This window comes from Salmo salar, chromosome ssa09 (genome assembly GCF_905237065.1).
Source record: "Salmo salar chromosome ssa09, Ssal_v3.1, whole genome shotgun sequence".
In the NCBI taxonomy this organism is placed as follows: Eukaryota; Metazoa; Chordata; class Actinopteri; order Salmoniformes; family Salmonidae; genus Salmo; species Salmo salar.
This window is the reverse complement of record NC_059450.1, coordinates 27,418,898-27,563,076: the sequence shown is the minus strand read 5'-3', so window position 1 is coordinate 27,563,076 and position 144,179 is coordinate 27,418,898. Positions and strand designations below refer to the sequence as shown.

Sequence of the window (144,179 nt, the reverse complement as noted above, 5' to 3'; positions counted from 1 at the left end):
TGCGTGGCTCCTCTCCTCAGATACGCCGAGTGGCCATGTTGTTGTTGTGCGTTGATAATTTCTCTAATCAGGTGGACGGGGAAGCTTGCAGGGTTAATTGGGAGCATGCCGGAGCCGCCTCGCGTTTGAAATCGTATTTATGGGGCGTCGAACCGTGAGGTCAGCGTGTGTGTGGGAGGAATAAGGAGGTGTTCATGCAATACGTCAATAATTGTTAGCCAGAATTCTCTGTCACTAGAGACAAAAGCTCTGCAAAACATGGCAACGTCTTTGGGTTGATGCCAATCATTTTCTCCTAGTTATTAGTTAGGCTAAATGTTTTGTATTCATTAATGCACATTATGTGATGTGTGATCCAATGGCAATTTCCATGATAAGAAGTTACACAGGATCGCAATGCAAAGTCAAGTGCCGTGCTATGGTCGTTTTCTGTGTTTACCTGAATCCCGGCTTGAGTGTTCTGTAGTAGTCCCTCTTTATGGTATCCATCAACCTCCACGCACCTAAACATATAGGTCTTTATATAATAAGGGTTCCGCTCACTCCCTCCTGTATATCCCCTATCCTCCCTTTAACCCTGTTCTGTCCCCAGGAGGGAGCTGTTAGTGTTAGCTAACCTAACGCACTTCCAGAACTACAGCAGCAGTAGACTGGCTTTGGTTTACACACGTGGCCCCAGGGCAACAGCTAGCCAGACTGCAGAGGAAACAGAGAGAGAAGAGGGGGGATATTGTAGGGACTGGCGGCCCACTGCTACACCCAGCCTGTAAAGGAAACAGAAAGAGATAGAGGGGGGATATTGTAGGGACTGGCGGCCCACTGCTACTCCCAGCCTGCAGAGGAAACAGCGAGAGAGGAGAGGGCGAATAATGTGGGGACTGGCGGGCCAAGTATCTTAGGCAGCCACATAGAGGAGAGGAGAACCAGGCAGCCCCAGCCCCATGCTGAAGGACTCCCGCTGGGCAGGAAATGTACGGGAACTGCCTAAGCGGCCAGGCCCCATCAGCTCCCCGCTGCTCGCCGGCTTTACACCACTTCCTTATTACGGTGTTTACCGTTTGCCTTTCACGCCTCTCAGGTCCCCAGCCTCGGCCCAGCCCTGCGCCAAGCGTGAGTAAGAGAATGGAGAGGGGAAAAGGAAGGGGGTGGAAAGAAAATAAACATGGTGTAAAGCAGGTCACACCCTCCCTCCGACAGTGGCTGAGAGAGTTCCAGATTTCACTTGTTTGCCTGCTGGCCTGTAGAGGGAGAGTTAGTTAGTGAGCCAACTGAATGAAGGGATGAAGTTATGTGATGCATGGCATTAAGGAGCACCCACTATCAAAGAGCAGGACCCTCCAATCTCACTCTCACACACACACACACACACACACACACACACACACACACACACACACACACACACACACACACACACACACACACACACACACACACACACACACACACACACACACACGCCCTCTACTGCAGGCACTCAGCACAGCCATAATATCAGCATGTGTCACCTCTTTATTTTATTGCATTCATTTAATAAATTATTTCTCGCCAGGAGGGTAGAGTGCTTTCACTCCCGACAACAGGGAGACACACTACATAAATGAAGTACTGACTGACTACAGACACAGTCAGAAACATCACCACAGTCTGAAACACTGAAATCACAGGAAAGGAAAAAATAAAATGTACTGAACCAAGCCCTCTCTTAATGTAACATTTGGAGAGATAAATAAATAAAAGGAGTTGATTTAATGACCTCAGACAATTTTGGCAGGAAAAACAAAGTCTGGAAGTTTAGGTTTATCCGAATATCTGCAGTAACCTGCCAGAGGCTAGTGTACCGTAGCTTAGCGTAGCATTAACATCGAGGGTCTCTGTCGTCTTGTTGGGTACGGAATGGTACCTCAGCCCCATGGGCCGACAGGATGGCCTTTAAGCTTGGTTAAGCAGGGCTCTTGTCCCCTTCAGCACCCCTTCCCTCCCCCCTCCCAGAGCATAGAGTATTGACAAGTGTAGGCCTGGGCCCCTCCAGGAGAATACTTAGCCGTGCACTAAATACTAATCTAACATTTATCAAAGCAGAGGCCACGTATTTGTATTCTGTCCCACCACTCAACACCACACAGGTCTGCCCTGCCTGACACACTCTTCTGTTGTCTGCTGCTGTTGTTATTATACACCATCACCACTAGCTAGGCCACTCTCCAAGGCGAGAGGTTGGTTGTTGATACACAATCAGGCCTTAGCTAAAGTTTAATCTGGAGGTAAGTGGGGCGGGCGTTTGTGTAGCTGGCGGATTGGGTTGCGGCGGGTTCTTCCATCGGGTGGACAAAGAGGCCGCTCATCTGCACTCGTCAAAGATTTTTTGTGTGAGTGAATTTCAAAATAAAGTGTATGTAACCTGTTATTATTCTGCACTTACGAAGTGGGGTGTAAGTGGATGAAAATTGATCCAGCAAATTGAAAAGGGGGTTAAGTGTTTTTGCCCTATCGACTCCAGCCAAAATGAATGTTGTATAAAACACTCATTTCTCAACCATTAGCAGATGAGGGTCGCAGCCAAGTATTATCAGAGGGCTACATTGAGCTGGCAGAAGACATTTTGTAGCTGATAATGGCACACTGACACCGTCTGGAGGGGGAAAACAGATTTTAACTCTGAAGATTTAATCATTTGTAGCCATCATGGCAGTTTTCTGCTAAATGTGTGTGGGGTGATTGGTGAAAGTGTGAAATCATGATATTCTTTGAAACGGTGAAAAAGGATTCTCTGAAAGAAGCGGTCATGTGATCAGATAAACGTCAAACATTTTATACAGTATGTGCTATTGTTGATGGACTGCTGTGTAGGCAGCCATATACACCCCTTTGTATTTATTTGGACAGTGAAGCTAAAACATTTCATTTGGCTCTATACTCCAGCATTTTGGATTTGAGATCAAATGTTTTATATGAGGCGAATGTACAGAATGTCACCTTTTATTTGAGGGTATTTTCAAACATATCTGTTTTACCATTTAGAAATGTATGCACTTTAAATATCTATATATGCACTTATAGTGTATAACATTTTGTAAAAAGATTAGTATTTGGTCCCAACATAATGACTACATCATTCCTAACATAATGACTACATCAAGTTTGTGACCCTACAAACTTGGATACAGTTGCAGTTTATTTTAGTTGTGTTTCAGATTATTTTGTGTCCAATAGAAATGAATGGCAAGTAATGTATTGTGTCATTTTGGAGTCACTTTATTGTAAATAAAGTGCATCCATGGCAATTCCCCTCCTTACCTCAAAGAACTGCTCATATCCCATAACCCCACCTGCAACCTCAGATCGAGCAATAGTCTGCTCCCCCATGTCCCCAGGACCAAGCTTTGCTCCATGGGGGATCAGGCTATCTGACATGCCATGCTCTTTTTGGCCAGACATCATCAGATACATGGATTACACCTACATGTCCTCTGCCTCGACGACGATGGCAGTATTATCAGCAGCACCTGTCTTTTTACTGAAGAAATGCGTTAACTTCGTTATTTTCTCTGCCCAGCTGAAAGCACCTCAATGCTGCAGTCAATTATATTGCGTCAAACAATGCACGGAAACTCTGTCAGGGTGCAATAGTCCATTATTATGAACCAGTCCATGGGTGATTAATGACACTTTGCAATCAGTCTGGTGTAGCTGGTGCAGAGGAGTGTGGTGTAGCTGGTGCAGAGGCGCAGAGGAGTCTGGTGTAGCTGGTGCAGAGGAGTGTGGTGTAACTGGTGCAGAGGCGCAGAGGAGTCTGGTGTAGCTGGTGCAGAGGCGCAGGACAGCAGAGATGAGTAATACACGTACTTTTACTCAAGACTTACAAATACAAGTCGATAATACCTAGCCCACAATACGGACCGTAAATACAACAAACAATCATTCACAAACAAACATGGGGAAACAGAGGGTTAAATAATGAACAAGTAATTGGGGGAATGAAACCAGGTGTGTAAGACAAGGACAAAACAAATGGAAAATGAAAAGTGGATCGGCGATGGCTAGAAGGCCGGTGACGTTGACCGCCGAACGCCGCCCGAACAAGGAGAGGGACCGACTTCGGCGGAAGTCGTGACACACTTGTTGCTAATATTATGAGAAAACATATATCGGGGGGGCATATTTTTTATCCAGTCGAATAAACACTCCAAACAGCCTACCCAACCGCTCTGAGGCGTCCACACGGTCCTAAAGCACACCGTTGCCTCGTTTTGTATCACATTCCAATGATAAAACTGGGGGGACAAATACGCAATTTCAGAATGTGAAAATTGCGGCCCTGGATTATATTAATATTCATATTAGTGTACAAAACATTAGGAACACCTGCTCTTTCCATGACATATACTGACCAGGTGAATCCAGATGAAATCTATGATCCCTTATTGATGCCACCTGGTAAATCCACTTCAAACAGTGTAGATGAAGGGGAGGAGACAGGTTAAAGGAGGATTTTTAAGCCTTGATACAATTGAGACATGTCAATAACTGCAACGCTGCTGGGTTTTTTACGCTTAACAGTTTCCCATGTGTATCAAGAATGGTCCACCACCCAAAGGACATCCAGCCAACTTGACACAAATGTTGGAAGTATTGTAGTCAACATGGCGCCGGCATTCCTTTAGAACGCTTTAGACACCTTTTAGGAAGGTGTTCCTAATGTTTTGTACACTCAGTGTATGTAGATGTTTTATGAATTGTATTCGGCTGTATGGGTATGGGGTTGGGGGTGGGGGCTTCGAGCAGAGCATAGGGGGGTCTCAAGCTGAGAAATTATAAAAAACAAATGACTAGTATTATTATTTTGTATTATGCCCAGCTCACAAGGCTCCTTGATGGTATGAGGCAATGTCCTCTTCTACCTTATGGTAAGCCCGACGCTGATTCTGTACTGTCACCTCATAAGAAACATTTGATCTCAAATCCAAAATGCTGGAGTATAGAGCCAAATGTTTACATTTTGCTTTAACTGTCCAAATAAATACAGTTGAAGTCGGAAGTTTACATACACCTTAGCCAAATACATTTAAACTCAGTTTTTCACCATTCCTGACATTTAATCCTAGTAAAAATTCCCGGTCTTAGGTCAGTAAGGATCACCACTTTATTTTAAGAATGTGAAATGTCAGAATTCTAGTAGAGAGAATGATTTATTATTCATTTCAGCTTTTATTTCTTTCATCACATTCTCAGTGGGTCAGAAGTTTACATACACTTAAATCGTATTTGGTAGCATTGCCTTTAAATTGTTTACCTTGGGTCAAACGTTTCAGGGAGCCTTCCACAAGCTTCCCACAATAAGTTGGGTGAATTTTAGCCCATTCCTCCTGACAGAGCTGGTGTAACTGAGTCAGGTTTGTAGGCCTCCTTGCTCGCACACACTTTTTCAGTTCTGCCCACAAATTTTCTATAGGATTGAGGTCAGGGCTTTGTGATGGCCACTCCAATACCTTGACTTTGTTGTCCTTAGGCCAATTTGTCACAACTTTGGAAGTATGCGTGGGGTCATTGTCCATTAGGAAGACCCATTTGCGACCAAGCTTTAACTTCCTGACTGTTGTCTTGAAATGTTGTTCAATATATCCACATACATTTCTCTTTCTCATGATGCCATCTGTTTTGTGAAGTGCACCAGTCCCTCCTGCAGCAAAGCACTCCCACAACATGATGCTGCCACCCCTGTGCTTCACGGTTGGGATGGTGTTCTTCGGCTTGCAAGCATCCCCCTTTTTCCTCCAAACATAACGATGGTCATTATGGCCAAACAGTTCTATTTTTGTTTCATCAGACCAGAGGACATTTCTCCAAAAAGTATGATCTTTGTCCCCATGTGCAGTTGCAAACCGTAGTCTGGCTTTTTTATGGCAGTTTTGGAGCAGTGGCTTCTTCCTTGCTAAGCGGCCTTTCAGGTTATGTTGATATAGGACTCGTTTAACTGTGGATATAGATACTTTTGCACCTGTTTCCTCCAGCATCTTCACAAGGTCCTTTGTTGTTGTTCTGGAATTGATATGCACTTTTCTTATCAAAGTACGTTCATCTCTAGGAGACAGAACGCATCTCCTTCCTGAGTGGTATGACGGCTGCGTGGTCCTATGGTGTTTATACTTGCGTACTATTGTTTGTACAGATGAACGTTGTACCTTCAGGCGTTTGGAAATTGCTCCCAAGGATGAACCAGACTTGTGGAGATTTTTCTGAGGTCTTGGCTGATTTCTTTTGATTTTCCCACGATGCCAAGCAAAGAGGCACTGAGTTTCAAGGTAGGCCTTGAAATACATCCACAGGTACACCTCCAATTGACCCTATCAGAAGCTTCTAAAGCCATGACATCATTTTCTGGAATTTTCCAAGCTGTTTAAAGTCACAGTCAACTTAGTGTATGTAAACTTCTGGCCCACTGGAATTGTGACAGTGAATTATAAGGGAAATAATCTGTCTGTAAAGAATTGTTCGAAAAATTACTTGTGTTATGCACAAAGTAGATGTCCTAACCAACTTGCCAAAACTATAGTTTGTTAACAAGAAATTTGTGGAGTGGTTGAAATACGAGTTTTAATGACTTCAACCTAAGTGTATGTAAACTTCTGACTTCAACTGTATACTGCGTGCCACCCTCCAGCATGCCATGCTGAAGATGGGGGGGTGGTGCTGGGCTCTCTCCACTATGTGCCAGAGTGTTCTACAAGTGTGACAATGCTCTGGCTGGACAGCTTATAACAGGTAGGTTTAACCACACACTTGCACGCTCCTGGTACACTCATAAAAATGTTTTTACTTGTTTAAATTCAAACTACATTTATTTGGTATAAAAGGGAAAGGGGGATACCTAGTCAGTTGTACAACTGAATGCATTCAACTGAAATGTCTCTTTTGCATTTAACCCAACTCCTCTGAATCAGAGAGGTGCGGGGGGCTGCTTTAATCAACGTCCACATCATCGGTGCCCGGGGAATTTACATGAAGTAACCAAGATTACCTGGCCCTGGAGTTCCCCCTGGGTGCATTTTTTTTGTTTTTTGCCCTAGCACTACCCAGCGGATTCAAATAATCAAACCTTGGTGATGAGTTGGTTATTTGAATCAGCTGTGTAGTGCTAGGGCAAAAACCAACATGTGCACCCATGGTGGGCCCCAGGACCGAGTTTGGGGAAACCCTGCCCTAGAGGAACTTTGGGGTGACATTGGTTAAGACATTACCATACATCAACTTGTGAGAACAACGGTCTAGTAACCAATCTGTGAAGGGAATCTCATCTTCCTCTGTGTTTAATTATTGGGAGACATTTGCTTCCTGTTGTAAAGAACAGCACTGGGACTGGCAGCATCCTCTGTCATCATTATACAGTTATATGCCACCATCTTATTCTCTCAGCATTCTGGTTCCTTATCAAGACAAATATGGAATGGTATTTATGATACCCTGCGAGACTTTTTCTCTCTTAAGAAAAGGGTTGACCAACACATTCATCAACCAGACACATTTGTCGCGTCCTCTGCAAAGCAATCAGTTAGTGTTTTGAATCCACGCCATACCCAAAACACTTACTGTAATTTCTCTGCCTTGGCATAAATTGTTTTAATTGGGGAGTACGATAGTATGGTCACAAGTGATGAATAGGAATAAACATAGTCAATTCACTGAACAAAAATATAAACATAACATGTAAAGTGTTGGTTCCATGCTTCATGAGCTGATTTAAAAGATCCCATAAATGTTCCATAAGCACAAAAATCGTATTTCTTTCAAATTTTGTGCACAAATTTGTTCACATCCCTGCTAGTGAGCGTTTCTTCTTTGCCAAGATAATCCATCCACCTGACATTTGTGGCATATCAAGAAGCTGATTAACAGCATGATCATTACAGGTGCACCTTGTGCTGGGGACAATAAAATGTGCAGTTTTGTCACAACACAATGCCACAGATGTCTCAAGTTGAGGGAGCGTGCAATTGGCATGCTGATCGCAGGACTGTCCACCAGAGCAGTTACCAGATAATTGAACGTTTATTTCTCTACCATAAGCCGCCTCCAATGTCGTTTTTGAGAATTTGGCAATACATGTGGGCAATTGATTTGCTGATGTCAATGTTGTGAACAGAGTGCCCCATGGTGACGATGGGGTTATGGTATGGGCAGGCATAAGCTATGGACACAGAACACAATTGCATTTTATCGATGACAATTTGAATGCACAGAGATATCATGACGAGATCCATTTAAGGTATCTGTGACCAACAGATGCATATCTGTATTCCCAGTCATGTGAAATCCATAGATCCGGCTTAATGAATTTATTTCAATTGACTGATTTCCTTATATGAACTGTAACTCAGTAAAATCTTTGAAATTGTTGCATAATGTGTTTATATTTTTGTTCAGTATAGAACACGTGTCTGGAAAAAACTTTGGTGTTTGTTTTGTCACAATTATATGATGATAATTCATAAAATGCCCTCTGCTCTTTTTCTGAACATCTAAGAGTAGTTTATTGCCGTGTTCACGTCACAAAATCTTCAACTTGCTAACCTAGGTGGAAGATTCAGATCCTGAGTTTCTCACTTGGGACGTATCAGAATCAACCAATTGGAAGCTCTACGTAAATAACTTACGTTCATTTTAACTCTATAGTCCAGAGTTTCCGACAGGATGTGAACGTGGCATGAAACTACTCTGTTCACACAAAGTAGGGCTGAAATTAAAGGATGCTCTGACATTTTTGTACTCCATTCACGTTTGATGTGAATGTGGGCATTTAACACAATGTTGTGTTTAAAATTGCTGAATTTTAATTACCTTATTATTGGATCTCAAATATGTGAAATAACACAACAACCTTTTGGTATTTTATTGGTATATATTGTTTCACCAGAGCAGTTATAACAGAAGAACTGGGGAAAAAGTATTTTCACACAGACTTAAAAATATAATTAAAAAAGTCCACAGCTTACAACTAATTTCATATTTCTATGGTATGTGCTCAGACACTTTCCCGAAAGCCAGTTATTGACTCATCATTGAACTGGAATCTGTTACCTTTCTTCAGCACGCACAGCCCCAGCCATGCCCTGAGAGAGGGCCTGTGGCCAGGCAGCCTTCATGGGTCACAGCCCTAGCTCCCCTCCTAATGCCTCCTAAAAGTCAAAGGAGGAAAAGTAGCACCTTTGGCACTATCTGTCACAGCCACAAACTGCCACTGTCGGAGCGCAGTGCAAAGCCAGTGAAGAATTTGACTGCACACTTCCCACCAAGAGTCACTAGCGTTGAGCTTCATGCTGATAGACAGACATATGCTCCAGATGGAACCTTTTACATGTTGTCTCAAGGTATTACTTACGTTAGGCAGACTCAACAACTCCACATATGCCCTACTTCTGTCAGATGATTTGCACTTGTAATGAAGGGACTTGTCTACTATTTCAGAATATTTTAGTTCTGCAAAAAATAGGAAAAGAAAAACAATTCCATTATTCCCCCTCAAAAATATGACGAAAGACATGAATTGTTTTAAATAGAAAATAATAATAAAAAAAGAAAGAAATCTCCTTTTCAATCAAACATCCAAAATGGCCACCGTCTGACTGGGACTGGGTGACACTGCTATAACGGGCCACTGTTTGTAGACTAGAGCCCCTCTTCCCTCTCGTTTTTTATTTATTTTATTTCACCTTTATTTAACCAGGTAGGCAAGTTGAGAACAAGTTCTCATTTACAATTGCAACCTGGCCAAAATAAAGCAAAGCAGTTCAACACAAACAACAACACAGAGTTACACATGGAGTAAAACAAACATACAGTCAATAATACAGTAGGAAAAATAAGTCTATATACAATGTGAGCATATGAGGTCAGATAAGGGAGGTAAAGGCAAAAAAGGCCATGGTGGCAAAGTAAATACAATATAGCAAGTAAAACACTGGAATGGTAGATTTGTAGTGGAAGAAAGTGCAAAGTACAAATATAAATAATGGGGTGCAAAGGAGCAAAATAGATAAATAAATACAGTAGGGGAAGAGGAAGTTGTTTAGGCTAAATTATAGATGGGCTATGTACAGGTGCAGTGATCTGTGAGCTGCTCTGACAGCTGGTGCTTAAAGCTAGTGAGGGAGATAAGTGTTTCCAGTTTCAGAGATTTTTGTAGTTCGTTCCAGTCATTGGCAGCAGAGAACTGGAAGGAGAGACGACCAAAGGAGGAGTTGGCTTTAGGGGTGACCAGAGAGATAAACCTGCTGGAGCGCGTGCTACAGGTGGGTGCTGCTATGGTGACCAGTGAGCGGAGATAAGGGGGGACTTTACCTAGCAGAGTCTTGTAGATGACCTGGAGCCAATGTGTTTGGCGACGATTATGAAGCGAAGGCCAGCCAACGAGAGCGTACAGGTCGCAGTGGTGGGTAGTATATGGGGCTTTGGTGACAAAACGGATGGCACTGTGATAGACTGCATCCAGTTTATTGAGTAGGTTATTGGAGGCTATTTTGTAAATGACATCGCCGAAGTTGAGGATCGGTAGGATGGTCAGTTTTACGAGGGTATGTTTGGCAGCATGAGTGAAGGATGCTTTGTTGCGAAATAGGAAGCCAATTCTAGATTTAACTTTGGATTGGAGATGTTTGATGTAAGTTTGGAAGGAGAGTTTACAGTCTAACCAGACACCTAGGTATTTGTAGTTGTCCACATATTCTAAGTCAGAACCGTCCAGAGTAGTGATGCTGGACGGGCGGCCAGGTGCGGGCAGCGATCGGTTGAAGAGCATGCTTTAGTTTTACTTGTATTTAAGAGCAGTTGGAGGCCACGGAAGCAGAGTCGTATGGCATTGAAGCTCATCTGGAGGGTTGTTAACACAGTGTCCAAAGAAGGGCCAGAAGTATACAGAATGGTATCGTCTGCGTAGAAGTGGATCAGAGACCTTCCAGCAGCAAGAGCGACATCATTGATGTATACAGAGAAAAGAGTTGGCCCAAGAATTGAACCCTGTGGCACCCCCATAGAGACTGCCAGAGGCCCGGACAACAGGCCATCCGATTTGACACATTGAACTCTATGGGAGACGTAGTTGGTGAACCAGGTGAGGCAATCATTTGAGAAACCAAGGCTATTGAGTCTGCCGATGAGGATGTGGTGATTGACAAAGTCGAAAGCCTTGGCCAGGTCAATGAATACGGCAGAACAGTATTGTTTCTTATCGATGGCGGTTACGATATCATTTAGGACCTTGAGCGTGGCTGAGGTGCACCCATGACCAGCTCTGAAACCAGATTGCATAGCGGAGAAGGTGCTGTGGGATTCAAAATGGTCGGTAATCTGTTTGTTGACTTGGCTTACGAAGACCTTAGAAAGACAGGGTAGGATAGATATGGCAGTTTGGGTCAAGAGTGTCCCCCCCTTTGAAGAGGGGGAGGACCGCAGCTGCTTCCCAATCTTTGGGAATCTCAGACGACACGAAAGAGAGGTTGAACAGGCTAGTAATAGGAATTGCAACAATTTCGGCAGATAATTTTAGAAAGAAAGGGTCCAGATTGTCTAGCCCGGCTAATTTGTAGGGGTCCAGATTTTGCAGCTCTTTCAGAACACCAGCTGACTTGATTTGGGAGAAGGAGAAATGGGGAAGGCTTGAGGAATCATCTTAGTGGGACATCTTCCCTTCACTAAAGAGGAGCCTGGCTGCACCTGCTTGGCCTCTCGGCCATGTTGTTCACTCACCTCAGCCTAAAATAACAGTTTTCATGAGCCGATGCCTGCTAATTACGTCCTCGTTTAGCGGTTAATTTGAATCATTTGGGATGCAGTGTAGCACATCTAAAAACCATGGACGCAGCTTTGGGCTATCTCTCTCCCCTGCTTAAAAGCCCTGCAAGTCCAGCAGGCATTGGCAATTTCACACAAAACACCCCTCTTTTCTCTCTCTCGCTGTGTCCCACCATAACTCCAATAATCTCCCAGCTATCCACGCATGTATATATGCATCATTTTTGTATTGATTGTTAAAAACTAAGAAAGGTGATGCTAATCGTTAATATGGTTGGCATTAATGATGGACCATTTTTGCTTTTGAAAACATAGAGATTTAATGTAAGCACACAGGTGTTTTTTTTTTACCCCATGTGTTGGATGTGAAGCAGAATAATGGCCGGTACCCTGGGGTAGATGGTTTAGTTCCAACCCATTGCTAATGTGATTGCTTTTAGGATCCTGCTTAATGGCCTCCATCCACTGTGCCTCACAACCAGGCTCCCCACTTTGCTGGGGGGGTGGGGGGGTTCATAACACTAGAACCGCTGGACCTCAAGGGACCCCCCGTCAAGCTAATGAGCAGTCATTCTGACTGCAACATCTAACAGTGTAATTAATACATTTTATCGCAAAAATAATCATTTGGTTGTGTTTATGAAAGTCTTAGAATACAATTATTATTAAAAAATTATAACACAATTGCATTTTCATTAGTTTATGTTACTGTAGGCTCAGTGGCGACCCGTCATTCAGGGCAGGTGGGGCTTGCCCTGAATGACGGGTCATGGTCTCTTTTTTTGTTTTCTTGAGTAAGGCAGCGCCAAAATGCAGGTGTTTCAGCCTAGCTCAGTGCTTTCTGTGGTGGTGGGGCAAGCCAGCAGAAAATACGGAACATTGCGCCGTGATTGGCTCAGTGTTCTGTCACTTATGGGGACACTAAGTCACCACCAAGTCGAAGCGTAGACTTAGAAAATTCTAGCCCCTTGGGTGCTGCCATAGAGTTACATTAGAAGTGCCCATCCAAGAAGGCTCAAGGACATTGGCCACAGGTAAAATGACGTCAAAACATGTTATATGTATGGTAGCTTTGATTGGACTGATCATGTCAACATCATACATTCAAAATCTTAGCTAGCAGTCATCATCATGAATCAAGTCGACAATCTACTGGCAAATCCTTTTTAATCTTTCTCATATGAAGAGAAATAATAAAGAGAAATTATAGATAAAACGTATTGGTGCTCATCGGCCATTGGAAATAAACATTACACAAGTTGGAAATCTCAAATTCAACAATGAGTGGTTTGGAAGGAATCAGTGACAGTGGCTTTGTGGTCCAAAATCTGGAATTAAGGGTCTCTTTTCCAAGTTTAAAATGATAAACATTCAACATTAGCCATGCTGTCAATGAAGCATGATTTGTGCCACGCTCAAAACAACTGGAAACTCGGAACTGCGAAACCCTGACTTCAGTGAGTTCAAGACAACTGGTAAGTTGGGAATAAATGAGCTTTGACTGGGAAAATACGTTTAGAACGGTCATCCAAACTCGGAATTGTAAATCCGGCCTCTTTCTAGAGTCTCGACCTGAAGATGAATGACGTCATCATGATTCAACCTTGTTTTTTTCCGAGTTCCCAGTTGTTTTGAAGGCACCATAAATCCAGAGAATGACAGATTTTGATGACAAAATTTGCCCACGAAGGACCGTCGTGCCACCTTCCTTTTCAAGTGAGCACGCACAACAAGGTCCAAAAATATATTGTATGCTGCTGCATAAATTATGTAATATGCCAGGGAGATAAGTATACCGTAGCTAAGAAAGTAATACTAAGTGTATGTTGTGTAGTAAGATGTTAGTAGCCCATATGCCTAATAATTTGGTCTATTTACCCCTCTTCATTTCACCTACTGTTCTGACTTGGTGGTAAACATGTAGCCTATAACCTGTTTTAGAGAAATGTAATCATTGAATATTGGAAGAGCTTTCATTGTCTGCTTACATGCCCCCTTTATTTATCCTACGATTCTGACTTGGTTTACAGGGAGAACACTGTAAGAACGGCCCATGTTCTGAATTCTGTTGCTGTACCTTTCAAAAGTGCTGAACAAATAGTTATATCGACTACGTCCGTCCTAGCTTGCTCATTAATGTCTTAATCGAAATTACAGATTTCTTGTCGTCCCCTTATGCCATAGTTTGTACATCTCAATTGTCATTAGAACCCACATTTGTTTAAGCAAGTCAGGCATATCAGCTAAGTTTTTTTTAAAGGCAGTAGATGAGGCTGAATTAACTGTTTTGATGCCAGGCAAGGCTCAGCTGATAGCCAGGTGTTGCAGTGGTAAGGTGTTGGGAATCTGCTGTTGGGACAGCTTTATGTAGGCCCTAACAGTTTGTGGGCACCATTTGTCACCGTTATAGTGCAATTAATGTATTGTTTAGTGTTGTGTTGTGACTTTGCTGGCATACATCACTGACAGAGTTCAGTGTGTCAAATCGAAGGGCCTACTGTCTGGACCTCTGGCAGTCTCTATGGGGGTACCACAGGGTTCAATTCTTGGGCCAACTCTTTTCTCTGTATACATAAATGACGTCGCTCTTGCTGCTGGTGAATCTCTGATCCACCTCTACGCAGACGACACCATTCTGTACACTTCTGGCCCTTCTTTGGACACTGTGTTAACAACCCTCCAGACGAGCTTCAATGCCATTCAACTCTCCTCCGTGGTTTCCAAATGCTCCTAAACACAAGTAAAACTAAATGCATGCTCTTCAACCGATCGCTGCCTGCACCTGCCCGCCTGTCCAGCATCACTTCTCTGGACGGTTCTAACTTAGAATTTGTGGACAACTACAAATACCTAGGTGTCTGGTTAGACTGTAAACTCTCCTTCCAGACTCACATCAATCATCTCCAATCCAAAGTGAAATCTCGAATTGGCTTCCTATTTCGCAACAAAGCATCCTTCACTCATGCTGCCAAACATACCCTCGTAAAACTGACCATCCTACCAATCCTCGACTTCGGCGATGTCATTTACAAAATAGCTTCCAATACCCTACTCAACAAGCTGGATGCAGTCTATCACAGTGCCATCCGTTTTGTCACCAAAGCCCCATATACTACCCACCACTGCGACCTGTACGCTCTCGTTGGCTGGCCTTCGCTTCATAATCGTCGCCAAACACATTGGCTCCAGGTCATCTACAAGACTCTGCTAGGTAAAGTCCCCCCTTATCTCCGCTCACTGGTCACCATAGCAGCACCCACCTGTAGCACGCGCTCCAGCAGGTTTATCTCTCTGGTCACCCCTAAAGCCAACTCCTCCTTTGGTCGTCTCTCCTTCCAGTTCTCTGCTGCCAATGACTGGAACGAACTACAAAAATCTCTGAAACTGGAAACACTTATCTCCCTCACTAGCTTTAAGCACCAGCTGTCAGAGCAGCTCACAGATCACTGCACCTGTACATAGCCCATCTATAATTTAGCCCAAACTACTACCTCTTCCCCTACTGTATTTATTTATTTTATTTATTTTGCTCCTTTGCACCATATTATTTATATTTTATCTTTGAACTTTCTTCAAACTACAAATCTACCATTCCAGTGTTTTTCTTGCTATACTTTATTTACTTTGCCACCATGGCATTTTTTTGCCTTTACCTCCCTTATCTCACATCATTTGCTCACATTGTATATAGTCTTATTTTTTTTAATTTTTTTTATTCTACTGCATCATTGATTGTATGTTGTTTTACTCCATGTGTAACTCTGTGTTTTTGTATGTTGTCGAACTGCTTTGCTTTATCTTGGCCAGGTCGCAATTGTAAATGAGAACTTGTTCTCAACTTGCCTACCTGGTTAAATAAAGGTGAAATAAAAAAATAAATAAAAATCACACGTATTTAACTTTTCCCCACCAAGATGTACATGCTAAAATCGCGACTGTGTAGGAAATATGTAAAAACAAAACAATCAAGTGTTCAATCTAACATTTTTGTGGAGTGCCTTGGTTACAACTATGAAACATATTTATATGTTTTTATAACAACGTTTTGTTTTGTTTAATACCCTAACCACCAAGACACACGGTCAGCAAGACATGCGGTCAAATTATGAAAACAGTAGCCTAAACATCATTAAATACGCCAACTGTGCTTGACAAATAGTAGAAATAGAAGCTAGAAGCTTGTGCTACATGGTATGGCTTTTTTGTGCTTAGGCCTCGGAGGAGGTGAGGTGTAGGTTCAGGCTGAGGCTCAGAATCAGAAGAATAATCATGAAAGATGTCATGATTCATTTCTTTCCCACCATCTGGATGTGCATCCATTCGTCTTGGTCTTCTTGCCATTGCAAATTACTCACTGTGTACTCCAAGTAGGCCTAGTGTAGACTGAAAAGACAGCTTTGATTCAGTGGACTGATATAGGGTACACTGTTTTGAGATTATAATTAGATTAGATTAATACAATACAATGGCCCAAATCAAATCAAATCAAATTTATTTTTATATAGCCCTTCGTACATCAGCTGATATTCTCAAAGTGCTGTACAGAAACCCAGCCTAAAACCCCAAACAGCAAGCAAAGCATGTGAAAGAAGCACGGTGGCTAGGAAAAACTCCCTAGGAAAAACTCCCTAGAAAGGCCAAAAACCTAGGAAGAAACCTAGAGAGGCTATGAGGGGTGGCCAGTCCTCTTCTGGCTGTGCAGGGTGGATATTATAACAGAACATGGTCAAAATGTTAAAATGTTCATAAATGACCAGCATGGTCAAATAATAATAATCATAGTAGTTGTCGAGGGTGCAACAAGCACGTCCGGTGAACAGGTCAGGGTTCCATAGCCGCAGGCAGAACAGTTGAAACTGGAGCAGCAGCACGGCCAGGTGGACTGGGGACAGCAAGGAGTCATCATACCAGGTAGTCCTGAGGCATGGTCCTAGGGCTCAGGTCCTCCGAGAGAAAGACAGAAAGAGAGAAAGGGAGAATTAGAGAGAGCATATTTAAATTCACACAGGACACCGGATAAGACAAGAGAAATACTCCAGATGTAACAGACTGACCCTAGCCCCCCGACACAAACTACTGCAGCATAAATACTGGAGGCTGAGACAGGAGGGATCAGAAGACACTGTGGCCCCATCCGATGATACCACCGGACAGGGCCAAACAGGCAGGATATAACCCCACCCACTTTGCCAAAGCACAGCCCCCACACCACTAGAGGGATGTCTCCAACCACCAACTTACCGTCCTAAGACAAGGCCGAGTATAGCCCACAACGATCTCCGCCATGGCACAACCCAAGGGGGGGGGGGGCGCCAACCCAGACAGGAAGACCACGCCCACCCTGTTCTTCATTCACAATTCATTCCCCTTGCTCATCAACTCACCCATTCTCCCCATCATACTAGTCTTCATTTATTTAATCTGTTGTCATATGTGTGAAATTAGTTTCGGTATAGTTTAGGTTCAGTTTCAGGGCAATTATCAGGGTGATTATGAACTGAGCATGGCACCTTCAACTGCCTATATATTTTTCTGTAAAGAAATGTATGAGCAGTCCAAACGACTGCTTTAGCAGTTCTCGTGTTAAGGGTCTCTGAGGTTGAGAGACAGTAGCATCTGGCAAAGGGATTTCTTATAGCACGGACAGGCACACAAATGGATGGTCACTCCATATCACCTTCATCCCTCTCCCTGGTCCCAGTCATACAGAGATGAAGATGCCTGCCCTGTGAGCTCAAAGACTAAAATGTCCTGACATGAAATAGGCCTTGTTTCAGAGGTGAGATGAAGGCTGCGTCTCTTCTCCCCAAATATCAAAAGCAATATGTAACAATTTCAAATATTCTGCTTAGTTACTGTTCATCTAAGGAAATAAGTCAATTGAAATAAATGAATTAGGCACTAAAGGATTTCACATGACTAGAAATACAGATATGCATCTGTTGGTCACAGATACAATACATGACCAAAAGTAAGTGGACACCTGCTTGTCGAACATCTCATTCCAGAAGCATGGGAATTAATATGGAGTTGGTCCCCCTTTGCTGCTATAACAGCCTCCACTCTTCTCGGAAGGCTTTCCACTAGCTGTTGGAATATTGCTGCGGTGACTTGCTTCCATTCAGCCACAAGAGCATTCGCAAGGTCGGGCACCACATGTTGGGCGATTAGGCCTGGCTCTCAGTCTGCGTTTCAATTCATCCCAAAGGAGGTCAGGGCTCTGTACAGACTAGTCAAGTTCTTCCATATCGATCCTTTGTGTACGGGGGCATTGTCATGCAGAAACAGGAAAAGACCTTCCCCAAACTGTTGCCACAAAGTTGGAAACACAGAATCGTCTAGAATGTCATTGTATGCTGTAGCGTTAAGATTTCCCTTCACTGGAACTAAGGGGCCTAACCCGAACCATAAAAAACAGCCACAGACCATTATTCCTCATCCACCAAACTTTACAGTTGGCACTATGCATTCAGACAGGTAGCGTTCTCCTGGCATTCGCCAAACTCAGATTTGTCCATCGGACTGCCAGATGGTGAAGCATGATTCATCACACCAGAGAACACGTGTCCACTGCTCCAGAGTCCAATGGTTGCGAGCTTTACACCACTTCAGCCGACGCTTGGCATTGTACATGGTGATCTTAGGCTTGTGTGCGGCTGCTCGGCAATGGAAACCCATTTCATGAAGCTCCGGACAAACAGTTCAGGAGCTGGAACTCGGTGTCACAACCGAGGACAGACAACTTCAGCACTCAATATACACTGCTCAAAAAAATAAAGGGAACACTAAAATAACACATCCTAGATCTGAATGAATGAAATAATCTTATTAAATACTTTTTTCTTTACATAGTTGAATGTGCTGACAACAAAATCACACAAAAATAATCAATGGAAATCCAATTTATCAACCCATGGAGGTCTGGATTTGGAGTCACACTCAAAGGCTGATCCAACTTTGATGTAATGTCCTTAAAACAAGGCAAAATGAGGCTCAGTAGTGTGTGTGGCCTCCACGTGCCTGTATGACCTCCCTACAACGCCTGGGCATGCTCCTGATGAGGTGGCGGATGTTCTCCTGAGGGATCTCCTAACAGACCTGGACTAAAGCATCTGCCAACTCCTGGACAGTCTGTGGTGCAACGTGGTGTTGGTGGATGGAGCGAGACATGATGTCCCAGATGTGCTCAATTGGATTCAGGTCTGGGGAACGGGCGGACCAGTCCATAGCATCAATGCCTTCCTCTTGCAGGAACTGCTGACACACTCCAGCCACATGAGGTCTAGCATTGTCTTGCATTAGGAGGAACCCAGGGCCAACCGCACCAGCATATGGTCTCACAAGGGGTCTGAGGATCTCATCTCGGTACCTAATGGCAGTCAGGCTACCTCTGGCGAGCACATGGAGGGCTGTGCGGCCCCCCAAAGAAATGCCACCCCACACCATGACTGACCCACCGCCAAACCGGTCATGCTGGAGGATGTTGCAGGTAGCAGAACGTTCTCCACGGCGTCTCCAGACTGTCACGTCTGTCACATGTGCTCATTGTGAACCTGCTTTCATCTGTGAAGAGCACAGGGTGCCAGTGGAGAATTTGCCATCTTGGTGTTCTCTGGCAAATGCCAAACGTCCTGCACGGTGTTGGGCTGTAAGCACAACCCCCACCTGTGGACGTCGGGCCTTCATACCACCCTCATGGAGTCTGTTTCTGACCGTTTGAGCAGACACATGCACATTTGTGGCCTGCTGGAAGTCATTTTGCAGGGCTCTGGCAGTGCTCCTCCTGCTCCTCCTTGCACAAAGGCGGAGGTAGCGGTCCTGCTGCTGGGTTGTTGCCCTCCTACGGCCTCCTCCACGTCTCCTGATGTACTGGCCTGTCTCCTGGTAGCGCCTCCATGCTCTGGACACTACGCTGACAGACACAGCAAACCTTCTTGCCCAGCTCGCATTGATGTGCCATCCTGGATGAGCTGCACTACCTGAGCCACTTGTGTGGGTTGTAGACTCCGTCTCATGCTACCACTAGAGTGAAAGCACCGCCAGCATTCAAAAGTGACCAAAACATCAGCCAGGAAGCATAGGAACTGAGAAGTGGTCTGTGGTTACCACCTGCAGAACCACTCCTTTATTGGGGGTGTCTTGCTAATTGCCTATAATTTCCAGCATGTGACATTTATTGTCAATCAGTGTTGCTTCCTAAGTGGACAGTTTGATTTCACAGAAGTGTGATTGACTTGGAGTTACATTGTGTTGTTTTAGTGTTCCCTTTATTTTTTGGAGCAGTATATATTCAGCGCCCAGTATTAGGTCAACCACCCCAGTCACAAAAATGGTTTGCTTCTACAGATAGTGAGTCACGTGACCGTGGCAGGCAGACAGGCATCGAGGCACTCAGCTACAGTTCGATTGAACATTAGCGTGGAATAATCGTTGGTGCCAGGTGCGCCAGTTCCAGTATTTTAGCAACAGACAGCCTCCTGGGCTTTTCACGCACAATAATATCTAGGGTTTACCGAGAATGGTGCGACAAACAAAAGACATCCAGTCAGCGACAGTCCGGTGGGTGAAAACAGCTCCTTGATGAGAGAGATCAAACGAGAATGGCAAGAATCGTGCAAGCTAACAGGCAGGCCACAAACAGACAAATAACGGCACAGTACAACAGTGGTGTGCAAAACGACACCTCGGAATGCAAAAACTTGTCGATCCTTGTCATGGATGGGCTATTGCAGTAGACGACCACATCGGGTACCACTCCTATCAGCTAAAAACAAGAAGAAGTGGATCCAGTGGACACGCAATCACCAATACTGGACAATTGACAACATGGCATCTTTCAGAATAGCTTTGATATGATGATATGGTCATTTAGCAGACACTTATATGAAGTGACAAAATTATACTCTATTTAAATGCTACAGTAGGTCTACACTGAGTGTACAAAACATTAGGAACACCTGCTCTTTCCATGACAGACTGACCAGGTGATTCACCAGGAAGGTGATTCACCAGGAAGGTGATTCACCAGGAAGGTGATTCACCAGGAAGGCTATGATCTCTTATTGATGTAATTTGTTAAATCGACTACAAATCAGGGGAAATGAAGGGGAGGACACAGGTTAAAGAATGATTTTTAAGCCTTGAGACAATAGAGACATGGATTGTGTATGTGTGCCATTCAGAGGGTGAATGGGCAAAACAAAAGATTTAAGTGCCTTTGAACGGTGTATGGTAGTAGGTGCCAGGCGCACCGGTTTGTGTCAAGAACTGCAACGCTGCTCTGTTTTTCACACCCAACAGTTTCCTGTGTGTATCAAGAATGGTCCACCACCCAAATACACATCCAGACAATTTGACACAACTGTGGGAAAAATTGGAGTCAAGATGTGCCAGCATCCCTGTGGAATGCTTTCAACACTCTGTAGAGTCCATGATGAATTGAGGCTGTTCTGAGGGCAAAAGGGGGGGGGGGGGCAACTTAATATTATGAAGGTGTTCCAAATGTTTGGTATACTCAGTGTATATGTGGTCCATTAAGGACTCAAACCCATATCCAAGCACCGTACTCCTACCAAGATCGAATCGTACTACACCGGCTTGGACGCTCGTCGGATGTGGCAGGGCTTGCAAACCATAACAGACTACAAAGGGAAGCACAGCCGAGAGCTACCCAGTGACACGAGCCTACCAGACGAGCGAAACTACTTATATGCCCGCTTCGAGGCAAATAACACTGAAACATGCATGAGAGCACCAGCTGTTCCGGAAGACTGTGTGATCACCCTCCCTTTAAACATGTCATCAATCACAAGGCCGCAGGGCCTGACTGATTACCAGGACGTGTACTGCGAGCACGCGCTGACCAACAGGCAAGTGTCTCGACTGACATTTTCAAACTCTCCCTGTCCGAATCTGTAATACACACATGTTTTAAGCAGACCATCATAGTCCCTGTGCCCAAGAATACTAAGGTAACCTGCCTAAATGACTACCGACCCGTAGCACTCACGTCTGTAGTCATAAAGTGCTTTGAAAATCTGGTCATGGCTCACATCAACACCATCACCCAGAAACCCTGGACCCACTCAAATTTGCATACTGCCCCAACAGATCCACAGATGATGCAATCTCTATTGCACTCCACACTGCCCTTTCCCACCTGGACAAAAGGAACACCTATGTGAGAATGCTATTCATTTACTACAGCTCAGCGTTCAACACCATAGTGTCCTCAAAGCTCATCACTAAGCTAAGGACCGTGGGACTATGGGACTAAACACCTCCCTCTGCAATTGGATCCTAGTGGACCGCCCCCAGGTGGTAAGGGTAGATAAGAACACATACGCCACACTGATCCTCAACACAGGGGCCCCTCAGGGGTGCGTGCTCAGTCCCCTCCTGTACTCCCTGTTCACTCGTGACTATACGGCCAAGCACGACTCCAACACCATCATTAAATTTGCAGATGACCCAACAGTGGTAGGCTGACAATGACAAGACAGCCTATAGGGAAGAGATCAGAGACACGGCCGTGTGGTGCCAGGACAACAACCTCTCTCTTAATGTGATCAAGACAAAGGAGATGACTGTGGACTACAAGAAAAAGAGGACAGAGCATGCCCCCATTCTCATCGACGGGACTGCAGTGGAGCAGGTTGAGAGCTTCAAGTTCCTTGGTGTCCACATCACCAACAAACTAACATGGTCCATGCACACCAAGACAGTTGTGAAGAGGGCAAGATAAAACCTATTCCCCCTCAGGAAACTGAAAAGATTTGGCATGGGTCCTCAGATCCTCAAAAGGTTCTACAGCTGCACCATCGAGAGCATCCTGACTGGTTGCATCATTGCCTGGTATGGCAACTGCTCGGCCTCCAACCGCAAGGAATTCCAGAGGGTAGGGTGAATGGCTCAGTACATCACTGGGGCCAATCTTCCTGCCATCCAGGACCTCTATACCAGGCGGTGTCAGAGGAAGGCATTAAAAATTGTCAAGGACTCCAGCCACCCTAGTCATAGACTGTTCTCTCAGCTACCGCACGGCAATCGGTACGGGAGCGCTATGTCTAGGTCCAAGCGGCTTCTAAACAGCTTCTACCCCCAAGCCATAAGACTCCTGAACTTCTAGTCAAATGGCTACTGAGACTATTTGCAGTGCCCCCCCCCCAATCTATGCATAGTCACTTTAATAACTCGGCCTACATGTACTGTACATACTACCTGCCCCCGCACACTGACTCTGTATCTGTACCCCCCTGTATATAGTCTCGCTATTGTTGTTTTACTGCTGCTCTAATTACCTGTTACTTTTATCTCTTATTCTTATCCGTATTTTTTTAAACTGCATTGTTGGTTAGGGGGCTCGTAAGTAAGCATTTCACTGTAAGGTCTACACCTGTTGTATTCGGCGCATGTGACTAATACAATTTTATTTGATTTGAACTGAAACATTGGTTCCAAACTACTGAGCTCTAGATGCACTAGTAGCTACCACATCCGAGAACATATCACATCCCAGTGACCACACCATTACATTTACATTTACGTCATTTAGCAGACGCTCTTATCCAGAGCAACTTACAAATTGGTGCATTCACCTTATGATATCCAGTGGAACAACCACTTTACAATAGTACATCTATATCTTTTTTTTTGGGGGGGGGGGGGGTTAGAAGGATTACTTTATCCAATCCCAGGTATTCCTTAAAGAGGTGGGGTTTCAGGTGTCTCCGGAAGGTGGTGATTGACTCCGCTGTTTTGGCATCGTGAAGGAGCTTGTTCCACCATTGGGGTGCCAGAGCAGCGAACAGTTTTGACTGGGCTGAGCGGGAACTGTGCTTCCGCAGAGGTAGGGGGGCAAGCAGGCCAGAGGTGGATGAACGCAGTGCCCTTGTTTGGGTGTAGGGCCTGATCAGAGCCTGAAGGTACGGAGGTCCCGTTCCCCTCACAGCTCCGTAGGCAAGCACCATGGTCTTGTAGCAGATGCGAGCTTCAACTGGAAGCCAGTGGAGTGTGCGGAGGAGCGGGGTGACGTGAGAGAACTTGGGAAGGTTGAACACCAGATGGGCTGCGGCGTTCTGGATGAGTTGTAGGGGTTTAATGGCACAGGCATGGAGCCCCACCAACAGCGAGTTGCAGTAATCCAGACGGGAGATGACAAGTGCCTGGATTAGGACCTGCGCCGCTTCCTGTGTAAGGCAGGGTCGTACTCTGTGAATGTTGTAGAGCATGAACCTACAGGATTGGGTCACCGCCTTGATGTTAGAGGAGAACGACAGGGTGTTGTCCAGGGTCACGCCAAGGCTCTTAGCACTCTGGGAGGAGGACACAATGGAGTTGTCAACTGTGATGGCGAGATCATGGAATGGGCAGTCCTTCACTGGGAGGAAGAGCAGCTCCGTCTTGCCGAGGTTCAGCTTGAGGTTGTGATCCGTCATCCACACTGATATGTCTGCCAGACATGCAGAGATGCGATTCACGACCTGGTTATCAGAAGGGGGAAAGGAGAAGATTAATTGTGTGTCGTCTGCGTAGCAATGATAGGAGAGACCATGTGAGGATATGACAGAGCCAAGTGACTTGGTGTATAGCGAGAATAGGAGAGGGCCTAGAACTGAGCCCTGGGGGACATCAGTGATGAGAGCACGTGGTATGGAGACGGATTCTCGCCACGCCACCTGGTAGGAGCGACCTGTCAGGTAGGACGCAATCCAAGAGTGAGCCGCGCCGGAGATGCCCAACTCGGAGAGGGTGGAGAGGAGGATCTGATGGTTCACAGTATCAAAGGCAGCAGATAGGTCTAGAAGGATGAGAGCAGAGGAGAGAGAGTTAGCTTTAGCAGTGCGGAGAACCTCCGTAACATAGAGAAGAGCAGTCTCAGTTGAATGACCAGTCTTGAAACCTGACTGATTTGGATCAAGAAGGCCATTCTGAGAGAGATAGCAAGAGAGCTGGCCAAGGACGGCACACTCAAGAGTTTTGGAGAGAAAAGAAAGAAGGGATACTGGTCTGTAGTTGTTGACATCGGAGGGATCGAGTGTAGGTTTTTTGAAAAGGGGTGCAACTCTCACTCTCTTGAAGACGGAAGGGACGTAGCCAGCGGTCAAGGATGAGTTGATGAGCGAGGTGAGGTAAGGGAGAAGGTCTCCGGAAATGGTCTGGAGAAGAGAGGAGGGGATAGGTTCAAGCGGGCAGGTTGTTGGGCGGCCAGCCGTCACAAGTCGCAAGATTTTATCTGGAGAGAGAGGGTAGAAAGAGTTCAAAGCATAGGGTAGGGCAATGTGAGCAGGACCAGCGGTGTCGTTTGACTTAACAAACGAGAATCGGATGTCGTCAACCGTCTTTTCAAAATGGTTGACAAAGTCATCCGCAGAGAGGGAGGAGGGGGGGTAGGGGGAGGAGGATTCAGGAGGGAGGAGAAGGTGGCAAGAGCTTCCTATGGTTAGAGGCAGATGCTTAGAATTTAGAGTGGTAGAAAGTGGCTTTAGCAGCAGAAACAGAGGAAGAAAATGTGGAGAGGAGGGAGTGAAAAGATGCCAGGTCCGCATGGAGGCTAGTTTTCCTCCATTTCCGCTCGGCTGCCCGGAGCCCTGTTCTGTGAGCTCGCAATGAGTCGTCAAGCCACGGAGCAGGAGGGGAGGACCGAGCCAGCCGGGAAGATAGGAGACATAGAGAGTCAAAGGATGCAGAAAGGGAGGAGAGGAGGGTTGAGGAGGCAGAATCAGGAGATTGGTTGGAGAAGGCTTGAGCAGAGGGAAGAGATGATAGGATGGAAGAGGAGAGAGTAGCAGGAGAGAGAGAGCGAAGGTTGCAACGGCGCAATACCATCTGAGTAGGGGCAGAGTGAGTAGTGTTGGAGGAGAGCGAGAGGGAAAAGGATACAAGGTAGTGGTCGGAGACTTGGAGGGGAGTTGCAGTGAGATTAGTAGAAGAACAGCATCTAGTAAAGATGAGGTCAAGCGTATTGCCTGCCTTGTGAGTAGGGGGGAACGGTGAGAGGGTGAGGTCAAAAGAGGAGAGGAGTGGAAAGGAGGCAGAGAGAAATGAGTCAAAGGTAGATGTAGGGAGGTTAATGTCCCTGTGCAAGGTGGGACGTTTGCGTCCCACCCTAGTCAACAGCCAGTGGAATCGCGTCGTGCGAAATACAAATACCTCAAAAATGCTATAACTTCAATTTCTCAAACATATGACTATTTTACACCATTTTAAAGACAAGACTCTCGTTAATCTAACTACATTGTCCGATTTCAAAAAGGCTTTACAGCGAAAGCAAAACATTAGATTATGTCAGGAGAGTACCCTGCCAAAAAATAATCACACAGCCATTTTCAAAACAAGCATATATGTCACAAAAACCAAAACCACAGCTAAATGCAGCACTAACCTTTGATGATCTTCATCAGATGACACTCCTAGGACATTATGTTATACAATATATGCATGTGTTGTTCAATCAAGTTCATATTTATATCAAAAACCAGCTTTTTACATTAGCATGTGATTTTCAGAACTAGCATACCCACCACAAATTTCCGGTGAATTTACTAAATTACTCACGATTAACGTTCACAAAATACATAACAATTATTTTAAGAATTATAGATACAGAACTCCTTTATGCAATCGCGATGTCAGATTTTAAAATAGATTTTCGGCAAAAGCACATTTTGCAATATTCTGAGTACATCGCCCGGCCATGCCTAATTTGACACCCACCAAGTTCGGCCCTCACCAAACTCAAATTTACTATAAGAAAAATTGGATTACCTTTGCTGTTCTTCATCAGAATGCACTCCCAGGACTTCTACTTCAACAACAAATGTTGTTTTGGTTCCAAATAATCCGTAGTTATATTCCAATCCCTCCATTTTGTTCGTGCGTTCAGGTCAGTATGCGAAGGGTGACGCGCGAGCACATTTCGTGACAAAAATATTATAAATATTCCATTACCGTACTTCGAAGCATGTCAAACGCTGTTTAAAATCCATTTTTATGCTATTTTTCTCGTAAAATAGCGATAATATTCCAACCGGGCGACGTTGTATTCATTCAAAGGCTGAAAGAAAAAAGAATTCTCATGAACGCGCATCTCCAGTGTTACTGTTCTCAGCCTGACCACTCACAAAATCTCCTGCTGTTTTTCGCCCAGAGACAGGAGAGACGTCATTCCACTTTCTGCCGCCTTCTGAGAGCCAATGGAAGCCTTAGAAAATGTCACGTTACAGCAGAGATGCTGTATTTTTCGATAGAGATGCCACAGAAGGAGAACAAATTGTCAGACAGGGCACTTCCTGTATGGAATCTTCTCAGGTTTTGGCCTGCCATATGAGTTCTGTTATAGTCACAGACACCATTCAAACAGTTTTAGAAACTTTAGAGTGTTTTCTATCCAAATCTACTAATTATATGCATATTCTCGTTTCTGGGCAAGAGTAGTAACCAGTTTAAATCGGGTATGTTTTTTATCCGGCCGTGCAAATACTGCCCCCTAGCCCCAGCAGATTAAAGTCACCCAGAATTGTGAGGGGTGAGCCATCCTCAGGAAAGGAACTTATCAAGGCGTCAAGCTCATTGATGAACTCTCCAAGGGAACCTGGAGGGCGATAAATGATAAGGATGTTAAGCTTGAATGGGCTAGTGACTGTGACAGCATGGAATTCAAAGGAGGAGATAGACAGATGTGTCAGGGAGAAAGAGAGAATGTCCACTTGGGAGAGATGAGGATTCCAGTGCCACCACCCCGCTGACCAGATGCTCTTGGGGTATGCGAGAACACGTGGTCAGACGAGGAGAGAGCAGTAGGAGTAGCAGTGTTTTCTGTGGTAATCCATGTTTCCGTCAGCGCCATAAAGTCGAGGGACTGGAGGGTATCATAGGCTGAGATGAACTCTGCCTTGTTGGCCGCAGACCAGCAGTTCCAGAGGCTGCCGGAGACCTGGAACTCCACGTGGGTCGTGCGCGCTGGGACCACCAGGTTAGAGTGGCAGCGGCCATGCGGTGTGAAGCATTTGTGTGGCCTGTGCAGAGAGGAGAGAACAGTGATAGACAGACACATAGTTGACAGGCTACAGGAGAGGCTACGCTAATGCAAAGGAGATTGGAATGAAAATTAACTAAACAACTAGGGAAGCGAGAGAGCAGGGCCTCCCTCACTAACCATTCACTGAAACACTCAAATATAACTTTTCCAACTTCCACTTTAGAAATTATAATTGATGTAAACTAGTTGTTCAATGTTTTCAGGAATAGGCTCAAACTTAGTAGCTAGATAACAGTATTCTTCCGTGAAACCCAGCCAGTGCACCGTATCCTATGACGCCGTAGCTAACTAGCATGCTAGCATCCAATAACACACGGTTAGCACCAATACTTGGTTACTACAAGCTACCAATGGATCATTCGTGTCCGTGTCTAGTTCCTTTCATAACGCAGAAGTAATTAAACGTTGGCTAGCTAACACAAAGTCAGTCCTGCTAGCTACACAAGTGGACTACACAACTCAAAAGTTCAGAAAGTTAAGCTTAAGTTGCAAAAATCTTATTGACTAAAAATGATACAGTACTGCTAGCTGGTAAAGTTGGCTAGCTAGCAGTGGCTTCATTTACCTTTATCTTTGATACAAAGACAACTATGTAGCTAGCTAACATTACACTAATCAAATCGTTCCGTTGTAATGTATTTAGTTTCTACAGTACTGCTAGTTGGTAAAGTTGGCTAGCTAGCAGTGGCTGTGGTGTTGTGGTGTTGACGCCGTTTGGAAAACGGTGCGAACGAACGAACGAATACAGCTGGCTAGCTAACCTTGTTAGTTTCTCAAAGTTAGTTTCTCAAAGCTACACCTTTAGCTACGCCTTTATCCTTGATACAAAGACAGCAAAGACAACTATGTAGCTAGCTAGCTAACATTACACTAATCAAATCTTTCTGTTGTAATGTAATGTTATGAAATGTAATATTACCTGCGGAGCGAAGTACAGCACGACTACTCACTCCAGCATCCGGTCACACCATGACACACTCACCACACTGTTAGACCTATGGAACTAACAGCCCACATCAGCCAACCATGAGAGATCAGGGGAACACTTGTGACCAATTAGAGGCTGAGGAGCAGGAGTAGACGTGGCGAAATCATCCCACTGGGCTGCTGCTAAATGGACAGGCTGTCAGCAAGGATACGGCCAGAGACACTCAATGAATTCTCACACTGTAGTACACACACACATTTACACACACACACACACACCCTCTTGAACAATCTCTGAACTCCACTCAGGCTGAGAGTGGACCGTCCCGACACAGCTTCCTTACATCCCAACACGACAGGGGGTGCAGGATCTATTCCACTGGATCTCACCACAACAAGCTGGTGCTCATTTGTCCAAAAGGGTTTGGACATTGGTTTAAGTGTGTGTGGGGAGTTGGGGGGTGGGACTGTGTGTGTGTGTGAGTGTATGCTTGTGTGTCCGTATGCGTGTGTGTTAGCGTGCCTGTGTGTATTATGTGTGTGTTCAGAAGGGGGTGTATGGGTTCAGTAGCTTAGAGTCCAGCCCTTGCTGACCATATGTCTGCACTGCAGGGAGTTGAATGGGGGGCTATACAATCTGCCAGGGAATTGAGAATGTCAATACACAGTGAATAGGCCTGTGTTCCGTGGTCGAAGGGTTAAGTGCAGCCTCTGTCCCGGGGCAGCCCCACCGGGACGGACATCTTAGGGCCTCGTGCCTGATCCTGAGATACAAGCAACTTTACAGCTTTCAATGGGGAAGTCCGATAATATTCCCTATTTTCTCTCTCTCTTTCCTACTCCCCTGCCTCTCTCCCTCACCTACTCCCCCCCCCACTCTCTCTCTCCCAGGACTTGAGGAATTTTTAAGGACCAATCTAGGCCAGGCCAGTCCATCTGTGGCCATCTAGAGGGTGCCAAATCCCATGTCAGGGTTTTGTTTGTTGAATTTTCTTCTGCCTTCAACACAATCCACCCTTAAATTCTGGCACAGTGACTCATTAGGGAGTTCTCCTTAGATGGGGGGGCTGGTTTTGTGGCTGTTAGACTCCCTGAGCCAGAGGTCACAGCGGGTTAAAGTAGGTCCCCACGTGTGGGACATACGCACCACCAACACAGGCTATCCTCAGGGATGTGTTTTCTCCCCACTCCTGTACATCTTGTACAACAATAGTTGTACTAGTTCCCATCCTGACAGATACCTCGTTAAGTTTACTGATGACACTGCCTTGATAAGCCTGTTGTGTGATGACGAGGAACACCATGGCCTGGTCCCAAATGGCCTTGTAGAATGGTGTGACAAATCACACTTGCTCCTCAATACCAACAAGACCAAAGAGATGTGCATAGACTTCAGGAAGCGTACAACACCTACCTCTGCAACATCTATCAGAGGTCAGATTTTTTTTTTAACCAGGTAGGCCAGTTGAGAACAAGTTCTCATTTACAACTACGACCTGGCCAAGGTAAAGCAAAGCAGTGCGACACAAACAACAACACAGAGTTACAGATGGAATAGACAAATGTACAGTCAATAACACAATTGAAAAAAATCTATATACAGTGTGTGCAAATGAGGTAAGATTAAGGAGGTAAGGCAATAAATAGGCCGTAGTGGCGAAGTAATTACAATTTAGCAATTAAACACTGGAGTGATAGATGTGCAGAAGATGAATGTGCAGGTAGAGCTACTGGGGTGCAAAGGATAAAAAAAATAAAAAATAATAATATTATGGGGATGAGGTAGATGGATAGGCTATTTACAGATGGGCTATGTACAGGTGCAATGATCTGTGAGCTGCTCTGACAGTTGATGCTTAAAGTTAGTGAGGGAGATATGAGTCTCCAGCTTCAGTGATTTTTGCAATTCGTTCCAGTCATTGGCAGCAGAGAACTGGAAGGAAAGGCGACCAAAAGAGGAATTGGTTTTGGGGGTGACCTGTGAAATATACCTGCTGGAGTGGGTCCTACCGTAGTGGCAGTATCTATCTATGAGGTTTATCCGAGGCGCTAGTAAAATAAATAAAACATACATAAATAAACTTTGCGGAATTCCACTACCAGTTTGTGGTGTATTGTAGTCAATGAAGTGCACAGCAAATTGTTTTATATTAGTTTTGAATACCTAAAAACGTTTTCAAAATTAAAGCTGTTATACAGTGAGGGAAAAAAGTATTTGATCCCCTGCTGATTTTCTACGTTTGCCCATTGACAAAGAAATGATCAGTCTATAATTGTAATGATAGGTTTATTTGAACAGTGAGAGACAGAATAACAACAAAAAAATCCAGAAAACACATGTCAAAAATGTTATAAATTTATTTGCATTTTAATGAGGGAAATAAGTATTTGACCCCCTCTCAATCAGAAAGATTTCTGTCTCCCAGGTGTCTTTTATACAGGTAACGAGCTGAGATTAGGAGCATACTCTTAAAGGGAGTGCTCCTAATCTCAGTTTGTTACCTGAATAAAAGACACCTGTCCACAGAAGCAATCAATCAGATTCCAAACTGTCCACCATGGCCAAGACCAAAGAGCTCTCCAATGATTTCAGGGACAAGATTATAGACCTACACAAGGCTGGAATGGGCAACAAGACCATCGCCAAGCAGCTTGGTGAGAAGGTGACAACAGTTGGTGCGATTATTCGCAAATGGAAGAAACACAAAATAACTGTCAATCTCCCTCGGCATGGGGCTCCATGCAAGATCTCACCTTGTGGAGTTGCAATGATCATGAGAACAGTGAGGAATCAGCCCAGAACTACACGGGAGGATCTTGTCAATGATCTCAAGGCAGCTGGGACCATAGTCAACAAGAAAACAATTGGTAACACACTACGCCGTGAAGGACTGAAATCCTGCAGCACCCGCAAGGTCCCCCTGCTCAAGAAAGCACATATACATGCCCGTCTGAAGTTTGCCAATGAACATCTGAATGATTCAGTGGACAACTGGGTGAAAGTGTTGTGGTCAGATGAGACCAAAATGGAGCTCTTTGGCATCAACTCAACTCACCGTGTTTGGAGGAGGAGGAATGCTGCCTATGACCCCAAGAGCACCATTCCCACCGTCAAACATGGAGGTGGAAACATTATGCTTTGGGGGTGTTTTTCTGCTAAGGGGACAGGACAATTTCATCGCATCAAAGGGACGATGGACGGGGCCATGTACCGTCAAATCTTGGGTGAGAACCTCCTTCCCTCAGCCAGGGCATTGAAAATGGGTCGTGGATGGGTATTCCAGCAGTGCGTGCTACGGGTGGGTGCTGCTATGGTGACCAGTTAGCTGAGATAAGGCGGAGCTTTACCTAGCAAAGACTATTAGATGACCTGGAGCCAGTGGGTTTGGCAACGAATATGAAGCGAGGGCCAGCCAACGAGAGTATACACGTCGCAGTGGTGGGTAGTATATGGGGCTTTTGTCACAAAATGGATGGCACTGTGATAGACCGTATCCAATTTGCTAGGTAGAGTGTTGGAGGCTATTTTGAAAATGACATGTCAAGTATGTCAATGTCAAGTATTGGTAGGATAGTCCGTTTTACGAGGGTATGTTTGACAGCATGAGTGAAGAATGCTTTGTTGCGAAATAGGAAGCCAATTCTAGATTTAATTTTGGATTGGAGATGCTTAAAGTGAGTCTGGAATGAGAGTTTACCGTCTAACCAGCCACCTAGGTATTTGTAATTGTCCACATATTCTAAGTCAGAACCGTCTAGAGTAGTGATGCTGGACGGGCGGGCAGGTGCGGGCAGCGATCGGTTGAAGAGCATGCATTTAGTTTTACTTGCATTTAAGAGCAGTTGGAGGCCACGGAAGGAGAGTTGTATGGCATTGAAGCTCGTCTGGAGGTTTGTTAACACTGTTTCCAAAGAAGGGCCAGAAGTATACAGAGTGGTGTTGTCTGCATAGAGGTGGATCAGAGAATCACCAGCAGCAAGAGCGACATCATTGACGTATACAGAGAAAAGAGTCGGCCCGAGAATTGAACCCTGTGGCACCCTCATAGAGACTGCCAGAGGGCCGGAGAACAGACCCTCCAATCTGAAACACTGAACTCTGTCTGAGAAGTAGTTGGTGAACCAGGCGAGGCAGTCATTTGAGAAACCAAGGCTGTTGAGTCTGCCGATAAGAATGTGGTGATTGACAGAGTCGAAAGCCTTGGCCAAGTCGATGAATACGGCTGCACAATATTGTCTTTTATCGATGGCGGTTATAATATTGTTTATGACTTTGAGCGTGGCTGAGGTGCACCCATGACCAGCTCAGAAACCAGATTGCATAGCGGAGAAGGTACGGTGGGATTCGAAATGGTCGGTGATCTGTTCGTTTACTTGTCTTTCGAAGACCTTAGAAAGGCAGGGTAGGATAGATATAGGTCTGTAACAGTTTGGTTCTAGAGTGTCTCCCCTTTGAAGAGGGGGGATGACCGCGGCGGCGTTCAAATCTTTGGGGATCTCAGACGATACGAAAGACAGGTTGAACAGGCTAGTAATAGTGGGTGCAAAAATTGCGGCAGATCATTTTAGAAAGAGAGGGTACAGATTGTCTAGCCCAGCTGATTTGTAGGGGTCCAGATTTTGCCACTCTTTCAGAACATCAGCTATCTGGATTTGGGTAAAGGAGAAATGGGAGAGGTTTGGGCAAGTTGCTGTGGGGGGTGCATGGCTGTTGACTGGGGTAGGGGTAGCCAGGTGGAAAGCATGGCCAGCTGTAGAAAAATTATTATTGAAATTCTCAATTATCGTGGATTTATCGGTGGTGACAGTGTTTCCTAGCTTCAGTGCAGTGGGCAGCTGGGAGAAGGTGCTCTTACTCTCCATGGACTTTAAATTGTCCCAGAACTTTTTGGAGTTTGTGCTACAGGATGCAAATTTCTGTTTGAAAAAGCTAGCCTTTGCTTTCCTAACTGCCTGTGTATATTGGTTCCTAACTTCCCTGAAAGTTGCATATCGCGGGGGGCTATTCGATGCTAATGCAATACGCCACAGGATGTTTTTGTGCTGGCCAAGGGCAGTCAGGTCTGGAGTGATCCAAGGGCTATATCTGTTCTTGGTTCTACATTTTTTTGAATGGGGCATGCTTATTTAAGATGGTGAGGAACCACTTTTAAAGAATAACCAGGCATCCTCTACTGACGGAATGAGGTCAATATCCTTCTAGGATACCCGGGCCAGGTCGATTAGAAATGCCTGCACGCTGAAGTGTTTTAGGGAACGTGGAGATTGTAGAGGAATACACATATCTGGGTGTCCTCTTGGACAATAAGCTTCAGTGGAGTAAATGTACAGACCTGATCTACAAAAAGAGTCAACAGAGACTACTTTCTCAAAAAACTGGGATCTTTTAATGTTAATTGTACTATACTGACTCTGTTTTACAAATATTTCATTGAGACTATATTTACTTTTTGTATTGTTTGTTGGTTTGGCAATGCCACTGTCAGCCAGAGAAATATGCTGAGAAGGATTATCACCACAGCAAGCAAGATACTTGGACTCAAACAGACAGGCCTGGATGAGATCTTTAAGGTCAGGGCCCTCTGCAAGGCTCACAAAATAATTTTAGACCCAAGCCACCCCCTGTATCCAGACTTTAAACTACTCCCTCTGATCCCTCTGCAGGTATAGGGCACCCCTCGGCAGGAAAAACAGAACTAGACAATCATTTGTGCCAAGTGTGATATCCCTCCTAAATAGCTCAGGCTAATGTTCCTATCGACCTATTAAGGCCAGCAGGCTAGTCTCCTTTTATTGGTATGCGACTGTTATGAAAGTGAGAAACTACTCTCTCCCATCCACTGCATGGAGCTACAACTCCAGAACAATGCTGAAGGAAGGTCCATCCTGGGATCAGTTAGATCCACGCAGAAAAGAAGAGGAACTTGACTGTTCATACAGACTACATCTGGACACACACTAACCCTTTAGTTAATGGCTTTACTATTTGTCATTGTGTGTTGTGTGAATTTGCTGATGTAGTACATTTCTGTAAATATGTGTATTATTGTGTACGTGAGTATGGGGGCTTCCTCAAGACACCAGGCCAGTAATCCACTGTATCCTCCAACCAAGCCTTCCAGCAGCTGTCACTCTGAAACAGAGAGAGCCTTTATGAGACAAATCTACCGTTCAGTACAGGACAGTACAGCCCACATGCCAGAGCACCAGAGCACATTAAAGACTGGCAGTCAGTGTATCCCGGACTACGAGCTAAGAGCTACTATATATCCATGAATCTCCTGCTGTTAGCGATAGAGTTACGCTTAGCACGCTAACACCCATAATAAAAGCTTTGTGTGACAGAAAAGCTATACATTGATTTGTTTTTCGGGTGTTATGTTTGTTTTTCTCCCTCATGCTTGGCGGGCCAGAAACGTGTTATTATTGTGTAATAGGCAATCAGAACCAAGCACCTGAAAAGATGAAGCCTCTTTACGTTGCCCATCGATTCTAACTCAGTCTGGTTAATAGGAGACGGTCGTTTCCCTAGCCTACACAGCTGCAGTGCAGGTGTCCACACAGAGAGAATGTGTGTGTGTGTGTGTGTGTGATGGGTCTGGCAACAAGTCTATATCTGGTGTTTGTGTGTGTGGCGTGTGAAGAAAACCATGCCATGGTGTTGCTCCTGGAACATTTATTTTCTCATAGATCCTGAACCGTATTGAAGAGCTCAATTGGAATGCATCTTTACTCAGGCTATATTCTCTCCATTGTGCTTGTGATGGATGGAGCAGAGTGGGCTATTGATCTCAACCCATCTATCTGTGGTTTTCATTGCGCTTATCAAAAATTTGACAATACAAGCAACCGACAGATCCTGAAGGTCCCAAAAACAAACAAGCAATTATCTATGAGGCTGAGCAAAACAACACACCAATAAAATTCTGTACATGTTAAGATTAACCATGTGGGTTTAGCCTACCTAAAGGAAATGCAAGGGCACACATATGGAATAAAAGCAGCACTCAATTTAGAAATGTGTAATAAGATCCTCACTAAAATGCTGAACACATGTTAGAAGTTTTGACTCTTCTCAGTTTATTTCTTAACTGTGAGTCCAAAGCATTCCTTTGCCTTACTGAAATACCAAGCAGATCTTTGGGTAGGCACCCCGAGGTAGGAATCTTGTGGTGGGTACAATCCTACATCCTTTTTTACACACCCTTTAATCTGAATGTGGTAGGCCTACGGGGGATGGTGGCAACATTTCAGAATGCCCCAGCCACAACATTTGGTGCCACACACAGTCAGACTTTGTGCCACAGACAGACAGACAGACAGACAGACAGACAGACAGACAGACAGACAGACAGACAGACAGACAGACAGACTTGTCAATCACCACAGAAAACAATTATGTCTCGGACATGCAGACAGGCAAGCAGAGACATCAGACGTGTTGTCACTTCCCTGGACATGGCTGTACACATACAGTAGGGCTACAGTTCGGGCTGCAAAATTCCAGGAACTTTCAAGAAATTCCCTGGTTTTCCAGAAATCCTGATTGGACGAATCTGGATTTCCTGCTTATTCCCTCCTGATCCGGGCTACGTCCAACCGGGATTTCGGGAAAACCAGGGAATTTAGTGAAAGTTCCTGGAATTTTGCAACCTTATCTACAGACTGTGGTGTTTGTCGATGTTAACTGCTCAAAGTTATTACCATTGTATCTTCAGAAAAATGTATAAAGACATGGTGACATTTTATTTTTTGTGTTAAAAAAAACATCCTCTACTCAAGAAACCTGCACCCAGCCCTCACACAAACTGGTATTGTTGTGGCTAACATTGTCCTTTGTGTGCAGTGTACCACCCTGCGGCCCTTGTCATTGTGGCCAGGCACATGGACTTTGACTGTGTGCTAGCTCCTTCAGGCTACCCAGGCTGGCTTCGCAGTTTTCCTTCCCCCTGGCAGTTTTATACAGTGGGGGAGACCGTGTCAGGATGTCTCTGGGGCTTCCGACACTGTGGCCTCTAGTTTAAAATCCATGGTGGCTGATACGATTGTCATGTTTTGAATCTTTTTGAAAGTGTTCTTATTTGTGTTTCTTCCAAAAAGGTTTTGTATTTTATTTTTACAACTGTGAATACCAGCAACCATCATATAAGACATGTATCACCGACATGTTGGTGCTTCCATGTATTCCTTTATGTAGCCTCTACGACTCTGAGAATGGAATATTTCTCTCTGGTCTTTAACATGTAGGCTCACTTTTTGTGAACAGTCCCATCACATGTCAGACTGTTGAATAAACTTTGAACGTACTTTAGCTGTTGTCTGCTGATTTTGTTCTTATATGTATCCACAGATAATTGTTTATTAACCCGACTTTCAGTACACTGGTTGTATTTTCAATGCTAACGCAAGCAACTTGCGTATGTCAACAATGGCCGAGTTTAACCGAAGCACAGACCAAACTTTGTCCAATGCAATCAGCTGGAAAATTTCACAAGCACTTCCATCTGATTGCGAGGGAGTGCACTTTGGTCGACAACATTCGGTTACATTCGGCTATTGTTTGGATATTGTGCGTCACGTGAAATGCGTCAGGAGATGGAAACCAGTGCTCCCGCACATTGGCTAACCGGGCTATCTGCATTGTGTCCCGCCACCCACCACCAGCCAACCCCTCTTTTACGCTACTGTTATTCTCTGTTCATCATATATGCATAGTCACTTTAACCATATCTACATGCACATACTACCTCAATCAGCCTGAATAACCGGTGTCTGTATCTAGCCTCGCTACTTTAATAGCCTCGCTACTGTATATAGCCTGTCTTTTTACTGTTGTTTTATTTCTTTACTTACATATTGTTCACCTAATACATTTTTTGCACTATTGGTTAGAGCCTGTAAGTAAGCATTTCACTGTAAGGTCTACACCTGTTGTATTCAGCGCACGTGACAAATAAACTTTGATTTGATTTGAATACAAGCAACAGAACCTACCGGTGCCGTAAAAAGTCAAGTAAGCAACACTTTCCTGTGGTTACCCTATCTCCACTTCCACTTGGCTTGTAGAGACTATTGCATATTTTTTACAGTGACTTCTTTAAGACTGATATCATGGAGTAACCATGGCAACAGTCTGATTTATAGATGATGCGTTATAAGGCTTCATGATGAAGCAGGTTATTGTGTGGTGTATGCAGCCCTCTTATGGCCGATTGTATGAATTGCAGCCAAATAGCAGCTCTGGTAGAGCTCACTGGAGGCCTTGTTGTTAATTCCATTAAAAGTTTGTTTGTCCATTCATTTGTGTATTTTTGCATCTCTTAAAGTATTTAGTCAAACATCTAATCCGAGGGTGACTGAGTGCAGGCAGTAAACAGTAAGCTTCTAGAAAGCTCCAGCGCTAGAAAGCCACTAGGTTAATTTGTTAATCTTTATTTACACTACAGGATGTGGGACATCTAAGTTGAGGCTGAGGCAGGGACAGACTGGTCCATTTTTAGCCCAGTAGGCCTGTCTAACTTGGGGGTTTTGTGCAAAATGAAAATTATCTGGCTAATAATAGAGCCCTCAAGGAAGAAAATGGGCCGGTGTGGGATCCTGGAGGAAGAAAATGGGCCGGTGTGGGGTCCTAGAGGAAGAAAATGGGCCGTTGGGGGCCTCAAGGGAAAAAATGGGCCACTGTGTTTGAAATGCCAAGGCCGATCTCCAGTCCAAATCTGACCCTGGGCTGAGGTAAACATATACTTCTATAATTGTATTTCCAATAAAACTTAGAAACCCTTTCTCCTTTTCCGACTAACTATACCTCTGACAGACAGGTATTTATTATACATGTTTTACCTTTATTTCAACAGGGAGCCTTGCATTTGACAATTGACACAATTTATAGAATACAAGCAACAGTTAGAATACACAAAAATCTGAAATACAATCATTGATAAATTCTGCATCTCTCAGCTACCAGGTCTTCAATCAATACCCTAAACTGCCTGAACGGCACCAGAACATCCAATTTCAACGAGATCTGCAGATTGTTCCAGCAGTGGGGCGCATCAAACTAAAAGCGGATCTACACAATTTGGTGGAGTCCCGAGGAACCTCAAGACTTAACCAACCCTGTCAACGTGTTTAGTAACTAATGTCTTTATACTTAAACAACGAAGTGAGGTATGTTGGAAGCTTGTCCAGTAGAGCTTTGTAACAAAGGTAATAAAGTAATAATGTGACCAACGGGACTTTAATAAGGACCAGCCAACCTTTTGATACAGGATGCAGTGATGCATATTAAAACTATCACCAGAGATAGGGCGCTATGATAGACAGCATCCAAAGGTTTAAGAGTAGTGGCTGCTGCATTCCGATAAATGGTGTCGCCATATTCAAGAACTGGCAGGGAAATTGTCAAAGACCCCAGTCACCTGAGTGGCTACAGAGTGACGTAGTGGTCTAAGGCACTGCATCTCAGTGCAAGAGGCATCACTACCGTCCCTGGTTCAAATCCAGGCTGTATCACATTCGGCTGTGATTGGGAGTCATATAGGGCGGCGCACAATTGGCCCAGCATCGTCTGAGTTTGGCCGGGGTAAGCCGTCAATGTAAATAAGAATTGGTTCTTAACTGACATGCCTAGTTAAATAAAGGTTAAATAAAAAAATATAATAAACACTGTTCTCTCTGCTACCGCACGGCAACCGGTAACGGAGCGCCAAGTCTAGGTCCAAAAGGTTCCTAACAGTTCCTACACCCAAGCCATAAAACAGCTGAACAATTTATCAAATGGCAACCCGGACTATTTACATTGCCCCCCCCCCCACCTTTTGTTTTTACCAATGCTGCTACTCGCTGTTTATTATCTATGCATAAACACTTTACCCCTATCGACGTTTACAAATTAACTCGATTAACCTGTACCCCTGCACATTGACTCGGTACCGGTACCCCCTGCATATAGCCTCGTTATTGTTATTTTATTGTGTTTCTTTTATTTAAAAAAATTACTTTAGTTGATTTATTTAATATTTTCTGAACTCTATTTCTTGAACTGCATTGTTGGTTAAGGGCTTGTAAGTAAGCATTTCACAGTAAGGTCTACACTTCTTGTATTTGGGACATTTGGGCTCCAGGGTGGCACAGCGATCGAAGGCACTGCATCTCAGTGCTAGAGGCATCACACCAGACCCTGGTTCAATACCGGACTCTATCACAACCAGCTGTGATTGGGAGTCCAATGGGGCAGCTCACAATTGGCCCAGTGTCATCTGGGTTAGGGAAGGGTTTGGCTGGGGTAGGCTGTCATTGTAAAATAAGAATTTGTTCTTAACTGACTTGCATAGTTAAATAAATGTGACAAATTTGACTGTACAATCTGCTTCCTGTTATTTAGGGAGAGGCAAGTTATATATTTAAAAAAAAACAAGCCACTTGAAATCTTAGCTTTTCAACAAGCTCATCCATATGTTTTTTAAAGATGAAGTCTTTGTCAATCCAAATGCCCAGATATTTGTTGGTGGGAATCCGATCAATGGGAGAACCATCCAATGAATAAATACGTAATCAATCTTAAATATTCTTGCGAGAACTAGAGAACAACATGTATTTAGTCTTGCCTGCATTGAGTACAAGTTTTAAACAAACCAGGGCTTTTTGTAAATTAATAAGGTCAGATTGCAGCTCTAACGCATATGGCTGATTTTGTCAGTGTACAATGTCCTGATGTACAGGTTAGTTCAATGAGTTCGGAGCAGATTTGGATTGTGGATAGAATCTTAAATTTGCACTAAAATTAAGTCCAGAGATGAGGCTGTATAATTAGAGTTTGTGTCACAATTGGCGTGCTAAGCCAACCATAATCCTATTACAAATAAAATCTTCAAAGTGTGTTTCTTGGGTTTTCAAATGTGAATCCATGTCCAAACAAATGGATTTGATGGATGTGTCTGAATGTCCCCACTAACTGGGTCTGTGAAGGGAAATACCGGAAGAGTTTGGACGCTGTTCCTGCACATTTGGTTATCGTTTTATATAAAAATTACTTTCTAGGCAGTAAGTAATTGGGCTACTATATTAGCACATACACATGAAATACATAATCACATAATCTACAGTGAGGGAAAAAAGTATTTGATCCCCTGCTGATTTTGTACATTTGCCCACTGACAAAGAAATGATCATAATTTTAATGGTAGGTTTATTTGAACAGTGAGAGACAGAATAACAACAAACAAATCCAGAAAAATGCATGTCAAAAATGTTATAAATTGATTTGCATTTTAATGAGGGAAATAAGTATTTGACCCCTCTGCAAAACATGACTTAGTACTTGGTGGCAAAACCCTTGTTGGCAATCACAGAGGTCAGACGTTTCTTGTAGTTGGCCACCAGGTTTGCACACATCTCAGGAGGGATTTTGTCCCACTCCTCTTTCTCAGATCTTCTCCAAGTCATTAAGATTTTGAGGCTGATGTTTGGCAACTCGAACCTTCAGCTCCCTCCACAGATTTTCTATGGTATTAAGGTCTGGAGACTGGCTAGGCCACTCCAGGACCTTAATGTGCTTCTTCTGAGCCACTCCTTTGTTGCCTTGGCCGTGTGTTTTGGGTCATTGTCATGCTGGAATACCCATCCACGACCCATTTTCAATGCCCTGGCTGAGGGAAGGAGGTTCTCACCCAAGATTTGACGGTACATGGCCCCGTCCATCATCCTTTTGATGCGGTGAAGTTGTCCTGTCTCCTTAGCAGAAAAACACCCCCAAAGCATAATGTTTCCACCTCCATGTTTGACGGTGGGGATGGTGCTCTTGGGGTCATAGGCAGCATTCCTCCTCCTCCAAACACGGCGAGTTGAGTTGATGCCAAAGAGCTCCATTTTGGTCTCATCTGACCACAACACTTTCACCCAGTTGTCCTCTGAATCATTCAGATGTTCATTGGCAAACTTCAGACGGGCATGTATATGTGCTTTCTTGAGCAGGGGGACCTTGCGGGCGCTGCAGGATTTCAGTCCTTCACGGCGTAGTGTGTTACCAATTGTTTTCTTGTTGACTATGGTCCCAGCTGCCTTGAGATCATTGACCAGATCCTCCCGTGTAGTTCTGGGCTGATTCCTCACTGTTCTCATGATCATTGCAACTCCACAAGGTGAGATCTTGCATGGAGCCCCATGCCGAGGGAGATTGACAGTTATTTTGTGTTTCTTCCATTTGCGAATAATCGCACCAACTGTTGTCACCTTCTCACCAAGCTGCTTGGCGATGGTCTTGTAGCCCATTCCAGCCTTGTGTAGGTCTACAATCTTGTCCCTGACATCCTTGGAGAGCTCTTTGGTCTTGGCCATGGTGGACAGTTTGGAATCTGATTGATTGATTGCTTCTGTGGACAGGTGTCTTTTATACAGGTAACAAACTGAGATTAGGAGCACTCCCTTTAAGAGTATGCTCCTAATCTCAGCTCGTTACCTGTATAAAAGACACCTGGGAGACAGAAATCTTTCTGATTGAGAGGGGGTCAAATACTTATTTCCCTCATTAAAATGCAAATCAATTTATAACATTTTTGACATGTGTTTTCTGGATTTTTTTGTTGTTATTCTGTCTCTCGCTGTTCAAATAAACCTATCATTACAATTATAGACTGATCATTTCTTTGTCAATGGGCAAACGTAGAAAATCAGCAGGGGATCAAATACTTTTTTCCCTCACTGTATAACAGCTTTAATTTTGAAAACGTTTTTAGGTATTCAAAACTAATATAAAACAATTTGCTGTGCACTTCGTTGACTACAATACACCACAAACTGGTAGTGGAATTCCGCAAAGTTTATTTATGTATGTTTTATTTATTTTACTAGCGCCTCGGATAAACCTCATAGATAGATACTGCCACTACGGTAGACGTCAGAACAGCAGTGTGGGAACCTGAAATAAGTAATACTGATTCCATCCGAGCGTTATTGAGAGACGGACACAGTTGTTGTTGATTTTGAACATTGTTCTCACGTAATTGAAATTTTTCGTCGTTTTTTGTACCGCACTAGCATCAATTTTACTTGTATTTCTTATTCTTGAGAATTACCATCAACTGGACTCGTGCATGGTGACTATTTTAAACATTTATCCAGGTGAAACTGGCAAATTAAACATTAGGTAAGGTTAGCTAGCTAAGCTAGCTAGTAGCGCTATCCTTTTCAGTTTGTCATTCTTGCTTGAATGTAACGTTAGCTAACTAACTCAGTCCTAATATGTGTTGACTACAAGTTAGGCCTATTTTATGTTACATAGGAGTTTGATGTATATATAGCTATGAATGTAACGTTAGCTAGCTATCCCGTAATATGTAGCTAGCTACGTCTCAATTTAGGCTAGCTACGTCTCAATTTAGGCCTATTTTATGTTACTTACTGTACTTACTGATCAGGTGACATTTTATTACAAAATCGCGCTAAAAGAGCCATGAATGGATTTGCAACATTTTTTTGTTGCTCATGCTAGGTTGAAGAATGCCGTTGTTTTTTATTCAATTAATTATACATTAATCCTATTCTATGTGTATTTACCCACATCAATATTGTATTTAAACATATTTGATCTTTTTTCCTAGATTGCTCAATGAAAGAAAATCATCAAGCATTTGTCGAACATCACAGGAACGAAGAAGACGACAATGCATCAGTGCAGCGTTTGTTGTAAAGGTTTCCCGAGTGCCTCTAAACTCCAGAGACACTATCTCATACACACAGGCCAAAAGCCATTTACCTGTTTGGTTTGTGGCAAAGCCTTTAGACAATCTGTACATTTAAAGAAGCACTCCGAGACCCACACAGGGAATTACCACAATTGGAGTCCACCCACAGACAGTTTGCAACATACTATACCAGTACCTACAAACCCTGATCCATCTCTTGAGAATTCTGGACATGATTTAATTACAGATACCCCACTGTTGCCTGCAGCATATTTTCAAAGAGATGGGACCATGGAGAGGACACCACCAGAGATGTACACTACAGCCTCAGAGATCAAACCGCAACCTGAACTTATCCCACCTGCTGATAATGGTTTATTTAGCAGCCAACAAAACACCCAGCCAGGAGGCCATTTCTTCACAGATTTACTGCAAGATAACATGATCGGCTCTGATGGAATGGAGAACAGTGCATGGCACACAGACGATGTCTACACATGTACAGTGTGCCTGATGTGTTTTAGTTCCTCTCACCAGCTTCAGAGGCACTTACCAGTTCACAGTCAGCCAAAACCTTTTGAGTGTAACATTTGTGGGAAGGCCTTCAGACTAAGGGCCCATTTGAAAATGCACTCTCAAATACATGAACGCAGGCCTACTGGATTTTCTAAGACTATCCCCATGCTTGGGTCTCAGCAAAGCTCTTTCAGAGGTAGAATGAGGGTGAACCACGAATGTCCAACCTGCTCAAAAACATTCTGTTCTCCATCCAAACTAAAGCGTCATTTTCTTACTCACACTGGCCAGAAGCCTTTTTCCTGTGAGGACTGCGGGAAAACATTCAGGCAGGTGTCACACCTGAAAACCCACCTATATGCCTCGCATAATAAATCAAATCTCCAAAATGTGTGTACAAAACAAAAAGAAAAGCGAATAGATGCTAGGAATACAAATGTAGATATGGAACTACAGTGTGAAATAAGCGTCGGTGCCACGCAGCACCTGGACAAGTTAGAAAAGTCTTCGCTTCCTGTCAAAGTAGAGCCGAATGCTATTGGTACCAGTCAATTTGAGTGTAGCATTTGCTCAAAGACATTCAGCAGTTCAATTAGACACAGGCAGCATTACATGATGCATAAAGAAGTAAGACCCTTTCAGTGCCGTGTTTGCGGCAGAACCTTCCGTCTTTCGACCCATTTAAAGAGGCACCAAGTCAGTCATAAGAACCAAGATGAATCTCAGAACACAAGTCAGGTGGATGATCCAAGGAGTGCCGTGTCTGTGTCGAAGACTGAACATGCTTACCAAAATTCAGACAAAGGGATGACTTCTCCAGAGCCTAATGAATCGAAAGCCCTTGAACTCAATATTATTGTTAAACCAGAGCACTGGAAGCTGAATATGAAAGATGATAAAGACTTTCCAGTTTCCGCTCTGCAGGAACCTGAATCAACTGCAACATCTCACCTGAAGACGCCGGTATTTGGTCAAACCAGCAGCCAACGTAAGATCAGCCAGAAAGCAAAGAATCAGCAACTGAACCATCAGTGTCTTGCATGCCTTAAATGTTTCCCTTCTCCATCCAAACTGCAGAGGCATATGTTGACCCATACTGGTCAAAGACCCTTTGGGTGCCACATGTGTGGGAAGCGATTTCGCCAGCCAACACATTTGAGGATCCACTCCCACACTCATCTGTGGTCCAAAAATGGAAAGCAAAGATATGCTCCACGTTCTAGACCTCCATCACGTCGAATTACTGAACACCAAGAGTCTCCAGTGGGTGTCCAATTTCAGGAAAAGCTTCCTGAAAAGCACAATTCTGATAGGAACGTTCACCTCAAGTCCCCTACAGAGAAACAGTCAGGTCAAGGCAGTACTTTTGCTTGTGAACACAATGAAAGCAATAGGAAAATGCATTGGTTTCAGCATTCAACATCCTCCCTATCCAATCCTCCACTCCCTCTCCAAATGCCACCAGAAACAACACTGAATCAAAGTGGCCACTTGCAATTGAAAAATCAAGCCATGCCGTCAACAGGAAAAGTTAATGATGCCCCTTTCCTGAGTACAAGTCCAGAATTGGCTTTGAAAGGTGCTGACGCCATCTCTGTGGGGAGTACAAGCCATACAAAACACCAGTGTTTGCTATGTTTAAAATATTTCCCATCTGCCTCTAAACTACAAAGACATAACCTTGTACACACTGGCTTGAGACCATTCCAATGCCTGGCATGTGGAAAAACATTCAGACAGGCCACACACCTGAAAGTTCACGAGGGAACTCACAAGTGGAGACCCTTCAGACCTGCCTCTCGACAGGGAAATAGAATGAAAGTAAGAAGGCCGCAACAACTTCAGTACCCTAAAGTCTGTGTTCAAGTTCCTGTGACGAGTTCTATGAAAGCAGAGCCATTCCATTCAAATGATGTGAATGAATGGAGACCATTCCACGACAATTTTGAGGATACCTGTAATAATCAACCAAAGGCACAACAAGACAACAACATTAACAGCACTTCGAAACAGTCCATACCAAACAAGGTGACCTGTGCTAAAAGAAAAGCACACCTGTGCACGATTTGTCAGAAGGGCTTTGACACTCCATCGAAACTGTCTAGACACTTTCTCATACACACTGGTATAAGACCATTCAAATGCAGTTTATGCACTAAAACTTTCAGACAGCCTTGCCACTTGAGAAGTCATGAACGACGAACACATGAGATTAAAACATGTAGTGATGTCCAGGATAACAGCACATTTAGGGACCCTGACCATGAAACTCTTGCCTCTGCTCAAGGAAAGAAACTGAGAGACATGCCACAGTCCTACAAAGACAGTTCTGATCACTGCTCAGTCACTGATGAGAGTTTAGGTCATTCTTCAGAGGCAAGAGACCCAAGGTTTGTGGCAATACAAAACATAAGCCTACCAGATGATAACATGGAATCTGGGAGTAGACAAAGCGAGGACTATTGGTGCACTGAGTGTCACAGTAATTTCTTGTCCCCATCTGAACTTGCTACTCATCTCATTGTTCACAGACATGCCCTAAACAATGAGATGACAGGTCATAATTCATTGCAACAGGAAATGGGGGCTCACATGCATTCTATGCAAATGGAATTTCAAACCAATCAAGTCATAGCAGATGCAGACAATCATAATGTTATCCAAAATGAGAGGCTTGATCATTACTGGAGTGAACCAATTCAAATGTCATTTCAGTGTGACAAATGCATCACATCTTTTGAAACAGAAAGGGATCTTCAGCTCCATAAATGTCACTCAAGAAATCAAATTGAGGTTACTCAGTCAAGCACATATCGGTGTGCAATTTGTTTCAAGGATTTCAAGACTCCTTCCAAACTCCAGAGACATTATGTCACCCATACAGGCGAGAGGCCATTCCAGTGTAAAGTGTGTGAGAAGACTTTCACACAAGCGTCTCATCTAAAAACCCACCAGCGCACACACAAATCAGACATGGCCTAAACAGATATTTCTGTTTTTATTGACATATCTAATATGATTTCTTTCTCATCTTTTCTCCGTTTAGTTTAATATGCCCACATCACTATTCAGAAAGGGCAAAATTACCATATTAATGATTTAATAAACTGCCTTGTGTGTAATTGAAATTATTGTGAAATTACTGTTGTGTAGCCAAGACATTTGTGGAATCGTATAACAATGTGCTTGTTATTTATTGGTTATTTATCACCTGTATACCTGCCATAATTTGCTGTTATTAATCCAAGTTTTAGATGACATTCAGAACAAATAAATGTATAAATAAAAGTATTTCTCTGCGATTTTATCTTGATTAGTCAATTGAGTTATGCAAAATTCTACTTGACATTATAACTGGTTACTTGAATCATTAACATGCTAGCTATCTTGATACACTCTAAAAAGTAGGGGTTCAACAAGGGTTCTTATTTGAAAAACCTTAGGGTTCTTGCCACTGAAAATGGCCCCCAAAAGGTTCTTCCAAGAACCCCATAGGTGGGGTTTATCGAGGAACCTCTTTAGTTGGTGGGGGTTCGTGCAGGAACCTAACTCCCCAACTGTAACATTTGGATTTGAAAGGGCAGCAGGTGCAGCCACTTAACTGAAAAATGTAAAGATCTCAATTTAAGGGAAGGTTTGTCCCTTGTATGATCTAAATTGATATTGTTTTATGATGATCTATCTTTTCATATGTATGCAAATCTTTCTAAAACAGAAAATGGACACAATTCAATGTATATCAATCAACAAAGAGGTAAGATTATGTAGGTTATAAGAATATGTTGAAGGCTTGGGTGCAGATGCCTGAACTGCTCACTTTTGTGTCTGCAGGTATACAGAAAAGGAGGCATACAAAGGTATGTCAATCGGTATTGGTATGTTATGCAGATCACATTACCTCGTCAATGAATATCCCATAGGCCTCTATATTATGGACAAGGTATGTGTATGAAAACCATTATCAAAAGTTTTTTTTTTTCATTCACATTCACCACAAAAACCAAGGTACGATACTGTCAGGTGCATGTTTTGTTAACCATCTGTACAATTACTATTTTTTGGATTCACAGACTTCACCCTCCCTATACCTCTGATGAATATAACAGGAAACCTGTTCGATCGCCATGCACTGCAAATCATTCTGCTATGGATACAGAGAACATCAACACATTAGCATCAACACGCCAGAGGATATACCCTAATCAGTTATTGTCAAACCGCAAACAAACTCGGCATACTTTTACAACCTTTGTTTTGAGTAGAAATTCCAGTTTTGACTTGATAATACATAACATCTATAAATTGCCATTTAAAGCTATATAAATCAATAACGTTTTCACTGATAACAGAATCATCAAACTAGGTATGATTTATTCCATAAATGTCTAGTATACTTTTACAACCTTTGTTTTGAGTAGAAATTCAATTTTTGATTTGATAGAAATACATAATTTCAAATATTGCATTTAAAGATGAAATCTAATTCAGTGATTGTCTCATAAAAAAAGGGAAAATATTCATTTATTTGCAATAACATTAAAGAAATGTTAATTTCAAGTGCAATTTGTTCTATATGAAGTTAGACAATGTTTACATGAAGTTGTACAATGTTTACAATCTTAAATTGTTTGCCAAATCAATGTTTGCATTTTTAGCGCAACAGTTCCACATTTTAAAGTAGTTACAAGGCACAACAGTCCTTTATTTATACGTCTCTAATTTAACAGCAAAGAGGCCCCTTCCAATCATTTTCTATTTTGGCTTTGTTGAAGTCCTTTGTCATCCCCAGACAAGCTGAATGGTACCATCTCTGGCACACAAAGCATTCTATCTGCAATATTAAAAACATAAAACAGGGTTATGTTTATTTACATGTAAATTACAGTTCTGAAATACCCCAATTCTATTACATGCTTTTGCAATTAGGAACATTTTCAAATTGAATTGGATTTTTGTTAAATTGCTAAATTGACTTTAAATGACATGCATTTGACCACAACCCTGACAGAAGCACACATAACTGTGGTGTTAATCATCGTTGACTATTCAGGCAATATAAATCATATAGTAATAAAGGCATGCATTTGCAAAAAAGATAACACACCAATGTTGTAATATCAAACATTACAATAATGGCAGTTTTTGAAATCCAAATCAGTTTAATCGTCACTTGTGCCAGATACAACGTGTGTACCTATTACAGTGAATTGCTGTCATAGTATGTACAGTTGAAGTCGGAAGTTTACATAGTCGTGGCCAAAAGTTTTGAGAATGACACAAATATTAATTTCCACAAAGTTTGCTGCTTCAGTGTCTTTAGATATTTTTGTCAGATGTTACTATGGAATACTGAAGTATAATTACAAGCATTTCATAAGTGTCAAAGGCTTTTATTGACAATTACATGAAGTTGATGCAAAGAGTCAATATTTGCAGTGTTGACCCTTCTTTTTCAAGACCTCTGCAATCAGCCCTGGCATGCTGTCAATTAACTTCTGGGCCACATCCTGACTGGCAGCCCATTCTTGCATAATCAATGCTTGGAGTTTGTCAGAATTTGTTGGTTTTTGTGTGTCCACCTGCCTCTTGAGTATTGACCACAAGTTCTTAATGGGATTAAGTTCTGGGGAGTTTCCTGGCCATGGACCCAAAATATTGATGTTTTGTTCCCCGAGCCACTTAGTTATCACTTTTGCCTTATGGAAAGGTGCTCCATCATGCTGGAAAAGGCATCGTTCGTCACCAAACTGTTCCTGGATGGTTGTGAGAAGTTGCTCTCGGAGGATGTGTTGGTACCATTCATTATTCATGACATTTAATCCTAGTAAAAAATTCCCTGTCTTAGGTCAGTTAGGATCACCACTTTATTTTAAGAATGTGAAATGTCAGAATAATAGTAGAGAGTGATTTATTTAAGCTTTTATTTCTTTCATCACATTCCCAGTGGGTAAAAAGTTTACAGTCACTCAATTAGTATTTGGTAGCATTGCCTTTAAGTTGTTTAACTTGGGTCAAACGTTTCAGGTAGTCTTCCACAAGCTTCCCACAATAAGTTGGGTGAATTTTGGCCCATTCCTCCTGACAGAGCTGGTGTAACTGAGTCAGGTTTGTAGGCCTCCTTGCTCGCACATGCTTTCTCAGTTCTGCCCCCAAAAAATTTTGCCACAACTTTGGAAGTATGCTTGAGGTCATTGTCCAGTTGCAAGACCCATTTGCGACCAAGCTTTAACTTCTTGACTGATGTCTTGAGATGTTGCTTCAATATATCCACATAATTTCTCTTCTTCATGACGCCATCTATTTTGTGAAGTGCACCAGTACCTCCTGCAGCAAAGCACCCCCACAACATGATGCTGCCACCACATGCTTCACGGTTGGGATGGTGTTCTTCAGCTTGCAAGCATCACCCTTCTTCCTCCAAACATAACGATGGTCAATATGGCCAAACAGTTCTAATTTTGTTTTATCAGACCAGAGGACATTTCTCCAAAAAGTACAATGTTTGAACCCATGTGCAGTTGCAAACCGTAGTCTGGCTTTTTTATGGCGGTATTGGAGCAGTGGCTTCTTCCTTGCTAGGGGGCCTTTCAGGTTATGTCGACATAGGACTCGTTTTACTGTGGATATAGATGCTTTTGTACCTGTTTCCTCCTGCATCTTCACAGGGTCCTTTGCTGTTGTTCTGGGATTGATTTGCACTTTTCGCACCAAAGTACGTTCATCTCTAGGAGACACAACACATCTCCTTCCTGAGTGGTATGACGGCTGCGTGGTCCCATGGTGTTTATACTTGCGTACTATTGTTTGTACAGATGAATGCGGTACCTTCAGGCGTTTGGAAATTGCTCCCAAGGATGAACCAGACTTGTGGAGGTCTACATTTTGTTCTCTGAGGTCATGGCTGATTTCTTTTGATTTCCCCATGATGTAAAGCAAAGAGGCACTAAGTTTCAGGGTAGGCCTTGAAATACATCCACAGGTATACCTCCGATTGACTCAAATGATGTCAATTAGCCTATCAGAAGCTTCTAAAGCCATGACATTATTTTCTGGAATTTCCCAAGCTGTTTAAAGGCACAGTCAACTTACTGTATGTAAACTTCTAACCCAATGGAATTGTGATACAGTGAATTAAAAGTGAAATAATCTCTTTACAAAGGAGTTGTTTAATCTAACTGCTGAACTATTTATCTGTACATGGAATTGTATTATTATTTTTTTTTACTCATTTTTTCTAATCTTTACAGGAAAATGCCACGGGCACTATCTGATGTGTGGAGACATTTCACTGCAGCTAATGTAGAAGGAAAAGCTGTGTACATTTGCAAATACTGTGCCAAGTCATATGTGAAGAATGCAACAAAGATGCAGAATCATCTGGCCAAGTGCATACAGTTCCTTCAGCGCTCACAACAAGCAACCTCTGACAAAAGTCCCTCTACTTCTATTCGAGGTGAAAATGATAAATCAGACGCCTTATTGATAGCAACAGCTCATGGTCCTCCTGGAATCAGAAGTTTTTTTTGACTCAATGGAGGAACGTAGTCAGAGAAATGCTGATGAATGTCTTGCTCGAGCTGTGTATGCAACTGGTTCACCTCTGATGCTCATAGGCAATGTGTATAGTAAGAGATTTACAAATGTTCTTCGCCCAGCATACACCACTCCAACCAGACATGCTTTATCTACTCATTTGCTGGATGCAGAGTTCAACAGAGTTAAAGTGAAGGTCAAGCAAATAGTAGAGAAAGCAGACTATTGCAATCATCTCTGATGGGTGGTCGAACATTCGTGGTCAAGGAATAATTAACTATGTCATCTCCATCCCTCAACAAGTATTCTACAAGAGCACAGACACCAGGGACCACAGACACACTGGTCTCTACATTGCAGATGAGCTGAAGGCAGTCATCAATGACCTTGGACCACAGAAGGTATTTGCACTGGTGACAGACAATGTTCTTGGCAGTCTGGCGAAGTACACTTCCAAGCAGCAAGGGCTTTGGGATGGAGATGCACTATGGCAGTAGTGCCAACATATCTCATCAGCCACCTGGTGGAAGGGACTTTGTGGATCTGAGGCTCTTTCCCCTGTTGCCTCCATCATCCTCCAAATCCCACCAACATCAGCCGCCTCAGAGCGCAACTGGTCCTTGTTTGGGAACACACACACCAAATCACGTAACAGGCTGACCAATACAAGGGTTGAAAAATTGGTGGCCATCCAGGCAAATTTGAGGCTTTTTGAGCCTGACAACGAGCCATCCTCAACAAGGTTGGAAAGTGTTAGTAAAGATGAGGCCTCAGAGTCTGATGTTCAAGAGGTGGATATTGAGGAGGTCCAGGGAGAAGACATGGAAGCCTGAGAGGAAGACAACCAAAGCTTTAGTTTCAAGACTATCATTTTACAGATGTATGTTGAAAATGTTTTTGGGAGATGCAATGGATCATTTAATATTCCCTTTCTTTTGTTGTTCAGTGAAATCATCCCATGTGAAAAGAGAACTCATTTAATTCAAGTTAAATTTGTAACAATTTTGTTTCTATTGGAAGGATTTAATAATTTGCAATTTGTCTACTTATGAGAAGGTAAAAGGTTTATGTTTCTGTCTCCATATGATATGGTAAATATATCCAATGCAAAATATATTCCTGTTAATTCCCATATATTCCTGTTAATTCCCACAGAAAGTTTCCACCTCTGAATATCCCCAAAATGTGCAACCCTAGCAATAACACAAGGATAACCCTGATTAAAAAGTTAAGACAAAGTTTCATACTTCTAAATGTCTTGAAGTATCAAACTACATGAGTTTTCATAGTCTACTGCTATATTACACAAAACAAACCCAGTTGGTCAGATGATCATCAGTTTTCTCTGGATGATGCAAAGCACACATTGAGCAGTCTTGCTTCGTGTTGAAGACTGTAAAAAAAAAGAGGACCACATTTTGATGCATTGTTGACACATTTAAAGACACTTTCTGGAACCCATAGTTCTGAAGGTTGTGCTTCAAAGACAATCTGTCCCTTACAGTTAGATACTACATTGTTCTCTCACTGTCTGTGCTTTGCCCCCTTCCCACACCCTGTAGCAAAGGGTTCCCCCAAAGATCGTCTTTCTGCTTTACACGACCCATTGGAGCCAAAAGTTTACCTCAAACACCGTGTCAACCTTGTTGTAATCTACTGTTAAGTCTGAGAATTTCCCTCCCTTTTTCTGTATTTCCTGTTAGCCTAATGCAGAATAAAAACAACACCTCCCCCTAATGGCTAAGACATAAAAGCAGCAAGGTTCCATGAGATCACCATGTGGGATTTAGAAATATATGTAACATGAATTATAATAACTACAGTAGGTACATCAAACCTACATCAAAGTATATTAAACCTCCAAAAATGTATTTTCCAGTGTCAGTATTTCCTTTTTCAGGCTTTTTTCCTGATGTAATAGTTCAACTGTTCAACACTTACAGCCAAATGTTTAATACCCTGGGTATTCCCAGAACACATTCTGGAAAGTCTATAGATTCAGGGGTCACTTTATTAGGGACAACCCCCTTTGCATCTGGAACAACATGAATTCAAAACAGTTGATGAAACTGGGAAAGGAGATGGACTGTTCAAGTTTTTAAGTCTAGTTGGAGTTTATTATAGTCAGTACAAGCTGGGTGTTGGAATTATAAAAAATAAAAAAACAGTTTTGGAACTTTTCTGAGATACAAAAGACCATCACAGACTGTGCTGTCATTTTGCACATTCTACAGTTCAAACAAACAGTAACAGAATACCTGATTACTTCTCTGCATGCTTCAGTGTCTATCAAGCCAAGACCACTGGACTTGGTGTATGTAGGAGCAATTTATTTTCGTCTATAGGGTGGTGAACCTAATAAAGTGGCAACTGAGTGTAGATATCACAACATCTCCTTTTGAGAAGTGTCTGTCTGTTATAATGGTAAATCTGATCCCCAAGGTCCACATAAGCTCACTTGGATATATAGAGTTGGAGGTAAAGAAAAAAATATGAAACTAGGACATTACAACACCGGCAGAATTCTTTCATCCACATCCATTCACATAAAATATGTATTTTAAAGTACACTGCTCAAAGAAATATTAGGGAACACTTAAAAAACACAATGTAACTCCAAGTCAATCACACTTCTGTGAAATCAAACTGTCCACTTAGGAAGCAACACTGATTGACAATAAATTTCACATGCTGTTGTGCAAATGGAATAGACAACAGGTGGAAATTATAGGCAATTAGCAAGACACCCCGAATAAAGGAGTGGTTCTGCAGGTGGGGACCACACACCACTTCTCAGTTCCTATGCTTTCTGGCTGATGTTTTGGTCACTTTTGAATGCTGGCAGTGCTTTCACTCTAGTGGTAGCATGAGACGGAGTCTACAACCCACACAAGTGGCTCAGGTAGTGCAGCTCATCCAGGATGGCACATCAATACGAGCTGTGGCAAGAAGGTTTGCTGTGTCTGTCAGCGTAGTGTCCAGAGCATGGAGGCGCTACCAGGAGACAGGCCAGTACATCAGGAGACGTGGAGGAGGCCGTAGGAGGGCAACAACCCAGCAGCAGGACCGCTACCTCCGCCTTTGTGCAAGGAGGAGCACGAGGAGCACTGCCAGAGCCCCGCAAAATGACCTCCAGCAGGCCACAAATGTGCATGTGTCTGCTCAAACGGTCAGAAACAGACTCCATGAGGGTGGTATGAGGGCCCGACGTCCACAGGTGGGGGTTGTGCTTACAGCCCAACACCATGCAGGACGTTTGGCATTTGCCAGAGAACACCAAGATTGGCAAATTCGCCACTGGCGCCCTGTGCTCTTCACAGATGAAAGCAGGTTCACACTGAGCACGTGACAGACGTGACAGAGTCTGGAGACGCCGTGGAGAACGTTCTGCTGCCTGCAACATCCTCCAGCATGTCCGGTTTGGCGGTGGGTCAGTCATGGTGTAGGGTGGCATTTCTTTGGGGGGCCGCACAGCCCTCCATGTGCTCGCCAGAGGTAGCCTGACTGCCATTAGGTACCGAGATGAGATCCTCAGACCCCTTGTGAGACCATATGCTGGTGCGGTTGGCCCTGGGTTCCTCCTAATGCAAGACAATGCTAGACCTCATGTGGCTGGAGTGTGTCAGCAGTTCCTGCAAGAGGAAGGCATTGATGCTATGGACTGGCCCGCCCGTTCCCCAGACCTGAATCCAATTGAGCACATCTGGGACATCATGTCTCGCTCCATCCACCAACGCCACGTTGCACCACAGACTTGTCCAGGAGTTGGCGGATGCTTTAGTCCAGGTCTGGGAGGAGATCCCTCAGGAGACCATCCGCCACCTCATCAGGAGCATGCCCAGGCGTTGTGGGGAGGTCATACAGGCACGTGGAGGCCACACACACTACTGAGCCTCATTTTGACTTGTTTTAAGGACATTACATCAAAGTTGGATCAGCCTGTAGTGTGGTTTTCCACTTTAATTTTGAGTGTGACTCCAAATCCAGACCTCCATGGGTTGATAAATTGGATTTCCATTGATTATTTTTGTGATTTTGTTGTCAGCACATTCAACTATGTAAAGAAAAAAGTATTTAATAAGATTATTTCTTTCATTCAGATCTAGGATGTGTTGTTTAAGTGTTCCCTTTATTTTTTTGAGCAGTATATAAATACCCTTCTAAGACAACCACTCCTAGGACATTATGTTATACAATACATGCATGCTTTGTTCAATCAAGTTCATATTTATATCAAAAACCAGCTTTTTACATTAGCATGTGATGTTCAGAACTAGCATACCCACCGAAAAGTTACGGTGAATTTACTAAATTACTCATGATAAACGTTGACAAAATACATAACAATTATTTTAAGAATTTTAGATACAGAACTCCTTTATGCAATCTCGGTGTCAGATTTTAAAATAGCTTTTCGGCGAAAGCACATTTTGCAATATTCTGAGTACATAGCTCGGCCATCACGGCTAGCTATTTTGACACCCACCAAGTTTGTGGCTCACTAAACTCAGAATTACTATTAGAAAACTTGGATTACCTTTGCTGTTCTTCGTCAGAATGCACTCCCAGGACTTCTACTTCAACAACAAATGTTGTTTTGGTTCCAAATAATCCATAGTTATATTCAAATAGCTCCGTTTTGTTCGTGCGTTCAGGTCACTATCTGAAGGGTGACGCGCGAGCGCATTTCGTGACAAAACATTTCAAAATATTCAATTACCGTACTTAGAAGCATGTCAAACTCTGTTTAAAATCAATTTTTATGCAATTTTTCTCGTAAAATAGCGATAATATTCCAACCGGGCAACGTTGTATTCATTCAAAGGCTGAAAGAAAAAAATTGAGTAGTCTCGTGAAAGCGCATCTCAGTCTCACTGTCCCCAGGCTGACCACTTACAAATTCTGCTGCTGTTCTTTGCCCAGAGACAGCAGACACCCCATTCCACTTTCTGGCAGCTTTAGAGAGCCAATGGAAGCCTTAGAAAATGTCACGTTACAGCACAGATGCTGTATTTTCGATAGAGATGCAACAGAAGGACAACAAATTGTCAGACAGGGCTCTTCCTGTATGGAATTTTCTCAGGTTTTGGCCTGCCATATGAGTTCTGTTATACTCACAGATACCATTCAAACAGTTTTAGAAACATTAGAGTGTTTTCTATCCAAATCTACTAATTATATGCATATTCTAGTTTCTGGGCAGGAGTAGTAATCAGATTAAATCGGGTACGTTTTTTATCCGGCCGTGAAAATACTGCCCCCTATCCCAAAGAAGTTAACTGTAAATCAAAATCAAATCAAATCAAATGTATTTATATAGCCCTTCGTACATCAGCTGCTGATATCACAAAGTGCTGTACAGAAACCCAGCCTAAAACCCCAAACAGCAAGCAAAGCATGTGAAAGAAGCACGGTGGCTAGGAAAAACTCCCTAGGAAAAACTCCCTAGAAAGGCCAATAACCTAGGAAGAAACCTAGAGAGGAACCAGGCTATGAGGGGTGGCCAGTCCTCTTCTGGCTGTCCAGGGTGGATATTATAACAGAACATGGTCAAGATGTTAAAATGTTCATAAATGACCAGCATGGTCAAATAATAATAATCATAGTAGTTGTCGAGGGTGCAACAAGCACGTCCGGTGAACAGGTCAGGGTTCCATAGCCGCAGGCAGAACAGTTGAAACTGGAGCAGCAGCACGGCCAGGTGGACTGGGGACAGCAAGGAGTCATCATACCAGGTAGTCCTGAGGCATGGTCCTAGGGCTCAGGTCCTCCGAGAGAAAGACAGAAAGAGAGAAAGAGAGAATTAGAGAGAGCATATTTAAATTCACACAGGACACCGGATAAGACAAGAGAAATACTCCAGATGTAACAGACTGACCCTAGCCCCCCGACACATAAACTACTGCAGCATAAATACTGGAGGCTGAGACAGGAGGGATCAGAAGACACTGTGGCCCCATCCGATGATACCCCCCGGACAGGGCCAAACAGGCAGGATATAACCCCACCCACTTTGCCAAAGCACAGCCCCCACACCACTAGAGGGATGTCTCCAACCACCAACTTGGAGACATCCCTCTCCAAGACAAGGCCGAGTATAGCCCACAACGATCTCCGCCATGGCACAACCCAAGGGGGGGCGCCAACCCAGACAGGAAGACCACGTCAGTGACTCAACCCACTCAAGTGACGCACCCCTCCCATGGACGGCATGGAAGAACACCAGTAAGCCAGTGACTCAGCCCCCGTAAAAGGGTTAGAGGCAGAGAATCCCAGTGGAAAGAGGGGAACCGGCAAGGCAGAGACAGCAAGGGCGGTTCGTTGCTCCAGCCTTTCCGTTCACCTTCACACTCCTGGGCCAGACTATACTTAATCATAGGACCTACTGAAGAGATAAGTCTTCAGTAAAGACTTAAAGGTTGAGACTGAGTCTGCGTCTCTCACATTGGTAGGCAGACCATTCCATAAAAATGGAGCTCTATAGGAGAAAGCCCTACCTCCAGCCGTTTGCTTAGAAATTCTAGGGACAATTAGGAGGCCTGCGTCTTGTGACCGTAGCGTATGTGTAGGTATGTACGGCAGGACCAAATCGGAAAGATAGGTAGGAGCAAGCCCATGTAATGCTTTGTAGGTTAGCAGTAAAACCTTGAAATCAGCCCTTGCCTTAACAGGAAGCCAGTGTAGGGAGGCTAGCACTGGAGTAATATGATCACATTTTTTGGTTCTAGTCAGGATTCTAGCAGCCGTATTTAGCACTAACTGAAGTTTGTTTAGTGCTTTATCCGGGTAGCCGGAAAGTAGAGCATTGCAGTAGTCCAGCCTAGAAGTAACAAAAGCATGGATTAATTTTTTCGCGTCATTTTTGGACAGAAAGTTTCTGATTTTTGCAATGTTACGTAGATGGAAAAAAGCTGTCCTTGAAACAGTCTTGATATGTTCTTCAAAAGAGAGATCAGGGTCCAGAGTAACGCCGAGGTCCTTCACAGTTTTATTTGAGACGACTGTACAACCATCCAGATTAATTGTCAGATTCAACAGAAGATCTCTTTGTTTCTTGGGACCTAGAACAAGCATCTTTGTTTTGTCTGAGTTTAAAAGTAGAAAGTTTGCAGCCATCCACTTCTTTATGTCTGAAACACAGGCTTCTAGCGAGGGCAATTTTGGGGCTTCACCATGTTTCATTGAAATGTACAGCTGTGTGTCGTCCGCATAGCAGTGAAATTTAACATTATGTTTTCGAATGACATCCCCAAGAGGTAAAATATATAGTGAAAACAGTAGTGGTCCTAAAACGGAACCTTGAGGAACACCGAAATGTACAATTGATTTGTCAGAGGACAAACTATTCACAGAGACAAACTGATATTTTTCCGACAGATAAGATATAAACCAGGCCAGAACTTGTCCATGTAGACCAATTTGGGTTTCCAATCTCTCCAAAAGAATGTGGTGATCGATGGTATCAAAAGCGGCACTAAGATCTAGGAGCACGAGGACAGATGCAGAGCCTCGGTCTGACGTCATTAAAAGGTCATTTACCACCTTCACAAGTGCAGTCTCAGTGCTATGATGGGGTCTAAAACCAGACTGAAGCGTTTCGTATACATTGTTTGTCTTCAGGAAGGCAGTGAGTTGCTGTGCAACAGCTTTTTCAAAAATTTTTGAGAGGAATGGAAGATTCGATATAGGCCGATAGTTTTTTATAATTTCTGGATCAAGATTCGGCTTTTTCAAGAGAGGCTTTATTACTGCCACTTTTAGTGAGCTTGGTACACATCCGGTGGATAGAGAGCCGTTTACTATGTTCAACATAGAGGGGCCAAGCACAGGAAGCAGCTCTTTCAGTAGTTTAGTTGGAATAGGGTCCAGTATGCAGCTTGAGGGTTTGGAGGCCATGATTATTTTCATCATTGTGTCAAGAGATATAGTACTAAAACACTTTAGTATCTCCCTTGATCCTAGGTCCTGGCAGAGTTGTGTAGACTCAGGACAATGGAGCTTTGGAGGAATACCCAGATTTAAAGAGGAGTCTGTAATTTGCTTTCTAATGATCATGATCTTTTCCTCAAAGAAGTTCATAAATGTATTACTGCTGAAGTGAAAGCCATCCTCCATTTGCGAAGGCTGCTTTTTAGTTAGCTTTGCGACAGTATCAAAAATAAATTTCGGATTGTTCTTATTTTCCTCAATTAAGTTGGAAAAATAGGATGATCGAGCAGCAGTGAGGGCTCTTCGATACTGCACGGTACTGTCTTTCCAAGCTAGTCGGAAGACTTCCAGTTTGGTGTGGCGCCATTTCCGTTCCAATTTTCTGGAAGCTTGCTTCAGAGCTCGTGTATTTTCTGTATACCAGGGAGCTAGTTTCTTATGACAGATGTTTTTAGTTTTTAGGGGTGCAACTGCATCTAGGGTATTGCGCAAGGTTAAATTGAGTTCCTCGGTTAGGTGGTTAACTGATTTTTGTCCTCTGACGTCCTTGGGTAGGCAGAGGCAGTCTGGAAGGGCATCAAGGAATCTTTGGGTTGTCTGAGAATTTATAGCACGACTTTTAATGGTCCTTGGTTGGGGTCTGAGCAGATTATTTGTTGCGATTGCAAACGTAATAAAATGGTGGTCCGATAGTCCAGGATTATGAGGAAAAACATTTAGATCCACAACATTTATTCCATGGGACAAAACTAGGTCCAGAGTATGACTGTGGCAGTGAGTAGGTCCAGAGACATGTTGGACAAAACCCACTGAGTTGATGATGGCTCCGAAAGCCTTTTAGAGTGGGTCTGTGGACTTTTCCATGTGAAGTCAACTTCAGTTGCCACTTTGCCAATGTAGCTAACTTCACCGCGACTCGTCAGTGAAGAGCACTTTTTTGCCAGTCCTGTCTGGTCCAGCGACGGTGGGTTTGTGTCCATAGGTGACGTTGTTGCTGGTGATGTCTGGTGAGGACCTGCCTTACAACAGGCCTACAAGCCCTCAGTCCAGCCTCTCTCAGCCTATTGCGGACAGTCTGAGCACTGATGGAGGGATTGTGCGTTCCTGGTGTAACTCGGGCAGTTGTTGTTGCCATCCTGTACCTGTCCCGCAAGTGTAATGTTCGGATGTACCGATCCTGTACAGGTGTTGTTACACATGGTCTGCCACTACGAGGATGATCAGCTGTCCATCCTGTCTCCCTGTAGCGCCGTCTTAAGCGTCTCACAGTACGGACATTGCAATTTATTGCCCTGGCCACATCTGCAGTCCTCATGCCTAAGGCACATTCACGCAGATGAGCAGGGATCCTGGGCATCTTTCTTTTGGTGTTTTTCAGAGTCAGTAGAAAGGCCTCTTTAGTGTCCTAAGTTTTCATAACTGTGACCTTAATTGCCTACCATCTGTAAGCTGTTAGTGTCTTAAAACCTCTCTAGGCTAGGTGGGACGGTAGCGTCCCACCTGACCAACATCCAGTGAAAGTGCAGGGCGCCAAATACAAACTACTGAATTGTAAATATGTAACATTCTTAAAAATACACATGCAATATGTCAAAATAAAGCTTAACTTCTTGTTAATCCAGCCGCAGTGTCAGATTTCAAAAAGGCTTTATGGCGAAAGCAAACCATGCGATTATCTGAGGACAACACCCCACCATACAAATGCATAACAATCCTTTTCAACCAGGCAGGTGGCGACTCAAAAGTCAGAAATAACTATATAATTCATGCCTTACCTTTGAAGATCTTCTTCTGTTGGCACTTCAATATGTCCCAGAAACATCACAAATGGTCCTTTTGTTCGATAAACTCCTTTTTTATATCCCCAAAATGTCCATTTATTTGGCGCGTTTGATTCAGAAAAACACTGGTTCCAACTCGCCCAACATGACTACAAATGATCTAATAAGTTACCTGTAAACTTTGTCCAAACATTTCAAACAACTTTCCTAATCCATCCTTAGGTAGCCTAAAATGTAAATAATCTATAAAATTTAAGACGGAATATACCGTGAACAGTGTTTAAACCCTTTACAATGAAGATCTGTGAAGTTATTTGGATTTTTACAAATTGAAAGACAGGGTTCTGAAAAAGGGACGTTTCTTTTTTTGCTGAGTTTATAAGAAAATTATATTTTATTGCTTTATATGAGTGTCTCAGGCGATAGATCTGGAAGCACTCTGAATCCAGTCTAGCCATCCTGCACTCTCAGAGTTTGATCTTGTTCAGAACAGCCAACTTGTACCGCCTTTCAATGAAAAAGAGGTGGATGTGTATTTTACTCTGTTTGAACGGATTGCTAATGTTTCATCCCTAAAATGGCTGCAAGATATTTGGTAACTGCTCCACCAAAGTGGTGTTGTGGGAAAGGCTCAAGAAGTGTAGGCAGCTTTATCTCTTGACCAGAGTTCAGATTATGACACTTAAAGCTTCTTGCTGGGGAATGTAACAAATTGGGACTCGTTCGGGTTCTTGTTTACCATGAGTATGGTAATTACTCTAATCACCTACTCTAAAGCTCTGCTGTGTCCAGATATTTGAGTGTTCAGAAGACACTTTTGTGGTAGATCTTCTGTCATTGATATCCATCTGAGGGTTTCTGAGCTTGGGGGAATAATTTTGAGAGTTTCATAAACACACAGGCTAATAAAACAAAGCCATGGACTTAGATGCATTTGTGTTAAACCTTACATGGGAGATAAATGTACAAAGGCAAATCTGCTCATCGCAAAGCATTATGACATCAAGGTGATATCTGGCAATCAAAAAGCAGAAGTCAAAGGAGGAAATCCTTCCGGAGAAGGAGGTTGATGAAAAGGGTCCTATGGGTATTGGGGTGAGTCCTGTAGATGTGCAACTGCGAGAGTTAGAACTAAAGGCAAAATGGGAACAGAACTTAGAACTTGAGCACAAGGAAATGGAAAGAGAAAGTGAGGAGAGATTGGAGCAACATAAATTAGAGCTTGAGCACAAGGAAAGGGAACAAGAATGTGAGCATGCCATTCGATGAAGAGCCGGCCGGCCGGCCGCCCAACAACCTGCCCACTTGACCCTATCCCCTCCTCTCTTCTCCAGACCATTTCCGGAGACCTTCTCCCCTACCTCACCTCGCTCATCAACTCATCCTTGACCGCTGGCTACGTCCCTTCCGTCTTCAAAAGAGCGAGAGTTGCACCCCTTCTGATGTCAACAACTACAGACCAGTATCCCTTCTTTCTTTTCTCTCCAAAACTCTTGAACGTGCCGTCCTTGGCCAGCTCTCCTGCTATCGCTCTCAGAATGACCTTCTTGATCCTAATCAGTCAGGTTTCAAGACTGGGCATTCAACTGAGACTGCTCTTCTCTGTGTCACGGAGGCTCTCCGCACTGCTAAAGCTAACTCTCTCTCCTCTGCTCTCATCCTTCTAGACCTATCTGCTGCCTTTGATACTGTGAACCATCAGATCCTCCTCTCCACCCTCTCCGAGTTGGGCATCTCCGGCGCGGCCCACGCTTGGATTGCGTCCTACCTGACAGGTCGCTCCTACCAGGTGGCGTGGCGAGAATCTGTCTCCGCACCACGCGCTCTCACCACTGGTGTCCCCCAGGGCTCTGTTCTAGGCCCTCTCCTATTCTCGCTATACACCAAGTCACTTGGCTCTGTCATATCCTCACATGGTCTCTCCTATCATTGCTATGCAGACGACACACAATTAATCTTCTCCTTTCCCCTTCTGATAACCAGGCGGCGAATCGCATCTCTGCATGTCTGTCAGACATATCAGTGTGGATGACGGATCACCACCTCAAGCTGAACCTCGACAAGACGGAGCTGCTCTTCCTCCCGGGGAAGGACTGCCCATTCCATGATCTCGCCATCACGGTTGACAACTCCCTTGTGTCCTCCTCCCAGAGTGCTAAGAACCTTGGCGTGATCCTGGACAACACCCTGTCGTTCTCCACTAACATCAAGGCGGTGACCCGATCCTGTAGGTTCATGCTCTACAACATTCGCAGAGTACGACCCTGCCTCACACAGGAAGCGGCGCAGGTCCTAATCCAGGCACTTGTCATCTCCCGTCTGGATTACTGCAACTCGCTGTTGGCTGGGCTCCCTGCCTGTGCCATTAAACCCCTACAACTCATCCAGAACGCCGCAGCCCGTCTGGTGTTCAACCTTCCCAAGTTCTCTCACGTCACCCCGCTCCTCCGCTCTCTCCACTGGCTTCCAGTTGAAGCTCGCATCCGCTATAAGACCATGGTGCTTGCCTACGGAGCTGTGAGGGGAACGGCACCTCCATACCTTCAGGCTCTGATCAGGCCCTACACCCAAACAAGGGCACTGCGTTCATCCACCTCTGGCCTGCTGGCCCCCCTACCTCTGAGGAAGCACAGTTCCCGCTCAGCCCAGTCAAAACTGTTCGCTGCTCTGGTACCCCAATGGTGGAACAAGCTCCCTCACGACGCTAGGACAGCGGAGTCAATCACCACCTTCCGGAGACACCTGAAACCCCACCTCTTTAAGGAATACCTGGGATAGGATAAAGTAATCCTTCTAACCCCCCCCCCCCCCCCTTAAAAGATTTAGATGCATTATTGTAAAGTGGTTGTTCCACTGGATATCATAAGGTGAATGCACCAATTTGTAAGTCGCTCTAGATAAGAGCGTCTGCTAAATGACTTAAATGTAAATGTAAATGTAAGAGCGATAGATCTGGAAGCACTCTGAAACCAGTCCAGCCATCCTACACCCTCAGTTTGATCTTGGTCAGAACAGCCAACTTGTACCGCCTTTCAATGAAAAATTGGTGGATGTATATTTACTCTGTTTGAGCGGATCACTACATCTCTAAAATGGCTGCGAGATATTTGGTCACTGCTCCTCCAAAGTGGTGTTGTGGGAAAGGCTCAAGTGTAGGCAGCTTTCTCTCTTGACCAGAGTTCAGATTATGATACTTAAAGCTTCTATCCTTTGGGCTTACGAGTTGGTCCCAGAGGCATACAGACAACATTTCTGTAAATTACGAAAGACAGAATCACAAAGGCATGTTAAGTTTGCAAGGGAACAGCATGTCTTTTTGATCAGTGGTGTGGTTCTCAAGAGGTCAAGGACCTTGAAGATTTAAAGACACGCATACTTCTCGAGCAGTTCAAGAATTGCCTTCACGAAAGGGTTGCTACCTACATTTATGAGCACACGGATCTCACTCTTGAGAAGGCTGCAGTTGTTGCAGATGAGTTTGTGTTGACACATAAAACTACATTCACAAACATAGCACCTAGTAGTTATCCCTACGTAAAAGTCACCACCTACATTGTCTCTGTTGAAACAGAAACATTTGAGTGATAAAAGGAAGTTTCTTCGTGTGGTAGAAATCCAGCCCATTAAGTCTCTGGTTGGGATTGGCGTATCTCCTAAACAAGATTTTGGATCAGATGTGTATGACCCCTTTGTTTCATACAGGTTTGTGTCTCTGCAGAGTGGCGATGCTGTTAAGCAGCCGGTGAAGATACTGCGAGACACTGGGGCAGCCCAGTCCTTCATTTTGGATTGTGTTTTTCCTTTGTCTAACATTTCAGCAACTGGTTACAGTGTGTTAGTACAACCTGATTCTAATAATTAGCATGTTGATAAGCTGAACCAGTGTAACCGATGTGAAATGGCTAGCTAGTTAGCGGGGTGTGCGCTAATAGTGTTTCAATCGGTGACGTCACATGCTCTGAGACCTTGAAGTAATTGTTCCCCTTGCTCTGCAAGGGCTGCAGCGCTTGTGGAGTGATGGGTAACAATGCTTCGAGGGTGGCTGTTGTCGATGTGTGCAGAGGGTCCCTGGTTTGAGCCCAGGTAGAGGGACTGAAGCTATACTGTTACACCAGGTTAGTTACAACTGGGATTGGAGTGAAAACCTACAGGAGGGCTGCTCTCCAGGAACAGGGTTGGAGTCTACAGTGCATTCGGAAAGTATTAAGACCCCTTGACTTTGTCCATATTTTGTTACGTTACAGCCTTATTCTACAATTGATTAAATTAAATATTTTCCGGGCCTCCTGAGTGGCGCAGTGGTGTAAGGCACTGCCTCGCAGTGCTAGAGGCGTTACCACACACCCGGGTTCATTCTTAGGCTGTACCACAAACGACCGTGGCCGGGAGGCCCATAGGAAGGTGCACAATTGGCCCAGCATTGTACGGTTAGGGGAGGGTTAGGCCGTTGGGGCTTTACTTGGCTCATCGCGGTCTAGCGATTCCTTGTGATGGGCCGGGTGCCTGCAGGCTGTCCCCGGTCGCCAGTTGGACTGTGTTTCCTCCGACACATTGGTGCGGCTGGCTTCCGGGTTAGGCTGGCGGGTGTTAAGGAGTGTGGTTAGGCGGGTCATGTTTCGGAGGACGCATGACTCCACCTTCGCCTCTCCCGAGCCCGTTGGGGAGTTGTGGCGATGACACAAGATCGAAAATTGGCGTAAAATACAAAATATATATATATATTCATAAGTCACCTAGTCCTAGAGAGATTTACAAGATTATCAAAACATCACGCCAGGGTAAACCTACATGAAACACAGCCCTTATTTGAAGTGTTTAAAAAAAATCTCTGATTAATGGTGAAAAAACTATTGGAACTATTTCCTTGTTTAACCTCTAGAGGATACAATCCCGCTAAAGGGATTGGTTGGACAACAACCAGTGAGATAGCACGGTGCGAAATTCAAAACAAAATAATCTCAAAATTAAAATTCAAGTATTATATGGCATTTTAAAGATACTCTACTCGTTAATCCAATCACATTGTCCGATTTCAAAAAGGCTTTACGGTGAAAGCAAAACATTAGATTATTTTAGCATAGCACCTTAGCAAAAAAAAAGCCATTTTCCAAGCACGGATAGCCATCACAAAACCAGATATACAGCTAAAATTAAGCACTAACCTTTGACAATCTTCACCAGATGACACTCCTAGGACATCATGTTAGACAATACATGCATTTTTTGTTCGATCAAGTTTATATTTACATTTTACATTTACATTTACATTACATTTAAGTCATTTAGCAGACGCTCTTATCCAGAGCGACTTACAAATTGGTGCATTCACCTTATGATATCCAGTGGAACAACCACTTTACAATAGTGCATCTAAATCTTTTAAGGGGGGGGGTGGTTAGAAGTATTACTTTATCCTATCCTAGGTATTCCTTAAAGAGGTGGGGTTTCAGGTGTCTCCGGAAGGTGGTGATTGACTCCGCTGTCCTGGCGTCGTGAGGGAGCTTGTTCCACCATTGGGGTACCAGAGCAGCGAACAGTTTTGACTGGGCTGAGCGGGAACTGTGCTTCCTCAGAGGTAGGGGGGCCAGCAGGCCAGAGGTGGATGAACGCAGTGCCCTTGTTTGGGTGTAGGGCCTGATCAGAGCCTGAAGGTATGGAGGTGCCGTTCCCTTCACAGCTCTGTAGGCAATCACCATGGTCTTGTAGCGGATGCGAGCTTCAACTGGAAGCCAGTGGAGAGAGCGGAGGAGCGGGGTGACGTGAGAGAACTTGGGAAGGTTGAACACCAGACGGGCTGCGGTGTTCTAAAAAGTCTAATAAATCCATGTAATATAGCCTATACCATCACAATAAATCCATTATTTTAGACAGGTCTAAAGAAAATGTAGTGTATTTCAGAACAGAATAGCATACTCTGAGTTGTCCTTATGTTAGGCCCTGATCTGGCTATGCCACATGGCTGTGGGCTACACTAGTTCATTTAGCAGACAAGATTTGCTTAGAATTCTGTATAATTATTTTATAGTATGAAGAATACAATTGAACATAGCTGAATAAAATAGAACCTATATTTTCTCCAAACAATGAGGGAGTGCGCCCATGCGGCTATTCTGTGTTGAACAGTTAACATTTACATTTACATTTAAGTCATTTAGCAGACGCTCTTATCCAGAGCGACTTACAAATTGGTGCATTCACCTTATGATATCCAGTGGAACAACCACTTTACAAAAGTGCATCTAAATCTTTTAGGGGGGGGGGGGTAGAAGGATTACTTTATCCTATCCTAGGTATTCCTTAAAGAGGTGGGGTTTCAGGTGTCTCCGGAAGGTGGTGATTGACTCCGCTGTCCTGCTGTCGTGAGGGAGCTTGTTTTATATCCAAAAACCCAATTTTTACATTGGCGCGTGACGTTCAGAAAATGTTTTCTCCCCATAACATCCGGTGAATAGGCACATTTAATTTACAGAAGAACTCATAAACGTTGACAAAATTTATAACAATTATTTAAACAATTAGAGATAATCTACTCCTTTATGCAACCACTTTGTCAGATTTCAAAATAACTTTACGGAAAAAGCACATTGTTCAATATTCGGAGTATAGAACTTAGCCTTCAATGCTAAGCTATACAGTTAGCCTACAACCACAGCGTCGACAAATCTCTAAAAATATGTTCGAAATATTTACTTACCTTTGCTGATCTTCGGCGGAATGCACTCGGATGGGCACCCACTTCCACAAGAAATGTTCATTTGTTCTGCAAAGTCCATCATTTATGTCCAAATACGTCCGTTTTGTTGACCCATCCAGAAAACTTTACAATGTCATGTGGTGTGGACGCAAATCCATAGACAAAATGTTCAAAGTTCCATTACCGTTTGTAGAAACACGTCAAACGATGTTTACAATCAATCCTTTAGGGTATTTTTTAACGTAAAATTGAGATAATTTTACAACCGGGCAATAGGTATTCATCCCAGAAGAAAAATAAAAAACAACGAAGTCACGTGCATGCGCATCATAAGACACCTGTCCTCAGACTGGCCAGTGATTGACTGAGCCACAATTTTCTGCCCAGTAACAGGTGACGGATGAAACCAGTTCCTAAAGATTGTTGACAGCCAATGGAAGAGTTAGGAGGTGCAACGTAAATCCTATGTCACTGTAGTTTTTCAAGGGATTCAAAAGAAAAACTACATTTCTAATTTCTCCCACTTCCTGATTCAATTTTTCTCATTCTTTTTTGCTTGCCATATGAGTTCTGTCATACTCACAGACACCATTCAAACAGTTTTAGAAACTTCAGAGTGTTTTCTATCCAAATCTACTAATAATATGCATATTCTATTTTCTGGGCCAGAGTAGTAACCTGTTTAATTTGGGTACGTTTTTCATCTGACGATTTGGCAGGGTGTCCACTTGTGGTGCGTTCAGTTCACTTCAACATTTGCAAGGTTGCGTGACGGTTTGTGCTGAACAACACGTTTTTGGTGCACACTGTTCTTAAACAGCCTTTGAGGTACGTTAGCCAGCAGATCCGACCCGCTTGCTTACAGTTGCATTGGGATAGGACAGGCTTCCTGTGGTGATTAACACACAGCCGGGGCGTTGTGAGATATGGCTTGGAAATTGTACTGCAATCCCAGGATGAGAAATGCGTTGTACCCAAATTGTCCCATTATCCCAAATGTTACACCGAGAAGATTTAACGAATGCTAGTTTAAGTTTACTGCCGTTTTCATCCTCATGCTAGCTAGCAGTAGCCACAGCAGCCATTGTGGAATGGCACGCAGTGTAGAACAACTAAGGAGCTGATTGGCTGACACTGCCATTCCAAAATGGCTGCTGTGGCTTCTGCTAGCTAGCATGAGGACAAAAAGGTCAGTTTTCCGGAGAAACAATCTTCCTGGTGTAACAGTTGGGATAATGTGACAATTCATGGGAACTATATTGCATTTCTCATTTCTGGATTGAGGTACATTTTCTGAGGCATATCTCGCGCCAGCTATGCAGTGTCTAAATCTACAGACTGAAGACTGTCTGACCCTAGTGCAGCTGTTAATAACCTGTTGGGGCTCGGGGGCAGTATTGAGAAATTTTGAAAAAAATATGTGCCCATTTTTAACTGCCTCCTACACCAACTCAGAAGCTAGGATATGCATATTATTAACACATTCGGATAGAAAACACTCTGAATTTTCTAAAACAGTTTGAATGGTGTCTGTAAGTATAACAAAACTCATATTGCAGGCAAAAACCAGTGAAAAATAGATAAAAAAAAAATTGAATTTTGTGACTGTACTATTTAGTGTCATTGTTTTATAGATACCATAGTGAGAAAGGATTCATTTCGCAACTCCTACGGCTTCCACTAGATGTCAACGATCTTTATAAAGTTGTTTGAAGCGTCTATGATGAACAGAGACCGGATGGCAAGGAAGAGAAGTTGACCTCCCTGGGATGTCGTCACTTCATTATTGGCTGCACCTGCGCAATCATGTGATGCGATACATTTTTCAAAGACGTTTTTCAAGACACAGGAGAGGTCGGGTTGAAACATTACTGATGTTTCACGTTAAAAATGGCTCTAAAGATTGATGCTAAACAACGTTTGACATGTTTGAACAATGTAAATAGATTATTTTTTTTACTTTTCGCCGTGACTCCCCCCCGCGCTACTTTTTTAGTAGCCTACGGAAGCGCTAACAACATGGAACAACTTGGAGTTATTTGGACATCAATTATGAACTTTGTCAAAAGAAACCACATTTGTAGTGGACCTGGGATTTCTGGAAGTGCCAATGGATGAAGATAATCAAAGGTAAGGGAATATTGACAATAGTAATTTTGATATTACATGGTTACAAGATGGTGCTAACCTGTATAGCCTAGCCTATTGTTCTTAGCACAGCACCCGGTTTATTGCAAATTGTGATTTCCCAGTAAAGTTATTTTGAAATCTGGCATTGCAGTAGCATTTACGAAATGTTAAACTATGAATATTTGAATGACAATAATATAATTTACCAATGTTATCGAATAGTAATTTTGTGATTTGTAACGTTGTTCACCGGAAGCATTTGAGAGAAAAAAAAAATCTGATTTTCACGCTTCGGTAAAATGCTGTTTTTGGATATAAATATGAACTTGATGGAACAAAAAATGCATGTATTGTGTAACATAATGTCTTAGGAGTGTCATCTGAGGAAGATTGTCAAAGGTTGGTGCATAATTCTAGCTGGTTATCCGCTTATGGTGACGCCTGTCTTTGAATTGACAAAACATTACACACAGCTATTTTCAATGTACTCTCCTAACATAACTTTATGCTTTCGCCGTAAAGCCTCTTTGAAATCGGACAATGTGGTTGGATTTAGGAGATGTTTATCTTTCAAATTGTGAGAAATAGTTGATTGTTTGAGAAATTGAAATTATTAGATTCTTGCAGTTTTTGAATTTCCCGCCATGGTCTCTTGACAATGAAACCCGATATCGGGATAAGATCCCCAACAGGTTTTAACAAGCGGGTCGGATCTGCTGGCTAGTGGTACATTTGGTGGGTGTGGCCTGATCAATATGGGTGTGACCATCTGAAATCGCAAAACTTGTGCAGCACACCAGGTCATCGCCCTCTGGGCCACCACAATCACAAAGTTTTCCAACTGGTTTTTCAGTACAGTTCTTTTTCGCTGTTGGAGCTAGAAACAAGAATTTTGCTGCACCTGCAATAAGCTCTGCAAATATGTGTATGTATGAACTTTGATTTTATTTGAGTTCCATTTCTGTTCAATTCCACATTGCACACCGTTCTGTTGTACTTAATGCAACCCTGGCTAGCATCTTTTGAATTTCGGGAGGGGTTAATTTCCCCCATTGACTTGGCCAAGATGATTTCAGAGGAGCTGGTGTTCTCTACCAAAGCAAATCCCTCCTGGTTCCTCCACTCACTCTGGGCCAGACATCTTACCATCACCCCCAGAACCAAATCCAGTGCACTCACACAAAATTTGCTTATGGGATGCCGAGGTTATAGTTTTTGTTATAATAACCTCTCTGACTTTCTTTTCTAAGTTGGCTAATAGATACTGGGTGCCCCATGTCAAGAATAAACTACCATTCGACCCAAAGGTGAGCCTCCTACTTAGATATATCATTTATTTATGAATATAGTGGAGACGGTCTGCTTGCTTTAACAAACAGTATTTGTCACCCACTCAGGTCTTGGAGGATGTCTATGAGAAAGAGATTCTAAAGTCCGTGTGAGTGAGCTCAACTCTTGAATAGCATCAGTATTTTGTAATGTTAAATCTTCTTACCACAAGTCGAATAAATGGTTTAACCAAGTCCTCCACGTCTGCTATTTTATCTTCAGGTTTGCCATTAGGAAGATCATGTTACTGGAGATCAGGTGGATTTTTGACCCTTTTTAATGTGGCCTCAATACATTATCAATGATAATAATTTATCATCAGAGAGAACGTCCCTGCCTGTGAGGTAAGAATGATCCTTGGTTGTAGATTTTAAGTTCACATAGCAAATGCTTAGCTGTGTTAACAATCAGTGAGTGTGTTGTTGAGCATGCTATGTTGTTGTGAATGTGGGTGTTGAGTGTTGGCTGAACATGGACAGCCCCAGCAATACATCTACTTAGGGCAAATGTCTCCAGCGAGCATTGATCAATGTCCTCTATATCAATGTCCTCTAATGTTGTTTTTAACCCTTGGTTTATTATGTGTATCCAGGTGTTTAAGAAGGTGCCAAGCCACTTCCCCTACTTATTTAAGTGTGTGATGGAGGATATGTCTCTGAAGGAACAGACTGTACTGTTGGTCTTCCTCCACCACTGCTTCAACAGCCTGGTATGTCACACACCAACCAATTTCTACCTCTCTGGAAATGGGGAATTTGTTATTGGCTGAATCACCACATTATATAAGCATCTTGGGTGTAGGAGGTTTTATAGCAGAAAGTATGTTGGTAAAAACCATGAATGAAGAGTCCCTTCCCTCTTCCCTTGTTCACTCCCCTTCGTGGACCTGATGGAACTGTACCGGGGAAAGCAATATAGCTGAAGTATATAGTACCAGTCGAAAGTTTGGACACACCTACTCATTCCAGGGTTTTTCTTTATTTGTACTTTTTTCTACATTATAGAATAATAGTGAAGACATCACAACTATGACATAACACACATAGAATCATGTAGTAACCAAAAAAGTGTTAAACAAATGAAAATATATTTTATATTGTAGATTCTTCAAAATAGCCACCCTTTGCCTTGATGACAGCTTTGCACACTCTTGGCATTCTCTCAACCAGCTTCATGAGGTAGTCACCTGAAATGCATTTCAATTAACAGGTGTGCCTTGTTAAAAGATAATTTGTGGAATTCAAGAACTTTGAAAGTTTCTTCAAGTGCAGTCGCAAAAACCATCAAGTGCTATGTTGAAACTGGCCCTCATGAGGACCGCCACAGGAAAGGAAGACCCAGGGTTACCTCTGCTGCAGAGGATAAGTTCATTAGAGTGAACTGCACCTCAGAAATTGCAGCCCAAATAAATGCTTCACAGAGTTCAAGTAACAGACACATCTCAACATCAACTGTTCAGAGACTGTGTGAGTCAGGCTTGAATTGCTGCAAAGAAACCACTACTAAAGGACACCAATAAGAAGAAGAGACTTACTTGGGCCAAGAAATACGAGCAATGGACATTAGACCGGTGGAAATCTGTCCTTATTTGAGATTTTTGTTTCCAACCTCCGTGTCATTGTGAGACGCAGTAGGTGAACGGACGTTCTCCGCATGTGTAGTTCCCAACGTGAAGCATGGAGGAGGAGATGTGATTGTGTGGGGGCACTTTGCTGGTGACACTGTCAGTGATTTATTTAGAATTCAATGCACACTTAACCAGCATGGCTACCACAACATTCTGCAGCGATTTGCCATCCCATCTGGTTTGCGCTTAGTGGAACTATCATTTGTTTTTCAACAGGACAATGACCAACACACCTCCAAGCTGTGTAAGGGCTATTTGACGAAGAAGAGTGATGGCAGTGCTGCATCAGATGACCTGGCCTCAACAATCACCCGACTTCAACCCAATTGAGATGGTTGAGATGGTTTGTGATGAGTTGGACCGCAGAGTGAAGGAAAAGCAGCCAACAAGTGCTCAGCATATGTGGGAACTCCTTCAAGACTGTTAGAAAAGGTTAGGCCTATTATATTTATTTCTATACTTTCCTAATATTACAACAGGAGTATAGCCTACCTGGTTGGCACGAAAAGGAAACTATCACTTGTGAATGATGTGAATGATGCCCAGCATGTGCAGTAAGGCAAGAAACAGTGCATGCCTTTTATCATAGTCGCACACCTCGTAGCCTAGCCCATAGGTCTATATGTTTTGATAAGGTTTGTTTTGCAACTGAAGTGGCCAAATAACTTCTTAAAATTCAGCACATTCATCTGCTTTACAAACGGTGTGGAGCCTAACTGGCATAAATAGTCGGCGTGTGAGTTTCAAGTTTGGGGAAGGTAATTTTCACCATTTAAAAATGCACCTTTATAATAAAGCGTTTTTTTTTGGGGGGGGGGGGCATTACAACCACACAAGGGGATGCCGCTGTGAAATTCGTACTATAAAATAATGCCACAGAATTCTAATCAAATCTTGTCTGCTAAATGAACTAGTGTAGCCCACAGCCATATGGCAAAGCCAGATCAGGACCTAACATAAGGACAACTCAGAATATGTTATTCTGAAATAGACTACATTTTCTTCATATCATGTTTCTTTAGACCTGTCTAAAATGAATAAAGGATATATTGTGATGGTGTAGGCTATATTACATGGATTTATTAGACTTTTTAAAATGTAGACATTCCAAAGGGCTGCATCAGTGCCTTGTAGGCTATGTGTGGACGCCAGGAGATGCTAAATGTGTTTGTGTTAATTTACGGTCAATTACCGTGAGACCGGCAGTTATTTGCTTCAAAATCAGCGGCTGACAAAATTTCATGACCGCCACAGCCCTAGTCTCAGATACACCAAGCTGAGCGAACAAGAGCAGAAGTCATGGAAAAACATCCATGAAAGTAGTTTGGTTTAGGTTCCACTAGGTGGCAGTATTATACATCAAAACACTTTATACTCAGGTGCCACCCAAGCATATCTGTATTCCCCACTCCTGCTCAAAACAATGGGTAGCCACTGCACCAGTCTCACTCTGAAATTCGATTGCTATCCCTCTGATTCCACTGAAGCATATGTAATGGTTAGAGTCTATTTGGTGCAATGCAATTATTATACCAACTCTCAAATATCCTTATGTCCCTCTCTGACCCCCCTCCCATTTTCTCTGTCTTTCTCTCTGCTCTCCCTCTGCTCCTTTCTGTTTGTCTGTCTCTCAGGAGGTGGATTTGATCAGAGAGCAGGTGCAGCAGCTCATCTTACTGCCCATGTGGATGTGTTTCTTACCAGTAAGAGCTCCTCTCTCCCTTATCCTGCAGTGCTCCTTTCTTTAGAACCGTCACACTGTTAGATATGCATAATGTTTAAGAGTATGCCTAAATATTTTTTACATCACTGAATAGGGATTTATTATGTAGAAAAGGGTTGGTCAACCAAAGACAAAGAAAATGTTGCTATTTTTTTATAGCGTCATTAGGATTGATTAATCAACTGTCATCTGTACAGTCTTGACTCCAACACGAGTTGACGAATGTTCCCAAGTCCAAAAGTTTTTGAATCTGATCAAGAAGAATTTTGACAAGCTGGATGGCAAAGCTTCAGAGCAGAAAGACCTTCTCCCTCTGCCATGTGCCTGCACCAGCTGTAGAAACAGTCCCATCCAAAATCTAATGGTCCCATCCGCAATATAGTAGTCCCATCCGCAATATAGTAGTCCCATCCGCAATATAGTAGTCCCATCCGCAATATAGTAGTCCCATCCGAAATATAGTAGTCCCATCCGAAATATAGTAGTCCCATCCGCAATATAGTAGTCCCATCCGCAATATAGTAGTCCCATCCGCAATATAGTAGTCCCATCCGCAATATAGTAGTCCCATCCGAAATATAGTAGTCCCATCCGAAATATAGTAGTCCCATCCGAAATCGACACTTTCTTTTGTTGTTGTCCATAGTCCCATCAAAAGTATAATAGTCCCCTCAGAATTTAGAATAGTTCCATCAAAGGCACAGCATTGTGATGTGTGTCGCTAATTATTATTTCCTGCTTTTTATTTCCAGAGGCAAGATGGAGAGGACATTCATTTCTGAGCTCATTAAGAAGTTTTTGGTGGTTCTGATGTCCATCTCCCCAGCAGGTAAACATTTAGCAACACAGCTGTGATTTATGAACAATGCAGCTTTGTTGTATTCCCGTAAGCAGCTGGACACCGCAGCGGGAGGCCACATTTACTGGAGGAGAATGATGAGATTCTCAAGGCTTGAAATGGTGCTCAAAGACATTTTCCCCATGCTGAAAAGTTTTCACATCTTATTGTGCCAATTTAAACATACTCTGCTGTTTATTTTAAGCTTTAGCAGAGAGACAGACATTTTACTTGGGTACCAGTGGCAAACTAGGACACCCCATGCACATGCCTTTACCTCCTAGTCTTTATACGTGGGCCTCATTTCTCAGTGACATTTCTTCAGTCCAAAAGTCCCTCATTACCGGTGTGAGATGCACCATTTCCAACCTTTTATCAGTCCCAAAGTTCATCCTTTCCTCCTGACTTGACCCCCACTCTGAAAAAGCAGCCCTGTCCAGCTGCCCCCCGCCACGCCCACGGCGACAGTCTGTGTGGTGATGTAATGTAGGGCGACACACAGACCCCTCCCCCCCACTCCACACGCCCAACCTGTGTGCTCAGAATAGCATCTCTCCCAACATGTAGCTGGGTGGTGGTAGTCCTGCTGAGACCCAGACTCTAATCCTCCCTGTCAGAGCATTGGTACACAGCACAGGGATGTACACACACACACACAGTGGTATGTAGCACAATGGACATGTGCTACTGCACACACACACACACATCTACCTCCCCTAATGAGGGCTGATCTCCCAGCATACATTGCAGTGCCCCAGAGGAGAGACAAACGTACCGGGGTCTTCGTGCACGGCCGGGCCACTTCCTGGCCCCAGCTCTCTCTCTCACACGCACGCACGCACACACACACACACACACACAGGCCATGGTGTCGTCCACAGTTGTTTGCTGAAAACCCTCCTTCGTCTCCCACATCCGCCTCTGTGTTTGAGTGTGTGTGATGGTGGTCATGCGTGTTATGTATGTTATTACCTGAACTGAATGTCTCCCTGTGTTGTCTCTCTCAGGCCCTGTACCCATGGGGAAGGTCCACTCCTGCGTGAGGTTCATCGAGCTCATGATTCACCTGGATGTAAGAAACACGCTATTTATAAGGGAAACTATGGTGTTGTTGTGTTGCATATGTATGAAGTGTACTAGGCAGCCATTTATATAGAATCAACTGAATATCTGCATTCACTGAGCATGCAAAGACACTTTTGAGATTGCTGTACCTACCTATACCTGTACACCTATTTATATCTTGATATGTGTAGAGTATGCAACCTTGAATGATTGTTTTTTGATGATGGTGAGAAAATACAGATTATTTCTAGCATATAAAATTTGAGGTGTAACGTCATGGTGTAGTATGCTTTCTCTGTGGTCTGGTTTGGCTTCATCATGACACGCAGAGAGGATGTCACATAGTCAAGATGGTTCCTTCCCTCTCTGGGCTGCGTGGCCACGGTGCTCCTGTTTCCCCCCGAGGGAGGATCAGATGGATTGATTCTCCCCCTATCCGATGACATGCTATCCTTTTCCTGGCACTGGCAAGGCAAGCTGCCTCCGGAGAAGTCCTTTCCCCCTCAGCAGTATCATTTTACAAAGGGATGGCTGAAATCTCATGCTTCTCTCTGAGATGATGTGATAAGACCCTGTGAATCTCTGTATGGAAAAAGAGATCCTAAATTTTGTGTGTCTGTTAGATTGCGCCATCTGTGACAGGTCTGTGGAGATCAAAGCTGTGGCCATAGATACAGCTTGTCTGTCTTGTTGCGGGAGTAGTATCATATTCAGAGAGGTGAACTCAATAGAAGACATGGCATTTTTTCAATTCAATTTTGCTGTTCTTTTTGTGAGTAGAGGTCACTGTGTAGGCTGTTGTCATTGTTTTTCTCCTTTCCTCTATTTGAAATTTGACCTCCAGCCCTCATCTATGAAAAGCAAAAAAATTGTCCAAACCACCCTGCTGAAATAGACTCTGAATCAATAGGGCCCTATTTATTCTCTGGGCCTCAATGCTGGGAATTCTGGTTTGTAGATGGATTGATCTGATTGACCCCAATTGAACCCAAATTATGCATTTTCTAGTTATAGGTAGGTGAGTGAATATTTACTTAAAAAATAAATAAAAAATGTAAGATCATATTTATTGAGCCTATAGTATTGTATAAGGGCAGCGGTTTCATTGTTTTACCATGATGTGTGGTTCCCTTCTATGTCTGTCCCCAGCCCTGCTCCTAACACGTCGCTGGTTCAACACGGTGCTGGATGACTCCCACCTGGTGGTGATGACTCCCACCTGGTGTCCAGCCTCAGGCAGAGAGAGGAGGAGGGACACCTCTTCTGCCAGTTACTGGACATGCTGTTCTACACTGGCTTTGGGATCAACGACCAGACAGGCAACGCCCTGACAGAGAAGGAGATGACCACGCTCCACTACAACAGAATCACATCACTGCAGGTACATGTATACAGTACTACCCAGGATGGATGGATGAGTTACTCTGTTTTGTTTGGTTGTTTACTTGACCTGTCCACATCACAAATTATTCTATATTATTCAAATCGTTGATAGGCATCAGTTTTGAACATCATTTGCACATTTAAGCATTAAAGATAGGAGAAAGTTTACCTAAGTGTACTGTGTGCACCTGGGAGACATAACCCATGCTGTGAGTTGTACATGTATGAATATGGAACATTCATAATTTAGTGACAGCTTCCAGATGTCATTTACAAGAAAGAATATCAAGTCAAAGTCAGTCCTAGAGAGAATTCTCAATATTTTAGATTTCAGTCTTTCATGCATTTTTACCTCTCAACTTGATATGATCAAATTCATTTAAAGGGAAATATACAGGCTGGTTCATCTGTTCATCCTAATATTCTCTCCATCTGTCCATCTCTCGCTCTTTCCCCTACCTCTCTCTAGCCCCACACAGATGTTGGATTAGTACATTAGGGAAATGAAAAAGGTGCCTGACATCACACGGTCTCTGGGGTGTGTGGGTAAGGAGTTGTTTCCTCATGATCTCTAAATGTTTGCTGTGTCTTGTCTTTCAGAAGGCAGCCTTTGCCCATTTCCCAGAGCTGCAGGACTTTGCCCTGTCCAATGTGGGAGCCGTGGACACACAAGAATCCCTCACCAAACAGTTTGGCCATCTCAGGTAGTGTGTGGGTGGGGAGGGGAGTCATATCTGGGTTTGTGAACCTCAAAAAATATCCATACACATCCTTACCTTTATGCTACCATGATGACTAAAAACGCTGAATTGTCACTGTCGTATCGCTAACATCCCACTGTCGTACTGCTGCCCCCTGACCGCGAATGGCAGGCAGCATGTGAGTCCTTGAATGTGCAGAGTAGTGTGGTACCAGCAAGAGAGATAGACTCGCCTCATTAATTTCAGCGATTTGCAGGGGCTTGAGAATAAACTCTTTGAACAGCTGTATTTGTCAGATCATATTAGCAAGTGGCCTTGCCAACACCCCCCCCCCTCCATCGCTTTCATTGGGCTGGGCCTTGTTATTGTGTGTGTGCTTCCAATCCTTTTCTCCTTTCCTTCTGACCCTGGTCCTAGGTTCTGCTGAGACTCTCTTTCCCCTCTGTGTTATTGTCTCATGGATAAAGCCAGGCTCTGCATTGTCAACGAGCCCCGCCCCTCGGGAAATAATGCTTTTTAGCCTATTCATTGATGGAAATACCAGTTGATGGAAATACATTTTTCTGGTAACGCTTATTGGCCTATAGTTTAATTTGCATAATTTAGTGGAATATATTGTACAGTATATTCGTTATGTATCTTATCACATGCGTACAGCACACAGAGCCTTTGAGCGGAAAATCTGTCAAAGACAGTGTGAGAGCTGCTGCTACATACAGCATCTCAAACAGCAAATGTATAGGCAACGGAAAGCAGGCCTCATCAGCACGTCACACACCACTTTGCAATGAGCTGGAGGCAGTATGCATTTTGAAAACATACACTTAAATTGTTTGAAACCTGAACGTTTATTACATATTATGAGGCATGTCTTACCTTGCTTCAAAGTAGCCTAGCCAAAATCAGACCATTACCGTGGAGGCAATTATTTTATATCAACTTTCTTTCATAGTCCAGTAGCCAAAGGCACAATCCTAGTCATATTAGCAACCCATGCTAGTTGTTGCATATTAGATCTCCCCTCTTCCTAAATTTCTTGCTGATATTTTCGTCTGTCAAATGAAACCGCTCGCATGTGCGGTGTGCTTTGACAATGCCGTTTTCCCGTTAATTGCGTTATGGGACAAACATTTGTGCCTAGCCTACTGCTTTGTGCACATTGCTGCACTTACAGTGCCTTCGGAAACTATTCAGACTTCTTGACTTTTTCTACATTTTGTGACATTACAGCATTATTCTAAAATGAATTAAATAGTTTTTTTCCTTCATCGATCTACACACAATACCCCATAATGCCAAAGCAAAAACTGTTTTTTAGAAATGTTAGCAAATTTATTACAAATAAAAAAATGATATCACAATTACATAAGTATTCAAACCCTTTACTCAGTACTTTGTTGAAGCACCTTCGGCAGCGATTACAGCCTCGAGTCTTCTTGGGTATGATGCTACCAGCTTGGCACACCTATGTTTGAGGAGTTTCTCCCATTTTTCTCTGCAGATCCTCTCAAGCTCTGTCAGGTTGGATGGGGAGCGTCACTGCACAGCTATTTTCAGGTCTCTCCAGAAATGTTCGATCGGGTTCAAGTCCAGGCTCTGGCTGGGCCACTTAAGGACATTCAGAGACTTGTCCCGAAGCCACTCCTGCGTTGTCTTGGCTGTGTGCTTATGGTCATTGTCCTGTTGAAGGGTGAACCCTCACCTCAGGTCCTGAGTGCTCTGGAGCAGGTTTTCATCAAGAATCTCTCTGTACTTTTCTTCATTCATCTTTCCCTCCATCCTGACTAGTGTCCCAGTCCCTGCCACTGAAAAACATCCACACAGCATGATGCTGCCACGACCATTTTTTTTTTTTACGAGGCAAGTCAGTTAAGAACAAATTCTTATATACAATAACAGTGGGTTAACTGCCTTGTTCAGGGGCGAACAACAGATTTTTACTTTGTCAGCTCGGGGAGTCGATCTTGCAACCTTTCGGTTACTAGTCCAATGCTCTAAGCACTAGGCTACCTGCCGCCCCACCATGCTTCTCCATAGGGATGGTGCCAGGTTTCCTCCAGATGTGGCGCTTGGCATTTAGGCCAAAGAGTTCAATCTGGGTTTCATCAGACCAGAGAATCTTGTTTCTCATGGTCTGAGAGTCCTTTGGGTGGCCTTTTGGCAAATTCCAAGTGGACTGTCATCATCTGGCCACTTTATCATAAATGCCTGATCTGTGATCTGTGCCTAGACACAATCCTGTCTCGGAGCTCTATGGACAATTCCTTTGACTTCATGGCTTGGTTTTTGCTCTGACATCCACTGTTAAGGACCTTATTTAGACAGGTATGTGCCTTTCCAAATCATGTTTGATCAATCGAATTTACCACAGGTGGACTCCAAGTTGTAAAAACGTTTCAAGGATGATCATTAAATGCACCTGAGCTCAATTTTGAGTCTCATAGCAAAAGATCTGAATACTTATAAGGTATTTCTGTTTTTTACTTGTAATAAATTTGCAAGCAATACTTAACTTGTTTTTGCTTTGTCATTATGGAGTATTGTGTGTAGATTGATGAGGAAATAGTTTTATTTACTCAATTTTAGAATAAGGCTGTAATGTAGAATAATGTGAAAAGGTTAAGGGGCCTGAGTACTTTCCGAATGCTCTGTGTATTGTGAAGAAATAATAGTTGATCAACATTTTCACCGACGCGTTCTGATTTGTTGGGTCAGACTCATTGATTTTATTTTTTTATGTAGCCTAGGCCTACTGGTTTTATGAATTTGGGATCTATCGTCCCACAACTGTCCCAGAGTTTGTTTGGAATAGGCTATTTCTTTCTCAACTTCCTGACTAATAGAATAGGTAAACTTTTCTGCTATGGGGGATAGTAGATTGACAGACTAGTGATTTTGCTGTTCATTACTAGTCATGTTGGCTGAGGAAAAGTACATGTGGACAGTTATTCTAACTTCTTGAAAGTGGGCATCAGAATTCGGTAAGAAGGACCGTATATCCTTGTATCCTCAAACGGCATGTTCTGTCATTCTGAGCTCGGTGGGTGGACGCCCTAATCAGGTTATGAACCCAATGCATATGGGTCCAGTAAATGTATAAAATGTCCAGTAAATTCAAATGCTACCGGTCAAATGTCCGGCGCCACATTTTCCTAACGGAAACCCTCACAGGCAGGGCATTACACACACACACACACACACACACACACAGTATTTTTCTCTTTCAGTTTTAAGAACTCCTCATTGCGTGTCGTCTGGCTAGAGATTTGGTGGCGATAAAATTACAATTAGGCAGGCTAGTGGGCTCATGGCCCTAGCAAAAAGTAACAGCTCTCAGATCTATCCTGCGTCCAGCCTCATCTCCCTAACAACTCAATGGAAGCAGCTATTTTAGCTTTGTCATGGAGTACAGTACAGCAACGTGACCCATGCCAGTCCCTAGACAGACCAACTGCATGGTCAGCAAAACCCCAGACCCATGTGGTCAAACTAAATATGACATCACGAGTCTGGCCACACTGCTGCTTACAATGACACGTGTCCTGGTCTATCTGAATAGGACTCTCTCTATACCAACCCCTGTCTGTGTCATGGTGGCACATGTCACATCTGTCTGATTAAAACAGCCTTCTATTCAGACAGCAGCCTCTCAACCCTCTGCTTCAGCTCTGAGAAATGGAGATGCGGTTGGATTTTCATAATCCCGTCGCATTGATGCGGACCCAGCCCCTGTACACACCATGCTGACAGTGCAGGACTGCAGTGGCCTTAGTTAGCAGGGCAGAGTAGGAAAACACGAGGACTAGCGTACAGTACATCGCAATGCTTACAAGCACAGGACTGAAGAAAATATATATCTTAGGTGAATGGGACACTTTTCATATTGTCAGATGAAAGGTAGTGACTTGAAATAGGATAATTTTCCTCCAAAAAATATAATCTGCACTGCACGGTAATATATTCTCTTGAAGGTGTATTTCTACCCTTGGGTCTTCATTTCATATATTTATTTCAATAGAAGAGCGTTGCAAAAAATATAACAATGATGCTCAAAGAAAATACATATGAATTGGAAGTTCATAGTTCATAATGTAAAATATGCTGAAGTAGTTTTTTCTCACTACAGTCCCAACACTCTCCACCGGGTGGCCTCGTACCTGTGTCTGTTACCAGAGCTGGCAGAGGGACAGGACACCACCAATGAGAAAGAGGTCCTCCTGGAGCTGCTGGTAGGTGCTGTTACAAAACGGGGAGATGTTGTCCCTAACCGCTGATAGGGGATCAGATATATGTATTTCATCGTTCTAATGCTTAAAATGTGGGGAAGTTTCATCTGATCCTAGATCTATGGTTAGGGATGATGGGAAGGAGACAAGGACAGGATGCTAAGGTAATGAATATTTACATGCCCCCCAAGATGCCCTTAAGAATGAGAGAACCCCTCCTGTATTTACGGCTTGGCTAAACCGAAGCGACGTCAGAATATGTTGGCTTGCGGAACAATAACCGCCCAGAGAGCATAGCATCATAATAGGGTTGGCGTGGCTTATTTAAAATACATTCATTTCTGCTTTTGGAGTGCATACAGTATGCAACCCCCCACACGCACACTACTCTCCGCCCTTGAATTTGCCTTTGAATCCAATTAGGGCTCAACGTTGGTGATAGAGATGGAGTGGGTGAAGTGGAGAAGAGGGAGGTAGAGAGAGACTAATGAGGAAAGAGCAGCAAGGTTTCTCTTATCCTAGGGAAAAACACCACTGTGGATCTGATTTGCTCTCCAAACCCACCCACCCTTAGTCCCTCCTATAAACAAGCATAGAGTGTGTTGTTAACAAGTCTCATCCCCCATAACCCTCCATCACCATGCGACCAGCCCATCCACTGACCTGCTCTGTCCCTACTGCTGTAATTACCCACTTCAAGTCTTCTCTAGGCCTCCTCTCCTCTGCCCGCCACTGAAGCTTTTCCATAATTAGCTGATTAGATTGTTCCCAGAGCCATTGTCAGGGGACTCATGTGCGTGGCACCGGGTTGCCCTGAGCAACCAAAAATCTCCAGATTCCACTTTGGTATTATGCATTATTTGTTTGGTCGCCGGTGCCAGAGGCTTGTAGAGATGTGCTGTGTAGAGATGTGCTGTGTAGAGATGTGCTGTGTAGAGATGTGCTGTGTAGAGATGTGCTGTGTAGCGATGTGCTGTGTAGCGATGTGCTGTGTAGCGATGTGCTGTGTAGCGATGTGCTGTGTAGCGATGTGCTGTGTAGAGCTGCGCTGTGTAGAGCTGTGCAGGAGGGAACAGAGCAGGTCCCACAGACACACTGCAGAGAAAGTCTGTAATTAAACCTGGGGAATGAGAGGATGAGCTGGCCAGAGTGCTACTGAGCTTCTAGCTATCACTGTTCTTGGGGTTATTTACATAATTCCTCAAGCCATGAGCCACCCACTCTTGAATTAATAATGTCCTATTTAGATTACCGATATTGCAGTGGATTTTTTTATCCATCATTATGGAATTTTTGCTTAGTTTTGCAATAACTGTCTGAGATGGGCTCGATGGGTTTTAGTCTAAATTAGGGTTCTACAGTCTTTAGATCTATGTACCTCTCTGCCAGTCCCAGATGAATGACTATGACAAAACCCTGGGTTAGATAGTAACTGGCAGGGAACACGGCGGTGTAACAAGATGGACAACAGTGACAAAACCCTGGGTTAGATAGTAACTGGCAGGAAACACGGCGGTGTAACAAGATGGACAACAGTGACAAAACCCTGGATTAGATAGTAACTGGCAGGGAACACGGCGGTGTAACAAGATGGACGACAGTGACAAAACCCTGGGTTAGATAGTAACTGGCAGGGAACACGCAGTATAACAGGATTAGTTTAGCATGGCGGCTAGTGACTGACTGATCACATATAAGACACAGGGATTATATAGACTTCTGCATCATATTTGGCACACAACCATCATTGATGTTACAACATTTAGGCCCCTGACCTAAATAGCCTGCTGGCTCAGTGAGCCTGCTGGCTCACTGAAGAGATACAAGCCAAACTGTATGAGAGAGATGGTCTCTAATAAAGGGGTTGTCATGACAGACGGTGAAGTAGTGTGATGCAAAACGTCTGACATGATTATTTTACAAAACTTAATTTTTAATACCACTGTCTAGTGAGTGAGGGGAGGGTAAGAGTGGGGCGATGGTGCATTCACCCAATGTCTTTCTTTCTCTCTCTCCAGCTCTATTTCTATCTCTCTTTCTTCACTCTCTCACACTAACAGGTGTCTCGTCATGAGAGACGAATCTCCCAGATCGAGCAACTTAACCAGATGCCTCTTTAGCCAACCGAGGAGATTATCTGGATGAGAACATAGTCCCGAATGAGTACTATTCTGGTGAAGGTGTGTGTGTGTCTGTCTACTGTGTCTCCGCGCAAACTCATCTTGCACACACACACACCCTGCTGTGTTATCCCACACCACAGAGGCAGTGAGCTGGCACCCTCTTAATAGGCAATCCTCTTTAGGCTAGCAGGGGCACCTTCACAGGCTAAAATGCCTACAAGCCCTGTAATCCCATTGAAATCCATGAGCCTATCGATGTCTATAAGGCTATCTTAACTGTTTTAGCCTGCCAAGAGATTACAGGTGTAAATTAGCTTTCTAGTCTACTCTGCCGCTGTTATATCAAAGGGATTGTCCCTGTCACATAGCCACAGAGTTGTTCCTGGTCAGGGAAAACTCAGGGTCCTGTTTATGTTACACTGAAATAGGTAGGTAATAGATCTATACCAATGACATCAATTTCAGAGGATTTCTTAGTCATATCTCTCTGTTTAATCCTTGTGTTCCAGTTTGTCTGTCTCTCCCTAAACGGAGCCTGCAGTTCCTGACCCTCCACGACTGCCTGCTGAGAAACTTCAACCTGTCCCGTCTGGAGTCCACCTACGAGATCAGACATGACGTGGAGGACGTTGTGACTCGCATAAAACCACGGTGAGCAGAGAACACACACCTATAACTGATGGTAAGAAAATGTTCCCACATTTCTGTTTACTTAGACTTTGTAATTTGTGTCTCACTCATAACTCAATTTCTATGACATTTTCAGGCACTCGTAGTATGATAGTGTGGTGTTTGTGGGTTGACCTGCTGTCTTGTCTTCCGTTAGGCAGTCAGAGTGTGGTGTTTGGGGGCCAGCCAGGATGTCTCAGACATCACAGCCTTCTCCATCGTGGAGGTAGCTAAGCCATCGCTGTCAACCTCAATGTACGAGACCACATCAAACATGAGTGGGAAGGCACATGGCTGTGCCATCTCTCTATCCCCTGCTCTCCCTCTCTCTTCTCTACCTTTCAGCATTCCCTCTATATACCATCTAGTTTTCTTTCTTTTGTTTTCCTTTTCTCATGCACTCTGTCTCCCTCCTTCTCTCTTCGTGGATCCCACTCCGTCCCAGTAATAAAGCCTTTATGTCTCCATGAAGTCTGTCCATCCAGACCATCTGTCCAAACCTGCTGTACCTTGACCTGTGATCCCCCTCTAGCCTTGTGTCTGCCTGTAGACGTGTTGTTTCCTACCAGCCCTGATCACTTAGCTTCAGTGTCTTATTTCCTCATCTTCTTCTCCCAGCGGGTGCAGCAGGGCTGCTGTAGATAATGTTAACAGTGTGGTGTCATCCTCCCTGGCATTGATTTACTGTTTTACCATGAACATATCAAACCATACAACACTGGCTGACTGTAGCTACCAAGAGATTATATACACGGAGTGTACAAAACATTAGGAACATCTTCCTAATAATGAATTACACCCCCTTTTGCCCTCAGAACAGCCTCAATTCGTCAGGGCATGGACTACAAGGTGTCATAAACATTCCACAGATAGGCATGTTGACCAATGCTTCCTGCAGTTGTCAAGTTGACTGGATGTCCTTTGGGTGGTGGACCATTCTTGATACACACGGGAAACTGTTGAGCGTGAAAAACCCAGCAGCGTTGCAGTTCTTGACACACTCAAACCGGTGCGCCTGGCACCTACTACCATACCCCATTCAAAGGCACTTCAATCTTTTGTCTTCCCATTCACCATTTAAATGGCATATCCATGTCTCAAGACTTAAAAATCCTTCTTTAACCTGTCTCCTCCACTTCATCTTCAGTGATTGAAGTGGATTTAACAGGTGACATCAATAATGGATCATAGCTTTCACCTAGAGTCACCTGGTCAGTCTGTCATAGAAAGAGCAGGTGTTCCTACTGTTTTTACACTCAGTGTAAGTTCTAGTAAAGAGTAATGCTTCAAAATATAAGCTAGTAAGAGATGTGGAAAATGTTTTGCTCGTCAATTAGTGGATTGATTATTTTTTAAATCTGTAGATTTACTAAAGGAGTCTGTTCTTCAACACAGCGAACCTCCAAGTGCAGGAGGATGGCTCAATGTCAGGATAGTCTAGTGCTACCAGAATCCCCATCCCTTTCTCTCCCTCCTCCACACCTCTTTTACGGGTTCGCATTCTCCTTCTTTTTGTCTTTCAGTTGAGAGGTGTATCATGTGATTCTCCCTGCCTGCCTCCCTCATCACCCCTCTCCTCCTCCCCATTGTATAATTAGAGCTTCATGTTTTAAAGATCAGCCGAGCGCTGACAGGGAGTTTTTGCTCTTTTTCTCCCAGGGCTGCGGAAGCACGACGTTTGCTTTCTGGTCACGGTGTGGCCCAATCTGCCCTACGGCACACGCCTCGACCCGGCGCCAGCCCTTTATGGAGCAGACAGGCCTGGCCTACGTGAGTGGCTGCGAGGTGCAGGGCATGCTGGACGACAAGGACCGCGTCATCGAGGAAGGTAGGCTGGTACACACGTGGACATCTGTACACACACAGGCATACACACACACACACAAAGAATTGCATGCATATACATACATTTCCCACCGTCACACACAGACACCCACACCCCGCCTACACACACTCACAAACTCATGTCACACACCATTCTCCTCATCCTCCTCCGACCCCTAAACCTCCAGCCCTTGAGGTCTAGTGGGGTTGTCATGGTGACACTCAGAGACCTGACCTGTTCGCATTAACGTTCCATTAACCTTAGGGAAACCCATCACACCTGAATGCCTCTGTGTTTTATTTATTTGATTTTACTGTGGTAGAAAGGCATGACAGGCATTTTATATGACGGGCATCTCTAGACTCCAGAATACCTTGACAGCCATAGTCTCAAATCCATCCTATTGAAGCTATGACTGGGCTTGCCATGGTTTATGGCAAATCCCACCGTACCTTCTCCGCTATGTAATCTGGTTTCCGAGCTGGTCATCGGTGCACCTCAGCCACGCTCAATGTCCTAAACGATATCATAACTGCCATCGATAAAAGATAAAAGTACTGTGCAGCCGTCTTCATCGACCTGGCCAAGGCTTTCGACTCTGTCAATCACCGCATTCTTATTGGCAGACTCAACAGCCTTGTTTCTCAAATGACTGCCTCGCCTGGTTCACCAACTACTTCTCAGACAGAGTTCAGTGTGTCAAATCGGAGAGCCTGTTGTCTGGACCTCTGGCAGTCTCTATGGGGGTGCCAGAGGGTTCAATTTTCGTGCCGACTCTTTTCTCTGTATACATCAATGATGTTGCTCTTGCTGCTGGTGATTCTCTGATCCACCTCTATGCAGACGACACCATTCTGTATACTTCTGGCCCTTATTTGGACACTGTGTTAACAAACCTCCAGACGAGCTTCAATGCCATATAACGCTCCTTCCTTTGCCTCCAACTGCTCTTAAATGCAAGTAAAACTAAATGCATGCTTTTCAACCAATCGCTGCCCGCACCCGCCCGCCCAGCTAGCAACACTACTTTGGACGGTTCTGACTTAGAATATGTGGACAACTACAAATACCTAGGTGTCTGGTTAGACTGTAAACTCTCCACAGCCTATCTGTAAATAGCCCACCCAAATACCTCATTCCCATATTGTTATATATTTTTTTTGCTCCTTTGCACCCCAGTATCTCTACTTGCACATCTGTCACTCCAGTGTTAATGCTAAATTGTAATTATTTCGCCACTATGGCCTATTTATTGCCTTACCTCCCTAATCTTACTACATTTGCACACACTGTATATAGACTTTTCTATTGTGTTATTGACTGTACGTTTGTTTATCCCATGTGTAACTCTGTGTTTGTGTCGCACTGCTTTGCTTTATCTTGGCCATTTCGCAGTTGTAAATGAGAACTTGGTCTCAACTGGCCTACCTGGTTAAATAAAGGTAAAATAAAAAAAATAATTTCCCCTGTAGTTTGGCTTTCAAATGAGACTTTCAGACATGATATCGCTCAATGTGGATCCCAAGGTCAGTTTTGCATTTCCCCTGCCATTGTAGGTGGGTTAGCTGGTCCTAGATCTGTAGGTGGGTTAGCTGGTCCTTCTGTAGATCTGTATGGGTTAGCTGGTCCTAGATCTGTAGGGGGGGGGGTCAGCTGGTCTTAGATCTGTATGGGTTAGCTGGTCCTAGATCGGTAGGTGGGTTAGCAAGTCTTAGATCTGTAGGGGGTTAGCTGGTCCTAGATCTGTAGGTGGGTTAGCTGGTTCTAGATCTGTAGGTGGGTTAGCTGGTCCTAGATCTGTAGGTGGGTTAGCTGGTTCTAGATCTGTAGGTGGGCTAGCTGGTCCTAGATCTGTAGGTGGGCTAGCTGGTCCTAGATCTGTAGGTGGGCTAGCTGGTCCTAGATCTGTAGGTGGGCTAGCTGGTTCTAGATCTGTAGGTGGGTCTAGCTGGTCCTAGATCTGTAGGTGGGCTAGCTGGTCCTAGATCTGCGCCTACAACAGGCAACTTGTACCCAGAGTCTTCCTCTTCCACCAGAAGAGCTCAGAGACGTTTATTGGAGTGGATATTATATCAGGTTATCCAGACATGGTATCCTAAGTGTTCCTTCCCCCTGTGTGAACATGTGGCAGTGTCTACCTCTACCAAAGCACTATGTCCCCTCGCTTCTCCTCTCCATATTCCCACTTTATAAAAAATGTAGAGAGCGGTCCTAACTGGACCAGGGTGTATGTAGTAATGAGCCTAGCGCTGTTGTCTAGCGCTGTTTAAACTTTGATGCCCACAGGGCCGAGCCAGAGACGATCATGTCACCTGTATCTCCAGGCGCTTTGTGTGAAGTGGCACCATCATTTCGATGTATTTATTCATCCTCCATTTACTCAGCAACCCCATTGAGATTTAAAAGCTATTAAATAAGGGGGCTTTTTGGCCTGGCCAAACTTGTTATAAGCTGTGAAACTAGGTAAAGTAAAGCTAGAATGAGCTCAAAGATACAAACACCTCAATCTGATTTTGGATACATTTCTCTACTGGTTACCTGCCTGGCTACCTGCCTGCCTGACTATCTGCCTGGCTACCTACACACCTGCCTCGCTGCCTGCCTACTTACCTGCCTGGCAACCTGCCTGGCTACCTGCCTGCCTGGCTACCTGCCTGCTTAGCTCTTCACAGACACCTGTCCTCAGCCCTTTATCCCAGTGGGTTTAGTGCCCTTCTTCAACCCACTCATCCGTCAATCGCACCACACTCGTTTTAGTAGAGCGGATTTAAAGGAAATGCATGGGACAGGAGCCACCTGGCTTGAGTTTCACCACCAGGGCACTGCACAATGGCATCATGCGAGAACCCCATTTTAAATGTTTGTGAAACGCGATACTCACACACAGGCGCATCAGATGCTGCTAATGGGAATCAGTCTAAAGCCTCTGGCCTATGTGTGTGAGAGGCATGAGAATGTAATGCGTCTTGGTGCTGAGATGGGAGATGAGTTGCCTGGACCAGGATTTCAGAGCTTAGCTGTCTTGGGGACCAGGGAAGATGCCCTGGCATTTATGAAATTAGAGGCATACGATGTCTTCTAAAATGGGCTGGCCAATGTAGCTAATGTTTTTTGGGGGGGTCTGGCCAATGTAGCTAATGTTTCTCTAATTAATTTTGTCTCTCTTGCTCCCTCTTTTGCACTCTCTATCACTCTCTGTATGTTCGTGTCCTTGGTTGTTACATAAGCAGTGAACATTCCCAGGCTTATATCCCCACCATACATCATTAGTATCTACTAGTGGTCTATTGGGCAGTATACACTATCTTGAGAATTAATTCAACCTCATTGTATTTATATTCTGGCGTTAGTTGAGTTGCATGTCACACGACCACTAACGGACATAATCCTTTTGACACGTAAATTCAGATAAGCACGCTTGCTTCACCCTCATGTTGGTGCTAGCAAGCAGGCTAGGTAGTGCTATATATCAAATCAAATCAAATTTTATTTGTCACATACACATGGTTAGCAGATGTTAATGCGAGTGTAGCGAAATGCTTGTGCTTCTAGTTCCGACCATGCAGTAGTATCTAACAAGTAATCTAACAATTTCATAACAACTACCTTATACACACAAGTGTAAAGGAATGAATAAGAATACGTACATAAAAATATATATGGATGAGCGATGGCGGAACGGCATAGGCAAGATGCAGTAGATGGTATAGAGTGCAGTGTATATATACTGCTCAAAAAAATAAAGGGAACACTTAAACAACACAATGTAACTCCAAGTCAATCACACTTCTGTGAAATCAAACTGTCCACTTAGGAAGCAACACTGATTGACAATACATTTCACATGTTGTTGTGCAAATGGAATAGACAACAGGTGGAAATTATAGGCAATTAGCAAGACACCCCCAATAAAGGAGTGGTTCTGCAGGTGGTAACCACAGACCACTTCTCAGTTCCTATGCTTGCTGGCTGATGTTTTGGTCACTTTTGAATTCTGGCGGTGCTTTCACTCTAGTGGTAGCATGAGACGGAGTCTACAACCCACACAAGTGGCTCAGGTAGTGCAGCTCATCCAGGGTGGCACATCAATGCGAGCTGGGCAAGAAGGTTTGCTGTGTTTGTCAGCGTAGTGTCCAGAGCATGGAGGCGCTACCAGGAGACAGGCCAGTACATCAGGAGACGTGGAGGAGGCCGTAGGAGGGCAACAACCCAGCAGCAGGACCGCTACCTCCGCCTTTGTGCAAGGAGGAGCAGGAGGAGCACTGCCAGAGCCCTGCAAAATGACCTCCTGCAGGCCACAAATGTGCATGTGTCTGCTCAAACGGTCAGAAACAGACTCCATGAGGGTGGTATGAGGGCCCGACGTCCACAGGTGGGGGTTGTGCTTACAGCCCAACACCGTGCAGGACGTTTGGCATTTGCCAGAGAACACCAAGATTGGCAAATTCGCCACTGGCGCCCTGTGCTCTTCACAGATGAAAGCAGGTTCACACTGAGCACGTGACAGAGTCTGGAGACGCCGTGGAGAACGTTCTGCTGCCTGCAACATCCTCCAGCATGACCGGTTTGACGGTGGGTCAGTCATGGTGTGGGGTGGCATTTCTTTGTGCGGCCGCACAGCCCTCCATGTGCTCGCCAGAGGTAGCCTGACTGCCATTAGGTACCGAGATGAGAGCCTCAGACCCCTTGTGAGACCATATGCTGGTGTGGTTGGCCCTGGGTTCCTCCTAATGCAAGACAATGCTAGACCTCATGTGGCTGGAGTGTGTCAGCAGTTCCTGCAAGATGAAGGCATTGATGCTATGGACTGGCCCGCCCATTCCCCAGACCTGAATCCAATTGAGCACATCTGGGACATCATGTCTCGCTCCATCCACCAACGCCACGTTGCACCACAGACTGTCCAGGAGTTGGCGGATGCTTTAGTCCAGGTCTGGGAGGAGATCCCTCAGGAGACCATCCGCCACCTCATCAGGAGCATGCCCAGGCGTTGTAGGGAGGTCATACAGGCACATGGAGGCCACACACACTACTGAGCCTCATTTTGACTTGTTTTAAGGACATAACATCAAAGTTGGATCAGCCTGTAGTGTGGTTTTCCACTTTAATTTTGAGTGTGACTCCAAATCCAGACCTCCATGGGTTGATAAATTGGATTTCATTGATTATTTTTGTGTGATTTTGTTGTCAGCACTTTCAACTATGTAAAGAAAAAAGTATTTAATAAGATTATTTCATTCATTCAAATCTAGGATGTGTTATTTTAGTGTTCCCTTTACTTGTTTGAGCAGTGTACATATGAGATGAGTAATGTAGGGTATGTAAACATTATATAAAGTGGCATTGTTTAAAGTGGCAAGTGATACATTTATTACATCCAATTTTTAATTATTAAAGTGGCTAGAGATTTGAGTCAGTATGTTGGCAGCAGCAGCTCAATGTTAGTGATGGCTGTTTAACAGTCTGATGGCCTTGAGTAGAAGCTGTTTTTCAGTCTCTCGGTCCCAGCTTTGATGCACCTGTACTGACCTCGCCTTCTGGTTGATAGTGGGGTGAACAGGCAGTGGCTCGGGTGGTTGTTGTTCTTGATGACCTTGTTGGCCTTCCTGTGATATCGGGTGGTGTAGTTGTCCGGTAGTTTGCCCCCGGTGACGCTTTGTGCAGACCTCACTACCCTCTGGAGAGCCTTATGGTTATGGGCGGCGCAGTTGCCATACCAGGCAGTGATACAGCCTGACAGGATGCTCTCAATTGTGCATCTGTAAAAGTTGAGTGTTTTTGGTGACAATCCAAATTTCTTCAGCCTCCTGAGGTTGAAGAGGCACTGCTGCTGCGCCTTCTTCACCACACTGTCTGTGTGGGTGGACCATTTCAGTTTGTCTGTGATGTGTAAGCCGAGGAACTTAAAACTTTCCACCTTCTCCACTACTGTCCCGTCGATGTGGATAGGGGGCTGCTCCCTCTGCTGTTTCCTGAAGTCCACGATCATCTCCTTTGTTTTGTTGGCATTGAGTGTGAGGTTATTTTCCTGACACCACACTCCGAGGGCCCTCACCTCCTCCCTGCAGGCCGTCTCGTCATTGTTGGTAATCAAGCCTACCACTGTAGTGTCGTCTGCAAACTTGATGATTGAGTTGGAGGCGTGCATGGCCACTCAGTCATGGGTGAACAGGGAGTACAGGAGAGGGCTGAGAACACACACTTGTGGGGCCCCAGTGTTGAGGATCAGTGGGGTGGAGATGTTGTTTCCTACCCTCACCATTTAGGGGCGGCCCGTCAGGAAGTCCAGGATCCAGTTGCACAGGGCGGGGTTGAGACCCAGGGTCTCAAGCTTAATGACGAGTTTGGAGGGTACTATGGTGTTAAATGCTGAGCTGTAGTCGATGAACAGCATTCTTACATAGGTATTCCTCTTGTCCAGATGGATTAGGGCAGTGTGCAGTGTGATTGTGATTGCGTCTTCTGTGGACTTATTGGGGCGGTATTCAAATTGGAGTGGGTCTAGGGTGTCAGGTAGGGTGGAGGTGATATGGTCCTTGACTATTCTCTAAAAGGACTTTGTGATGACAGAAGTGAGTGCTACAGGGTGATAGTCATTTAGCCCATGTTACCTTAGCTTTCTTGGGGACAGGAACAATGGTGGCCCTCTTGAAGCATGTGGGAACAGCAGACTGGGATAAGAATTGATTGAATATGTCCGTAAACACACCAGCTAGCTGGTGTGCGCATGCTCTGAGGATGCGTCTAGGGATGCCGTCTGGGCCGGTAGCCTTGCGAGGGTTAACACGCTTAAATGTTTTACTCACGTTGGCTGCAGTGAAGGAGAGCCCGCAGGTTTTGGTAGCGGGCCGTGTCGGTGGCACTGTATTGTCCTCAAAGCGAGCAAAGTTGTTTAGTTTGTCTGGGAGCAAGACATCGTGGTCCACGACGGGGCTGGTTTTCTTTTTGTAGTCCGTGATTGACTTTAGACCCTGCAACATACCTCTCGTGTCTGAGCCGTTGATTTGCGACTCTACTTTGTCTCTATACTGACGCCTAGTTTGTTTGTTTGCCTTGCTGAGGGAATAGCTACACTGTTTGTATTCGGTCATGTTCCCGGTCGCCTTGCCCTGATTTAAATGCAGTGGTTCGTGCTTTCAGTTTTGCGTGAATGCTGCTGTCAATCCACGGTTTCTGGTTGGGGAAGGTTTTAGTAGTCGCTGTGGGTACAACATCACTGATGCACTTGCTAATAAACACGCTCACCAAATCAGCGTATTCATCAATGTTTTTGTCCGACGCTATGTGGAACGTATCCCAGTCCACGTGATCGAAGCAATCTTGAAGCGTGGAATCTGATTGGTCGGACCAGCGTTGAACAGACCTGAGCACGGGCGTTTCCTGTTTTAGTTTCTGTCTATAGGCTGGGAGCAACAAAATGGAGTCGTGGTCAGATTTTCCGAAGGAGGGCGTGGGAGGGCTTTTTATGCATCACGGAAGTAGTAACAATGTAACAATGATCCAAGGTTTTGGCAGCCCGGGTCGTGCATTTGATATGCTGATAAAATTTAGGGAGCCTTGTTTTCAGATTAGCCTTGTTAACTTCTATGGGCTAGGTGGGATGCTAGCATCATTGTTATTTTATTGTGTTTCTTTTTTTTAATTACTTTAGTTTATTTAGTAAATATTTTCTGAACTCTATTTCTTGAACTGCATTGTTGGTTAACCTGTTATGTCTAGGGGGCAGTATTTTCACGGCTGGATAAAAAACATACCCGATTTAATCTGGTTACCACTCCTACCCAGTAACTAGAATATGCATATACTTATTACATATGGATAGAAAACACTCCAAAGTTTCTAAAACTGTTTGAATGGTGTCTGTGAGTATAACAGAACTCATTTGGCAGGCAAAAATCTGACAAGGTTTCAGGCAGGAAGTGGCCTGTCTGACAAGGTGTCATTCTTCTTGTCTCTGTTTATTGAAGAGTGAGGATCTTAGCTGTCCCGTGACACTTCCTACGGCTGCCATAGGGTCTCAGAAGGCGGTAAAAAGCTGAATCGTGGCTTTGCAGGCTCTGGCTGAAACAAAGTAGCGCGTTTGGGTAGTGGCTGGTTACAGTACTGTGAGACTCAGGCACGTGCCCGCGTCGACCGAAAGCTTTGTTTACTTTCCTCAGTTTAGCTAAAAGGAGATTCCTGGTCGGAATATTATGGCTTTTTTACGAGAAAAATGGCATAAAAATGGATTTTAAACAGCGGTTGACATGCTTCGAAGTACGGTAATGGAATATTTCGATTTTTTTGTCACGAATTGCGCCACGCGACCCTGATTTACCATTTCAGATAGTGTCTGGGACGCACGAACAAAACGCCGCTATTCAGATATAACGATGGGTTATTTTGGACCAAACCAACATTTGTTATTGAAGTAGCAGTCCTGGGAGTGCATTCTGACGAAGACAACAAAAGGTAATGAAACTTTTATAATAGTAAAGCTGATATTGGTGAGTGCTAAACTTGCCGGGTGTCTAAATAACTAGCCCGTGATGCCTGGGCTATGTACTTAGAATATTGCAAAATGTGCTTTCACCAAAAGCTATTTTAAAATCGGACATATCGAGTGCATAGAGGAGGTCTGTATCTATAATTCTTAAAATAATTGTGATGCTTTTTGTGAACGTTTATCGTGAGTAATTTAGTAAAATGTTAGCGAATTCCCGGAAGTTTGCGGGGGTATGCTAGTTCTGAATGTCACATGCTAATGTAAAAAGCTGGTTTTTGATATAAATATGAACTTGATTGAACAAAACATGCATGTATTGTATAACATAATGTCCTAGGGTTGTCATCTGATGAAGATCATCAAAGGTTAGTGTTGCATTTAGCTGTCTTCTAGGTTTTTGTGACATTATATGCTAGCTTGAAAAATGGGTGTCTGATTATTTCTGGCTTGGTACTCTGCTGACATAATCTAATGTTTTGCTTTCGTTGTAAAGCCTTTTTGAAATCGGACAGTGTGGTTAGATAAAGGAGAGTATTATCTTTAAAATGCTGTGAAATAGTCATATGTTTGAAAAATGGAAGTTTTTGTATTTTAGAGGAGTTTGTATTTCGCGCCACGCCCATCATTGGATAATGGAGCAGGTGTTCCGCTAGCGGAACGTCTAGATGTAAGAGGTTAACTTCTATGGGCTACGTGGGATGGCTGCGGGACACAGCCAGTGAAATATCAGGGCGGCAAATTCAAAAACAACAAAATGTCATAATTCAACTTTCTCAAACATACAACTATTTTACACCATTTTAAATATACACTTCTCCTTGATGTAACCACCTTGTCTGACTTCAAAAAGGCTTTACAGCGAAAGCAAAACATTAGATTATGTTAGGAGAGTACATAGACAAAAATAATCACACAGCCATTCTCCAAGCAAGGACATGTGTCAATAAAACCCAAAACACAGCTAAATGAAGCACTAACCTTTGACGATCTTCATCAGATGACACTCCTAGGACATTATGTTACACAATACATGTATGTTTTGTTCGATAAAGTTCATATTTATATCCAAAAACAGCATTTTACATTGGCGCGTGATGTTCAGAAAATGTATTCCCACCAAAACGTCCGATGAATGTGCACATCAATTTACAAAAATACTCATCATAAACGTTGACAAAATATAGAACAATTATTTTAAGAATTATAGATAGACTACCCCTGGATGCAACCGCTGTGTCAGATTTTAAAATAGCTTTACGGAGAAAGCACATTTTTCAATATTCTGAGTACATAGCTCAGCCATCACGGTGAGCTATTCAGACACCCGCCAAGTTCGGGGCAACCTAAACTCAGAATTAGTATTAGAAATATTCTCTTACCTTTGCTGATCTTCGTCAGAATGCACTCCCAGGACTGCTACTTCCACAAGAAATGTTGTTTTTGTCTAAATAATCTATATTTATGTACAAATACCTCCGTTTTGTTTGTGCGTACAGATCACTTATCCAAAGGCATAACGCGCGAGCGTGGAACGAGAGACGAAAAGTCAAAATGTTCCATTACCATACTTAGAAGCATGTCAAACTTTATGGTATTTTTTTACGTAAAATTGCGATAATATTCCAACCGGACAATAGCATATTGTCAAGAAGAAAAAGAAGGAACGGCGTGACCGCGCATATCCAATCCCTTTGTTGCCAGGCAGACCACTCAGTAACTGAGCTCCTATTATCTGCCCAGTGACAGGAAAATGCTCAAACCACTTTCTGAAGGCTTTAGACAGCCAATGGAAGCCTTAGGAAGTGCAACGTCCCCCACAGACACTGTAGCTTCGATAGAGAATCAAAAGAAGAACTACAATTCTGACTTTCCACTTCCTGCTTGGAATTTTCTCAGGTTTTTGCCTGCCATATGAGTTCTGTTATACTCACAGACACCATTCAAACAGTTGTAGAAAATTCAGAGTGTTTTCTATCCAAATCTACTAATAATATGCATATTCTTGTTTCTGGGCCAGAGTAGTAACCTGTTTAAATTGGGTACGTTTTTCATCCGGCTGTGAAAATATTGCCCCCTAGCCCAGACAGGTTAAAATCCCCAGCTACAATAAATGCAGCCTCAGGATATGTGGTTTCCAGTTTACATAGAGTCCAATGTAGTTCTATCAGGGCCGTTGATGTGTCTGCTTGTGGGGGGATATACACGACTGTGATTATAATCGAAGAGAATTCTCTTGGTAGAAAATGCGGTCGGCATTTGATTGTACGGAAAAAAAGGACTTGAGTTCCTGTATGTTGTTATGATCACACCATGTCTCGTTAATCATAAGGCATACACCCCCGCCCTTCTTACCAGAGAGATGTTTGTTTCTGTTGGCACAATGCGTGAAGAACCAGGTGGCTGTACCGACTCTGATAACGTATCCCGAGTGAGCCATGTTTCCGTGAAACAAATTACGTTACAATCTCTGTCTCTCTGGAAGGCAACCCTTGCTCGGATTTTGTCTACCTTGTTGTCAAGAGACTGGACATTGGCGAGTAGTATGCTCGGGAGCACTGCGCGATGCGCCCGCCTACGGAGCATGTCCCAAAGACACCCGTATGCACCTTCTGCGGAGCCGTTGTTTTGGGTCGCCGGCTGGGATCCAATCCATTGTCCTGGGTGGTGGACCAAACAGAGGATCCGCTTCGGGAAAGTCGTATTCCTGGTCAAAATGTTGGTGAGTTGATGTTGCTCTCATATCCAATAGTTCCTCCCGGCTATATGTAATAAAACGTAAGATTTCCTGGGGTAACAATGTAAGAAATAATACATAAAAAAACTAAATACTGCATAGTTTCCTATGAACGCGAAGCGAGGCGGCCATGTCTGTCGGCGCCGGAAGTGTATCAACAGCCAATCCAGTAGGGGCTGAAAACTATAGTGAGCTTCGATTTGGTCAATCACAACATGATGTCGCAGAGTATTGAATAAAGTTCAGCTTATTCCAACTTTGGTCCTTCCCTGTTCAAGTCCCTCACCCATGCGCGCAACGGTCGCATCGCCCAACGGTCCACCCGCCCCAACGGTCCCCCCGCCCACTTTGCGTCCTTCATGAATGCACTTCCATTGTTTCATCACCCCCAATGTTCTATGTGGATCTCTTGTGGAAACGTAGCATAACAGATTCTGCTTTGCATTCCCCCCAAACCATATAATACTGGCTGACTGTAGATACCGAGAGATTATATACACTGAGTGTGTAAAACATTAGAAACCCCTTCCTAATATTGAGTTGCACCCCCTTTTGCCCTCAGAAAAGCCTCAGTTCGTTGGGGCATAGACTACAAGGTGTTGTAAGCATTCCACAGGGGTGCTGGCCCATGCTTCCCGCAGATGTGTCAAGTTGGCTAGATGTCCTTTTGGGAGGTGAACCATTCTTGATATCAACGGGAAACTGTTAAGTGTGAAGAATCCAGCAGTTTTGCTGGCACCTACTACCATACCCTGTTCAAAGGCACTTTGACAACAATATTTTGTTTTGCACATTCACCATCTGAATGGCACACACATACAATCCATGTCTCAAGGCTTAAAAATCCTTCTTTAAACGGTCTTCTCCCCTTCATCTATGCTGATTTTAAGTGGATTTAACAGGTGACATCAATAAGGGATCATAGCTTTCACCTAGTCAGTCTGTCATGGAAAGTGCAGGTGTTCCTAATGTTTTGTACAGTCGGTGTAAGTAGTTCTTCAAAAATGCTTAAAAAAATATTGAATGAGGACTAAAATCAATAGTTTCAAATATTAAACCTTTAAAATGAACAATCATGTCATATTTTTGTTGAATACATTTTTTTTCTACTATCCTATTCCTTCTGGAAATGAACAGGTACAATTTTTGCCTTTGTGTAATCTTTACCATAGTGTACTACAATAAACATTTGTTGTCTCTCTCCTATTCCCCAGGCCTTGACCAGGACGTTCAGAGTGTGGCTGGACCCTAACCAGTACCAGTAGGACATGACCGACAGCATCCAGAACGGCACTGAGGACCCCTATGAGTCCTTCAACATCATCATGAGACGCAAACCCAAGGAGAACAACTTCAAGACTAGTGGGGGGGGGGACTGTATTACTGCACATTAAACATGACCCAGTTTGGTATTTACACTCCCTCTCTCTATATCCCTACCTCCATCCCTTCTTCCTTTTCATACTACCTCTCACCTTCCACCCATCCTTTGCTTCCTCCCTCTTTGCCTTCCCTCATTCCTCCCTTTATTTGAGCACAGCCCCCAGGCCTCCCTGGCTTTTTAATCTGTTGTTATGCCAAACAACACTATATTCCAACTATATCATTAGAATAATCATTCTATTTCTATGATTCCACAGATCACCCATGTGGTTTGAAAATATTGCAAATCAAATCGCAATCGCAGTAAAAAACACACAATTAGATGTTTTGCCCATATCGTGCAGTCCTAACACAAGCTCATTACTGTCATTTCAAAATTACATCAATGCTTTAGGAAATACGTTTTGTTTTACATTTCACAAAATTAAATGAAAAGGAAGATGTTGCTCAAGTATTTGACACACAGGATATCACATAGTTGAACACTCATTAAAATGTGATTGACATGTAGGCAAGTCCCTCTTTTCACATTTGATCAGATTCTGGTACATATTAAAACTTCTTAAGGCTAGGGGGCAGTATTCAGAGGTTTGGATGACTGAGGTGCCCAAAGTAAACTGCCTGTTACTCAGGCCCAGAAGCTAAGCTAGGATATGCATGGTAGTATTGGATAGAGAACATTCTAAAGTTTCTAAAACTGTTAAAATAATCTCTGTGAGTATAACAGAACTGATATGGCAGGCGAAAACCCGAGGACTAACCATCCAGAAAAAAATAATTCAGCCCACCATTGATTCCTATGGCTGTCATTTTTAATATGAAAGCAATACCTCCCAGATTGCAGTTGCTAGGGCTTCCACTAGATGTCAACAGTCTTTAGAAAGAGTTTCAGGCTTGTTTTTGGAAAATGAGCTAGAATCTGTAGTTTTTCTAAGTGGCTCCCATTTTGGCTGTAGTGTTTGTTACGCGTTCCAGGGCGTACTTTGTTGTTTATCTCCGGTAATGACAATAACTATTCTCCGTCTTAAATTTTATAGTTTATTTACGTATTAGGGTACCTGAGGTTTGATTATAAACATTGTTTGAATTGTTTGGAGAAGTTTATTGGTAACGTTTGGGATTCATTTTGTATGCATTTTGAAGGAGGGAAACCGGTGGATTATTGAATGAAGCGCGCCAGCTAAACTGAGTTTTTGGGGATATAAAGAAGAGCTTTATCGAACAAAACGACCATTTGTGATGTAGCTGGGACCTTTTGGAGTGCCAACAAAAGAAGATCTTCAAAGGTAAGTGATTTATTTTATCGCTATTTCTGACTTTCGTGGCGCATCAGCCTGGTTGGAAAATGTTTTTAATGCTTTTGTGTGCTGGGCGCTGTCATCAGATAATCGCATTGTGTGCTTTCGCCATACAGCCTTTTTGAAGTCTGACACAGCGGCTGGATTAACAAGAAGTTAAGCTTTTAACTGATGTATGACACTTGTATTTTCATGAATGTTTCATATGACTATTTCTGTCATTTGAATTTTGCGCTCTGCAATTTCACCGGATGTTGTCAAATCGATCCCGGTAACGGGATTCGAGCTGTAAGATCCCTAAGTTTAACCATTTTTATATCTGATCATTTTCTCCACCCCTTGTTTTGTCCCCCAGGCTGTCCTGGAAATGATTAGGAACCTGATGAACAATGTGTATGGACGCAGAATGGCTCCATAACATCATCCTGGGCTACGGTGATCCAGGCTCTGGCCCTTACTCCAAGATGCCCAATCCTCCCTGGACTTCAATGACATGTTCCTGTCCGTAGACCACCTGAGGTCCTGTTTCCCTGGTTACACCGTCAAGGTCACCAAGGACAACCCCGAGTTGCTGATACCCGCCTTCAGGTCAGAGGTCAAGGTTCAGATGGAGTACGGTTGGGGTCATTCTTCTGGGGGTGTTGTCTTTCTGATGTGGTCCAACTGCAACATATCTTTCAACCTTCTGCTCTTTTCCCACCCTAGAATCAAGTTTCATGTGCAGAACAGGGACAACAAAGGCAAGAGGAGGAAGGCAGACGAGGAGAAAAAGGAGGAAGACAAACTGCTTATAGTGGAGCCTCATGTCACACCCAACCGGGAGCCCTACCCCTACAACCAGGCCAAACAGTGAGGGTCAAAGGTTAAAGTTCAGAGTCCAGGTTCCAGGGTAAACCAGTAGGGGTCAGAAGCCCTTGCAGTGTTTGGGAAAACTTGGCACCGCACAGAGGTTAAGACCTTGTTCTCTCCCTCTATAGCCAGTCAAGTCTCACCCACATTTAGTTAAGCCTCCTCCAAAGGCCCAGTTAGTGTACAACCTCTGCTCCATTTAAACGCAGTGCTCAAAAATGTAGACATTTCTGTCAGGGACGCTTTATACTGATCCCTATTTATTCAGGTTGGTGTGTTTTGATTTGCTATGTTAGCATGAGCTCTGGGGATTTGAGCTGATTGCAGTGTAATGTTTTGGTGGTTCTGTTTGGTTATGTTATTTCCTGACATTTTAGCCCTGTAGCAAACTAGATCAAAACAGATTAGGTTGTTTATCTTAATCATATCAACCATAACTGAACAGAAATTAAATGTTTAAAAACATTTTTTTTTAGCATTCATCTGATCTGATAGTAATTTAGCTTCATTTGCCATTTGATATTGAAATTATGTTAGGAACAACTACTCCTCTGCGTCCCTTGACTGAAACATTGTTCATGAGGGTTTTAGAACACATCACCACAGAGCTTTGAATTGCTAGGAACCTCACGATACGATATTATCACAATATTTTGGTGCCGATATGTATTGGTATTTTCACAATTCTATATGTATTGCAAATCGATACTGCAATTGTATTGAAAATTGATGTTCCAAACATATTTCTCACTATATGTCTGCTGCAGAGACGAGAGAGCATGAGAAAATATGTTTTGATCAGTCAAAAATCTGTCATAAAAGTGCTGAAAACATGTTGGCTCACTATTTTAAAAACAAGATGGAGAACAAACTATATGATGAAAAATACCGTAGTTCTGGCGCAGGTACAGCCGACTAACGCTACCTAGCAAAAATAATATATATATATATATATATATATATATATATATATATATATTCTTTTTTGCTAGGTAGCGTTAGCCGGCTTATATATATATATATATATATATATGCCAATCTTGGTGTTCTCTGGCAAATGCCAAACGTCCTGCACGGTGTTGGGCTGTAAGCACAACCCCCACCTGTGGACGTCGGGCCCTCATACCACCCTCATGGAGTCTGTTTCTGACCATTTGAGCAGACACATGCACATTTGTGGCCTGCTGGAGGTCATTTTGCAGGGCTCTGGCAGTGCTTCTCCTGCTCCTCCTTGCACAAAGGCGGAGGTAGCGGTCCTGCTGCGGGTTGTTGCCCTCCTACGGCCTCCTCCACATCTCCTGATGTACTGGCCTGTCTCCTGGTAGCGCCTCCATGCTCTGGACAGTACGCTGACAGACACAGCAAACCTTCTTGCCACAGCTCGCATTGATGTGCCATCCTGGATGAGCTGCACTACCTGAGCCACTTGTGTGGGTTGTAGACTCCGTCTCATGCTACCACTAGAGTAAAAGCACCGCCAGCATTCAAAAGTGACCAAAACATCAGCCAGGAAGCATAGGAACTGAGAAGTGGTCTGTGGTCCCCACCTGCAGAATTACTCCTTTATTGGGGGTGTCTTGCTAATTGCCTATAATTTCCACCTGTTGTCTATTCCATTTGCACAACAGCATGTGAAATTTATTGTCAATCACTGTTGCTTCCTAAGTGGACAGTTTGATTTCACAGAAGTGTGATTGACTTGGAGTTACATTGTGTTGTTTAAGTGTTCCCTTTATTTTTTTGAGCAGTATATATATATAAACAAATACAAATTGATACTTGGAGTCAAAGTATCGAAATATTGTTGAAAACAGCTGTTGTTTTGGTTCTCGAGTTTTCAACATGTTCCTTAAAACCCTCTAACCATGAGTGAAAACTTTGTGTGTTTGAACAGAAATACCATCCAGTTTACACCAACTCAGATTGAGGCCATCCATGCTGGGATGCAGCCTGGACCCACTATGGTAAGAACATTTACTGTCTTGTGTTTACCTCTTGTCTGCGACTTACATTTTTATACTAATACAATAAACTGAACTCATACTGGTCATAGAACCATTGATGATATTGATTTTCATCATTTAAGATGTGGTCAAGATCAAACATCTTCTCTGGCAAAAAGATTTTAGGTAAAACATTTACATATTTTTTTTGACTACTCATATCTAGCCACTTGAGTAAACCAAGGCAATAGACAGACAGCATTAAAAGTTTGAGCCACAGGTGAAGTCTCCTATCCATTGGCTTGTTAGTTAAACTGTACTTTTCAATCACTCATAGCCCAGAGTGGGTTGTTGGCTACCTATGACAGGTGTATTATAGGCCCTGGCTTCTTGAAGAGCTGAGGATTTGTAACCACTCTTCCTGACGCAGGGGACTGGCTAGGACCTTCCCCCAGACACTAGTAATGTGGAGTTATTTAGCATTCCATTCCTCCTCACTCCTGCAGATCTCAGTCAGGCCCTCTTAGTGAATTACTGCCCTGAAAGGCCCTCCACTAAATGAAATGGTGCCGATGGAGCGCACACACACAGCTGCCTCGCAAACACACAGTCTCTCTCTCTCACACTCACACACACACACACACACACACACACACACACACATTCACTAACACACACACAGCTGCCTTGCAAACTCACACACACAGCGTCTCCTCTACAGAAACACACATTCACTAACACACACACACACTCCTGCCTTGCTTTGATGAAGCTCAGTCCTGGCCTGGTGACTCGTAGCTGGCAGAGGGATCTGTCTGTTATTTATTGGGTGACTGCTGGGGAGTAAATATGGCAGCATGGCTATCAGCACAGTCGTAAAACAACTCTACACACACACACAAACCATTCACTGGCATGTGTCGGGACAATCGTTAGCAGCCAAGGCAGCCTCCCAGTCCCAGGCTTCTCCTATCGTCTTGAGCTGTTTATATGTGTTATTCTGTGTTTGGGTCTGTTGTGTATAAAGTGGACTGGCTTTTACGTTACTTACCTGAGGTGTGACGTGGCTAAATGAATATACCAATAAGTAAACTCCATTCCAAGTTTTACCCTCCACTAGTCTGTGAGCACCTTCTGCCCTGGGAAAGCCCTGATGAAAATGGAAATACAAATAGTTTGTTTGAGTCTTTCCAACTTGTGTAGTGGTGTTTTTTCTAGACAAGACCCAATGACCCCTACAGCCTTAACTAGACGCAATGACCTCTACATCCTTAACTAGACCCAATGACCTCTACAGCCTTAACTAGACCCAATGACCTCTACATCCTTAACCTAGACCCAATGACCTCTACAGCCTTAACTGCTGGTGACACTGTCTGTGATTTATTTAGAATTCAAGTCATACTTAACCAGCATGACTACCACAGCATTCTGCAGCGATACGCCATCCCATCTGGTTTGCGCTTAGTGGGACTATCATTTGTTTTTCAACAGGACAATGACCCAACGCACCTCCAGGCTGTTTAACGGCTATTTGACCAAGAAGGAGTATGCTTTATCAGATGACCTGGCCTCTACAATCACCCAATCTCAACCCAATTGAGATGGTTTGGGATGAGTTGGACCGCAGAGTGAAGGAAAGGCAGCCAACAAGTGCTCAGCATATCTGGGAACTCCTTCAAGGCTGTTGGAAAAGCATTCCAGGAGAAGCTGATTGAGAGAATGCCAAGAGTGTGCAAAGGGTGGCTACTTTGAAAAATCTAAAATATATTCTTACACTTTTTTGGTTACTACATTATTCCATATGTGTTATTTCATAGTTCTGATGTCTTGTAGAAAATAGTAAAACAAAAGAGAAACCCTTGAATGACTAGGTATTGTTACGGAGTCCAGTTGATAGGTAATCGACTAGCCGGACTGTTCCCCGGACTCCGTGTGTAGGGATTTGTACAATGCATGAACAAGGCTATTGAACTAGACATTGGTGTCTGTCTTTATTACTTTATCCAATATATCATACTGAAACAGGTATGTCCGAACTTTTGACTGGAACTGTATATACAAAGGTATGTGGACACCCCTTCAAATTAGTGGGTTCGGCTATTTCAGCCACTCCGTTGCTGACAGGTGTATAAATCGAGAACTCCGTAGACAAACATTGGCAGTAGAATGGCCTTACTGAAGATCTCAGTGACTTTCATTGTGGCACCGTAATAGGATGCCACCTTTCCAACAAGTCAGTGCGTCAAATTTCTGCCTTGCTAGAGCTGCCATGGTCAACTGTAAGTGATGTTATTGTGAAGTGAAAACGTCTAGGAGCAACAACGGCTCAACCGTGAAGTGTTAGCAAGCTCACAGAATAGTACCGCCGAGTGCTGATGCACGTAAATATTGTCCTCGGTTGCAACACTCACTACCGAGTTCCAAAATGCCTCTGGAAGCAACGTCAGCACAAGAACTGTTCGTTGGGAGCTTCATGAAATGGGTTTCCATGGTCAAGCAGCTGCACACAATACTAAGATCACCATGCGCAATGCCAAGCGTCGGCTGGAGTGGTATGAAGCTCGCCGCCATTGGACTCTGAACTAGTGGAAACGCGTTCTCTGGAGTGATGAATCATGTTTCACCATCTGGCAGTCCGATGGACGAATCTGTGTTTGGCGGATGCCAGGAGAACACTACCTGCCCCAATGCATAGTGCCAACTGTAAAGTTTGGTGGATGAGTAATAATGGTCTGGTGCTGTTTTTCAAGGTCCTGGCTAGGCCCCTTAGTTCCAGTGAATTGGAATGCCGACTGCAAGCCAGGCCTAATCACACAACATCTTTGCCCGACCTCACTAATGGTGCTGAATGGAGGCAAGTCCCCGCAGCAAAGTTCCAACATCTAGGGGTAAGCCTTTCCAGAGGAGTGGAGGCTGTTATTTTGGAATGATATGTTCAAAGTATGTAGAGTTATATAATATAACTTGTGCTATTTTTTTCATTACTTCATGAACCACCTCAAATGTGTTATTTATTATTGTCAGTCTGTGTTAAAGACCAAAATAGAGCTCTTGGTCTAAAATAGTTCCAACTTCATTTAATATTTATTCAGTGCTCATGCAGCGGACGTTTTCACTAGCTCTGATCTTGCTGTCAGAATAACTAACTATGGCTTTGAGACCCAGGCTATATAAGTACAAATCTCAGTTAACACAGAACTAAAGGCTTGCGTAAGTGGTCAGATGCTTGATTAAGTTCTTGGTCCATAAGTGTTAAGAGAAGAGAGAGAACGAGGATCGGAACCGGAACGAAGAACTCCACACTTTCTCTTTGCAAGTTACGGGTAAGTCTATGGGCCGAATTTCCCCTCCCCATCCGCAATTCGAAAGATACGTGCAAAATCATGATTTGTGCATATAACCAGTGATGGAAAAACCCAAGAACCGGAGCTAATGCTGCTCGTTATCTCCCGCATCCCGCATCTATGGTACCATTTATGAAGTTTGTCCATGAGAGATTATATCAGTATAAGCATCCATGAGGATGAATAGCCTCAGGCCATACGTCAGAGCAGGAGTCTGCAGATACGTATTCTTTAGCCACTGGAAACCATCTTAGCTCAAAGAATGTCAATGGAAACCACAACAAATAGGCCTAGTGATATAAAATATACAGGTCATGGGTAGATTTAGTTGTGTTGATTAAATGGCAGATATTGCTGTAAAAACCTCGATTCTGGCCCTACCTACCCTTAGCTCACTGAAGAATTCAGATATGGTACTCTTCTGTTTAAAAACAGACCAGTTTTCTCCTGTTTCGTGCCAGCTGAACACAGGCCCTTGTTGCGTAGAGCAGAGCCAGTGAGAATGGCGTGAGTTTGAAGTATGAGGAGTGGATGTGACAGCTCTGGAATAGCAGCATTGCATTCTGCAGATCAGCTAAAGCTAGCTACAGTACCAGGATGAGAGGCTGTTTACAACATGCACGCTGACTGAAACAACATTCATCCCTTTCTTCCTTCCTTCCGGTCCAATGACGAGGAAGGAGAAACCTGGGGAAACTAATTAACACTGTACTGTATAGGCAATGGGATGAAAAAATATTATATTTTCTCAATGGTCAACCAAGGGTAGTTTACAGTTACATTAATATACATTGCATTGCCTTTTAATAAATAAATAAAAAAATTGATAAATCTCCCCCCCCTTAATTAGATATTGAAATACTGTGTATATGAAGGACAGAGGTATATAGAGCGCTTTTGTGGAAGTTGAAAGCACTTCATGACTAAATGGGTCAGTTCTGTCTCTGTTTCTCTCTCTTTGGCAGTCTCCTGGGACGGGAGAGCAGAGGGCTGCTTTTGTGACGAGGGAAACAAGTTCACCACTTTTTAATTTGATCGTCATCAGCAGGTGTAGTTCTGTTTATGAATCATCTGCTGTGAGGCTTAGCAAGAGATCTATTTAAGAGTTAAAGTTTCACTCTGACACGCGCACACAGCACAGCAGTGTCTGGGTGACATCGAAGATAGCATGTCTAGGTGCCACTGCCACCCACAAATCGTCTTTCTGGTTTGTTGTGGCGGCACACCGGGACGCCTGACTAGACAAAAGATGGCTCGGTTTTCTGTGTTTTTGTCTTTTTCAGTTTGTTGAAAAGCAAACTATTGTATTTATTTTACACTCTTTGTTTGACAATGTCATTTGTGAGCTTTGTATTTATTCAATATCAATCGTTGTAACAAGTGTAGGTAACTTATGTGTCGTTTAAAAATATGGAAATTAAATCTTTTTTTGTATGTGAATGTTTTAAGCCATTGAAACTGACAACTTTATAATGATCAATGCAGCTCCAATTCCTGTTATACCTTGTCAATGTTATTACATGTATTAGCGAAGACTGCAATTTGGTCCTTCTGGCTATTAGCTTCCATCGTCTCAGCAACCAAAACTATTAATAGCCAGCTTTGAGTTTGGGTTCTTAAACTTTAGATTTGATTATCCACTTCAAGCCTACTGGCTTGTTGCTTGCAGTTGATACTGATTTGTGCATGAATGGTTTGAAACTATTTTCCCTAGGCTGTGATGTCACAGGTTTGGGCTTCAGTTCTCCTCACAACATTAACATTTCCCCTCAGAATGACGTGATATGACCCTCAGATCACGACACTGATCTTATCTGGCTATGGACAGGCAGGCAATCTTTAGGGAATCGTTGAGGCTATTATCATCGTAGGAATATCGCATAACAGTGTTTGTATAGGGTGGTTGTTACTAGTTTGATACTGTACCAGGCCTCCAGGTACGATGAGAGAATGGTTGGTTGTTGGAATGAGTTCCAGGAATATAACCGCTCTTCAATGGTCCAATTCAACTGACTGAAATGGAACTGATACGGTTTGGTTTCTCAAGGTAAGCTATGGGATGGATGTGGTATATGTTGTGTTCAGGTATGGGCGTGTGAACTACGTACTGGCCAGGAGACTGGAGCTGCTCAGTGAGATGGGCAGTGTGCAAGAGAGTCTGGACCTACACCTGTGAGACCGACGGACACTTCTACCTCTACTAGGTCAGTACAGGAGGGGGGTGTGTTTGGGGATAATAGATGTGAATGTGTGTGACATTAGACTAAAGGTAAGGCATTTTCCAGATGAATCAGTCATTTCTGATATCCCGACCTGCAAAAATTGGTAATAAAATGTGTCACTAAAATAAAAATGAAAGGGGATGAGATGCTTCCGATCTCATCCCAGTGCAATAAGTGTCAGTATCTTCCTTCTGCTTCAAATCCGCCTCGACGGCAAATACCAAAATATTATACAATATCCTCCATTTATTTCTGTCACCCAATTACCAAAAACTGGCTCCAGGAAAAATGCCACAGCAGACAGTTCTGGATCAAATCAAATGTTATTGGTCACATACACATGGTTAGCAGATGTTAATGCTGGTGTAGTGAAATGCTTGTGCTTCTAGTTCACAACAACTACCTTTTACACACAAGTGTAAAGGAATGAATAAGAATATGTTCATAAAAATATATATGGATGAGCGATGGCCGAACGGCATAGGCAAGATGCAGTAGATGGTATAGAGTACAGTATAGACATATGAGATGAGTAATGTAGGGTATGGAAACATTATATAAAGTGGCATAGTTTAAAGTGAGTAGTGATACATTTATTATATCCAATTTTTTATTATTAAAGTGGCTAGAGATTTGAGTCAGTATGTTGGCAGCAGCAGCTCAATGTTAGTGATGGCTGTTTAACAGTCTGATGGCCTTGAGATAGAAGCTGTTTTTCAGTCTCTCGGTCCCAGCTTTGATGCACCTGTACTGACCTCGCCTTCTGGATGATAGCGGGGTGAACAGGCAGTGGCTCGGGTGGTTAATGTCCTTGATGATCCTTTTGGCCTTCCTGTGACATCGGGTGATGTAGGTGTCCTGGAGGGCAGGTAGTTTGCCCCCGGTGATGCGTTGTGCAGACCTCACTACCCTCTGGAGAGCCTTACAGTTGTGGGCGGAGCAGTTGCCGTACCAGGCGGTGATACAGCCCGACAGGATGCTCCCGATTGTGGCAGCACGCATCAGCAGAAAGGCCCAGAATAGACAACAGAGCCTTTTTAACAAAGAGGAGACAACCCAAGGCAACTGTCAACTTAAGAGGACCTGAGAGAGCTCATAAAATAGCCCAGATCTAAAATCAAGAAGAGTGGAGTGGATATCTCACTGAGGCGGCATCCTGTCAGTAAGAGGAGACTGGATGACACAGCAGGGAGACTGGCAGTAGGGTGTAGAGGGGTGACAGAAGAGGGAGGCTGGCAGTGGGGTGTAGAGGGGAGAGTAGGGTTGAAAATTGTATTTGATTAATGTTCAGTTTAAAACATATATAAATAGCCTGATGCTACCTGAGCCTGATGACCTATACATTAAAGACATTTTATGAGCCCTACATTAAAGACCTTTAATGAGCCCAAGCCCAAAAAAGCCCAAATGATTGCGCGTTATCCAATACATAGCCTATCATACAGTGAGGGAAAAAAGTATTTGATCCCCTGCTGATTTTGTACATTTGCCCACTGACAAAGAAATGATCAGTCTATAATTTTAATGGTAGGTTTATTTGAACAGTGAGAGACAGAATAACAACAAAAAAATCCAGAAAAACACATGTTATAAATTTATTTGCATTTTAATGAGGGAAATAAGTATTTGACCCCCTCTCAATCAGTAAGATTTCTGGCTCCCAGGTGTCTTTTATACAGGTAACGAGCTGAGATTAGGAGCACACTCTTAAAGGGAGTGCTCCTAATCTCAGTTTGTTACCTGTATAGAAGCAATCAATCAATCAGATTCCAAACTGTCCACCATGGCCAAGACCAAAGAGCTCTCCAAGGATGTCAGGGACAAGATTGTAGGCCTACACAAGGCTGGAATGGGCTACAAGACCATTGCCAAGCAGCTTGGTGAGAAGGTGACAACAGTTGGTGCGATTATTCGCAAATGGAAGAAACACAAAAGAACTGTCAATCTCCCTCAGCCTGGGGCTCCATGCAGGATCTCACCTCGTGGAGTTGCAATGATCATGAGAACGGTGAGGAATCAGCCCAGAACTACACGGGAGGATCTTGTCAAGGAGGAGGAATGCTGCCTATGACCCCAAGAGCACCATCCCCAACGTCAAACATGGAGGTGGAAACATTATGCTTTGGGGGTGTTTTTCTGCTAAGGGGACAGGACAACTTCACCGCATCAAAGGGACGATGGACGGGGCCATATACCGTCAAATCTTGGGTGAGAACCTCCTTCCCTCAGCCAGGGCATTGAAAATGGGTCGTGGATGGGTATTCCAGCATGACAATGACCCAAAACACACGGCCAAGGCAACAAAGGAGTGGCTCAAGAAGAAGCACATTAAGGTCCTGGAGTGGCCTAGCCAGTCTCCAGACATTAATCCCATAGAAAATCTGTGGAGGGAGCTGAAGGTTCGAGTTGCCAAACGTCAGCCTCGAAACCTTAATGACTTGGAGAAGATCTGCAAAGAGGAGTGGGACAAAATCCCTCCTGAGATGTGTGCAAACCTGGTGGCCAACTACAAGAAATGTCTGACCTCTGTGATTGCCAACAAGGGTTTTGCCACCAAGTACTAAGTCATGTTTTGCAGAGGGGTCAAATACTTATTTCCCTCATTAAAATGCAAATAATTGTATAATATTTTTGACATTCGTTTTTCTGGATTTTTTTGTTGTTATTCTGTCTCTCACTGTTCAAATAAACCTACCATTCAAATTATAGACTGATAATTTCTTTGTCAGTGGGCAAACGTACAAAATCAGCAGGGGATCAAATACATTTTTCTCTCACTGTATATAGTCTACCGCACATTACACACGACAGAAAACATAAAAGCCCATAGATGTAGCTATGCTCTCCTGGGTAAATAAATTAAACTTGCTCCAGTAGGCTAATCTTTTTGAACTGACTGTATTACTGTCCTTTATTGTATTATACTGTATTATATGGACTGGAATTACACCCCTCATTCAAACCATGAAGCTGGGAAAGAACGTGATGCTAGTGCAGGACATGCGGCCTACAAAGTTACATTTATAGACTTCCGAATTTGAGTTTAAATGAAATAAGTTTAGTTGTCCTCATGTTCATCATTGTAATGACATGCTTGAATAATATAAGACTAGAATAAGATGCAGACAGCTGTCATTTTTCTTCACAGAGATTGAATGGTTATGGGTCTGAACAAATAACTGCTATAGCCTACCGCCATCGAGTTCTCTTTCAAACTCCCTGTGAGTTCATTTGGCTGCTGCATTTAACATGCTGCATTTAACATGCTGCATTTAACATGCTGCATTTAACATGCTGCATTTAACATGCTGCATTTAACATGCTGCATTTAACATGCTGCATTTAACATGCTGCATTTAACATGCTGCATTTAACATGCTGCATTTAACATGCTGCATTTAACATGCTGCATTTAACATGCTGCATTTAACATGCTGCATTTAACATGCTGCATTTAACATGCTGCATTTAACATGCTGCATTTAACATGCTGCAAACAAGAGCTTGCATCCCTCTTCGAATGGTCTATTAGTATAAGAAACAACAATAATGTAGAGCATGCTATTCTAGTATTTCTTTTCATGGGACTACAAGAGCTAAGGAAAGTTATTTAAGGAGAGAGGCCAGCGGAGCGCAAGTGCGTATTGCGCAAGAGACAGAGGCTATAAGTTAGAGGCTTATGCATAACCCATCATTCATTAGCTAAATATAAGACTAATACTGCATTGAATGTATTACCTGAAAGAGGTAGGCTAGGACATCTATCTACACATCAAGTGTACAAAACATTAAGGAAACCTGCTCTTTCCATGACAGACTGACAAGGTGAATCCAGGTGAAAGCTATGATCCCTTATTGTGTCACTTGTTAACCTGTCTCCTCCCCTTCATCTACATTGATTGAAGTGGATTTAAATAAGGATTTTTAAGCCTTGAGACATGGATTGTATGAGTATGCCATTCTCAGGGTGAATGAGCAAGACATGATTTAAGTGCCTTTGAACGGGGTATGGTAGTAGGTGTCAAGAATTGCACCGCTGCTGGGTTTTTCCATGCTCAACAGTTTCCCGTGTGTATCAAGAATGGTCCACAACCCAAAGGACATCCAGGCAACTTGACACAACTGTGGGAAGCATTGGAGTCAATATGGGCCAGCATCCCTGTGGAACGCTTTCGACACCTTGTAGAGTCCATGTCCTGACGAATTGAGGCTGTTCTGAGGGCAAAAGGAGGAGGGGTGCAACTCAATATTAGGAAGGTGATCCTAATGTTTAATGTGCTCAGTATGTGTGTATATATATATATATACACACATATATACATACATACAGATACACATATATATATATATGTATGTATATATATATGTATGTGTATATATGTATGTGTGTGTATATATATCTATATACAGTGCCTTGCAAAAGTATTCGGCCCCCTTGAACTTTTCGACCTTTTGCCACATTTCAGGCTTCAAACATAGAGATATAAAACTGAAAAATTGGGCGTGCAAAATTATTCAGCCCCCTTAAGTTAATACTTTGTAGCGCCACCTTTTGCTGCGATTACAGCTGTAAGTCACTTGGGGTATGTCTCTATCAGTTTTGCACATCGAGAGACTGACATTTTTGCCCATTCCTCCTTGCAAAACAGCTCGAGCCCAGTGAGGTTGGATGGAGAGCGTTTGTGAACAGCAGTTTTTAGTTCTTTCCACAGATTCTCGATTGGATTCAGGTCTGGACTTTGACTTGGCCATTCTAACACCTGGATATGTTTATTTGTGAACCATTCCATTGTAGATTTTGCTTTATGTTTTGGATCATTGTCTTGTTGGAAGACAAATCTCCGTCCCAGTCTCAGGTCTTTTGCAGACTCCATCAGGTTTTCTTCCAGAATGGTCCTGTATTTGGCTCCATCCATCTTCCCATCAATTTTAACCATCTTCCCTGCCCCTGCTGAAGAAAAGCAGGCCCAAACCATGACGCTGCCACCACCATGTTTGACAGTGGGGATGGTGTGTTCAGGGTGATGAGCTGTGTTGCTTTTACGCCAAACATAACGTTTTGCATTGTTGCCAAAAAGTTCGATTTTGGTTTCATCTGACCATAGCACCTTTTTCCACATATTTGGTGTGTCTCCCAGGTGGCTAGTGGCAAACTTTAAACAACACTTTTTATGGATATCTTTGAGAAATGGCTTTCTTCTTGTCACTCTTCCATAAAGGCCAGATTTGTGCAGTATACGACTGATTGTTGTCCTATGGACAGAGTCTCCCACCTCAACTGTAGATCTCTGCAGTTCATCCAGAGTGATCATGGGCCTCTTGGCTGCATCTCTGATCAGTCTTCTCCTTGTATGAGCTGAAAGTTTAGAGGGATGGCCAGGTCTTCGTAGATTTGCAGTGGTCTGATACTCCTTCCATTTCAATATTATCGCTTGCACAGTGCTCCTTGGGATTTTTAAAGCTTGGGAAATCTTTTTGTATCCAAATCCGGCTTTAAACTTCTCCACAACAGTATCTCGGACCTGCCTGGTGTGTTCCTTGTTCTTCATGATGCTCTCTGCGCTTTAAACGGACCTCTGAGACTATCACAGAGCAGGTGCATTTATACGGAGACTTGATTACACACAGGTGGATTCTATTTATCATCATTAGTCATTTAGGTCAACATTGGATCATTCAGAGATCCTCACTGAACTTCTGGAGAGAGTTTGCTGCACTGAAAGGAAAGGGGCTGAATAATTTTGCACGGACAATTTTTCGTTTTTTTATTTGTTAAAAAAGTTTGAAATATCCAATAAATTTCGTTCCACTTCATAATTGTGTCCCACTTGTTGTTGATTCTTCACAAAAAATTACAGTTTTATATCTTTATGTTTGAAGCCTGAAATGTGGCAAAAGGTCAAAAAGTTCAAGGGGGCCGAATACTTTCGCAAGGCACTGTGTATATATTTATATATATATATATATATATATATATATATATATATATATATAATATTCATATATATATATATATATATGTGTGTGTGTGTGTGTGTACGGTTGAAGTCAGAAGTTTACATACACCTTAGCCAAATACATTTAAACTCAGTTTTTCACAATTCCTGAAATTTAATCCTAGTAAAAATTCCCTGTCTTAGGTCAGTTAGGATCACCACTTTATTTTAAGAATGTGAAATGTCAGAATAATAGTAGAGAGAATGATTTATTTCAGCTTTTATTTCTTTCATCACATTCCCAGTGGGTCAGAAGTTTACATACACTCAATTAGTATTTGGTAGCACTGCCATTCAATTCTTTAACTTGGGTCAAACGTTTCGGGTAGCCTTCCACAAGCTTCCCACAATAAGTTGGGTGAATTTTGGCCCATTCCTCCTGACAGAGCTAGTGTAACTGAGTCAGGTTTGTAGGCCTCCTTGCTCGCGCATGCTTTTTCAGTTCTGCCCACAAATTTTCTATAGGATTGAGGTCAGGGCTTTGTGATGGCCACTCCAATACCTTGACTTTGTTGTCCTTAAGCCATTTTGCCACAACTTTGGAAGTATACTCAGGGTCATTGTCCATTTGGAAGACCCATTTGCGACCAAGCTTTAACTTCCTGACTGATGTCTTGAGATGTTGCTTCAATATATCCACATAATTTCTCTTCCTCATGATGCCATCTATTTTGTGAAGTGCACCAGTACCTCCTGCAGCAAAGCAACCCCACAACATGATGCTGCTACCCCCGTGCTTCACGGTTGGGATGGTGTTCTTGGGCTTGCAAGCCTCCCCCTTTTTCCTCCAAACATAACGATGGTCATTATGGCCAAACAGTTTCATCAGACCAGAGGACATTTCTCCAAAAAGTACAATTTTTGTCCCCATGTGCAGTTGCAAACCGTAGTCTGGCTTTTTTATGGCGGTTTTGGAGCAGTGGCTTCTTCCTTGCTGAGCGGCCTTTCAGGTTATGTCGATATAGGAATAATTTTACTGTGGAAATAGATACTTTTGATCCTGTTTCCTCCAGCATCTTCACAAGGTCCTTTGCTGTTGTTCTGGGATTGATTTGCACTTTTCGCACATAAGTACGTTCATCTCTAGGAGACAGAATGCGTCTCCTTCCTGAGCGGTATGACGGTTACGTGGTCCCATGGTGTTTATACTTGCGTACTATTTATACTTGCCAAAACTATAGTTTGTTAACAAGAAACTTGTGGAGTGGTTGAAAAACGAGTTTTAATGACTCCAACCTAAGTGTATGTAAACTTCCGATTTCAAGTGTGTGTGTGTGTGTGTGTGTGTGTGTGTGTGTGCGTGTGTACTGAACCAAAATATCAACACTTTTCATGTTGAATTTATACTAAAGGTAAAATACACTGCATTTCAAACAGTCAGTTATAATCTTATGATTTCAGGGCTTGTGAATTATACCTAAGCTAAATATGTCTTCCACAACCAAAATAGTTTAACCTGCTTTTTTTTGCAGTAATCACTGATCTGGATTTCACGTCTGTCTATGAAAATGCCCTTTTTGTTACAAATTTAACCATAACCATGCATAATGCACATGCACTAATAATGACTAACTTCTTGTAGCAGGCATTATAGAACATTAACACAGGTCTCAAACAATCTCTCAAGCACAAGTACTAGTGAGTAGCCAGCTACTCGAGTGGGCTCCCGCGTGGTGCAGCGGTCTAAGGCACTGCATCTCAGTGCTAGAGGCATCACTACAGACCCTGGTTCGATTCCAGGCTGCATCACAACTGGCTGTAATTAGGAGTCCCATAGGGCGGTGCACAATTGGCCCTGCGTCGTTAGGGTTTGGCCTGGGTAGGCTGTCATTGTAAATAAAAATGTGTTCTTAACTGACTTGCCTAGTTTAAATAAATAAAATATCTTAATATTTATGTTTAGCCAACTTGGATCTATTTGCTAGCTTGCAAGGTAGAACAGTTGATTTGTTATGAACACACCCGTCTGTCTGTCTCAAACTGTTTGAACAGCATGCTAGCCTGTCAACTTTGTTCAGATGTTTAAATCAAGTTCAATGCCTTATATAACTGTTTTATGCATTTGAAATATCGAGCTAAAACATAAATTCAAATTAGCTAAATATATCATCCAGTCCTACTTTTGTATGTGATGTAAATGTGTTTGTCTTTGAGTGAGAATGCATGTGTGCGGCATACCAAAAAGAGCCAGACCTGTAACATCCAGGGGGGCTGTCTGCTGCTGTCCTCTCTCTCCCCCCGCTGCAGGTGATGTCTCACTGGGAAGAGTACATGTCCAAGGTCAGGTCTAAGCAGGGTGGAGGCAGAGGCCGTGTCCACACACTTCCCCTTCCACAAGTACTTCTCCAACGCCCCTCAGCCTGTGTTCCACGGTTGCTCCTACGAAGAAGACATCTACTTTGCTGAGGGCTGCTACCAACACATCAAGAAGATATTTACCCAGCTGGAGGCAGGCCACACACACACACACACACACACACACACACACACACACACACATCACATGTTTACCTAGCTAAAGGGACATACACAACACACCATGAAGTTCCTTACTCTGTCAGAGATAAACATGTCACAAACAAACAAGCTCTTGAACAAACACACACATACCATATTCATCCCAGTCAGAGGTAATTATGTCACACACACACCATTATGTCACACACACACCATGTCAGCAGTTCGGATGTTCCTCATGGGTCATTAGCCATCTTTGTGTGTGTGTGTGTGTGTGTGTGTGTGTGTGTGTGGTGAAGTGGAGTTGAACACACGTGAGTTGTGGAACGTTGAACACACGTGATTCTCTTTCCACAACTGATGCCATGACAGATCTGCCCAGGCTCACATGTGATTGTTTCGATTCTGACCCTCTCTCCCACTCCTACTGGAGAAGTAGCCACTGTGACATCGCACTGAATCATATTTCAACAGTTTTTATTTTTGTGTTTCTGTTGTGATATTAGGAGTTTGTAATATGATGGGGATATAGTGAAATTCTTCCTTTTCATTCTTTTCCACCCTCTTTATTAATTCTCTCTTTCACTCACTCACTCACTCACTCACTCACTCACTCACTCACTCACTCACTCACTCACTCACTCATTCCCTCTGTTTGAGTGTGTTCTGTGAGACATTGGTTGGAATTACATGATGATTTGGTGACATGTCACCCCGTGCCCCCTCCTCCCCTGACCCCATTTGCCGTGACACAGGACCTGCTGTCTGTCTCCCCAGATGCGGATGGAAGGTTATAGGGCCTTTCACTCACCCTGCATTCCCTACACATACAGTGCACACACACACACACACCAGGGTTTCCATTAGGAAAATGTGGCGCCGGACATTTGACCCGCATCATTTTAATTTACCGGACATTTGAGAAATTTACCGGACCCATATGCATTGGGTAAGTAACCTGATCTGGGTGTCCACCCACCGAGCTCAGAATGACAGAAATCACATTTAGATTATGCTAATTCATATTCAAAGAACGTGCAAGTCGATGGTACAAGGATATACGGTCCTTCTTACCGAATTCTGATGCCCACTTTGAAGAAGTTAGAATAACTGTCCACATGTACTTTTCCTCAGCCAACATGACTAGTAATGAACAGCAAAATCACTAGTCTGTCAATCTACTATCCCCCATAGCAGAAAAGTTTACCTATTCTATTAGTCAGGAAGTTGAGAAAGAAATAGCCTATTCCAAACAAACTCTGGGGAAGTTGTGGTACGTAGATCCCAAATTCATACAAGTAGTAAGCCTAGTCCACATACATTTTTTTTTAAAAGCTATGAGTCTGATGCAACAGATCAGAACGGTTTGCTGAAAATGTTGATAAACTATTATTTCTTTACATTATAAGTACCGCAATGTGCACAAGGCAGTAGGCTATGCAGAACGTTCGTTCCATAATGCAATTGGCGGAAAAACACCGTTATCAAAAGCACACCGCACATGCGAGTGGTTTCATGTGACAAATAGGAAAATATCCATTGGAAATTTTGTAAGACCCGAGTGGCGCAGCGGTCTAAGGCACTGCATCACAGTGCTTGAGACCTCACTACAGACCCAGGCTGTGTCACAAACGGCCGTGACCGGTAGTCCCATAGGGCGGCTCACAATTGGCCCAGCCTCGTCCGGGTTAGGCGAGGGTTTGGCCGGGGGACTTCAAATAAAATGTTATTGGTCACATACACATATTTAGCATATGTTATTGCGGGAATAGCGAAATGCTTGTTGCAAAGTTGCTTAGGAGCTAGAAGCAGAGCTGCTGTATCTGTCGGCGACATCTTACATACTTGGCTCTTTGTGCTCTAGCGACTCCTTGTGGCAGGCAGTGTTTCCTCCAACACATTGGTGTGGCTGGCCTCCGGGTTAAGTGGGCGGGTGTTAAGGAGCGCGGTTTGGCAGGTCATGTTTTGGAAAACGCATGACTCGACCTTCGCCTTGATGGGTGCTGAGTTCTTAACTTGAAATATGAAATATCCTTGTTCATGTTATCATATCAGAACTGAGGGTATGGAAATCTACTGAGTGAGAAAGTTTACATTCTGTCAGAACATGTTATTGTTAGATATCAGCTATCCTATGGAGAGGAGAAGGGCCACAGTCTGGTTCAAGTCAATAGGACAGCCGTGAGTTGGGGAGGTGTGAGATAAAGTGAGAAAGAACAGGCATCACTGAAGTCCTGTCTAGAACAGAGATGTATTGGCTGTCCAGATGTGTAAGGAGGAGACTCAGCATTAGGAGGAAGGTATAAATATATGTGCTTGTGTAAATATGTCTTTGTCTTTGCAGCTTTTTGACACAGTGGGTGAATAAACTTGGTTTGAGCTTTTTGTAGTCGTCCGTTCGTTTTTTACTCTCTTTATTAAGAACCTGACAGCCTCTCCCAGGCCCGTTGGGGAGTTGTAGCGATGAGACAAGATCGTAATTGGATATGACGAAATTGGGGAGAAAAAAGGGGTCACTTTTTTTTGAAAGACGGGAAATCTAATATGCAACATCTAGCATGGGTTGCTAATATGACTAGGATTGTGCCTTTGGCTACTGGACAATGAAATATTTTTTATATAAAATAGTTGCCTCCTAGGCTGTGGTCTGATTTTGGCTAGGCTACTTTGAAGCAAGGTAAGACATGCTTCATAATATTTAGTAAACGTTCAGGTTTCAAACAATTAAGTAAATCAAGTCAAATGTTATTTGTCACATACACATGGTTAGCAGATGTTACTGCGAGTGTAGCGAAATACTTGTGCTTCTAGTTCCGACAGTGCAGTAATATCTAACAAGTAATCTAACGATTCCCCAACAACTACCTAATACACACAAATCTAAAGGGGTGAATGAGAATATGTACATGTAAGTATATGGATGAGCGATGGCCGAGCGGCAGGCATAGGCATGGTGCAATAGATGGTTTAAAATACAGTATATACATGTGACATGTGTAATGTAAGATATGTAAACATTATTAAAGTGGCATTATTTAGAGTGCATTGTTAAAAGTGACAATGTGATCCATTTATTAAAGTGGCCAGTGATTGGGTCTCAATGTAGGCAGCAGCCTCTCTGAGTTAGTGATTGCTGTTTAGCAGTCTGATGGCCTGTTTTTTAGTCTCTCGGTCCCAGCATTGATGCACCTGTACTGACCTTGCCTTCTGGAAGGTAACGGTGTGACAGGCAGTGGCTCGAGTGGTTGATGTCCTTGATGAACGTTTTGGCCTTCCTGTGACATCAGGTGCTGTAGGTGTCATGGAGGGCAGATAGTTTGTCGCCGGTGATGCGTTGTGCAGACACTTTACTGTGTTCCGTCAGCTCAGCCTCGCCCATTATGGTGCTGCAGAGATATGTCTGTCTCCCCCCGCTCAGAGATGTTAGACTCTCCCTCTAGAATCACAGGAGAAGGAAAGTGATCCGCCTCGGTGTCTGTTGCCTACAAGGAGTGTTTAAAGATAAAGGTTGTGTTTATGAGATGCCTTCTAAGCAGACGATGCCATCATACGCACGAGCCCACGCACACACACACACACACACACACACACACACACACACACACACACACACGGTCAGTTTCCCTGAATGAACTCAGCATGTACAGACATCTACCGCTTGGATTGCTCGACATCCATCCCTATGCCGTTTATCCTATTTTCTTTCCTCCATTCTTTCTCTCCTTTCAGTCTGATTGAATCTGCCCAGCGAGGGAAGAAATCCGGCTTCATTTCACCCTTCAACAGCTGAGGAACCACATGCATTGAAACTAGAGCTAATTAATATTGCATGTTTTGATTGGGTTTAATATTAATGTTCAAATAGTAAAGCATCTAATATGAATATTCTCTAGTGCACTCAAAGGCTCTGCTTTTCCTTTCAGGAAAACACCCCCAATCGTGCTTTTCCTATTCAGACCAGGCCTTGGAAGGGAATCTGTTGTGAAGTGCTTGGCTGCTCATTAAGCTTCTATTGAACACTAACCCATACCCTTTAAATTCTCACCCAGCCTGCCTCTGAGGCACCCACTCGGGCCTTATTGCTTATTATACTACTCTTCACTTTTACGTCCAAGGATGGTTGTCTTCCATCATGTATCATCTAATGACGAACGTTTGCTCACTGTGGTGCAGCCCTTAGAACCAGTTTTCACTATCTGTCCATGCTGACAATTTAACCTCTAAACCTAACACATGTGAGCCAGACCTCTGAGCAGTCGTCTTAGTAGTGTGTGTGTGTGTGTGTGTGTGGGTGGTCCCGTCCCCCAATCAGGAGTTCTGTGCCTTTGAGCTGTTGATGAACGGACTGGACCGCTCCAAGTACCTGCTGGTGTAGGAGGTGGGGCCTCTAAAATGTTATTTAAAATGCAGATACGCCCCCTGCCACCCCCACTAACTCCCTTTTTGATCCAGAAAGAATCCTGTACATAAAGATCAGACACGCAGTACTCGAGTCAGAGGCAACTCGACACTTACACTTCTTTTCTTCTGTTTTCAGTATGACAACATCCTGATGGAGGACGCAGCTTAGATCCTGGAGATTGAGTCCTTCATCCCTCTCCTGCTACAGGTAAATTACTACAGCCAGACCTGAAAACCCACCAGAGCTAAACCCCTTTATTCAGGTCTAAAGCCCATCTTCAGGTCTATCCCTGAAAAGAGAATTCCCTGTCACTCAGGATTAATAGGTCCATCCAGTCTTTATAGAGCCCCACAGTGGAGGTGTCGTAATAGCCATAAAACCTTACGGTCAAAGGGAAATGGTTCCATTCAGTTTTCCCATGGGGGATATTAGAAACACTTAAAATAAGGGCTGTGTTTTTTGTAGGCTTACTCTGGCGTGACGTTTTGATAACCTTGTAAATCTCTCTCGGACAAGGGGACGTTTACCAATATACAGTGCATTCGCAAAGTATTCAGACCCTTTGACTTTTTCCACATTTTGTTCCAGCCTTATTCTAAAATGGATGGAATTGTTTTTTTCCCCTCATCAATCGACACACAATACCCCATATTGACAAAGCAAAAACAGTTTTTTAGAAATGTTTGAAAATGTATAAAAAATAAGAAACTGAAATATTACATTTACATAAGTATTCAGACCCTTTACTCAGTACTTTGTTGAAGCACCTTTGGCAACGATTACAGCCTAGAGTCTTCCTGGGTATGACGCTACAAGCTTGGCAACCTTGTATCTGGGGTGTTTCTCCCATTCGTCTCTGCAGTACCTCTCATTCTCTGTCCGTTCTCTGTTGGATGGGGAGCGTCGCTGCACAGCTTTTTTCAGGTCTCTCCAGAGATGTTAGATTGGCTTCAAGTCCGGATCTGGCTTGGCCACTCAAGGACATTCAGAGACTTGTCCTGAAGCCACTCCTGCGTTGTCTTGGCTGTGTGCTTAGGGTCATTGTCCTGTTGGAAGGTGCTCCTTTGACCTAGTCTGAGCGCTCTGGAGCAAGTTTTCATCAAGGATCTCTCCGTTCAGCTTTCCCTTGATCCTGACTAGTCTCCCAGTCGCTGCCGCTGAAAAACATCCCCACAGCATGATGCTGCCACCACCATGCTTCACCGTAGGGATGGTGCCAGGTTTCTTCCAGATGTGACGCTTGGCATTCAGGCCAAATAGTTAAATATTGGTTTCATCAAACCAGAGAATCTTGTTTCTCATGGTGTGGGAGTCCTTTAGGTGCCTTTTGGCAAACTCCAAGCGGGCTGTCGTGCATTTTACTGAGCAGTGGCTTACGTCTGGCCACTACCATAAAGGCCTGATTGGTGGAGTGCTGCGGAGATGGATGTCCTTCTGGAAGGTTCTCCCATCTCCACAGAGGAACTCTGGAGCTCCGTCAGAGTGACCATCGGGTTCTTGGTCGTCTCCCTGACCAAAGCCCTCGTCCCCTGATTTCTCAGATTGGCCGGGCAGCCAGCTCTAGGAAGAGTCTTGGTGGTTCCAAACTTCCTCCATTTAAGAATGATGGAAGCCACTGTGTTCTTGGGGACCTTCAATGCTGAAGACAGTTTTTGGTACTCTTCCCCTGGTCTGTTCCTCAACACAATCCTGTCTCGGAGCTCTATGGACAATTTCTCTGACCTCATGGCTTGGTTTTTGCTCTGACATGCACTGTCAACTGTGGGACCTTATATAGACAAGTGTGTGCCTTTCCAATTCATGTCCAATCAATGGAATTTACCACAGGTGGACTCCAATCAAGTTGTAGAAACATCTCAAGGATGATCAATAGAAACAGAATGCACCTGAGCTCAATTGCGAGTGTCATAGCAAGGGGTCTGAATACTTATAAGGTATTTCTGTTTGTTATTTTTAATACATTTGTCATTATGGGGTATTGTGTGTAGACTGATGAGGAACATTTTTATTTAATCCATTTTAGAACAAGGCTGGAACGGAACAAAATGTGGATAAAGGGAAGGGGTCTGAATACTTTCGAATGCACTGTATTCTGCTCTATTTATGCTCAGATTCGTAAATGCTAATTGGCATCAAAAGTAGACATGAAAAACTACAAATCCCTTCAAACTCCTGCACATCAGCTCTAGCTGATACCTTTGCTAACAGGTATTGTGTCCATTTTAAACTTGCACAAGACAGTTCACAGAATTGTCCATGTTTCCGGCACCGACAGAGATAGCCGCCTCGCTTCGTGTTCTCAGGAAACTATGCAGTATTTAGTTTTGTAATGTATTATTTCTTACATTGTTACACCAGGAAATCTTACGTTTTATTACATACAGCTGGGAGGAACTACTGGATATAAGAGCAACGTCAACTTACCAACATTACGACCAGGAATACGAATTTCCCAAAGCAGATCCTCTGTTTGGTCCACCACCCAGGACAATGGAACGGAACCCAGTTGGCGACCCAAAACAACGGCGCCGCAGGAGGGGCAGAAGAAGCGGTCTTCTGGTCAGGCTCCGTAGATGGGCACATCGCCAACATCCAGTCTCTTGACAACAAGTTGGATGAAATTCGAGCAAAGGTTGCCTTCCAGAGAGACATCAGAGATTGTGACGTTCTTTGTTTCACGGGAACATGGCTCACTCGAGACATTCTATCGGAGTCGGTACAGCCAGCTGGTTTCTTCACGCATCGCGCCAACAGAAACAAACATCTCTCTGGTAAGAAGAAGGGCGGGGGGTATGCCTTATGATTAACGAGACGTGGTGTGATCATAACAGCATACAGGAACTCAAGTCCTTTTGCTCACCTGATCTAGAATCCCTTACAATCAGATGTCGACCGCATTATCTACCAAGAGAATTATCTTCGATTATAATCACAGCCGTATATATCCCCTCCAAGCAGACACATTGATGGCCCTGAATGAACTTCATTGGACTCTATGTAAACTGGAAACCACATATCCTGAGGCTGCATTCATTGTAGCTGGGGATTTTAACAAGGCAAATCTGAAAAAAAAGCTACCTAAATTTTAACAACATATCGAATGTGCTACCCGGGCGGAAAAAATCCTGGACCATTGTTACTCTAACTTCCGCGACGCATACAAAGCCCTGCCCGGCCCGGCCCTCCTTTCGGGAAAATCTGACCACGAATCTATTTTGTTGCTACCAGCCTATAGACAAACTAAAACAGGAAACGCCCGGGGCTCAGGTCTGTTCAACACTGGTCCGACCAATCAGATTCCACGCTTCAAGATTGCTTCGATCACGTGAACTGGGATATGTTCCACATAGCGTCGGACAATAACATTGATGAATACGCTGATTCGGTGAGCGAGTTAATTAGCAAGTGCATCGGTGATGTTGTACCCACAGCAACTATTAAAACCTTCCCCAACCAGAAACCGTGGATTGATGGCAGCGTTCGTGCAAAACTGAAAGCGCGAACCACTGCTTTTAATCAGGGCAAGGTGACCGGAAACATGACCGAATACAAACAGTGTAGCTATTCCCTCCGCAAGGCAATCAAACAAGCTAGGCGTATAGAGACAAAGTATAGAGACAAAGTAGAGTCGCAATTCAACGGCTCAGACATGAGAGGTATGTGGCAGGGTCTAAAGTCAATCACGGACTACAAAAAGAAAACCAGCCCCATCGCGGACCACGATGTCCTGCTCCCAGACAAACTAAACAACTTCTTTGCTCGCTTTGAGGACAATACAGTGCCAATGACACAGTCCGCTACCAAAACCTGCGGGCTCTCCTTCACCGCAGCAAATGTGAGTAAAGCATTTAAACGTGTTAACCCTCGCAAGGCTGCCAGCCCAGACGGCATCCCTAGCCGCATCCTCAGAGCATGCGCAGACCAGCTGGCTGGTGTGTTTACGGACACATTCAATCAATCTTTATCACAGTCTTCTGTTCCCACATGCTTCAAGAGGGCCACCATTGTTTCAGTTCCAAAGAAAGCTAAGGCAACTGAGCAAAATGACTATCGCCTGTAGCACTCACTTCTGTCATCACAAAGTCCTTTTAGAGAATAGTCAAGGACCATATCACCTCCACCCTACCTGACACCCTAGACCCACTCCAATTGGCTTGCCGCCCCAATAGGTCCACAGACAACGCAATCACACTGCACACTGCCCTGACCCATCTGGGAAAGAGGAATACCTATGTAAGAATGCTGTTCATCGACTACAGCTCATCATTTAACCTGTTTGGGATAGGGGGCAGTATTTTCAAGGCAGGATAAAAACGTACCCGATTTAACCTGCTTACTACTCCTGCCCAGAAACTAGAATATGCATATAATTAGTAGATTTGGATAGAAAACACTCTAAAGTTTCTAAAACTGTTTGAATGGTGTATGTGAGTATAAAATAACTCATATGGCAGGCAAAAACCTGACAAGATTCCATACAGGAAGTGCCCTGTCTGACAATTTGTTCTCCTTCTGTGGCATCTCTATCAAAATACAGCATCTCTGCTGTAATGTGACAAATTCTAAGGCTTCCATTGGCTCTCAAAAGGCGCCAGAAAGTGGAATGACGTCTCTGCAGTCTCTGGGCAAAGTACAGCAGCAGAGTTTGTAAGTGGTCAGCCTGGGGACAATGAGACTCAGATGCGCATTCACGAGACTTCTCAATTTTTTTCTTTCAGCCTTTGAATGAATACAACGTTGCCCGGTTGGAATATTATTGCTATTTTATGAGAAAAATAGCATAAAAATTGATTTTAAACAGCGTTTGACATGCTTCGAAGTACGGTAATGGAATATTTTGAATTTTTTTGTCACGAAATACGCTCCCGCGTCACCCTTCGGATAGTGACCTCAACGCACGAAAAAATTGGAGCTATTTCAATATAACTATGGATTATTTTGAACCAAAACAACATTTGTTGTTGAAGTAGAAGTCCTGGGACTGCATTCTGACGAAGAACAGCAAAGGTAATCCAATTTTTCTTATAGTAATTCTGAGTTTAGTGAGCACCAAACTTGGTGGGTGTCAAATTAGCTCGCCTGTGACGGCCGAGCTATCTACACAGAGTATTGCAAAATGTGCTTTCGCCGAAAAGCTATTTTAAAATCTGACACCGCAATTGCATAAAGGAGTTCTGTATCTATAATTCTTAAAATAATTGTTATCTTTTTTTGTCAACGTTTATCGTGAGTAATTTAGTAAATTCACCGGAAGTTTTCGGTGGGTATGCTAGTTCTGAACATCACATGCTAATGTAAAAAGCTGTTTTTTGATATAAATATGAACTTGATTGAACAAAACATGCATGTATTGTATAACATAATGTCCTAGGAGTGTCATCTGATGAAGATCATCAAAGGTTAGTGCTGCATTTAGCTGTGGTTTTGGTTTTTGTGACATATATGCTTGCTTTGAAAATGGCTGTGTGATCATTTTTGGCAGGGCACTCTCCTGACATAATCTAATGTTTTTCTTTCGCTGTAAAGCCTTTTTGAAATTGGACAATGTGGTTAGATTTACAAGAGTCTTGTCTTTAAAATGGTGTAAAATAGTCAAATGTTTGAGAAATTGAAGTTATTTTTGCATTTTTGAGGTATTTGTATTTCGCGCCACGCTCTACCATTGGATATTGGTGTCCCTAACACCATAGTACCCTCCAAACTCGTCATTAAGCTCGAGACCCGGGTCTCGACCCCTCCCTGTGCAACTGCGTCCTGGACTTCCTGACGGGCCACCCCCAGGTGGTGAGGGTAGGAAACAACATCTCCACCCCGCTGATCCTCAACACTGGGGCCCCACAAGGGTGTGTTCTCAGCCCTCTCCTGTACTCCCTGTTCACCCATGACTGCGTGGCCATGCACGCCTCCAACTCAATCATCAAGTTTGTAGACGACACTACAGTGATAGGCTTGATTACCAACAATAACGAGATGGCCGACAGGGAGGAGGTGAGGGCCTTTGGAGTGTGGTGTCAGGAAAATAACCTCACACTCAACGTCAACAAAAGAAAGGAGATGATCGTGGACTTCAGGAAACAGCAGATGGAGCACCCCCCTATCCACATCGATGGGACAGTGGTGGAGAAGGTGGAAAGATTTAAGTTCCTCGGCGTACACATCACGGACAAACTGAAATGGTCCACCCACACAGACAGCGTGGTGAAGAAGACACAACAGCGCCTCTTCAACCTCAGGAGGCTGAAGTAATTCGGCTTGTCACCAAAAACACTCCCAAACTTTTACAGATGCACAATCGAGATGCATCCTGTCGGGCTGTATCACCGCCTGGTACGGCAACTGCTCCGCTCACAGTGGGCAAACTACCTGCTCTCCAGGACACCTACACCACCCAATGTCACAGGAAGGCCAAAAAGATCATCAAGGACACAACCACCCGAGCCACTGCCTGTTCACCCCGCTATCATCCAGAAGGCGAGGTCAGTACAGGTGCATCAAAGCTGGGACCGAGAGACTGAAAAACAGCTTCTATCTCAAGGCCATCAGACTGTTAAAACCTCTTACATCTAGACGTTCCGCTAGCGGAACACCTGCTCCAATAGCCAATGATGGGCATGGCGCGAATTACAAATTCCTCAAAAATACAAAAACTTCAATTTTTCAAACATTTGACTATTTTACACCATTTTTAAAGACAAGACTCTCCTTTATCTAACCACACTGTCCGATTTCAAAAAGGCTTTACAACGAAAGCAAAACATTAGATTATGTCAGCAGAGTACCCAGCCAGAAATAATCAGACACCCATTTTTCAAGCTAGCATATAATGTCACATAAATCCAAACCACAGCTAAATGCAGCACTAACCTTTGATGATCTTCATCAGATGACACCCCTAGGACATTATGTTATACAATACATGCATGTTTTGTTCAATCAAGTTCATATTTATATCAAAAACCAGCTTTTTACATTAGCATGTGACGTTCAGAACTAGCATAATTTACTAAATTACTCACGATAAACGTTCACAAAAAAAAATAACAATTATTTTAAACATTATAGATACAGAACTCCTCTATGCACTCGCTATGTCCGATTTTAAAATAGCTTTTCGGTGAAAGCACATTTTGCAATATTCTCAGTAGATAGCCCGGCATCACAGGGCTAGCTATTTAGACACCCAGCAAGTTTAGCACTCACCAAAGTCAGATTTACTATAAGAAAAATGTTATTACCTTTGCTGTTCTTCGTCAGAATGCACTCCCAGGACTTCTACTTCAATAACAAATGTTGGTTTGGTCCCAAATAATCCATAGTTATATCCAAATAGCGGCGTTTTGTTCGATGCGTTCAAGACACTATCCGAATGGTAAAGAAGGGTGACGAGCACGACGCATTTCGTGACAAAAAATTCTAAATATTCCATTACCGTACTTGCAAGCATGTCAACCGCTGTTTAAAATCAATTTTTATGCAATTTTTCTCGTAAAAAGCGATAATATTCCGACCGGGAATCTGCGTTTAGGTAAAAAGACGAAAGAAAATAAAGCATGGGGTCGACTCGTGCACGCGCCTAAGCCCATTGTCCTCTGATCGGCCACTTACCAAAGGCGATAATGTGTTTCAGCCAGGGGCTGCCTCGATATCATTCAGCTTTTTCCCGGGTTCTGAGAGCCTATGGGAGCCGTAGGAAGTGACACGTTACAGCAAAGATCCTCAGTCTTCAATAAAAAGAGCCAAGATGAACAAGAACTTGTCAGACAGGTCACTTCCTGTATGGAATATTCTCAGGTTTTTGCCTGCCATATGAGTTCTGTTATACTCACAGACACCATTCAAACAGTTTTAGAAACTTTAGGGTGTTTTCTATCCAAAGCCAATAATTATATGCATATTCTAGTTTCTGGGCAGGAGTAATTATCAGATTAAATCGGGTACGTTTTTTATCCGGCCGTGAAAATACTGCCCCCTAGCCATAACAGGTTAAACAGCCATCACTAACATTGAGTGGCTGCTGCCAACATACTGACTCAATTTCTAGCCACTTTAGTAATTAAAAATTGCATGTAATAAATGTATCGCTAGTCACTTTAAACAATGCCACTTTATATAATGTTTACATACCCTACACTACTCATCTCATATGTATATACTGTACTCTATACCATCTACTGCATCTTGCCTATGCCGTTCGGCCATCGCTCATCCATATGTTTTTATGTACATATTCTTATTCATTCCTTTACACTTGTGTGTATAAGGTAGTTGTTGTGAAATTGTTAGATTACTTGTTAGATATTAATGCATGGTCGGAACTAGAAGCACAAGCATTTCGCTACATTCGCATTAACATCTGCTAGCCATGTGTATGTGACAAATACAATTTTATTTGATTAAAGAATTTTTGCCTATTTATAGAAACTACTACTAAAGGACATTATTACATTTAGCTAACATTAGATAGTTAATCCAGAGATTCTTACCTTTGCCTCGCTTCGGCAGTCTTGTCCAGATCATCATGGCATTTGTAGTTATTTTTGATAGCCACATTAGCAGCTATTTAGCATTTCATTTTTGGGGGGTTAATACAGGCAAATATATTGATCAGTCACCTTTTCCTAGAGATTTACACGGTTATCAAAACATCAGGCCAGGGTAAGCCTGCACAAAACACAGCCCTTATTTTATGTGTTTCTAAAATCCCGTATGGGAAAAATTAATGGGGGAAAAAAGATTGGCACCATTTCCCTGTTTGACATCTATGTTTTTTGGCTATTATGACTCATACTGGGGTACTCTATGGGACTGTCAATGCTGGGGCCTAATATCCTCAGATAACACAAGGGTCTGTTTAGAGGAGACCATTAAGCCACATCAACCTGGCCAATGACCTCTTAGTCTCCTCTCGCTCTAACCAATGCTAACATCCAGCCCATGATGCCTTCTGTTGTAGTATCCGCAACGCGTGGTAACGAGAATCCACCTCCCACCCATCCCCCCACCTCTCGTTTTCCTTCCATTGCATCCCTATCGGTGATTGAATCAGGCTTGACTTACAAGCCTTGGTAATATCAGGTTTGTCTGGGGCAAGCCCTCATTAAACTCTCCCTCCTAATCAGCAGCAGCTGAGCTAACTCATCAGTCTCTATCCTACTCTCCTACATTCAGTGTACCAGGCAGATATATAGAGCACAATATTTTTTACATTTTATTTTGTGTAAAAACAGTACCAGTCAAAAGTTTTTGGACACACCTACTGATTCAAGGGTTTTTTCTTTATTTGTACTATTTTCTACATTGTATAATAATAGTGAAGACATCACAACTATGAAATAACACACATGGAATCATGTAGTCACCAAAAAAGTGTGAAACAAGTCAAAATATATTTTATATTTGATTCTTCAAAGTAGCCACCCTTTGCCTTGATGACAGCTTTGCACGCTCATAGTTCACTATTATTCTACAATGTTGCAAATAGTAAAAATAAAGAAATACCTTGGAATGAGTAGGTGTGTCTAAACTGCTGACTGGTACTGTATATATTTTACTTGTTTAAGGACTTTATTGTAAAGGTAGACATACACAAGTGGACTTGGTTTCTGATCATTGTCTCAGTCATATAATTTATACACATAATAGGTCATCTTTTCCTTTCTAATCACACCCAGAAAATACCATTTGGCATTGTCGTGCATTTTATATTACCATGTTCAACCAGGAAGCAGGTTGGGTAGTCAAGATAGTACGGGTCTGCCAATGACTGTCAGGATATGTTAATTGTTCAATAAGCATAATTAACATATCCTCAAGAATATTAGCCAAATATACTGAATAATGACTAGGCAGGGGTGCAGCCATTGGTGGTACTGGGAGGGCATAGCCCCACCCACTGGGGAGCCAGACCCAGCCAATCAGAATGAGTTTTTCCCCACAAAAGGGCTTTATTACAGACAGAAATACTCCTCAGTTTCATCAACTGTCTGGGTAGCTAGTCTCAGAAAATCCCGCAGGTGAAGAAGCCAGATGTGGAGGTTCTGGGCTGGCGTGGTTACACCTGTTCTGTGGTTGTGAGGCCGGTTGGACGTACTCTCAAATTCTCTTGAAGGCGGCTTATGGTAGAGAATTTTTTATTTTTTTATCTGGCATTAGCTCAGGTAGAAATTCCTGCAGTCAGCATGCTAATTGCACGTTCCCTCAAAATTTGAGATATCTGTGGCATTGTGTTGTGTGACAAAACTGCACATTTTAGTGGCCTTTTATTGTCCCCAGCACAAGGTGCACCTGTGTAATGACCGTGATGTTTAATCAGCTTCTTGAGATGCCACACTTGATAGATGGATGGATTATCTTGGCAAAGGAGAAATCAATTTCTGGGATCTTTTATTTCAGCTCATGAAACATGGGACCAACACTTTATATGTTGTGTTGAAATTGTTGTTCAGTATATATATATATATATGTCATCAACCAATAGAATAGATTGAGGTTTGAAGGTCTCTCTGATAAGCATTCTGAGTAGGAGCCGCCCTGACAACATGCAGTGCATTGCTAACCGAATGCTACTGTATATCCAAAGCAATCAGGCAAAGGTGGGATATAAATAATACATGTAAAAAGCTATAATATAATTTGCTAGTAAGTGTGCAAAACAGCATCAGTTCGGGTTTGTCACATAATAGAATGATAACATATATATATATATATCATTAAATTGATGGATATACACCACATGACCAAAAGTATGTGGACCTGCTTGGTCGAACATCTCATTCCAAAATCATGACCATTAATATGGAGTTGGTCCCCCATTTGCTGCTATAACAGCCTCCAATCTTCTGGGAAGGCTTTCCACTAGATGATGGAACATTGCTGCGGGAACTTGCTTCCATTCAGCCACAAGCATTAGTGAAGTAGGGCGAGTAGGCTTGGCTCGCAGTCGCCATTTAAATTCATCCCAAAGGTGTTCAATGGGGTTGAGGTCAGGGCTCTGTGCAGGCCAGTCAAGTTCTTCCACACCGGTCTCGACAAACTATTTCTGTATGGGCCTCGCTTTGTCCACGGGGACATTGTCAGTGCCACGTTCAAAGTCACTGTGCTCTTCACTAAGGCTATTCTACTGCCAATGTTTGTTTATGGAGCTTGCATGGGGGTGTGCTCGATTTTGTACACCTGTCAGCAATGGGTGTGGCTGAAATAGCTGAATCCACACATTTTAAGGGTTGTCCACATACATACTTGTGTGTATATATATAGTGTGTCTTCATGTAACCCTCTTCATATTGTCCAATCCAATGAGCCAAACCACTAAAGCAGATGTAAAAGATGCAGAAGGAATGCTCTATTTGAGGAGGATGTTTTTCACTAGTGGTACAACACAGTATAGGGCTACATGACTGAATAAATAGCAGACCTAGTAGTACTTGGCTACTGTAGAACACACAGGATGACTGACTACAAACCAACTGAAAGGAAATGACAGTGGCTAATGGTTTGGGGATCCATCTAACTGACAGAACTGAGGGCTATGTTATGTATGTTGTTGCTTTAGATTAGATTCATCCCTTTCCTTTGAGACATCCCTTAAGGGTTGTTTGGCTGGAAATACATCTGGCCAAATTCTTCTATTCCGTCAAATATTAAATATGACGACTTCACTAAACAGGTTAGCTAGATACTTATGCCTCTAGCTCCAGGCCCAGTCCCAGTTTGTGGCCACCGGTGTTGATGCTCTTGCCATCGACCAGTGCAGACAGGGTGAGTTTCATACCTGGCCGCAGTGTCTGGGTGTAGCTAACTCCTACCAACCTGGCATTGGTAACTTTAGCGGATATGAGGCACTGGAGTCCAGCTGGTACTTGGCAGCGATGCCAAAGCAGATGCTGCCTGCTGTCCAGACAAGGTTCACAGCTGTCTCCAGCTTGTCATTCACCTTCTGGTAGATGGACTCTCCAAACTCTGTGCCATCGTTAACATTGGTGTGTAGCTGTAAGTCTCATGTCTTGTAGCTGACAGCAAAGTTGCTCTGGGTCATTTTGGACTTGGCTGTGTCGAAGGTCATCTGGTAGCCAGCCAGCCATCCCTCGTACCTGGCCACCGCTGCCCCATGCATGGCCGGGCCGGCAAAGTCAGTCTACATCCACTCCCAGGTTGACGTATTCACACTTATAGGCAGTCTTCACCTTCCCACTCTTCTTACCAGAATTTGGTGAGAATTGGGTGTTGAACGTAAGTTACGGTCCTTTGGTTGCCTGATCTTCAGTGGTGATCTCAGTCCCCAGAGTGTGGTCTGTGGTCCACTTCTCTTTAAACGTCAGACCGTATTCACCCCATTTGTCTCCAGGTTGCCATTGACTTTTCTAGTGTCAGTGTTGGACGAGCCAGAGGTTTTGAATTCTACTCCATTTGAAGACTTGGTCTTGACATCAAGTTTCACCTATCCAAAAGCATATACTTTGTTGAAGATATCCTTTGCAGATATGATGGAGGGACAGACATACTTCTGGAAGTTTTGCAGGAATATTATAACTTTGCTTCAGTTGCTTGGAGCTTTGCATTGGTGCAGATAGTTGTTTCCAGGCTGTATCTGACACCACGACACAGTCCTGTGGTCCAGCTGGAGGGCGATGAAGGAGCGCAGAGTTCGCCACTCAGTTAACAGGCAGAGAGGGGTAAGAATGGAGAGAACGAAAGCAGGTGAAGAACCGATGTGTGAAGAGGTGCCGTGGCGGTGAGGGGTGTTTGCAAGGCAGACCGAATGAATGTTTTCTCTGCTTGTGAAAAGAGAAAGAAAGTAGGGATAAGGAAACATGGAGAGAAGGCGTACAGCTATTCTCCAGGGGTCTGTGCTTTTGTGAGGCAGCAGACAAATGCAAAGAACGTCAGCACCCAACACATGTTCACCTCCAACACACACTAATGCTGCAATATGTCTCCCCATGACCACCAGTCTATGAGCTGTCCTAGTGGAAGGCCTGTACGCTGTGGAAGGGGGCGCTAAACCAAAGCAACACTGACACAGATATTAACTAGCTAATCACCACCGTACAATCAGATCTAACCATACTAAAGAAAGACATGTCCATATTTAAAGATGCACTATGCATAAATCACTCTGCCATTTCCTGGATGCTAAAATTCTAATAATTTGCCTAATTTCAGTTTGTGACAAAACAAGCAAGTGTAGTGTTGAGAATCATTGTACCATCTAAATCGCTGTGAAATATATTTTCCATAACCAAAAGTATTGTATTTTCAGCTGTTTGAAGCTGGTGTACAAAACTGAAAGTAAGACGCAAAAACAAACCACAGGAAGCATAGCAATAGGGCACATAGAACAGATCTACTGCTTGGTCGGGTCGCCCAAAAGTTTACATATTGCTGCTCTAAGCAAACTTTTCTTTTACAATCAAACTTTTTTTTTTTTTATTGGTAATGCATGGGCAGTCATTTTCCCTCAAACACTCTATGGACTCTGTGGAGGAGAACTGAACTGACCTTGAACCTTGACACTGACCTACAGTATTTTTCCTCTCCAGAACCCAGAGGACGGTTACAGCAGGTTGGAAGCGTTGGATCATGATAGGAGACCACCAGCAGCTGCCCCCCGTCATTAAGAACATGGCCTTCCAGAAGTACTTCAACATGGAGCACCCGCTTCGTACACCTGGGTACCCACCGTTGACCTGGATGACCAGGGACGTGCCCGTGCCAGGTGGGTTAGGCGCACTGGGGACATAACAGTGAATATGGTTAAAACAGAAATGCTCAGTACATATTGCATTGCATTGCTTGCTGTTTGGGGTTTTAGGCTGGGTTTCTTTTTAAGCACCTTGTGACATTTGCTGATGTAAAAAGGGATTTATAAATAAAAACATTTGATTTGATATTTTTTTATTATCTATAATCAAACAAACATGGCTGAACATATACAAAATAATTTTGAAATGTGAAAATACTTTATCATGCTGTTTTTGATCATCCAACATTAGTGCAAAAAATATCAACACAATATTTGGTTAGTGTGTATGACGTCTTTTAATCCTTTTAAAACATAAGATGAGACGAAAATAACTAGTCTGTTAGCCAATTAAAAAACCCTGGCTATGTCCATGATCCAATAGTTGCTAAGTACCAGTTGATACACGTGAATACGGTCATGTCTCCCATGCTAATTGTCTAGTCAGTTGAGTAGTTGAGTGGATAGTCACTTGAGTTTATATTACCTCTGGTGCCCTCTATGTATACTAACTAACATGGACGCTAAGCTAAAGTGGTGAATAGTGGATCTCTTTAATGCTAATACTATGTTGGCTCTCCCTAACCATAGGAATGAATAGTGAATCTTTCTCTTATGCTAATGCTAACATGGTTCTCCATCTCTCCTCCAGTCTGTGTAATCTATATAATTGGCGCTATAAGCAGCTAGGGAACCTGCCCCACGTACAGCTGCTGCCCCAGTTCCAGGCCCCTAACCCTGGCCTGACCTTCGACTTCCAGCTCCTCAACGTGGAGGACTTCAATGGAGTGGGAGATTCAGAGCCCAACCCTTAATAACACACATATACACAGAAACACACACATATAAACAGGAACATACACAGGAACACACGCACAGTACCAGGTTAATAACACACATATACACAGAAACACACACATATAAACAGGAACATACACAGGAACACACGCACAGTACCAACAGGGTTGGGTAGGTTGCTTTCTAAATGTAATTCGTTACAGTTACTAGTTACCTGTCCAAAATTGTAATCAGTAACTTTTGGATTATTCATACTCAGTAATGTAATCTGATTACTTTCAGTTACTTTTAGATTACTTTGCCCTTAACGGGCGTTAGAAGAAGACAAAAATGTATGTTACCAATTGACAGACATCTTTTGCAGGATAAGTCAATGTTAAAGTTTACATAGCTGGCCATATATGGATGTTCAATTTTACTTCATGGGTTTGTTATGTAGGCTTCTTCTAAACCAACACTTTCTACTACATTTAATAATACAATTAAATTATATCTATATCTCCTATCACTATAAGATTCCATATGTGTTATTTCATAGTTTTGATGTCTTCACTATTATTCTACAATGTAGAAAATAGTAAAAATAAATAAAAACCCTCCAATGAGTAGGTGAGTCCAAACTTTTGACTGGTACTGTACACAGCAACACATGCACACGTACACAGCAACACACGCACATGTACACAGCAACACATGCATACATACACAGGAACACACACACAATCATTCCACATACACACTCACTCTGCAGAGTAGCAAAGGATATTGTTCAATGATTCATTCATTTAAACCATAATGGATCCGGGACAAGTCCAGTTGATATATTAATTTCCTAGCGCAACGCTAACACTGGAGCCACTCAGGACAGGCTAGTGATTTGTCCTTTGGACAAGCAGCCAGATTGTCTTTCCTTATAGAGCGGCTCGCTCAGGAGTGTCCTGAAGTTGCTCATTGTTGGTTAAATAAGGACCATGTCTCTCGGTCTGGACATGTTAAATGAGGAGCATGTATCTCTCGTTCTGGACATGTTAAATGAGGAGCTTATAGAGTAGCTTGCGAAAGAATTCACCCCCCTTGGCATTTTTCTAATTTTGTTGCCTTACAACCTGGAATTAAAATATATTTTTTGGGGGGGTTGTATCATTTGATTTACACAACATGCCTACCACTTTGAAGATGCAACATATTTTTTATTGTGAAACAAACAAGAAATAAGACAAAAAAACGGAACTTGAGCATGCATAACTATTCACCCCCCACAAAGTCAATACTTTGTAGAGCCACCATTTGCAGCAATTACAGCTGTAAGTCTCTTGGGGTATGTCTCTATAAGCTTGGCACATCGAGCCACTGGGAGTTTTGTCCATTCTACAAGGCAAAACTGCTCCAGCTCCTTCAAGTTGGATGGGTTCTGCTGGTGTACAGCAATCTTTAAGTCATATCACAGATTCTCAATTGGATTGAGGTCTGGGCTTTGACTAGGCTATTCCAAGACATTTAAATGTTTCCCCTTAAACCATGGGGGGTTTAAGGGGAACATCCCACCATCATCAAAAAGGAGCATGTTCAAAGTTTTGGATATTTTTTTATAACCCAACCCTCATCTGTACTTCTCCACAACTTTGTCCCTGACCAGTTTGGAGAGCTCCTTTGTCTTCATGGTGCTGCTTGCTTGGTGGTACCGCTTGCTTAGTGGTGCTGCAGACTCTGGGGCCTTTCAGAACAGGTGTATACATACTGAGATCATGTGACACTAAGATTGCAGACAGGTAGTGTCACGTCCTGACCAGTAAAGGGCTTATTTGTTATTATAGTTTGGTCAGGACGTGGCAGGGGGTATTTGTTTAGAGTGTTTTGGGGTTTGTTGGGCTATGTGTTTAGGTAGAGGGGTGTTTGTTTAGAGTGTTCCGGGGTTTTTGGTTATGTTCTATGTTAGTATATTTCTATATTCTGGTCTAGTCTTTTTAGTTCTATGTTTAGGGTTATTGGATGGACCTTCAATTGGAGGCAGCTGTTCCTCGTTGCCTCTGATTGAAGGTCCTATATAGAGGGGTGTTTTTGTAATGGGTTTTGTGGGAAGTTGTTTTTGCACTGCTGTGTTAGCATGCAATACTGTTCGTTCGTTCGTTCGTTCGTTCGTTCTGACCCATTACGGGTGCAGGCAATGAGGCAGTGATCGCTGAGATCTTGGTTGAAAACAGCAGAGGTGTATTTAGAGGGCACGTTTGTTAGGATGATATCTATGAGGGTGCCAGTGTTTGCGGCTTTGGGGTTGTACCTGCTGGGTTCATTAATAATTTGTGTGAGATTGAAGGCATCAAGCTTGGATTGTAGGATGGCTGGGGTGTTAAGCATGTCCCAGTTTAGGTCACCTAGTAGCACGAGCTCTGAAGATAGATGGGGGGCAATCAGTTCACATATGGTTTCCAGAGCACAGCTAGGGGCCGAGGGGGGTCTATAGCAGGCGGCAACGGTGAGAGACTTGTTTTTAGAGAGGTGGATTTTTAAAAGTAGAAGTTCAAATTGTTTGGGTACAGACCTGGATAGCAGGACAGAACTCTGCAGGCTATCTCTGCAGAAGATTGCAACACCGCCCCCTTTGGTCGTTCTATCTTGTCTGAAAACGTTGTTGTTAGGGATGAAGATTTCAGAGTTTTTGGTGGACTTCCTAAGCCAAGATTCAGACACAGCTAGGACATCCAGGTTGGCAGAGTGTGCTAAAGCAGTGAATAAAGCAAATTTAGGGAGGAGGCTTCTAATGTTAACATGCATGAAACCAAGGCTATTACGGTTACAGAAGTCATCAAAAGAGAGCGCCTGGGGAGTAGGAGTGGAGCCAGGCACTGCAGGGCCTGGATTCACCTCTACATCCCCAGAGGAGCAGAGAAGAATGAGTATGAGGGTACGGCTAAAAGCTATAAGAATTGGTCGTCTGTGACGTCCAGAATAGAGAGAAAAAGGAGCAGGTTTCTGGGGGCGATAAAATAGCTTCAAGGTATAATGTACAGACAAAGGTATGGTGGGATGTGAATACAGAGGAGGTAAACCTAGGCATTTAGTGATGATGAGAGAGATATTGTCTCTAGAAACATCATTGAAACCAGAAGATGTCAAAGCATGTGTGGGTGGAGGAACTGAGAGGTTGAATAAGGTATAATGAGCAGGGCTAGAGGCTCTACAGTGAAATAAGCCAATAAACACTAACCAGAACAGCAATGGACAAGGCATATTGACATTAAGGAGAGGCATGCTTAGCCGAGTGATCAAAGGGTCCAGTGAGATTCAGACAGCTAGCCGGGCCATAGGTAGCAAGCTGGTGGAAGATGGGAGGTCTGTTTATAGCCACCTCGTGCGTTTCCGTCTGTGGATTAGTGGGGTTCCGTGTGGAAGGGGGGACCAGTCCAAGTTGGCAAAAATAGTTAGTTATAGTGGCCCAAGAAAAGTGTCCGATAGACCTATTCAGATCACAGCCGATAAGACAGCTAACGATTAGCGGGCCGCAGAATGGGCGATCAGGTTACGTCGCGACGGAGGGGCCAGTTGGATAACTCCCTCGGGCAGATAACGTCGGTGGTCCAGTCATGAAGGCCCGATGGGGCTCCGCATCGGCAGTAAAACGGGTCCGGATAGGTGATTGTAGCCCAGGAGACACTTCAGCTGGCTAGCTCAGGAATAGCCCAGGAGTGGCTGACGGAACTCTTCAGCTGGCTAGCCCCGAATAATGTGTGTTAATTCCGGGACCGACGTTGCCAATAGTCACTCAGGTAGCAGCTAGTTAGCTGCAAGATCCAGGTGTAAATGTCCAGAGCATGCAGTAGAAATCCAGGGAAAGGAGAGAGAATAGGTCGGGTATGCTCTGGTCTGAGTAGCGCTGTACAAAGACTGGCGATAGCTTTTCGAGCTAATGGATATCTGATGACCGCTAACCGTGGCTAGCTGAACTCCAACGTTAGCCAGTGAAAATGGCTAACCTCTGGCTAGCTTCTATTGTGGATTTCAGATTTGAGGTAAATAATACTTTCTTTTTTAAATTGGTGAGGCGGGTTGCAGGAGAGTGCTTTGAGGTTGAGTTTTTAGAATAATTTTTTTTTTTTAAGATATGCGAAGAAAAATATGTAAATATATATATATACACGGGACACGACAAGAGGAGGGTAAAGGACGTCTGAACTGCTACGCCATCTTGGGAAAAAAAAAGTTCAATGAGGAGCATGGATGTCTCGGTCTGGACATGTTAAATGAGGAGCATGGATGTCTCGGTCTGGACATGTTAAATGAGGAGCATGGATGTCTCGGTCTGGACATGTTAAATGAGGAGCATGGATGTCTCGGTCTGTACATGTTAAATGAGTGTGTCTTGGTTGTGTGTCTCGGTTTCTCCTCTCCGTTTGGCTGTTGCCATTTTCAGGCGCCTCAAGGGAACTGACCACAACTCTCCAATCTCACCCCCTTACACACACTTGTCCCGAGACCAGAGGGATAAAGTGGACACACACACACACACACACACACACACTTGATCAGAGGGGTGAATTGGACACTGGAGAGGCGATAGTGCCAGTGTTTGGTGAATGCCTGTCAAAGCAGTACACAAACGGCCGTCTTCCCCCCTGCCACAAGCACACACTCCAGCTCAAGGCACTCCATTGAGCACTAGCAACATGAGACCTAGCCAGCAGCAATCTATCCCCCTTTCTCTTTGGCATGGCTCATTTGCTAAAGTACATGTGCGTTAATACGCCAACCCCTCAAGCTCATTGTTGGTGCCCCTGCTCTGCACTTGCACTGTTCTGAAATGAGTCATAAAGGAAAATGTTTTCTCTTATTTATCCACATCTCGGATAGTTGGAAAATGACGTGCATCACATCATACACGTTGTACGGTTGTGATGTAAAGTAGATCCCCTTAATTTAAGCAACAAAGCCCGAGGGGGTGTGGTATTTTGACCATTATAAACTGGGTGATTTGAGCCCTGAATGCTGATTGGCTGAAAGCCATGGAATATCAGACCGTATACCACGGGTATGACTAAACATTTATTTTTACTGCTCTAATTACGTAGGTAACCAGTTTATAATAGCAATAAGGCACCTCAGGGGTTTGTGGTATATAGCCAATATACCAAGGCCTAAGGGCTGTCTCCAGGCACTCAGTGTTGCGTTGTGCTTAAGTACAGCCCTTAGCAATATTGGCCATATACCACGAACCCAGAGGTGCCTTATTGCTATTATAAACTGGTTACCAACATAAATGGAACAGTAAACAGGTATTTCTGTGTCATACCCATGGTATATTTAAGTGATAGTGCCCGAGAAGCCGGTGTTTGGAGGATATATTCGTAGAGGGCCGGCAAACTGTGCCAATATATCCTCCAAACACCAGCTTCGAGGGCATTATCACTTTTATACAACGGGTTACCAACATATTCAAATAATGATTGACATTTTTATTAACGTTATTTTTATTAATTTATTCATACTATTTCATCCTTCCACAAGATATAGTCCCGAAACAAATCTAGGGTTGCTACCCAAGCCGACTGGTCATTCGTTCTACACTGCGTGCACAATTATTAGGCAAGTGAGTATTCTGATCTTATCATTATTTCTATTCACATTTTCGAACTCCAAACCATATAAACTTGAATGCTTATTGGATTTAATCATTTTCAGGTGATATGTATTTGTGTAATGAGGGAGGGTGTGGTGAAAGTGAATAACACCTTATATCAAGGTGTGCATAATTATTAGGTAGCCTCATTACCTCAGGTAAAATGGGCTAAAAAAGAAATTTAACTGACACTGAAAAGCCAAAAATGTAAAATGCCTTTCAGACGGATGCGACACTCTTTAAATAGCTAAACTATTGAGGCGTGACCACCGGACAATCAAACGTTTTGTTGCGAATAGTCAACTGGGGCGCAAAAAATGCATGGGGAAGAAAAGGCGCAAATTAACTGCAAAAGACTTGAGAAGAATTAAACGTCAAACTACCAGGAACCCATTATCCTCCAGTGCCACCGTATTCCAGAACTGCAACCTACCTGGAGTGTTCAAAAGTACAAGGTGTCAAGTGCTCAGAGACATGGCCAAGGTCAAGAAGACTGAAACAAGACCACCACTGAATAAGATTCACAAGTTGAAGCGTTAAGATTGGGCAAAGAAATACCTGAAGACAGATTTTTCAAAGGTTTTATGGACAGATGAAATGAAAGTGATTCTTGATGGACCAAATGGATCAGTAATGGACACAGGGCACCACTTTGAGTCAGGTGCCAGCAAGGTGAAGGAGGGGTACTGGTATGGGCTGCTATCATTGAGGATGAGGTAGTTGGACCTTTTCGGGATGAAGATGGACTGAAACTCAACTCCCAAACCTACTGCCAGTTTCTGGAAGATTCTTTCATCAAACAGTGGTACAGGAAGAAATCCTCAGCATTCTAGAAGGCCATGATCTTTATGCAGGACAATGCTCCATCACATGCATCCAAGTACTCCACTTGGCTAGCCAGCAAGGGCCTCAAAGATGCCTGAATAACGACCTGGCCCCCTTCCTCACCTGACTTAAATCCTATTGAGAACATGTGGGCCCTTCTCAAACGTGAGATTTACAGTGAGGGAAGACAATACACCTCTTTGAACAGCATTTGGGAGGCTGTGGTTGCTGCTTCAGTGAAAATTGATCGTGAACAGATCAAGAAACTGACAGACTCCATGGATGGAAGGCTCATGGCAGTTCTTGAAAATAAGGGTGGCTATATTGGTCACTGAATATTTTTGGAAGGCCAAAAATGTTATATAATTGTCATTTTGTGTTACTTATCTGTTACACTTACTCTATAAATTGAGAATCAACAAGTGAGTTGAGAGAAATTATTTTTGTAATTTAGTTGCCTAATAATTCTGCACACTAATAGTTGCCTAATAATTGTGCACACTTATATATTTTCCTGAGAAAGACAAAACTCACTTTTCCTTTGAACTCACATTCAGGTTTGAGGTTC

The 144,179-nt window shown here is 43.4% G+C and overlaps 2 protein-coding genes, 1 long non-coding RNA gene and 2 pseudogenes across 4 annotated transcripts; 4 read left to right on the top strand and 1 right to left on the bottom strand.

The window, feature by feature from the left end:
- Window positions 1-42,643: 42,643 nt before the first annotated feature.
- Window positions 42,644-47,249, top strand: LOC106611111 (zinc finger protein 770). 2 transcript variants are annotated; one of them, XM_014210979.2, is made up of 2 exons: window positions 42,644-42,843; window positions 43,348-47,249. In XM_014210979.2, the coding sequence occupies exon 2, from the start codon at window positions 43,411-43,413 to the stop codon at window positions 46,927-46,929; it is 3,519 nt and encodes a 1,172-aa protein (XP_014066454.2). In that variant the 5' UTR covers window positions 42,644-42,843; window positions 43,348-43,410; the 3' UTR covers window positions 46,930-47,249. The 2 variants fall into 2 exon arrangements, with proteins under 2 accessions (XP_014066454.2, XP_014066453.2); XM_014210978.2 differs by having other exon boundaries at window positions 42,683-42,893.
- Window positions 47,250-70,772: 23,523 nt separating this feature from the next.
- On the top strand, window positions 70,773-73,286 carry LOC106611116 (uncharacterized). Its single transcript, XR_006770985.1, has 6 exons — window positions 70,773-70,939; window positions 71,265-71,321; window positions 71,412-71,452; window positions 71,566-71,687; window positions 71,936-72,052; window positions 73,187-73,286. It is a non-coding gene; the product is annotated as an uncharacterized lncRNA (long non-coding RNA).
- Window positions 73,287-77,765: 4,479 nt separating this feature from the next.
- LOC106611104 (RNA helicase aquarius-like) lies at window positions 77,766-137,691 on the top strand (annotated as a pseudogene).
- LOC106611113 (RNA helicase aquarius) lies at window positions 84,959-100,407 on the top strand. Its single transcript, XM_014210980.2, has 5 exons — window positions 84,959-85,086; window positions 85,539-85,711; window positions 85,856-85,924; window positions 87,358-87,526; window positions 99,957-100,407. Exons 2-5 carry the CDS (start codon window positions 85,709-85,711, stop codon window positions 99,992-99,994), a joined length of 279 nt encoding a protein of 92 aa, XP_014066455.1. The 5' UTR covers window positions 84,959-85,086; window positions 85,539-85,708; the 3' UTR covers window positions 99,995-100,407.
- Window positions 134,318-135,137, bottom strand: LOC106611112 (voltage-dependent anion-selective channel protein 2-like; annotated as a pseudogene).
- Window positions 137,692-144,179: the final 6,488 nt, after the last annotated feature.

Coding starts and splice junctions, on each gene's coding strand:
- LOC106611113 (XM_014210980.2), top strand. Junction 85,925..87,357: donor CAGCCTTCTCCATCGTGGAG/GTAGCTAAGCCA, acceptor TTTTTCTCCCAG/GGCTGCGGAAGCACGACGTT. Junction 87,527..99,956: donor GGACCGCGTCATCGAGGAAG/GTAGGCTGGTAC, acceptor CCTATTCCCCAG/GCCTTGACCAGGACGTTCAG.
- LOC106611111 (XM_014210979.2), top strand. CDS start 43,411: ATGCATCAGTGCAGCGTTTGTTGTAAAGGTTTCCCGAGTGCCTCTAAA.